Below are 144,179 nucleotides of genomic sequence, written 5' to 3'. Positions count from 1 at the left end.
TAATGCGGGGGTCCTTTTTTAGGATACGCAAGGCATATTCAGCCATGTGGGCCAATGTTCCAGGTGTAAATTCACTGCTTGTGCTGGGTTGAGGAGCACTTTCTTGCAAATCAACATCACTTGTCTACCGCAAAAACCCTGTACCTGACCTTGCAACGCCACCAGTTTCTATTGCCCCCTGAGAAGCATCCTCCTCCCATAAATATTCATCCCCATCATCCTCCTCCTCCTCTTCATCCGCCACCTCATCCAGTAGAGTTCCCTGAGCAGACAATGGCTGACTGTCATCAAGGCTTCCCTCCTCCTTGGCCGCAGACGCCTGCTCCTTGATGTGCGTCAAACTTTGCATCAGCAGACTCATTAGTGGGATGCTCATGCTTATAATGGCTTCGTCTGCACTTACCTGTCATCTGCATTCCTCAAAACACTGAAGGACTTGACAGAGGTGTTGTAGCTTTGACCACTGCACACCAGACAACTCCATGTCTGCCATCCAACTGCCTGCCCTTGTATGTGTATCCTTCCACAAATACATTACAGCATGCCTCTGTTCGCAGAGCCTCTGAAGCATGTGCAGTGCGGAGTTCAACCTTGTTGCAACATTGATTATTAAATGGTGCTGGGAAGCTTCAGCAACCGCTGATGGTTCAGCATACGGCTGGAGTGTACGGGCGACCGGCGGATGTGCGAGCAAAGTCTTCGCACCTTCAGGGGCAGGGCTGGTAACTTCGGATAATTTTTCAGGAAGCACTGCACCACCAGGTTCACGGTGTGAGCCAGGCAAGGTATGTGTTTCAGTTCTGAAATGGCTATGTCAGCCATAAAATTCCTTCCGTTATCACTGAATACCTTGCCTGCCTCAAGATGTACACTGCCCAGCCATGACTGAGTTTCTTGCCGCAAGTACTCGGCCAGTACTTCCGCGGTGTGTCTGTTGTTGCCCAAACACTTCTTTTCTAACACAGCCTGCTGACGCTTACCACTAGCTGTTCCATAATGTGACACCTCGTGTGCAACACTGGCAGCTGCGGATGGAGTGGTCGTGCGACTGCGCTCTGTGGACGAGCTTTCTCTTCTGGAGGAGGAGGAGGAGGAGGGGTGTCGAACGCCTACTGCCAACTGTTTCCTAGACCGTGGGCAAGGCAGAACTGTCCCACTATGGCTGTCCCCTGTGGACCCTGCATCCACCACATTAACCCAGTGCGCCGTCATGGACACGTAACGTCCCTGACCATGCCTACTGGTCCATGTATCTGTTGTGAGGTGCACCTTTCTACTGACTGATTGCGTGAGTGCATCGACAATGCGGTCTTTGACATACTGGTGGAGGGCTGGGATGGCTTTTCTCGCAAAGAAGTGTCGACTGGGTAGGTCATAGCGTGGTACTGCATAGGCCATCAGGGCTTTGAAAGCTTCGCTTTCAACCAACCGGCAGGGCTTCATCTCTAACGAGATTAGTCTAGCAATGTGTGCATTCAAACCCTGTGTACACGGATGAGAGGATGAGTACTTCCTTTTCCTAACGAGAGTTTCTTTTAAGGTGAGCTGGACTGGAGAGCTGCATATGGTGGAGCTAGCAGGGATGGTGGTGGACATGGCAGATTGAGAGAGGGTTGGTGATGGTATTCTTGATGTTAGCCTACCTACAGTGTTTCCTACCAAGATCCTTGTGATTCCCTGACTGCTTTGGCCTTGCGACGATACCTCCACATTTGCTGTTGGTGGTGTCCTAACCGGTGGGCTTACAGTGAGGGAAGCAATGTAGTGTTGCTGACTACCTTCATTCTGAGCGGGTGCACCAACAGTACGGGACATTTGGTAGTTAGTCCAGGCTAGCAAGTGCATGCTGGTTAAATATCTACGCATGCACGTTGTATTTAAATTTTGGATATTCTTCCCTCTGCTAAATGTCTTTGAGCATTTCTTACAGATAACTTTGAGCTGATCATTCGGATCTTGGTGAAAAAATTCCCACACTGCACTCTTCCTACTATCGAATAACTTTTCAGGCATTGCACGCTGTTCTCCTTTCACCGAATGGCCACGCTGTCCTAAAAGTGTTTTTGGTTTTGTCAAACGTTTTTGGCCAGATACGGGCCTGCCAGAGGAAAGCTGTTGCGATGTAGATGCCTGCTGCGGATCATCCTCCTCCACTTCAGAGCTACTGCCACCTCCTCTTCAATGTCATGTGCACCTTCCTCTGTGTCACCGTGTAAGGTGCTATAGCATTCGGGATGGGGCAACATAGTCTCATCAGGGTCAGATTCTGGCTCAATACTCTGCGAGGGCAATGTAGTGATCTGAGTCAAAGGAACAGCATTATAATCAAGCTGTGGCTGTGCATCTGTGCACTCCATGTCCGATTTATCTTGTAATGGACTGTTAACTATTTCCATTTCTAACCCTGGCACGGTATGTGTAAAGAGCTCCATGGAGTAAACTGTAGTGTCGCCTGCCGCATCCTTCACTTTTGCTTTGGGTGAAGGACACAAGGAAGCGACTTGTTCCTGACCGGGAGCATCCACTGACGACTCGCTGCTTTTATATTTTGAACTTTCTGAAGAGGAGGCAAAAGAGCTAGAGGCTGAGTCGGCAAGGAAAATTAAAAATTTTTCCTGCTGCTCCAGCTTTAAAAGCAGTTTTCCTACTCCCAGATAAGAGAGCATTCGAGGCCTTGTGTAGCCAGATGATAACGCTGGCTCAACACCTCGAGCCTTAGGTGCTATTTTGCTTTTCCCACTACCACCAGATGCTCGACCACCACCACCACCATCAGTACCAGCTGGCAACGACCGCCAACGGCCTCTTCCACCAGACTTCCTCATTTTTTTGGAAAATCTAACCAAAATAACAACCGTTATATGGTACTGTTAAACAAGGTAGAAGGTGTATATAAACTTGTTGGCAATTTAAATCTCCCTTTTTTGGGGGGAGACTGCAGCAAAAAACAGGCCCTGTGTATTACACTACACAATGTAAGTGGCAGAACGTGGCTGGCAGATATACGACAAACAGAACTGACGTATAGAAACTTGTTGGCAATTTAAATCTCCCTTTTTTGGGGGGGAGACTGCAGCAATAAACAGGCCCTGTGTTTTACACTACAGAATGTAAGTGGCAGAACGTGGCTGGCAGATATACGACAAACAGAACTGACGTATAGAAACTTGTTGGCAATTTAAATCTCCCTTTTTTGGGGGGGAGACTGCAGCAAAAAACAGGCCCTGTGTTTTACACTACACAATTTAAGTGGCAGAACGTGGCTGGGAGATATATAAAAAATTACAAAGGCTGTAGTACAATTTCAATCTCCCTACAATGATCAAAGGCCTGGTATGGCAGCAATAAAAAGGACTGCTGCACACAAAAGTGTGCAGAGAGGAATGAAAAGACACGATCTAAGACAGCTGAACCCAGCAGGACAAATCAGGGTTTCACCAGAGTCAGCTACTCACGCTGTAGGCAGAAAGTATAACTGACACTGCCTGCAGAATGTAGTGCAGAGAAATAGCAGACCTTAAACTAAATTGAACAGAAAGTTAACCCCTGACATGACAAGACCGGGGAAAGGAGAAGCAAAACTCAAAACCTGGTCTGGATCATGACAGTACCCTCCTCTCAAGGGAGGGGCCACCGGTCCCCAGGTTTCCCAGGATAACAAGTACTGAAGTGAACTGCGAACCATTCGAGAATTGACAATCCATTCAACTTCATACTCAGTGTGTCCATCCACAGAGACAGGAGGTGGAAAGAATGGAGACCCAGCTGAGTACGGTACAAAAGACTTAAGAAGGAACTTATGAAACACATTGGGGATATGAAGCAACGGAGGTAAGCGTAAATGAAAGGCAACTGGATTTATATCCTCAATAATCTCATAAGGACCAATAAACTTCAGACCCAGCTGAACAGAAGGAAGTTTCAGATGTATGTTCCTGGTGGATATTCAAACTTTCTCTGCTACCAGAAATTTATGTCCTACAGATCGTCGCTTATCAGCAAAATGTTTCTGTTTGCCCTGGGCCACCCCAATGTTCTTATGGACCTCCCTCCAAACCTCCCTCAAACATTGAACCGCGGCATCAGACCCTGGACACCCTGAATCCATCCTGGAAAATAGACCAAAATGGGGGTGAAAACCGTAGATACAGAAAAGTGGAGAAGAGCCAGTGGACTGATTAACCCGATTACTAAATGAGATGTGGCAAAATCTGTTCAAGAGACTGATTGGTCCATCTGACCATTGGTCTCGGGATGGTAGGCTGAGGAGAATGTCAAGCAAATACCCAATCTCTTATAAAACGCCCTCCAAAATTTGGACACAAATTGCACCCCTCTGTCAGGCACCAAATTAAGAGGAACGCCAAGCAACCGCACAACATGCTCAATAAACAACTTAGGCCGGGTTCACACTTTCGCACGGGGGCTTTGCGGATGTCTATGTACTTCCTCCATGAAGCTACGCCCACTTCCACAGTTTTGTTGTTTAGGTCTCCCTACTTCTGCATGGGTCCTGTGTACCTATCTTTAACATTTGGTACTCAGGACATGCTGATGTATGCGGATGCGTCCGCATGCTGTGATTTGAGGTGTGCAGCGACTGCATTGAAATGCAAAATTTTGTTTTTCCGTGCGGTTGCTACACACCTCAAACCGCCACATGCGGACACATCCACATACAACGCATGTCCCTGCATACCCAATGTTAAAAATAGGTATGCAGGTAAAAGCAAGACAGTAGTGTATCAGCGGGTGGTTTCGTCAAACTCAATCTGACAGGTGCCCCGCCCCCTATCAAAGTGTATCAAAGTGTGTAACCCCTCCCCTCCTCCTGTCAGCCAGCTGTCCCCTGTGTCGGGCTGACTTCCCCTTTTGATATAGTTTGATACAGTTTGATATTATCCCAGTATTTTTTTATATTAGATTTTGATAATCTCCTATTAGATGGACCAGTTATATAATTATATCCTATTAGATGTACCATTTATATAATTATATCCTATTTGTTTGTGAGCTTGGTTCTGTAAGCTGTATTTTATTCACAGTGTCCACATAGAGTGCAGAACTGTGTTTTATAACACACCAAGCTGTTTATTTGATATCCTATTAGATTTTCATATTATATGTAAGTTGCTGGAGCTGCTATGAGCCTGTGTTTCTCTGCAGACTGTTATGTGAAAAATGTCTCTACTAACCATTAACTAAATGATGGTCATCTCATTTACACAGAGGTTATGAGAGTGCACTCAATATTATGAAAAATGACAGTCATTGTATGAGTTTTAAAAGATTTTATTAAAGCATGTATCAGACACAATACACTATATGTGAATTACAGCACGATATACAATAACATTCAGCAGGGCTGTGTGTAATAAAAATACGATCCTTAATAATTAAAAACGCTATCCCAATGCCTGTTACAGGGACTGCGCGGCTGCGCTGACACTACACATTTAGAATCTAGCACTGTCAGCATAATTTCCCAGTGTGTCCAGGGGCTGTGTTAGTTGAGATATCATGCTACGTGTCCGGTGTTGCTATCAGATAAAACTAGCCACATGTACGCAGTAGGGGCATGCTGGAAATCTATGGAAGCATTTTAAGGAAAGAGAAAGAAATGTTACAATCTATTCATGTATATTTTTAATGTCTTCGAGGGGGAGACAGTTTATAGTAACTTGTAAGATATGTCAAAACTGAAAAAAAAAATATTCTTACATTTTTATATGATATTTACAGAGATCTGTATAACTATCGCTTATGTTGTCAAAATGTGATTCCAAACTGTATTATACATTAAACTGGTTTATTTTCTTTGACACATGTTGCGATGATTAAAATTCTGAATATTATTGCAAATTATATTAAAGGGGTTTTAGAATTTCTTTTTCTTTAGACACTTCCTCTTTTCTTCATATGTGCATCGGAATTTAATATTTTTCATTTTCATGCTTTTTTATTATGATTTTTTTTTTTTTTTGTAAAATATATACTATGCTATGGGAAAAAAAAATACCGGTCTGTTGTCATCTAGCTGTGAAGTTCTTTATGTTCCACAGGTTGTTCAATTGGAAATGTGGTTGGATGAAATATTCTTTTTCTAAATATTTTGTGGCTATTGATTTAACCGCAGTTTCACATGATACATCAAAAACAAATGTAACATTTTACATTGTTGGTCTGCTATATTGAAAAAAAAAATAGTCATTTACATTGAGAACTTGATGTTTGTATCCATTTTATTCAGTTTGTGTCAAAATATATTTTTAAAAATAAAGGACAGTCAAATTTTTTTTTAGAAAACATTCATATCACAGCTATCAAATTAAGTATTCAAGTGTTAATATATGTCAAGTCCTTTTATTTGCATATATTAGTAGACCCTATAATGACAGCTCTGGCAATGTTTATTTTCAAAGAAAGCATTTGTAATGCTCAGCTAAAAAATATCTATCTCTTCTCTTTCCCTAAAGAACATGTTTATGCATGGTAGATCCCATTTTAATGTGGCTCTGAATGATCATGAAAAATTTGTAACAAAATCCCGCTCCACAACCTAATGTGACATATGTAATACTAGTGTCTTCTTATAGAATAGATAGCCTGAATGCAACTACTGCATCTCTGTCTTGAATACAAAAAAAAGTTTAATGTTTGTAGCCAGCTCAAAGAAGCACTTACTTTTTATTACAGAATCCTTTGTAAATGTACATTACCTTGAAATATTATTCATACCCTGTGTACTTTTCCACATTTTTTTTTACACTTAAATGTATTTTATGTGATATACAGCAGGGATGTGTGTAATAAAAATATGATCCTTAATAATTACAATGCTATCACAAAGCCTGTTACAGGGGCTGCGCGGCTGCGCTGACACTACACATTTAGAATCTAGCACTGTCAGCATAATTTCTGTTATGGACCTGGTGGTTAGGAGCACCCGAAACGACCTGATGGTTAAACTAACCAAGGACAAGCTCTGGGAAGTGGGAGCTCTGCTGACCGCAACCTCTAATCCTATCACACACCTAGAAATAGCCGTGGAGCATACCTAACTCTCCCTAGACGCCTCTTCACAGCCTAAGAGCTAACTAGCCCTAGAGATAGAAAATAAAGCCTACCTTGCCTCAGAGAAATTCCCCAAAGAAAAAGGCAGCCCCCCACATATATTGACTGTGAGTTTAGATGGAAGTCACAAACACAGAAATGAAACAGGTTTCAGCAAAGGGAGGCCAGACTTACTAAACAGACTGAGGATAAGAAAGGTAACTTTGCGGTCAGCACAAAAAACTACAAAAAGACCACACTGAGTGTGCAAAAAGACCTCCGCACCGACTCACGGTGCGGAGGTGCCACTCTGCATCCCAGAGCTTCCAGGTAGCAAGACAAAATCATGATAGCAAGCTGGACAAGAAAACAATGAACAAATAATTAACTAGCAGGGACTTAGCTTCTGCTGGAGTAGACAGGTCACCAGAAAGATCCAAGAGCGAACTGAACCAGTGCAAGAACATTGACAGCTGGCATAGAGTAACGATCTGAGTGGAGTTAAATAGAGCAGCCAGCCAATGATTAAACTAAGTCACCTGTGGAAGGAACCTCAGAAGCAGCAGCTCCACTCACAGCCACCAGAGGGAGTCCATGGACAGAACTCGCCGAAGTACCATTCATGACAACAGGAGGGAGTTCGATAACAGAATTCACAACAGTACCCCTTTCTTGAGGAGGGGTCACCAAACCCTCACCAGAGCCCCCAGGCCGATCAGGACGAGCCAAATGAAAGGCACGAACTAGATCGGCAGCATGAACATCAGATGCAAAAACCCAGGAATTATCTTCCTGACCAGAACCCATCCACTTGACCAGGTACTGGAGTTTCCGTCTCGAAATATGAGAATCCAAAATCTTCTCCACCACATACTCCAACTCCCCCTCGACCAACACCGGGGCAGGAGGATCAACGGAGGGAACCATAGGCACCACGTATCTCCGCAACAACGACCTATGGAACACATTATGAATGGAAAAAGAAGCTGGAAGGGCCAAATGAAATGACACAGGATTGAGAACTTCAGAAATCTTATACGGACCAATGAAACGAGGCTTAAACTTAGGAGAGGAAACCTTCATAGGAACATAACGAGACGACAACCAAACCAAATCCCCAACACGAAGTCGGGGACCAACACAGCACCGGTGGTTAGCGAAACGTTGAGCCTTCTCCTGGGACAATGTCAAATTGTCCACCACATGAGTCCAAATCTGCTGCAACCTGTCCACCACAGTATCCACACCAGGACAATCCGAAGGCTCAACCTGCCCTGAAGAGAAACGAGGATGGAAACCGGAATTACAGAAAAAAGGCGAAACCAAAGTAGCCGAGCTGGCCCGATTATTAAGGGCGAACTCAGCCAAAGGCAAGAAGGACACCCAATCATCCTGATCAGCAGAAACAAAGCATCTCAGATATGTTTCCAACGTCTGATTAGTTCGTTCGGTTTGGCCATTAGTCTGAGGATGGAAAGCCGAAGCAAAAGACAAATCAATGCCCATCTTAGCACAAAAGGACCGCAAAAACCTCGAAACAAACAGGGAACCTCTGTCCAAGACGATGTTCTCCGGAATGCCATGTAAACGAACCACGTGTTGTGAATTCTGTGGTCAAGCTCCCTCCTGTGGTCATGAGTGGTACTTCGGCTGGTTCTGTCCATGAGCTTCCTCTGGTGGATGTGAGTGGGGCTGCGGCTTCTGAGTTTCCTTCCTCAGGTGACGAGGTTAAGTCGTTAGGTGCTGCTCTATTTAACTCCACCTAGTTCTTTGTTCCTTGCCTCCAGTCAATGTTCCAGTATTGGTCTTGCTCTCTCCTGGATCGTTCTTGTGGCCTGTCTTCCCTGCATAAGCTAAGTTCTGCTTGTGTTTCTTGGTTTGCTATTTTTTCTGTCCAGCTTGCTATTTTGGTTTGTCTTGCTTGCTGGAAGCTCTGGGACGCAGAGGGAGCACCTCCGTACCGTTAGTCGGTGCGGAGGGTCTTTTTGCGCCCTCTGCGTGGTTGTTTGTAGGTTTTTGTGCTGACCGCAAAGCTATCTTTCCTATCCTCGGTCTATTCAGTAAGTCGGGCCTCGCTTTGCTAAAATCTATTTCATCTCTGTGTTTGTATTTTCATCTTTACTCACAGTCATTATATGTGGGGGGCTGCCTTTTCCTTTGGGGAATTTCTCTGAGGCAAGGTGGGCTTATTTTTCTGTCTTCAGGGCTAGCTAGTTTCTTAGGCTGTGCCGAGGCGCCTAGGTCTGGTGAGGAGCGCTCCACGGCTACTTCTAGTGTGGTGTGATAGGATTAGGGATTGCGGTCAGCAGAGTTCCCACGTCTCAGAGCTCGTCCTATGTTATTAGTAACTATCAGGTCACTTTGTGTGCTCGTAACCACCAGGTCCATTGTGTTTCTAAAGCACCAGTTCATAACACACATGCTGGAAAAACAATGGCACCAAATCAGAGGAGGAAGGCAATTTGGTCAAGGGTACCAAATGGACCATCTTAGAGAAGCGATCACAAACCACTCAAATGACCGACATCCTTTAAGAGAAAGGGAGATCTAAAATAAAATCCATGGAAATATGCGTCCAGGGCCTCTTAGGGACCGGCAAGGGCTGAGTCCAATCATAAATGGCCTGAACTTTAACAGGGTCCATCTCGATAGTAGAAGGGGAAAAAATGAAACCCAAAAATGAAACCTCTTAGAAAAGCGATCACAAACCAGCCAAATGACCGACATCTTTTGAGAGACGGGGAGATCCGAAATAATATCCATAGAAATATGCGTCCAGGGCCTCTTCGGGACCGGCAAGGGCAAAAGCAACCCACTGGCACAAGAACAGCAGGGCTTAGCCCGAGCACAAGTCCCACAGGACTGCACAAAAGAACGCACATTCCGTGACAAAGACGGCCACCAGAAGGATCTAGCCACCAAATCTCTGGTACCAAAGATTCCACGATGCCCAGCCAACACTGAACAATGAATCTCAGAGATAACTCTACTAGTCCATCTATCAGGAACAAACAGTTTCTCCGCTGGGCAACGGTCAGGTCTATCAGCCTGAAATTTTTGCAGCACCCGCCACAAATCAGGGGAGATGGCAGACAAAATTACCCCCTCTTTGAGAATACCCGCCGGCTCAGGAACAACCGGAGAGTCAGGCACAAAACTCCTTGACAGGGCATCAGCCTTCAAATTCTTAGAGCCCGGAAGGTACGAAACCACAAAATCAAAACGGGAGAAAAACAGCGACCATCGAGCCTGTCTAGGATTCAACCGTTTGGCAGACTCGAGATAAGTCAAATTCTTGTGATCCGTCAAGACCACAACGCGATGCTTGGCTCCTTCAAGCCAATGTCACCACTCCTCGAATGCCCACTTCATGGCCAACAACTCTCGATTGCCAACATCATAATTGCGCTCAGCAGGCAAGAACTTTCTAGAAAAGAAGGCACATGGTTTCATCACCGAGCCATCAGAACTTCTTTGCGACAAAACAGCCCCTGCTCCAATCTCAGAAGCATCAACCTCGACCTGAAACGGAAGCGAAACATCTGGCTGGCACAACACAGGGGCAGAAGAAAAACGACGCTTCAACTCCTGAAAAGCCTCTACAGCCGCAGAGGACCAATTGACCACATCAGCACCTTTCTTGGTCAAATCAGTCAACGGTTTAACAACACTAGAAAAATTAGCGATGAAGCGACGATAAAAATTAGCAAAGCCCAGGAACTTCTGCAGGCTCTTTACAGATGTCGGCTGAGTCCAATCATAAATGGCCTGAACTTTAACAGGGTCCATCTCGATAGTAGAAGGGGAAAAAATGAAACCCAAAAATGAAACCTTCTGAACTCCAAAGAGACATTTTGACCCCTTCACAAACAAGGAATTCGCGCAAAGAACCTGGAACACCATTCTGACCTGCTTCACATGAGACTCACAATCATCCGAAAAGACCAAAATATCATCCAAATATACAATCATGAATCTATCCAGGTACTTTCGGAAGATGTCATGCATAAAGGACTGAAACACAGATGGAGCATTAGAAAGCCCGAATGGCATAACCAGGTACTCAATATGGCCCTCGGGCGTATTAAATGCTGTTTTCCATTCATCGCCCTGTTTAATACGCACAAAATTATACGCCCCTCGAAGATCTATCTTGGTGAACCAACTAGCCCCCTTAATCCGAGCAAACAAATCAGACAGCAGCGGCAAAGGGTACTGAAATTTGACTGTGATCTTATTAAGAAGGCGGTAATCAATACAAGGTCTCAAAGAACCATCCTTCTTGGCCACAAAAAAGAACCCTGCTCCCAACGGTGATGACGACGGGCGAATATGACCTTTCTCCAAGGATTCCTTTATATAACTCCGCATAGCGGCGTGCTCTGGCACAGATAAATTGAACAGTCGGCCCTTAGGAAACTTACTACCAGGAATCAAATTAATAGCACAATCGCAATCCCTATGAGGAGGTAGGGCACTGGATTTGGGCTCATTAAATACATCCCGGTAATCCGACAAAAACTCAGGGACTTCAGAAGGAGTGGAAGGCAAAATTGACAGCAATGGAACATCACCATGTACCCCTTGACAACCCCAGCTGGACACAGACATAGATTTCCAATCCAATACTGGATTATGGACCTGTAGCCATGGCAACCTCAAAACGACCACATCATGCAGATTATGCAACACCAAAAAGCGAATATCCTCCTGATGTGCAGGAGCCATGCACATGGTCAATTGAGTCCAGTACTGAGGCTTATTCTTGGCCAAAGGCCGTAGCATCAATTCCTCTCAATGGAATAGGATACTGCAAGGGCTCCAAGAAAAAACCACAGTGCCTAGCATACTCCAAGTCCATCAAATTCAGGGCAGCGCCTGAATCCACAAATGCCATAACAGAATAGGACGACAAAGAGCAAATCAGAGTAACGGACAAAAGAAATTTAGACTGCACCGTACCAATAGTGGCAGACCTAGCGAACCGCTTAGTGCGCTTAGGACAATCGGAGATGGCATGAGTGTGATCACCACAGTAAAAACACAGCCCATTCCAACGTCTGTGTTCTTGCCGTTCAGCTCTGGCCAAAGTCCTATCACATTGCACAGGCTCAGGCCTATGCTCAGAGAATACCGCCAAATGGGGCACAGCTTTGCGCTCACGCAAGCGCCGATCGATCTGAATGGCCAAGGACATAGACTCATTCAGAGCAGCAGGCGTGGGAAATCCCACCATGACATCCTTAAGGGCTTCAGAAAGACCCTTTCTGAAAATTGCCGCCAGGACACACTCATTCCACTGAGTAAGCACAGACCACTTTCTAAACTTCTGACAATATACCTCCGCTTCATCCTGACCCTGACACAAAGCCAGCAAGATTTTCTCTGCCTGATCCACTGAATTTGGTTCATCATAAAGCAATCAAAGCGCCAGAAAAAACGCATCTACATCACGCAATGCAGGATCTCCTGGCGCAAGGGAAAATGCCCAGTCTTGAGGGTCTCCACGCAACAAAGAAATAATGATTTTAACTTGTTGAACGGGGTCATCAGAGGAGCGGGGTTTCAAAGCAAGAAACAGTTTACAATTATTTTTGAAATTCAGGAACTTAGATCTATCCCCCGAAAACAAATCAGGAATCGGAATTCTAGGCTCTAACATCGGATTCTGAACTACAAAATCTTGAATGTTTTGTACCCTTGCAGTGAGATGATCCACACAAGAGGACAGACCTTGAATGTCCATAGCTACACCTGTGTCCTGAACCACCCAGAGGTTTAGGGGAAAAGAAAGACAAAACACACTGCAGAGAAAAAAAAAATGGTCTCAGAACTTCTCTTATCCCTCTATTGAGATGCATTAACACATTGGGCCAGCTGTACTGTTATGGACCTGGTGGTTAGGAGCACCCGAAATGACCTGATGGTTAAACTAACCAAGGACAAGCTCTGGGAAGTGGGAGCTCTGCTGACCGCAACCCCTAATCGTATCACACACACTAGAAATAGCCGTGGAGCGTACCTAACTCTCCCTAGACGCCTCTTCACAGCCTAAGAGCTAACTAGCCCTAGAGATAGAAAATAAAGCCTACCTTGCCTCAGAGAAATTCCCCAAAGAAAAAGGCAGCCCCCCACATATATTGACTGTGAGTTTAGATGGAAGTCACAAACACAGAAATGAAACAGGTTTCAGCAAAGGGAGGCCAGACTTACTAAACAGACTGAGGATAGGAAAGGTAACTTTGCGGTCAGCACAAAAAACTACAAAAAGACCACGCTGAGTGTGCAAAAAGACCTCCGCACCGACTCACGGTGCGGAGGTGCCACTCGGCATCTCAGAGCTTCCAGCTAGCAAGACAAAATCATGATAGCAAGCTGGACAAGAAAACAATGAACAAATAATTAACTAGTAGGGACTTAGCTTCTGCTGGAGTAGACAGGTCACCAGAAAGATCCAAGAGCGAACTGAACCAGTACAAGAACATTGACAGCTGGCATGGAGTAACGATCTGTGTGGAGTTAAATAGAGCAGCCAGCCAATGAATAATTTAAGTCAACTGTGGAAGGAACCTCAGAAGCAGCAGCTCCACTCACAGCCACCAGAGGGAGTCCATGGACAGAACTCGCCGAAGTACCATTCATGACCACAGGAGGGAGTTCGATAACAGAATTCACAACAAATTTCCCAGTGTGTCCAGGGGCTGTGTTAGTTGAGATATCATGCTACGTGTCCGGTGTTGCTATCGGATAAAACTAGCCACAACTACAGAGACGCATCGGCCTGTACAGATAATGACCAGTGTTAGTTATGCAGCAATGTTCCCTAAACCTCAATATTGTACAGAAATCTAAAAACAATCGAGTGTTTTTTTATAATCACTAGTATTCATATTAATAGTTAATGTATCACAGTAGTTTCATATGTAGTACTAGTTACATCTTAGGTACTGTTCAGACTAATGTAATATCTGGAGCTTAAAATAGAGGCAAATAGCTACTTTCAAATCCGGACATACACCATTGATTTTAATGGGGGCTAAGGGGGTTCTATCAAGGCAGACCACATAATAGTTATGGAATTTATGGATCTCTACAATAAACACCATATGTAGAAATTTGGTTCTAGAACTTGTTGGATTAGTGAATATAATAACGTTTGTCATATTTTATAACATACAGCTAATGATTCTTGCTTTTAACTTGTATGTAACTGGTTAATGTTAAAATCACACACAATAATATTGTTTTGGACTTTATCAAATGACAATGCAAATTCTGAAAATAGCCATTTTATATTGAATTACTGCAGCTCGCTGAGCGTTACCACTGGACTCGTTTCTCACTGCTGCTTCTGAATGTATACTATTCTCACCCATGGACAGTTTTCCTTTAAAAATATGAATATTATTGAATATAATGTTTTACCTATGTTACAGTATTTTATTTTCCTGGTGTTACTTTTGTTCATGTATTACAGGCGACTTCTTCAGTTGTGATTCTTACCTTTTCTATATAAATATGGGTAAATGAATTCTCCATTATAGAACCATTTTGAATTCATGTTTTGTGGGCCTTAAACATTTTGTATAATAGATATGTTTCTCCTGATTTTTCGTGGATAAGGGATCACTGATGTTTTAATAAACTTTGAATAAATAACTGGTCATACATAAGAAGCCTTGCAATATATCTTTCTAGAAATAATACTTCTGCACTCATGGCCACTCCGCATCCACCTTTTGCCTCATGAACTCATCATTCATTGTGAAATAATGCAAAAATCCATCTTTGTGCGGATGGCGGCATCAACATTTTGCCATGATAAGTTTATGGTTCTGTAAGTGTTACGCGCATTCTGGTCCAGACTCAGCTAGTGTAGGGAGAGCTGCTGCTGAGATAGGGTCAGATTCTTACATTTATTAGTTAGTGTTGGTCTACTAGTGTTCAATCCACAAATCCTGATAAACCAAAAGTCATTTTTAGGGCTAATACAGGGGTACATAGATTGCAGCACTAGGTAGGCAGGGAGGTCTATGTGCACATATCCACATCAGTGCAAGGCATGCAGGCATTGTATGTGAGTATATAGATCTCACTGCATACCTCCAAAGGCTGCATTCATGTCTGCTGCTGCATATTTTATATATACGTAGCTGCAGGAATCTGGGGCAATTTTGGTTTTTTTGCACCTTATACCTGCTAATTTTATTAGAAAGAAATCCATAGCCCCCTTTTTCTACATTTATTTGCTTGGTCACACTGCAGACTACAGCCAGGTCATTGCAATACAAGAGCATGAAAATCTAACAATTAAATTTTTTTTGTCCCAGGCATCATAAATACAGATAACATGTGATGTTGAACTAAAATAAAACAATTGCAACCTTATTGCAATATGTTTTCTGATTGTTCTGTCATATATATTACAAAAAAATCTCACTCATCTTTTTATATCTATGGGTCCCTTCTTGCAATTTTGCATTGAGATAACAGTTTCTAAAATTGCATAAAATATCATGTTTGCAGCTACAGTAAAAGGCTGTACTAAGCAGAGCCTAAGGCGCACCACACATCCTAAAGTAAAACTTCAAGATGCTCATGTACTGAAGCTCTCACGTGCCACTTATCGTAATGTCTACAAGCATGTAATGAGCAGAACTAAATGCATTAGATCAAAACTTATTTTGATGCATATGGATTAAACTTCAAATTCACTGTATTAGTAAAAGTCCTGATTAAGTGCATAAGGTCATTAGTATAGGTTAACAAATATATTCAAGTAGAATTGAATATTACAAAAATGCAGATTTTTTTGTAATTTACTTCTGCATGGAGTCAGCAAAATGGCCGTTGCTAGCCACCTTTTTTCTTATCCATAAAGGGCCATCAAAGGTTCAAAAATATTAAAAATACTCATACTCACTTGACTGTTTACCTCTTCAGCCCCCGCGCTCCTCATAGTCTACTGCTCCAGTCTCATTATAATGTGGGAATGGGGCCTGGTTACCCATCCTGTGGTGAGGGTCATGTAATAAAGCACCAGGGCCCTGCAATAATTGATCACAAGTCAAACGCCTGAAGCCTTTGAACCGGTCAGATTATTTTCCTCATCTGTTTATCTGTCTGTGTTGTTTAAATAAGCTAGAGTTGTTTCTAGTGGTAACATATTGGAGAGGGCAAGTAAACTGGCAGAAATACACAACGTAACATCGAGCAATCACTCTGGTTCCAGCCTCTGGCACGGCTGATGGTCCCAGGTATGTTTATGTGCTGAGCTGCCCATCCGATGATCATAGTCAATCATCCAGCTTACTCAAACAATGCAAAGTTACCAGTGTGGGGATTGTTAAATTCCTCCCTGCTTGCATTAAGTTGTTAAAACCAGAATTGGAGGAAAAATCATCCTGGCCAACCAAAGGTCAGAATCACAGTTGCTTTGGTGATAAATGTATTAGCTAAATTTTATTACTGCTACCCAGCCAGGGTCAAAATCTCTGCTGCAGTAATAATAATAGTGTAACTGGTTTGTGCTAAAGTATTAACCATTTCACAATCGGCACATTGGTCAGATGACATGCCTTCATTACATTCAAGCATTAGAACTTAGTATTTCACAGGAAGGTTGGCGTGTTACCAGAGTAGTAGAGACACCCTTCACTAGAATTAACACCGACTATACAGCTTTTTCCATTGCATTTCTGGAACTGAAAGCATTTAGAATAAACATACATGCAAGAATAACTGTTCACAATTTGGAAAGGCAAATTATTGCAAGACATAGGGGACAGTAGGCTATATAACCTCACACGTAGTACCCTTCAGGTGCAGCAGAAATTTCAACAATCCAGAAGCTTGCACAGTGTTAGCAAAGCAGGAAGTGCTTTATCTGGGATTCAAACTTTAACATAGGTACCAATCAGTCTAAACTTAGCCAGTTCACTTCACAGGAGCTAGTGGCAGAGAGGGAAAACAGTGCATTAAAAATGCTAGAGTCCTCCTGAAACTCATGGGGTCTACAACCATGTGGGGAAATTGATGAGGAGGAATGGAAATGCATGTTGACAAGTAAGGAAGGCCTCCTGCGGGACCACAAAGTCCTGAAGGATGCTGAGGCATGGTATAGAATGGCAAGGGAAGATAAGAAACAAATGTGGATTGGAATATGAGATTCTGTAACTGGTGAATATATGTATCAGCCACCGTCTGACAAGATGGCCCTGACTCCCACACTGTACAGGCCACCCCATACACCCCAGAGGGCTGGACATATGCAGTCTGTCAAAACCAGAACTAAGACTGACGTGACACATGCTATGTCTGTGGGGCACCACGCCCACTCAAGCCTACCTCCTTGTATCCAGTCATCAATGCAGATGGCACTCTATATCTCGGTTGCCATCTTAAGTCAGGCCACACCCACAACGGCAGCCATCTTAGGTAAGGGCACACCCCAACAAGCAGCCATTTTACCTCTGGTAATATCTGGCATATACTCACACGGTGATGATAAGGATGAAGCTAAGAAACAGGGGAAGGACAAGCATGTATTGAATCTAATATAAAAAAAAACTGGGATAATATCAAACTGTATCAAACTATATCAAAAGGGGAAGTCAGCCAGACACAAGGGGCAGCTTGCTGACAGGAGGAGGGGAGGGGTTACACACTTTGATACACTTTGATAGGGGGCGGGGCACCTGTCAGATTGAGTTTGACGAAACCACCCGCTGATACACTACTCAAGATGCAACAAGAAGTAGACGGAGTGTAGGCAGAGCTTCACGGAGGAAGAAGGGAGGAAGTACACAGCCATTCTCAGCCCCCCACTGCTCTCCTTAACGCAAATGTGTACGTAGCTTTAGATATTGTTTCAGCGTTAGGTAGTCCTACCAAAGATACAAAATGCACCTGTTTGCTAAATCTATAAACCATTACCCTGACCACAGTTTAGCCATTGGAAGGAGGGAGATCAGTGATAAAATTCATGGTCAAATGAGTCCAAGGTCTCTCCGGAATTGGCAATGGCACCAATTCCCCAGCTAGCTGGTTACGGGAGACTTTAGCACGGGCACATTAATCACAAGCAGACACAAATACTTCAATGTTAGAAGCCATGGAGTGCCACCAAAACATTCTAGCAATAGCTCTTCGGGTAGCCACTGAGAGCAGATTCGTGGAACTCCAAGAGAACCCTCAAACGATACTGAAGTGGGACGAAGAGCTTGTTATAAGTCAATAATGGAGAACAAGAAACTGAGCCTTATGAATTTCAAGTTCCAATTCAGAAAACACCCCAGCCACGACCACCCCATGCTGAAGAATGGAGAAAGGAGGTTTGGGAGGAGATATTGGATCCAAACTGCGAGATAAGGCATCGGCTTTGACATTCTTGAAACCAGGCCGAAAGATGAAAGAAAATTGAAAACATGAAAAAAAAAGCGACCACCTAACCTGACTGGGAGTCAAACGTTTTGGCAGACTCAATGTAATTGGCACGATAGAGTGCAACCTTCTTTGTATATTGTGTATGGAGGTAGCTGCTCCTGGTATGCACCTATTCACACTAGTTTGGATGTGCCAGTCTTTTTTCTGTCATTTCTATGTTAGCTTACTGACTGAGCACTCCTCCCGTCACCATGTGGTTTTTAATTACATCTAATCACACATGGTTCCGGCCAACCCATATGTAGGTTTTGCTGACAGAGGTGTCCACATTCACCCAAGCATACAGACATTGGCCTTTGGTAAGTGTTCACATTTGGACAGGGAGGTCAGGGACCCATCAGATTAATGAGACCACCTTGACGATGGTTGATGGGCTAACACTATTTGATCAAATTCTGTGCAAAGCATCTCTCAAATATTTTCCTAATGTTCAAAAGCCATTTTGCTATTCATATTTCATATATTTCATATTAGACATGCTTTGGCACGATAGAGTGCAACCTTCTTTTTATATTGTGTATGGAGGTAGCTGCTCCTGGTATGCACCTATTCACACTATGGAAACAGGAACACATGGGCTACTTGCACAGTGAACAAGTCTGTAGGAACATGCTCACACACCACCAAGAAACTTGAAGACACAAAAGGGCATAGTAGAACCAAAAACACTCAGGTTCAAAAAATCACAGTAATCTGCAAGTGCTAGTAAAAAGATGTAAAAACAGGGTATTTGGTTGATAAGTTTTTTGTAAAAAATGTATACTAAGCTGCTCCACCAAACGTCAAGGTATACCCATATCAGAGCAGTCCTAACTGATGTATGCAATCCCTATCTGATGTATTTAAAAACCTGATCATCTGTATATTACCTGTGTGAACAGGGTTCAGAGAGGAAAAGTCCATGTGGACATGCTGAGTGGAACAGCTTTTGTGCAGATAGCCCAAGAGGAGTGGTGGGTAACTCCCTAGTCTTGTAGACACAAGAGAACAATTATGGAAACAGGAACACATGGGCTACTTGCACAGTGAACAAGTCTGTAGGAACATGCTCACACACCACCAAGAAACTTGAAGACACAAAAGGGCATAGTAGAACCAAAAACACTAAGGTTCAAAAAATCACAGTAATCTGCAAGTGCTAGTAAAAAGATGTCCTTTTGTGTCTTCAAGTTTCTTGGTGGTGTGTGAGCATGTTCCTACAGACTTGTTCACTGTGCAAGTAGCCCATGTGTTCCTGTTTCCATAATTGTTCTCTTGTGTCTACAAGACTAGGGAGTTACCCACCACTCCTCTTGGGCTATTTGCACAAAAGCTGTTCCACTCAGCATGTCCACATGGACTTTTCCTCTCTGAACCCTGTTCACACAGGTAATATACAGATGATCAGGGTTTTAAATACATCAGATAGAGATTGCATTCATCAGTTTGGACTGCTCTGATATGGGTATACCTTGACGTTTGGTGGAGCAGCTTAGTATATATTTTTTGCAAAAAACGTATCAACCAAATACCCTGTTTTTTTACATCTTTTTACTAGCACTTGCAGATTACTGTGTTTTTTTGAACCTGAGTGTTTTTGGTTCTACTATGCCCTTTTGTGTCTTCACCTATTCACACTAGTTTGGATGTGCCAGTCTTTTTTCTGTCATTTCAATGTAAGACAGGTTCTTGAGGTCCATATTCACCGTGATCTGATGAACAGCCCCCTCCAAAAAACGCTTCCATTCCTCAAAAGCCACTTTTATAGCTAACAACTCCCGATTCCCTACATTCTAATTTCTCTCAGGAGGAGAAAATTTCTTGGAGAAAAAGGCAAAAGGTCTTAAGCTAGTCAAAGTAATTGGTCCCTGAGACAGCACCGCCCCCAATCCCACTTCAGTTGCGTCCACCTCTACAATGAATGGTTGAGACAGATCAGGCTGGATCAACATAAGAGCAGACATAAAACATTTTTTCAATGTAGAAAAGGCTTCAACTGCCAAGGACAACCAGTTTTTAATAACAGCCCCTTACAAGTGAGATCGGTGAGTGGCTTGACCACCGGAGAAAACCCCTTAATATGTATATGTGATAGTAATTGGAAAAACCCCAAAAATGCTGAAAACCCTTGAGGTCTCTGGGTTGCACCCAATCAACAATAGCCTGTACCTTCCGAGGGTCCATACAAAACCCCGTGGCAGAATGGATGAATCCTAGAAAGGACAGCTCTTGGACGCAAAATTAACACTTCTCAGGTTTAGCAACCAGAAAGTTCTCCCGCAACCTCTGGAGCATTGCAAGTAAATGACTCATGTGAGACTCTTTGTCAGATGAAAATACCTGAATGTCATCTAGATACACCACCATAAAATGCCCAGTGAACAGAGGGACAGATGTGACCTTTACATAAACTTTCTGAAGTTTACTCTCTCATAGCGGTATGTTACGGGCCAAAGAGATTGTACAGACGGGCCTTGGGCAATTAAGCACCCAGAATGAGATTTACAGTACAATCATAGGGGCAATCTGGTGGCAAAACCTCAGCCTCTTTTTTGGAAAACAAATCCTTAAAATTATTCAGGTCCTCCAGAATACCCTCTAGATTAACGGACAACACCATAACAGCAGAAAGACAACCTTTTGAACAATTAGGACCCCATTTCACAATATCCCAAGATTCTCAATCAATAATAGGATTATGCAACTGTAACAAGGGGAATCCCAACACCAGTTCTGCCGGAAGATTGTCCAGAACATAACATGAAATGTGTTCCTGATGCAGAGAACCCACTTTGAGGAGAAATTCCTCCGAGACAAGCTTAACAATGTTCTTAACCAGCGGTGTCTTATCAATGGCAATGGCATGAATTGGGTTTCAAGCCTAACTGTCCCTATCTTACTCATATTTCAAAAACCTGACCGTCACATCCAAACATAGACTAAGTGTGAACAGTGTTGTGAATTCTGCTTTTGGGTTTCCTCCAGTGGTTGTAGGTGGTAATGCAGTTGTCCCTGAGTTGCAGTCCTGGCCAGGTGTATCTGCTGATTGCAGTTCTGACTGGGGGCTGCCTATCCTTTGGGGTTCTGCTCTGAGGCAAGGTAGAATTCCTATTTCCATCTATAGGGGTATTTAGTCCTCCGGCTGTGTTGAGGTGTCTAGGATTTGTTAGGCACACCCCACGGCTACTTCTAGTTGCGGTGTTAGTTCAGGATTTGCGGTCAGTACAGTTTCCACCAACTCAGAGAAAGTTCCATGCGGCTCCAAGGTCACCGGATCATAACAGAACAGGTGCTGAACCTAAAGTTGCCAACTCGTATAAAGTTAAGTAAATAAGGCAGCACACTGCAGCGCTAAAACATGCAAACATGAAACACGAAAATTGAACTGCATTACTGCACTAGAAATATGAAAAATGAGAGCGTTTAGCGCATAAAAATGGCCAATTTTATGTGTACCTGGTAGCTACATTAGAGCATCTCTCTTATACCAGGTCCTAAACTTGCCTGTCCTCGCTGAGAATAAACGTCTCCATCTGAATGGGTACATGTGAAACCTCTTCTTAGACTAAAATTCTCTCTCTCTGTGGAGGGGTATGGGACCTGCTGTAGTTAAAACACATGTGGCTAGGAGGCGGAGTGCTCAATCAGAAGGCTAAAAAATACATTTCAAAAACCTGACCGTCACATCCAAATATAGACTAAGTGTGAACAGGTGCTGAACCTAAATTTGCCAACTTGTATATAGTTAAGTAAATAAGGCAGCACACTGCAGCACTAAAACATGCAAACATGAAACACGAAAATTGAACTGCATTACTGCACTAGAAATATGAAAAATGAGAGCGTTTAGCGCATAAAAATGGCCAATTTTATGTGTACTATCTTACTCATAGACACCAAGCTTGAGTCAATGAAGTTCATGGACGACCCACAGTCCATGAAACCTGAAGTGGGTGTGTAACTATTCCACCAACAAAGTTCCACCTCCAACAAAATCTTTTGAAATGAGGAAAAAGGTAGCTGAGAATCTGGGTGATCTCCTCGGCAATCACCCAGACTTAGGTGTTTCCCAGCATCTTGTTAGTCGGTGGGCAAGAGAGGCAGTCCTTTTTCCAAGGTCCAGGACTTCCACAATAAAAACATAATTTCCTTTCATATCGTTGTCTCCTCTCTATCTCCTTGAGGTTGGTGGACCCAACCTCTATAGGTTCTGTTTATGCTACTATATCAGAATTAGTAGAATGTAAAGGAACCTCTCACTGTATTACACCTCTCTTCCACAACCTCCGATCTATTCGAATGGCATGAGTCATGGCGTCCTCCAAGGAGCTGGGTGTCGGGTGGAGAGCCAGAGCATCCTTAAGATGATCCAACAGTCCCCTCCTGTACTGATATCTTAGCGCAGAGTCATTCCAGGACACCTCCGTAGACCACAGTTTAAACTCAGAACAATACCATTCAGCAGAGAGTATACCCTGGGAGAGACCCATGATCATGTCCTCTGCCACCCTGTCCCATTCTGGTTTGTCAAAAGTCAGTCCTAAAGCCTCAAAGTACCTATCCGCAGACACGCATTCAGTGGCAGTAACAGGTAAAGAAAAAGCCCACGTTTGAGGACCCTGCCGGAGTAAAGAAATAATTATCCCCACCCGTTGACTCTCATCACCTGAAGATAGGGGTCTAAGGGAGAAAAGTAACTTACAACTCTCCCTGAATGTACAGAATTTCTCCTATTCTCCAGAGAAAGTATCAGGTAGCCTGACCGCAGGTTCACGAGAGTGTAACAAAACATCTTCGGGGTCCGAATGTTTACAGGCTGATTGTCTGTATGATCATACAGACTTGTTCACTGTGCAAGTAGCCCATGTGTTCCTGTTTCCATAATTGTTCTCTTGTGTCTACAAGAATGGGGAGTTCCACCACTCCTCTTGGGCTATCTGCACAAAAGCTGTTCTACCCTGTATGCACACATGGATTTTTCCTCTCTGAACCCTGTTCACACAGGTTATATACAGATGATCAGGTTTTTAAATACATCAGATAGGGTTTGCATACATTAGTTAGGACTGCTCTGATAAGGGTATACCGTGAAGATTGGTAGAGCAGCTTAGTATACATTTTTTGCAAAAAACGTATCAACCAAATACCCTGTTTTTTACATCTTTTACTAGCACTTGCGGATTACTGCAACATTTTTTCAAACTGAGTGTTTTTGGTTTTACTATTCTCTTTTGTGTCTTCTGATTGTGTAGTAGAACCCTGAAAAGACTTAACTGTCTCAGTAAGTTCCCTCTGGAGTTGATTATGGGAAGTGGCCAGGGTCCTATGTTCCACAGACAAATCGTGCATCATTTGAGTTCTATTAGACATCTGATCTGCCAAGATACGGAGCTGATCCATAAAGAGAGGTACATAGGGAAAAAATCTGTTTAAGATCAGTTATAATGTCATGCTGTAGCTCTGCAAGTAAATGCAGATTCCACTAGGTGGCAGCAGAGGGGAGAGAGGACTGAAAACCAGTTTAAAGCAGACAAGCAGAAGTGCAGAGAAGCTACCACCAGGTGGCAGCAGAATAGTCAAACAAGACAGGTCAAAACCAGACAGCAGCGTAGTACAAAGGGAAAGATCAAACAGAGTCAAATGAGCACCAAGAGGTCTGTACCAGTCCGAAGCAGATGCAACAGGAGCCTTAGCAGAATCGAGTACCAAGAAATCCAGACAAGAAGGAAAACACAGAGTGGGGACGGGCAGAGAGGAATGAACAGACATGTGCTAAGTCAGCTAAATGCAGCAGGACAAATCAGGATTTCACCAGAGTCAGCTACTCACACTGTAGGCAGGAAGTATAACTGACAATGCCTGCAGGATGAAGCCTAGAGAAATAGCAAACCTGAAACCAAAATGAGGCAGAAAGTTAACCCCTGACATGACCAGATGGGGGAAAGAAGAGACACCTTGTCATCTTCATTTGGAAAGGTTTTTTTTTTTATAGAAGTCTAAAGGCCATGAGTCTCTTTCCACCTTTTGGTTTTTCATGAGGACAAGATCTCCTACTTGTAAGCTTGGTTTAACTTGTCATTTTCTTCATCTTTGGAGGAGAGTAAGGTACTCCCTCTTCCACCTACTCCAGAAACAGTCAGCTGTTGTACATGTTTCCACCATCTCAGATATTTGTTACTGGACACAGAGTCTTCAGATAAACCAGGAACAGTTCCAAGTTTCTGAGTGAGGAGAGATGCTGGAGTAAGTATTGCAGGAGATTCTGGATCAATAGATATGGGAACAAGAGGCCTTGAGTTTACAATAGCAGACACTTCTGTTAAGAAAGTGGTTAAAGTTTCGTGAATGAGTCTTGAAAGAATTGAGTTCATCAACATATACTCCTGTATCCTACGGGTGATGCCTATCATTCTTTCCCATGATCCACCCATATGGGAAGCGTGACAAGGGTTGAAGACTCATGAACAACCATTATTTACTAAGAAGTCCTGGACTGATGTTGAATTTAATTGTAGTTCTCGACAGGTACCTGCGAAGTTTGTTCCACAAAAAGATCTCAATTGCTGGTCCTCTGATGGCAAGGAATATTCTTAAGGCATTGGTTAGACTGGTGGAATCCATGGATTCTATTACTTCTATGTGTATCGCTCGTACACTCATGCATGTAAACAACACTGCCCATCATTCACTCACTGCATGTCTGCCTCTAGTTCTGCCTGCAATGACTGCCCACGGGACAAAAAACATCCAAACCAACATACTTAAATGGTGGCTCTGCTCTTATATTATGGCATACATTCTGGAGGCCTTGTCGGGTTGTCCTTCTGGATAGACATCGACCAGACATACCTTGGCACAGCATTTAGGACCAGTTCTTTCTCCACAAACTTCAATACATGAGGAGGAAACTGCAGTTGCAGTTGTATCAGGAACTTGTGGATCCCCGCTATGCTTTTGATCAGGATTGGATGATGCTGAAGGTTGGGGATTGTGTGGTGCTTGTGTGGAATGCATATATGTAACGTGTTTGTCACTACTGCATTCAGTGCACTTATTGACAACCTTACAGTCCCTAGCAAGGTGGTCTGAGGAGGCGCAACATCTTTGCCCTGATTCCATGACATTCCTTAAATGGGTGAGGTCTTTTTTGGATCAGGCCCATATGGTTACTGTCCATAACTTTAGGAGGAACTGTAGAAGAGAGGACCGGGCTGCACGTGCTTCTGAAGCGCCGACTCCGAAACTGCTGGGGCCAAGCCTCCTGTTGCTGGGGGGGAAGTAGATTGCAGATGGAGCCAGCCGGTAACCTGGGTGAAAAGGGCGTAGCCAGGGGAAGTAGGTTAAAAGGGGTTGCATGGGAACAGAAAGGGGCTTCCCAACAGAGTACTGAATGGGTGCGGACCGCGGCTGTAGTGAGGAGAGTGATAGGCCGCAGGGTGTAGAGACAGGGCGGCCATGTGAGAGACTTACCTATATCGGTGTGTACGGGTGCGCCAGGCAGAGTATCGCAGCACGGATATTCAGGTATCGTCCGGAACATGGAGGAACGCATGCAGAGCAGAGCATTGCAGAGTAGAGCATTGCAGAGCAGCCATTGAGGTGACGGCCGCTGCTCAGAGAGACACGTGCTGAGTGGAGTCTTGCAGAGAACTGTACTCTTCTGCTCCAAATTTGAATGGACTAGGGGCTTAGCAGACAAAACCGGTGACCGCCCGCTGCCGCCAGAAGCAGTACCGTGTGTTAGATGGGGATGCCTGAAGATGCTGCACTGGCCTCCGCCGGCCTCCCATCATCTGGCAGACCTGCAGAGTGTTGGACAGTGGAGCCACGATAAGTAAATTTGATAACACGAGACTGTCTTAATTAAATAACCATTACACAGTTAATATTGCATCTCGTGTCCACTGTTATCTCCTTGCTAGGAGTTCATTGCTGTTAAATAATTAAATAATAGTTAACCTCTGCTCTGTGCATCCGTGTCATTGCATCCAAGCACCTGTGTGCTACATTTGGCGTAGTAGGCAAGATGCAGTCCGTTGACACAGACGCTGCAGACAAGTCCACTATGAGTACCCCCTGGTCCAGTTTACCATTGGGGGCAATCCTTAGTAGTCTCCCAAAGTTTACGGGAAGCAACATGATATTGTGGGATTGGACTGTAAGGTTCAAAAGCATGCTGCGAAAGCACCCCATTGCCCCTGTGCCGCAGGTAGAGATATCGTAATGACCCTAGATGGTGAGGCCCAATATTCCGTGATGTTCCATCCTTCACATGAGCAGGATAAGTTGGAGAAGGTGGTACAGATTTTGAAAGCGATCAATAGGGATCCCACTGACGTTGGAGAGTTTCACATGTGATTATTTGGTCACATTCTGCGAGAAGGGGAGACGCTGATGTAATACATCAATGCATTTCAGAAGGTGCATGCGCACATTACCAAAAGGGAAGTTGTGGGAACCATGGGAGTGGGGCCTCCTGATAGAATTTTGAGGGATCAATTTGTGTAGGGCCTTAGGGACGCGCAACTTAGTAACATAGTAATATAGTTTTTAAGGTTGAAGGAAGACTTTATGTCCATCTAGTAGTGTTGAGCGATACCTTCCGATATCGGAAAGTATCGGTATCGGTTTGGATCGGCCGATATTCAAAAAATATCGGATATCGCCGATACCGATACCCGATCCCAATGCAAGTCAATGGGACCAAAATATCGGAATTAAAATAAACCCTTTCTTTCCTTGTAGGTTCATTCTACATGAAGGAAAACAACTAAGAATAATGTAGGATGTATGGGGGAGGTGGCGGAGACATTAAAGGCAATGAGGATTAGTCCAATCAAATAGAATAGCATGATTTTTTTTTTTTTTAAAGACGTTCGGATTGAAAAAGATATTGACTATGTAAATTTTTTTTTATTTTGTCAGATATTGATGTTTCACTATTCCACGACCTTCCCCTTCTTTTTTTTCCTTTTCCCACACTTTCATCTTCATCATCATCAGCATCTTTGACATCAACTTCTTCACCTTATTCATCTTCTTCTTCATCTTCTTCCTATTTTTTTTTTTTATTACATTCTTCATATTCATTTTCTTCAACTATTATTATTCTTCCTATTCTACATATTCTTTTTATTCCACTGTTATTATTCTTCCTATTCTACTTCTTCATCATATTCTCATTTGTGACAGGCATTCCCGTAGTTGTTATCTATAAAAGTTGGAAGATTACACCTTCCGTTCTGCCAGTCACAAAAGTTACATTTGTCCGCATTCAGTTTGGCCTGCAGCATCAGGCTTTATCCAGGGGCACCACGAGGAGGAACGGACTCACCCCCATACACTGCTTAGTCTTCTTCTGCATATAATTTAGATAATATCTTTTGCTCTGATATTAAGTGTTATGCTTAATGTTCTTCTGCTCTTTGTTCTGCAGCCTCTTGTTCTTCTGCTTCTCGGTCTTCCATGTCGTCGTCTCCAGGGTCGTCGTCTTCAGTGTCGTCATCTCCGCCGTCGTCGTCTCCGCCGTCGTCGTCTCCGTCGTCGTCTCCGCCGTCGTCGTCGTCGTCATCGGGGTGGTCTTCCGGGTCGTCGTCGTCGTCGTCATCATCGGGGTGGTCTTCCGGGTCGTCGACTTTAGGGTCTTAAACTTGGAAATGTAGCAGAAGGTACAAGAAGGCTGAGAAAATGCCAAGAACCAGCTGATGGAACTGGAACTCGGATGGCTACCCGAAGGTTCAAGAGCCTATGGAACTACCGAGGACCAGCTGATGTTACTGGAACCCGGTTACTAAGCAGGAGGTACCCGTGCTAAAAAGCACTACCAAGGACCGCCTGACGTTGGCGGAACTCGGATACCCAGAAGGAGGCACCTAAGCCAAAGGCTCTGCCCGGAACCAGCTGACGTTACTGGAACCAGGATGGGGAGCAGAAGGTACAAGAGCAAAAGACACTGCCGAGAACCAGCTGACGGTACTGGAACCCGGATGGGTAGCCGAAGGTCCAAGAGCCAATGGAACTACCGAGGACCAGCTGACGTTACTGGAACCCGGTTACTAAGCAGGAGGTACCCGTGCCTGAAAGCACTACCAAGGACCACCTGACGTTGGTGGAACTTGGATACCCAGAAGGAGGCACCTAAGCCAAAGGCTCTGCCCGGAACCAGCTGACGTTACTGGAACCAGGATGGGGAGCAGAAGGTACAAGAGCAAAAGACACTGCCTAGAACCAGCTGACGGTGCTGGAACCAGGTGGTGGACCCGAAGGCCCACAGGAGAGGAGAGAACAGCTAGGCCGCGAGGCAGCCGCAGTTACCGAACCCCAACAGTCCTACAGGGGGAGCTGGGCCTACTGGCACTACAGAACCAGCCTTGACTACCAGTTCACGCAGCCCACATAGGAAGCTCCTAAACTGGAGGCACCCTGGAGTTGGCTAACTCGACCGCACCACGACGGGGCAAGCATAGGCGTCTCAGTGAAGTTGACACAACCCGGAAACAGCTGACGGTGCTGAAACCAGGCTTGGCACGAGGGAGTACCTGTGACAAGAACACTGCCGAGAACCAGCTGGCGGTGCTGGAACCCAGATGCGTTGCCCCAGTGTGCAAGAGCCAATGGCACGACTGAGGACCAGCTGACGGTGCTGGAACCCGGTTACTAAGCTGTAGGTACCCGCGCTTAAAAGCACTACCAAGGACCGCCTGGCGTTGGCGGAACTCGGATACCCAGGAGGAGGCACCTAAGCCAAAGGCTCGGCCCGGAACCAGCTGACGGTGCTGGAACCAGGTGGTGGACCCGAAGGTCCACAGGAGAGGAGAGAACAGCTAGGCCGCGAGGCAGCCGCAGTTACCGAACCCCAACAGTCCTACAGGGGAAGCTGGGCCTACTGGCACTACAGAACCAGCCTTGACTACCAGTTCACGCAGCCCACATAGGAAGCTCCTAAACTGGAGGCACCCTGGACTTGGCTAACTCGACCGCACCACGACGGGGCAAGCATAGGCGTCTCAGTGAAGTTGACACAACCCGGAAACAGCTGACGGTGCTGAAACCAGGCTTGGCACGAGGGAGTACCTGTGACAAGAACACTGCCAAGAACCAGCTGGCGGTGCTGGAACCCAGATGCGTTGCCCCAGTGTGCAAGAGCCAATGGCACGACTGAGGACCAGCTGACGGTGCTGGAACCCGGTTACTAAGCTGTAGGTGCCCGTGCTTAAAAGCACTACCAAGGACCGCCTGGCGTTGGCGGAACTCGGATACCCAGGAGGAGGCACCTAAGCCAAAGGCTCGGCCCGGAACCAGCTGACGGTGCTGGAACCAGGTGGTGGACCCGAAGGTCCACAGGAGAGGAGAGAACAGCTAGGCCGCGAGGCAGCCGCAGTTACCGAACCCCAACAGTCCTACAGGGGGAGCTGGGCCTACTGGCACTACAGAACCAGCCTTGACTACCAGTTCACGCAGCCCACATAGGAAGCTCCTAAACTGGGGGCACCCTGGAGTTGGCTAACTCGACCGCACCACGACGGGGCAAGCATAGGCGTCTCAGTGAAGTTGACACAACCCGGAAACAGCTGACGGTGCTGAAACCAGGCTTGGCACAAGGGAGTACCTGTGACAAGAACACTGCCGAGAACCAGCTGGCGGTGCTGGAACCCAGATGCGTTGCCTTGCCTATTAAAGATTGTCTTCCTAGAGCCCCAACTAGCGGTGTTGGAGCAAAGGGTAAGCAGGGGGAGATGAGTGTAGGCCGAAGCCTGCACTGGAGGCAGCTTTGTGTCTGCGTTGCGTTTGCAGGACACTTTGCCGGCTACACACTGGGGGAACAGCTGGCGTTGCTGAACCCCACTAACACAATGGCGTGTGTTTTTCTCTGTGCAGCTAGCACTTGCGGGCAAAAACTAGCGATGTTAGAGCCCGTGTTGAAGCAGGAGGAGGAGGAGAGGAGCAGAGTGTAGGCCGAAGCCTAGTTGAACCAATTTCAAAGGAAACCTTTAACCCCCCCCCTCAGGTGTTACAAAGTACAAGAGACACACCTTGTGCAGTATTAATGCTGCACAAGTGAAAGGTTGCTCTATTAATTTGTCTACTTGCACACGCTGAATGAAAGACATACACAATTTACCCCATTCTACAGTCAAACTGTAGTGGATGCGTGACTTGGTTTTTTGATGAGACGCAGCACAGGTGTCCAAAATAACGCCTTGGTGCTTGGCGCAGCTTCCTGAGCGTTGTTATTTGCTGTACAGGAGTCTGCGCTCTTGTGTTATCCCTTGGCAATGCCCTGTTAGCGCTGCCCATCTTATGACATCATTTCATGTTGGCCGGTGCGGTTAACGATGGCCATAAATCCCAGACCCACAGTGTCTTTTCATAAAGCCACACTGCGGTGCTGGGATTCGTGGCCTTGAGCAGTAAATATATTGGCCGCTCACACACGTCCTTACACCTGCTTCAGACTGGGCGGCCTCTGCTGATCCCTTCTCGCATGCCGCGGCCATGAGGCTGCACAGTCTGAAGAAGGCGGAAGGAGATGAGTTAAGACAGGCGAAGATATGCACTGCTCGTGCCCATCAATCACACCCTCGCAGTCAAAATAATTAAGACAACGAGGAGCATTTTATTCAGGCAGGGCGGACGAACAGGCGCAAGTAGCCAACCAATGATGTCAGAAGACGGGAAGCGCTACCAAGGGGGGTGCTGCGTATCATTAGAAAGGAAAGTCACACCTCAGGGACAGTGGAATGGTCTCAAAGAGACACATTTTGTACGTGTTGAGTTCCACGTGGGCAAGGAGAAAACATCAGCCACCTTGTACAAATGCAGCAGTACTGCTGTACAAGGTGGCTGTTATACATAGAAACACCTGGGGGTGGGGGCCAGGCTCCCTTCAATTTCAGTTCATGTGCCTGCGTGGCGTTTGCAGGTCACGTTGCAAGCTACACAGCAGGGGAACAGCTGGCGTTGCTGAACCCCACTAACACATTGGCTGGTGTTTTTCTCTGTGCAGATCGCATGTCCGGGCAAAAACTGGCGGTGTTTGAGCCCAGGGTCAGCAGGAGGAGGAGAGGAGCAAAGTGTAGGCCGAAGCCTGCACTGGTGGCAGCTTTTGGTCGGTTGTGCCAGCGTGGCTTGTGCTGGACACGATGCCGGCTACACAGCGGGGGAACAGCTGGCGGTGCTGAACCCCACTAACACATTGGCTGGTGTTTTTCTCTGTGCAGCTAGCATTTCCGGGCAAAAACTAGCGGTGTTTGAGCCCAGGGTCAGCAGGAGGAGGAGAGGAGCAAAGTGTAGGCCGAAGCCTGCACTGGTGGCAGCTTTTGGTCGGTTGTGCCAGCGTGGCTTTTGCTGGACACGATGCCGGCTACACAGCGGGGGAACAGCTGGCGGTGCTGAACCCCACTAACACATTGGCTGGTGTTTTTCTCTGTGCAGCTAGCATTTCCGGGCAAAAACTAGCGTTGTTAGAGCCCAGGGTCAGCAGGAGGAGGAGAGGAGCAGAGTGTAGGCCGAAGCCTAGTTGAACCAATTTCAAAGGTTACCTTTAACCCCCCCTCAGGTGTTACAAAGTACAAGAGCCACTCCTTCTGCAGCATTAATGCTGCACAAGTAAAAGGTTGCTCTATTAATTTGTCTACTTGCACACGCTGAATGCAACACGTACACTATTTAGCCCATTATACTGTTAAACAGTAGTGGAGGCGTGACTTGTCTTTTTAAAGAAAAGCAGCACAGGTGTCGAAAACAACACCTTTTTGCATGGGCGCAGCTTCCTGAGCGTTGTTAGTTGCTGTACAGGAGTCTGCGCTCTTGTGATCCTTTGGCCATGCGCTGTGAGCGCTTCCTGTCTTATGACCTCATTTCATGTTGGCCGTTGCGGTTAGCGGTGGACATGAATCCCAGACCCACAGTGTGTTTTTAAAAAATCACACTGCGGTGCTGGGATTCGTGCCCTGGTGCACTAAATATGTTTGCCGCTCACACATGTCCTTACACCTGCTTCAGACTGGGCGGCCTCATCTGATCCCTTATCGCATGCCGCGGCCATGAGGACACCCAGTCTGAAGAAGGCAGAAGGAGGTGACTTAAAACAGGCGAACATATGCACTGCACATGCCCATCAATAACACCCTCGCATCCAAAATATGAGACAACGAGGGGCGTTGTGTCAGGCAGGGCGGACGCACAGGCACAGGCAGCCAACCAATGATGTCAGAAGACGGGCAGCGCTAACAATGGGGGTGCTGCGTGTCATTAAAAAGGAAAGTCACACCTCAGGGACATTAGCATTGGTCTCTAATGAGACACATTTTGTACGTGTTGAGTTCCACGTGGGCAAGGAGAAAAAGTCAGCCACCTTGTACAAATGCAGCAGTACTGCTGTACAAGGTGGCTGTTATACATAGAAACACCTGGGGGTGGGGGGCAGGCTCCCTTCAATTTCAGTTCATGTGCCTGCGTGGCGTTTGCAGGTCACGTTGCAAGCTACACAGCAGGGGAACAGCTGGCGTTGCTGAACCCCACTGACACATTGACTGGTGTTTTTCTCTGTGCAGATTGCATGTCCGGGCAAAAACTAGCGGTGTTAGAGCCCAGGGTCAGCAGGAGGGGGAGGAGAGGAGCAAAGTGTAGGCCGAAGCCTGCACTGGTGGCAGCTTTTGGTCGGTTGTGCCAGCGTGGCTTGTGCTGGACACGATGCAAGCTACACAGCAGGGAAACAGCTGGCGTTGCTGAACCCCACTAACACATTGGCTGGTGTTTTTCTCTGTGCAGCTAGCAGTTCCGGGCAAAAACTAACGGTGTTAGAGCCCAGGGTCAGCAGGAGGAGGAGGAGAGGAGCAAAGTGTATGCCGAAGCCTGCACTGGTGGCAGCTTTTGGTCGGTTGTGCCAGCGTGGCTTGTGCTGGACACGATGCAAGCTACACAGCAGGGAAACAGCTGGCGTTGCTGAACCCCACTAACACATTGGCTGGCGTTTTTCTCTGTGCAGCTAGCATTTCCGGGCAAAAACTAGCGTTGTTAGAACCCAGGGTCAGCAGGAGGAGGAGAGGAGCAGAGTGTAGGCCGAAGCCTAGTTGAACCAATTTCAAAGGTTACCTTTAACCCCCCTCAGGTGTTACAAAGTACAAGAGCCACTCCTTCTGCAGCATTAATGCTGCACAAGTAAAAGGTTGCTCTATTAATTTGTCTACTTGCACACGCTGAATGCAACACGTACACTACTTAGCCCATTATATTGTTAAACAGTAGTGGAGGCGTGACTTGTCTTTTTAAAGAAAAGCAGCACAGGTGTCGAAAACAACACCTTTTTGCATGGGCGCAGCTTCCTGAGCGTTGTTAGTTGCTGTACAGGAGTCTGCGCTCTTGTGATCCTTTGGCCATGCGCTGTGAGCGCTTCCTGTCTTATGACCTCATTTCATGTTGGCCGTTGCGGTTAGCGGTGGACATGAATCCCAGACCCACAGTGTGTTTTTAAAAAATCACACTGCGGTGCTGGGATTTGTGCCCTGGTGCACTAAATATGTTTGCCGCTCACACATGTCCTTACACCTGCTTCAGACTGGGCGGCCTCATCTGATCCCTTCTCGCATGCCGCGGCCATGAGGCTGCACAGTCTGAAGAAGGCGGAAGGAGATGAGTGAAGACAGGGGAACATATGCACTGCTCGTGCCCATCAATCACACCCTCGCAGTCAAAATATATGAGACAACGAGGGGCATTGTGTCGGGCAGGGCGGACGCACAGGCACAGCCAGCCAACCAATGATGTCAGAAGACGGGCAGCGCTAACAATGGGGGTGCTGCGTGTCATTAGAAAGGAAAGTCACACCTCAGGGACAGTGGAATGGTCTCAAAGAGACACATTTTGTACGTGTTGAGTTCCACGTGGGCAAGGATAAAAAGTCAGCCACCTTGTACAAATGCAGCAGTACTACTGTACAAGGTGGCTGTTATACATAGAAACACCTGGGGGAGAGGGGGCCAGGCTCCCTTCAATTTCAGTTCATGTGCCTGCGTGGCGTTTGCAGGACACGTTGCCAGCTACACAGCAGGGGAACAGCTGGCGTTGCTGAACCCCACTAACACATTGGCTGGTGTTTTTCTCTGTGCAGCTAGCAGTTCCGGGCAAAAACTAGCGGTGTTTGAGCCCAGGGTCAGCAGGAGGAGGAGAGGAGCAAAGTGTAGGCCGAAGCCTGCACTGGTGGAAGCTTTTGGTCGGTTGTGCCAGCGTGGCTTGTGCTGGACACGATGCCGACTACACAGCAGGGGAACAGCTGGCGGTGCTGAACCCCACTGACACATCACCTAGTGTTTTTTCTGTGTAGACAACACTTCCAGGTGTCAACTGACAGTGTTGAAACCCAGGGAATCAAAGAGGAGCAGATTGTAGGCCGAAGCCTGCAGTGGAGCCAGTTGAAAGGGAACCTTTAACCCCCCCCCCCCCCAGGCATTTGTTGCTGAAAGAGCCATCTTGTACAGCAGTAATACTGCACATGGAAAATGGTGGCTCCGAAAATTATGCTCCTTGCAAACGCTGAAGTACACACTCATATAATGTGTCCCCTCACACCGTCAAACCATCCCGGAAGTGGGACTTTCCTTTGTAATGTGACACAGCACAGCCGTCATTCCAACCCCCTTGGTGCCGTGCGCCACCTCCTCAACGTTGTTTGGTTCTGTCACGGAGCCCGCGCTGTAATGTTATCCCTTGGCCATGCACAGTTAGCGGTGCCCGTCTTCTGACATCATTTAGGTGTCAGGCTGGCAGTGCTTGTGCGTCAAAGCTGCCCGAGATCCAACCTTGCAGTGTCATCAAATGTAATCCCACTGCGGGCCAGGGATCCATGGGCATGCGCAGTGCATATCATCGCCTCTCACTCACCTCCTTCATGCTTCTTCAGACTGTGCGGCGTCACGGCCGTGGCATGCTATTAGGGATCAGCTGACGCCGCCTAGTCTGAAGAAGCATGAAGAAGGGGAATGAGAGGGTAGTATATTCACTGCGCATGGCCATGGATACCTGGCCCACTGTGGGATCACATTAGACGACACTGCGAGGTGGGATTTCGGGCAGCGTGGACGCACAGGCGCAGCCAGGACGACAACAAATGATGTCAGAGGACGGGCAGCGCAAACTGTGCATGGCCATGGGATAACATAACAGTGCAGGGTCCATGACGGAATCAAACAACGCTAAGGAGGCAGCGCACGGTGCCAAGGGGGTAGCAATGACGGCTGTGCTGCGTCACATTACAAAGGAAAGTCCCACCTCTGGGACGGTTGGACGGTGTGAGGGGACACATTACATGAGTGTGTAGTTCAGCGTTTCCAAGGAGCATAATTTCAAGAGCGACCTTTCCCTTGTGCAGTATTAGTGCTGCACATGGTGGCTCTTTCAGTAACAAACGCCTAGGGGGGGGGGGGGGGACAGGTCCCCTTACATTTTAGTTGTGCCAGCGTGGCGGTCGCATGACACGTTGCCGGATACACAGCTGGGGATCAGCTGACGTTACTGAACCCCAATAACAGAGGAGCGACTGTTGACTGTGCACACAGCACTTCCAGGCACCAACTGGCGGTGTTAGAGCCCAGGGACAGCAGGAGGAGCAGATTGGAGGTATTACCGCACACACAGCTGGGGATCAGCTGACGTTACTGAACCCCAATAACAGAGGAGCGACTGTTGACTGTGCACACAGCACTTCCAGGCACCAACTGGCGGTGTTAGAGCCCAGGGACAGCAGGAGGAGCAGATTGGAGGTATTACCGCACACACAGCTGGGGATCAGCTGACGTTACTGAACCCCAATAACAGAGGAGCAACTGTTGACTGTGCACACAGCACTTCCAGGCACCAACTGGCGGTGTTAGAGCCCAGGGACAGCAGGAGGAGCAGAGGAACAGAGTGTAGGCCGAAGCCTGATTGGAGCAAGTTGAAAGGGAACCTTTAACCCCCCCCCCCCAAGACGTTTGTAGCTGAAAGAGCCATCTTGTGCAGCGCTAAGGATGCAAAAGGAAAAGGTTGCTCTTTTAATTATGCTCCTTGCAAACACAGAAGTAAACACTAAAAATGTGTCCCCTTATACCGTTAAACCGTCACGGAGGTGCAAATTTCCTTCGTAATGGGACACAGCACAGCTGTCATTCCTATCCCCTTGGTGCCATGTGCTGCCTCCTCAGCGTTGTTTTAAACTGTCACGGAGCCTGCGCTGTTCTGTTATCCCTTGGCCATGCCCAATTAGCGCTGCCTGTCTTCTGACATAATTTGGTGTCAGGCTGTCAGTGCCTGTGCGTCCACGCTGCTCCAGATCCCACCTCGCAGTCTCGTCTAACGTAATCCCACTGCGGGCCTTGGATCCATGGGCATGCACAGTGCATATCCTCGACTCTCACTCCCCTCCTTCCCTCTTCTTCAGACTGTGCGTTGTCACGGCCGTGGCATGCTATTAGGGATCAGCTGACGGCGCACAGTCTAAAGAAGGCGGAGGGAAATGAGCGAGAGCCCGAGGGGAAGATATGCACTGCGCATGCCCATGGATCCCAGGCCCGCAGTGTGACTCAATCAGAAGACACTGCGAGGCGGGATCTATGGCAGCGCGGCCGCACAGGCGCAGCCAGCCTGACACCAAATTATGTCAGAAGACAGGCAGCGCAAATAGGGCATGGCCAAGGGATAACAGAACAGCGCAGGCTCCGTGACAGCTTAAAACAACGCTGAGGAGGCAGCGCATGGCACCAAGGGGGTAGGAATGACGGCTGTGCTGCGTCACATTACGAAGGAAAGTCCCAGCTCTGGGACGGTATAACGGTATCAGTGAACACATTTTAAAAGTGTTAAGTTCTGCGTGTGCAAGGAGCCCAAAAAAAATAGCTACCTTTTCCTTGTGCAGCATTACTGCTGCACAAGATGGCTCTTTCAGTAACAAACGACGGGGGGGGGGCAGGTTCCCTTACATTCAGGTTGTTGTGCCAGCGTAGCGGTCGCAGGACACATTGCCGGCTACACAGCTGGGGATCAGCTGACGTTACTGAAACCCAATAACACTGGGTCGTATGTTTTGACTGTGCAGCCTGCACTTCTGAGCCGCAACTGGCGGTGTTGGAGCCCAGGAATAGCATTTCAGGTGGTAGAAAGATGAACACAGCAGAAGACCTGGATGACACCCAATTAATTAATCAGGCAGAGGAGTGGCAAATTCCTGCGAGATCCATGCCTGGTTCATTTTCAGGAAAGTAAGCCGGTCAACGTTATCGGAGGATAGTCGCATGCGACGGTCTGTTAGTACACCACCTGCGGCACTAAAGACACGTTCCGATAAGACACTAGCCGCAGGGCAAGCCAGCACCTCCAATGCATACTGACTTAGCTCTGGCCATGTATCCAGCTTAGAGACCCAAAACTTGAACGGGGAAGAGCCGTCGGGGAGTACAGTAAGAGGGCAAGCCATGTAGTCTGTCACCATCTGACGGAACCGTTGCCTCCTGCTGACTGGAGCCGCCGGTGATGGTGTAGACATTTGGGGCGGGCACACAAAAGTGTGCCAGAGTTGTGCCATACTCGGCTTGCCTTGGGCAGAGGCACTGCTTCTGCTCCCTCTTTGGGCAGAGCCTCCCCCACTGCCTCGACGCACTGAGCTGCTTTGTAAAGCACTAGCAGCACTCCTCTCAGTTGGACAGGAGAAGATGATGGAATTCACCAGTGTGTCGTGGTACTCCCGCAATTTACGCTCCCGGGTCAACGCAGGGATGAGGTTTTGGACGTTGTCCCGGTAGCGAGGATCGAGGAGGGTGAACACCCAATAATCAGGCATGTTGAGAATGTGGTCGATGCGGCGGTCATTTCTCAGGCACTGCAGCATAAAATCCACCATGTGCTGCAGAGTGCCAACCGGCCCAGAAACGCTGTCCCCTGCTTGAGACATGATCTCTGCCCGCTCGTCATCACCCCACCCTCGCTGTACACACTGACCACTGGACAATTGTGTCGCTCCCTCCTCTGGACGGAGCTCTTCCTCGTCCATTGACTCCTCCTCATCCTCCTCACAAATTGGCCCCTGCGTACCCCTTTGTGAGGAACCACGTGGCGCTGACTCTCCAGAAGCTGATGGAAAAGGTGACTCCTCATCCTCCACCTCTTCCACCACATCATCCCTTAACCCTTGCAAAGTTTGCTGAAGCAGGCAGATAAGGGGGACAGTCATGCTGACTAGTGCATCATCTGCACTTGCCATCCGCGTGGAATAATCAAAAGGACGCAAAACCTGGCAGACGTCCTTCAGAGTGGCCCACTCTGTGGTTGTGAAGTCTGATCGGCGCTGACTGCGACTTCTTTGCGCCTGATGCAGCTGGTACTCCATAACTGCTTGCTGCTGCTCACACAACCGCTCCAACATATGTAACGTGGAATTCCACCGGGTAGGTAGGTCACATATGATGCGGTATTCCGGAAGGCGGAATCTGCGCTGCAGAGCAGCAATGCGGGATCTGGCCAAGCTGGAACGCCGCAAGTGAGCACACTCTAGGCGGACCTTGTGCAGCAGGGCATCAAGATCCGGATAGTCCCTCAGAAAACTCTGCACAACTAAATTGAGCACATGTGCCAGACATGGGATGTGAGTGAGGTTGCCAAGGGCCAAAGCTGCCACCAGATTTCGGCCATTGTCACACACTACCATGCCTGGCTGGAGATTCGCTGGCAGTAACCACACATCGCTCTCCTGCTTGATGGCATTCCAGAGCTCCTGCGCTGTGTGGCTTCGATGCCCCAATGAAACTAGTTTCAAGACGGCCTGCTGACGTTTGGCCACGGCTGTGCTCATGTCGGTCATAGGTAAACGTTCACGGGTCCATGTGGGGGTGGACTGTGACGGATCCTGCAGAGAGGAATCAGAGGAACTGGTGTAAGAGGAGGAGTCGATGCGTACAGACTGGATTCCTGCAATCCTTGGAGTGGGCAGGACACGTCCTGCGCCACTCGCACGATCTGTACCTGGCTCAACAACATTAACCCAATGGGCAGTGAGGGAAACATATCGCCCCTGTCCATGCTGACTGGTCCACGCATCGGTGGTGAGGTGGACCTTGCTACTGACGGCGTTCAGTAGCGCATGTTTTATGTTTGCCTCAACATGCCTGTGCAGGGCAGGGACAGCCTGCCTGCTGAAGTAAAAGCGGCTGGGCACCTTGTACTGTGGGACTGCCAATGCCATCAAGTCACGGAAGCTGTCAGTCTCCACCAGCCTGAACGAGAGCATTTCCAGGGACAACAGTTTGGCAATGCCTGCATTCAGAGCCTGTGCTCGGGGGTGGTTGGCCGAGAATGCCCGCCTTTTCTCCCATGCCTGTACTACCGATGGCTGTAGAGTAGACTGGGAGTGTGAGGATGACTGGGAAGGTGGTGCTGTGGGTGGAATTACACAAGGTCTCTGGGAGGAAGCCAAACCAGCTGTGCGTGAGCTGGAGGAAGAGGCAACACGAGCTGAAGAGGTGGTAGCTGCCGCTGTTGGTTGGCCTACATCTTCAGTGTGTTTCTGTAACTCCACCGCGTGCCTGGTCCGCACATGTTTCCACATATTTGTGGTATTGAGGTTGCTGACATTTTTCCCTCTTTTTACTTTATGATGACACAGCTTGCATTTGACAAAACAAATGTCATCTGCAACTGTGTCAAAAAAGGACCAGGCACTGCAAGTCTTGGGAGCGCCCTTTTTGGCTTTGGAAAGAGACAGGCTCCTAACGGGTGCCAAAGTGGAGGCTACAGGCTCCGCAGTCTTCCCCCTCCCTCTCCCTCTTTGGCCCGTAAGAGGAAGCTCTTCCTCTGAGCTGCTCCCACCACTTTCCTGTTCCTCACGCCACGATGGATCAAGGACCTCATCATCTCCACTACCCTCTGCCACCAACTGCTCCTCCTGGGTAGTCTCAGCAGCACAGTACGCACGAGAAAGCGGCACCTGAGTTTCATCATCAGATGCGTACTGCGCTGTGGTCACCGGAGGCACTGGCCCACCTGCCTCTTCAGTGTCAGAGAGAAAAAGGCGTTGGGCATCACTGCACACTGCCTCTTCTTCCATTTCTCCAATGCTGCTTGGCTGGCCCCCTGTTTCCAAGCCAAGAGATTCAGAGAACAGAAGTAGAGACGGCTCCTGTCCTGGGCTCTCTGACTGCCTGGCCAATTTGGCAGGTGGTGAAGAGACAGATGGCTGCTGTCCAGTGCTCTGTGCCTGAGAGGATGTGGCACTAACTGAAGTCGATGCCGAGGCGTTAGCTGCCATCCACCCGACAACGGCTTCAATTTGGTCTTCACGCAGCAGCGGTGCACGGCGCTCTCCGACAAAGCTGCGCATGAAGGACTGTTCCCTGCTGAAACTGAGTGACGACGAGTCACCGGCGCCCGCAGCAGGCACAGAATCACCACGTCCTCTCCCTGCTCCTCTCCCTGCTCCGCGCCCACGCCCACGTGCCTTACTCCCTGCCCTCTTCATCTTGGTTGACAGATAAAGATAAGCAGAAAAGTACTAAGGCCTTAGTGTGCTTATTCCTGTAATGCTCCTCCTAACAGGTGTAAGAAACACTAATGTTGTAAATTGTGGACTAAACTTTATTATTTTTCAAATGTGGCCTACACAAGTGTTAAGTTGTGTTTGGTGAACTTAACTTTTTTTTTGGTGCAGATCGGGCTACAGAGCTAGTTTAAATCACACGGAGACCGTGCAGACAGCCGTAAACGGCGCTGCAAGGCCAAAAAACCCTCCTCTAGGTTATCCTATATAGTGTTTTTCCACTATTTAGCTGGATACAAGTGGAAAGACACTAATAGGAATTTTTTTTTTCAAATTTTAAACTGGCTGCACTATTTGAAAAAAAGGAAATTGTTTTTCAAGGTATGAGGCAGTAACGCACCCTGAGCTGAATCCAACCGGCTATGGCTGCACACAGACTACAGGGCGAGCTGCGCTCACACAGAGACCGTGCAGACAGCCGTAAATGGCGCTGCAAGGCCCAAAAAAAACCCTCTAGGTTATCCTATGTAGTGTTTTTCCACAATTGAGCTGGAGACTGGTGGAAAGACACTAATAGGAATTTTTTTTTTTCAAATTTTAAACAGGCTGCACTATTTGAAAAAAAGGAAAATTTTTCTCAAGGTATGAGCCAGTAACGAACCCTGAGCTGAATCCAACCGGCTATGGCTGCACACAGACTACAGGGCGAGCTGGGCTAACACGGAGACCGTGCAGACAGCCGTAAACGGCGCTGCAAGGCCAAAAAACCCTCCTCTAGGTTATCCTATATAGTGTTTTTCCACAATTTAGCTGGATACGAGTGGAAAGACACTTATAGGATTTTTTTTTTTTTAAATTTTAAACAGGCTGCACTATTTGAAAAAAAAGGAAAATTTTTCTCAAGGTATGAGCCAGTAACGAACCCTGAGCTGAATCCAACCGGCTATGGCTGCACACAGACTGCAGGGCGAGCTGGGCTCACACGGAGACCGTGCAGACAGCCGTAAACGGCGCTGCAAGGCCCTAAAAACCCCCTCTAGGTTATCCTATGTAGTGTTTTTCCACAATAGAGCTGGAGACTGGTGGAAAAACACTAATAGGAAATTTGAGAAAAAATGTGCAGCAGGCTGCACTAAGAGCAAAAAAGAACAACTGTGTGAGGCAGTGTGAACCCCCCCTGAGCTGAATACAACCGGGTATATGGCTGCACACAGACTACAGAGTGAGCTGCACACACACACACACACACAGAGACCTTGCAGAACGCTGTTAAAACAGCGCTGCAAGGCAAGAGCAAGGTGAACAGTGAAGAACACACAGCGTTTTGCTAAATTAGCCTTTGGAAAGGAAAATAAAGCAATTAGCAAGCTCAACTGGCCCTCAGTTAGAACACAGCGTCCTGTCCCTAACTGAAATCACAGCAGAGTGAGCGCAAAATGGCGGCAGCGCTTTTTTATAGTGCAGAGTGACATCATTTCAGCAGCCAATCCCAGCCTTGCCAGTACTTACATGCCCACCATGCTAAACAGGATGTGCCCACACTTTCATTCATTCCTCATTGGCTGCTGCGTTCAATTTGAATTCTGGGAACTTCCGATTCCAGTATCCGATACGCGGGAAGTATCGGAATTCGGTATCGGAATTCCGATACCGCAAATATCGGCCGATACCCGATACTTGCGGTATCGGAATGCTCAACACTACCATCTAGTTCAACCCATATCCTAACCTAACATTCCCTAACATGTTGATTCAGAGGAAGGAAAAAAAAGCCCATATGACAAACAGTAAGCTCCACATTGGGGAAAAAAATTCCTTCCCAACTCCACATATGGCAATCAGACTAGTTCCCTGGATCAACACTATCAAGGAATCTAGTATATATAACCTGTAACATTATACTTTTCAAGAAACCCATCCAGTCCTTTCTTATATTTTAGTAATGAATCACACATTACAACATCATACGGCAGAGAGATCCATAGTCTCACTGCTCTTACAGTAATGAATCCGCTTCTGTTATTATGATTAAACCTTCTTTCCTCCAGACATAGAGGATGCCCCCTTTGTCCCTGTCACAGGTCTAAGGCTGTGTGCACACGTTCCGGATTTTTATTGATTTTTTTGCTATAAAAACACGATAAAACCGTGAAAAAAATGCATCCATTAAGCATCCTATTAATAGAATGCAATCAGCAATTTTTGTGCACATGTTGCATTTTTTTCCGTGAAAAAAACGCAACGCTGTAAAAATCTCAGCATGTTCATTAATTTTGAAGAATTATTGAGAATTTCCCGCTATATAATGCATTGGGAAGTTCCAGAAAAAAACGTGGAAAATGCACAAACAACGCGCATAAAAACGCAAGAAAAACGTGAAAAAAACGCATGCGGATTTTCTACAGAAAAAGTCCGGTTTTGTTCAGGAAATTTCTGCAAAGAATCCTGATGTGTGCACGTAGCCTTAGAGTAAAAAGGTCATTAGAAACATCTTTGTACTGTCCCCTCATATATTTATACATTGCAATAAGATCACCCCTTACTAGTGTTGAGCGATACCTTCCGATATCGGAAAGTATCGGTATCGGATTGGATCGGCCGATATTCAAAAAATATCGGATATCGCCGATACCGATACCCGATCCCAATGCAAGTCAATGGGACCAAAATATCGGAATTAAAATCAACCCTTTCTTGCCTTGTAGGTTCATTCTACATGAAGGAAAACAACTAAGAATAATGCCGGATGTATTTGGGGAGGTGGCGGAGACATTAAAGTCATAGAGGTATATCCCAATCAAATAGAATAGCATGTTTTTGTTTTTTTTTAAGACGTTCGGAGTGACAAAGATATTGACTATGTAAATTTTTTTTTTTATTTTGTCAGATATTGATGTTTCACTATTCCACGCCCTTCCCCTTCTTTTTTTTCTTTTCCCACACTTTCATCTTCATCATCATCAGCATCTTTGACATCAACTTCTTCTTCACCTTATTCATCTTCTTCTTCATCCTTTACCTTTTTTTTTTTTTTTTGATTACATTCATCATATTCATTTTATTCAACTATTATTATTATTCCTATTCTACATATTCTTTTTATTCCACTGTTATTATTCTTCCTATTCTACTTCTTCATCATATTCTCATTTGTGACAGGCATTCCAGTAGTTGTAATCTATAAAAGTTGGAAGATTACACCTTCCGTTCTGCCAGTCACAAAAGTTACATTTGTCCGCGTTCAGTTTGGCCTGCAGCATCAGGCTTTATCCAGGGGCACCACGAGGAGGAACGGACTCACCCCCATACACTGCTTAGTCTTCTTCTGCATATAATTTAGATAATATCTTTTGCTCTGATATTAAGTCTTATGCTTAATGTTCTTCTGCTCTTTGTTCTGCTGCCTCTTGTTCTTCTGCTTCTCGGTCTTCCATGTCGTCGTCTCCAGGGTCGTCATCTCCGCCGTTGTCGTCTCAGCCGTCGTCGTCTCCGCCGTCGTCGTCTCCGCCGTCGTCGTCGTCGTCATCGGGGTGGTCTTCCGGGTCGTCGTCATCGGGGTGGTCTTCTGGGTCGTCGACTTTAGGGTCTTCAACTTGGAAATGTAGCAGAAGGTACAAGAAGGCTGAGAAAACGCCAAGAACCAGCTGATGGAACTGGAACTCGGATGGCTACCCGAAGGTTCAAGAGCCTATGGAACTACCGAGGACCAGCTGACGTTACTGGAACCCGGTTACTAAGCAGGAGCTACCCGTACTAAAAAGCACTACCAAGGACCGCCTGACGTTGGTGGAACTCGGATACCCAGAAGGAGGCACCTAAGCCAAAGGCTCTGCCTGGAACCAGCTGACGGTACTGGAACCAGGATGGGGAGCAGAAGGTACAAGAGCAAAAGACACTGCCGAGAACCAGCTGACGGTACTGGAACCCGGATGGGTAGCCGAAGGTCCAAGAGCCTATGGAACTACCGAGGACCAGCTGACGTTACTGGAACCCGGTTACTAAGCAGGAGGTACCCGTGCCTGAAAGCACTACCAAGGACCACCTGACGTTGGTGGAACTTGGATACCCGGAAGGAGGCACCTAAGCCAAAGGCTCTGCCCGGAACCAGCTGACGGTACTGGAACCAGGATGGGGAGCAGAAGGTACAAGAGCAAAAGACACTGCCGAGAACCAGCTGACGGTGCTGGAACCCGGTTACTAAGCAGGAGGTACCCGTGCCTGAAAGCACTACCAAGGACCGCCTGACGTTGGCGGAACTCGGATACCCAGGAGGAGGCACCTAAGCCAAAGGCTCGGCCCGGAACCAGCTGACGGTGGTGGAACCAGGAGGTGGACCCGAAGGCCCACAGGAGAGGAGAGAACAGCTAGGCCGCGAGGCAGCCGCAGTTACCGAACCCCAACAGTCCTACAGGGGGAGCTGGGCCTACTGGCACTACAGAACCAGCCTTGACTACCAGTTCACGCAGCCCACATAGGAAGCTCCTAAACTGGAGGCACCCTGGAGTTGGCTAACCCGACCGCACCACGACGGGGCAAGCATAGGCGTCTCAGTGAACTTGACACAACCCGGAAACAGCTGACGGTGCTGAAACCAGGCTTGGCACGAGGGAGTACCTGTGACAAGAACACTGCCGAGAATCAGCTGGCGGTGCTGGAACCCGGATGCGTTGCCCCAGTGTGCAAGAGCCAATGGTACCGAGGACCAGCTGACGGTGCTGGAACCCGGTTACTAAGCTGTAGGTGCCCGCGCTTAAAAGCACTACCAAGGACCGCCTGGCGTTGGCGGAACTCGGATACCCAGGAGGAGGCACCTAAGCCAAAGGCTCGGCCCGGAACCAGCTGACGGTGCTGGAACCAGGAGGTGGACCCGAAGGCCCACAGGAGAGGAGAGAACAGCTAGGCCGCGAGGCAGCCGCAGTTACCGAACCCCAACAGTCCTACAGGGGGAGCTGGGCCTACTGGCACTACAGAACCAGCCTTGACTACCAGTTCACGCAGCCCACATAGGAAGCTCCTAAACTGGAGGCACCCTGGAGTTGGCTAACCCGACAGCACCACGACGGGGCAAGCATAGGCGTCTCAGTGAGCTTGACACAACCCGGAAACAGCTGACGGTGCTGAAACCAGGCTTGGCACGAGGGAGTACCTGTGTCAAGAACACTGCCGAGAACCAGCTGGCGGTGCTGGAACCCAGATGCGTTGCCCCAGTGTGCAAGAGCCAATGGCACGACCGAGGACCAGCTGGCGGTACTGGAACCCGGTTACTAAGCTGTAGGTGCCTGCGCTTAAAAGCACTACCAAGGACCGCCTGGCGTTGGCGGAACTCGGATACCCAGGAGGAGGCACCTAAGCCAAAGGCTCGGCCTGGAACCAGCTGACGGTGCTGGAACCAGGTGGTGGACCCGAAGGCCCACAGGAGAGGAGAGAACAACTAGGCCGCGAGGCAGCCGCAGTTACCGAACCCCAACAGTCCTACAGGGGGAGCTGGGCCTACTGGCACTACAGAACCAGCCTTGACTACCAGTTCACGCAGCCCACATAGGAAGCTCCTAAACTGGAGGCACCCTGGAGTTGGCTAACCCGACCGCAACACGACGGGGCAAGCATAGGCGTCTCAGCGAGTTTGACACAACCCGGAAACAGCTGACGGTGCTGAAACCAGGTTTGGCACGAGGGAGTACCTGTGACAAAAACACTGACGAGAACCAGCTGGCGGTGCTGGAACCCAGATGCGTTGCCTATTAAAGATTGTCTTCCTAGAGCCCCAACTAGCGGTGCTGGAGCAAAGGGTAAGCAGGGGGAGCAGAGTGTAGGCCGAAGCCTGCACTGGTGGCAGCTTTTGGTCGGTTGTGCCAGCATGGCTTGTGCTGGACACGATGCCGGCTACACAGCAGGGGAACAGCTGGCGGTGCTGAACCCCACTAACACATTGACTGGTGTTTTTCTCTGTGCAGCTCGCAGTTCCGGGCAAAAACTAGCGGTGTTTGAGCCCAGGGTCAGCAGGAGGAGGAGAGGAGCAGAGTGTAGGCCGAAGCCTGCACTGGTGGCAGCTTTTGGTCGGTTGTGCCAGCGTGGCTTGTGCTGGACACGATGCCGGCTACACAGCAGGGGAACAGCTGGCGGTGCTGAACCCCACTAACACATTGGCTGGTGTTTTTCTCTGTGCAGCTAGCACTTCCAGGCTACAACTGGCGGTGTTATAGCCCAGGGTCAGCAGGAGGAGGAGAGGAGCAGAGTGTAGGCCGAAGCCTAGTTGAACCAATTTCAAAGGTAACCTTTAACCCCCCCTCGGGTGTTGCAAGGTACAAGAGCCACACCTTGAACTGCATTAATGATGCACAAGTCAAAGGTTGCTCTCTTAATTTTGCTCCTTGCACACGATGAATAAAACACGTACACTATTTAGCCCATTATACTGTCAAACAGTAGTGGAGGCGTGACTTGTCTTTTTAAGGAGACGCAGCACAGGTGTACAAATTTACACCTAGGTGCTGGGCGCAGATTCCTTACCGTTGTTATTTGCAGTACAGGAAACTGCGCTCTTGTGTTATCCCTTGGCAATACTTTGTTAGTGCAGGCCGTCTCATGACCTCATTTCATGTTGGCCGGTGCGGTTAACGATGGCCATGAATCCCAGACCCACAGTGCCTTTTCCTAAAGTCACACTGCGGTGCTGGGATTCGTGGCCTTGTGCAGTAAATATGTTCGCCGCTCACACATGTCCTTACACCTGCTTCAGACTGGGCGGCCTCAGCTGATCCCTTATCGCATGCCGCGGCCATGAGGCCGCACAGTCAGAAGAAGGCGGAAGGAGGGGAGTGAAGACAGGGGAACATATGCACTGCTCGTGCCCATCAATCACACCCTCGCAGTCAAAATATATGAGACAACGAGGGGCGTTGTGTCGGGCAGGGCGGACGCACAGGCACAGCCAGCCAACCAATGATGTCAGAAGACGGGCAGCGCTAACAATGGGGGTGCTGCGTGTCATTAGAAAGGAAAGTCACACCTCAGGGACAGTGGAATGGTCTCTAATGAGACACATTTTGTACGTGTTGAGTTCCACGTGGGCAAGGAGAAAAAAGTCAGCCACCTTGTACAAATGCAGCAGTACTGCTGTACAAGGTGGCTGTTATACATAGAAACACCTGGGGGTGGGGGGCAGGCTCCCTTCAATTTCAGTTCATGTGCCTGCGTGGCGTTTGCAGGACACGTTGCCGGCTACACAGCAGGGGAACAGCTGGCGGTGCTGAACCCCACTAACACATTGGCTGGTGTTTTTCTCTGTGCAGATAGCAGTTCCGGGCAAAAACTAGCGTTGTTTGAGCCCAGGGTCAGCAGGGGGAGGAGAGGAGCAGAGTGTAGGCCGAAGCCTGCACTGGTGGCAGCTTTTGGTCGGTTGTGCCAGCGTGGCTTGTGCTGGACACGATGCCGGCTACACAGCAGGGGAACAGCTGGCGGTGCTGAACCCCACTAACACATTGGCTGGTGTTTTTCTCTGTGCAGTTAGCACTTCCAGGCTACAACTGGCGGTGTTATAGCCCAGGGTCAGCAGGAGGAGGAGAGGAGCAGAGTGTAGGCCGAAGCCTAGTTGAACCAATTTCAAAGGTAACCTTTAACCCCCCTCGGGTGTTGCAAGGTACAAGAGCCACACCTTGAACTGCATTAATGATGCACAAGTCAAAGGTTGCTCTCTTAATTTTGCTCCTTGCACACGCTGAATAAAACACGTACACTATTTAGCCCATTATACTGTCAAACAGTAGTGGAGGCGTGACTTGTCTTTTTAAGGAGACGCAGCACAGGTGTACAAATTTACACCTAGGTGCTGGGCGCAGATTCCTTACCGTTGTTATTTGCAGTACAGGAAACTGCGCTCTTGTGTTATCCCTTGGCAATACTCTGTTAGTGCAGGCCATCTCATGACCTCATTTCATGTTGGCCGGTGCGGTTAACGATGGCCATGAATCCCAGACCCACAGTGCCTTTTCCTAAAGTCACACTGCGGTGCTGGGATTCGTGGCCTTGTGCAGTAAATATGTTCGCCGCTCACACATGTCCTTACACCTGCTTCAGACTGGGCGGCCTCAGCTGATCCCTTATCGCATGCCGCGGCCATGAGGCCGCACAGTTTGAAGAAGGCGGAAGGAGGGGAGTGAAGACAGGGGAACATATGCACTGCTCGTGCCCATCAATCACACCCTCGCAGTCAAAATATATGAGACAACGAGGGGCATTGTGTCGGGCAGGGCGGACGCACAGGCACAGCCAGCCAACCAATGATGTCAGAAGACGGGCAGCGCTAACAATGGGGGTGCTGCGTGTCATTAGAAAGGAAAGTCACACCTCAGGGACAGTGGAATGGTCTCTAATGAGACACATTTTGTACTTGTTGAGTTCCACGTGGGCAAGGAGAAAAAAGTCAGCCACCTTGTACAAATGCAGCAGTACTGCTGTACAAGGTGGCTGTTATACATAGAAACACCTGGGGGTGGGGGGCAGGCTCCCTTCGATTTCAGTTCATGTGCCTGCGTGGCGTTTGCAGGTCATGTTGCAAGCTACACAGCAGGGGAACAGCTGGCGTTGCTGAACCCCACTGACACATTGACTGGTGTTTTTCTCTGTGCAGCTCGCATGTCCGGGCAAAAACTGGCGGTGTTAGAGCCCAGGGTCAGCAGGAGGAGGAGAGGAGCAGAGTGTAGGCCGAAGCCTGCACTGGTGGCAGCTTTTGGTCAGTTGTGCCAGCGTGGCTTGTGCTGGACACGATGCCGACTACACAGCAGGGGAACAGCTGGCGGTGCTGAACCCCACTAACACATTGACTGGTGTTTTACTCTGTGCAGCTAGCAGTTCCAGGCAAAAACTAGCGGTGTTTGAGCCCAGGGTCAGCAGGAGAGGAGCAGAGTGTAGGCCGAAGCCTGCACTGGTGGCAGCTTTTGGTCAGTTGTGCCAGCGTGGCTTGTGCTGGACACGATGCCGACTACACAGCAGGGGAACAGCTGGCGGTGCTGAACCCCACTAACACATTGACTGGTGTTTTTCTCTGTGCAGCTAGCAGTTCCGGGCAAAAACTAGCGGTGTTTGAGCCCAGGGTCAGCAGGAGAGGAGCAGAGTGTAGGCCGAAGCCTAGTTGAACCAATTTCAAAGGTTACCTTTAACCCCCCCTCAGGTGTTGCAAGGTACAAGAGCCACACCTTGTGCAGCATTAATGCTGCACAAGTAAAAGGTTGCTCTATTTAATTTGCTCCTTGCACACGCTGAATAAAACACGTACACTATTTAGCCCACTATACTGTCAAACAGTAGTGGATGCGTGACTTGTCTTTTTAAGGAGATGCAGCACAGGTGTCAAAATTTACACCTAGGTGCTGGGCGCAGATTCCTTACCGTTGTTATTTGCAGTACAGGAAACTGCGCTCTTGTGTTATCCCTTGGCAATACTTTGTTAGTGCAGGCCGTCTCATGACCTCATTTCATGTTGGCCGGTGCGGTTAACGATGGCCATGAATCCCAGACCCACAGTGCCTTTTCCTAAAGTCACACTGCGGTGCTGGGATTCGTGGCCTTGTGCAGTAAATATGTTCGCCGCTCACACATGTCCTTACACCTGCTTCAGACTGGGCGGCCTCAGCTGATCCCTTATCGCATGCCGCGGCCATGAGGCCGCACAGTCAGAAGAAGGCGGAAGGAGGGGAGTGAAGACAGGGGAACATATGCACTGCTCGTGCCCATCAATCACACCCTCGCAGTCAAAATATATGAGACAACGAGGGGCGTTGTGTCGGGCAGGGCGGACGCACAGGCACAGCCAGCCAACCAATGATGTCAGAAGACGGGCAGCGCTAACAATGGGGGTGCTGCGTGTCATTAGAAAGGAAAGTCACACCTCAGGGACAGTGGAATGGTCTCTAATGAGACACATTTTGTACGTGTTGAGTTCCACGTGGGCAAGGAGAAAAAAGTCAGCCACCTTGTACAAATGCAGCAGTACTGCTGTACAAGGTGGCTGTTATACATAGAAACACCTGGGGGTGGGGGGCAGGCTCCCTTCAATTTCAGTTCATGTGCCTGCGTGGCGTTTGCAGGACACGTTGCCGGCTACACAGCAGGGGAACAGCTGGCGGTGCTGAACCCCACTAACACATTGGCTGGTGTTTTTCTCTGTGCAGATAGCAGTTCCGGGCAAAAACTAGCGTTGTTTGAGCCCAGGGTCAGCAGGGGGAGGAGAGGAGCAGAGTGTAGGCCGAAGCCTGCACTGGTGGCAGCTTTTGGTCGGTTGTGCCAGCGTGGCTTGTGCTGGACACGATGCCGGCTACACAGCAGGGGAACAGCTGGCGGTGCTGAACCCCACTAACACATTGGCTGGTGTTTTTCTCTGTGCAGTTAGCACTTCCAGGCTACAACTGGCGGTGTTATAGCCCAGGGTCAGCAGGAGGAGGAGAGGAGCAGAGTGTAGGCCGAAGCCTAGTTGAACCAATTTCAAAGGTAACCTTTAACCCCCCTCGGGTGTTGCAAGGTACAAGAGCCACACCTTGAACTGCATTAATGATGCACAAGTCAAAGGTTGCTCTCTTAATTTTGCTCCTTGCACACGCTGAATAAAACACGTACACTATTTAGCCCATTATACTGTCAAACAGTAGTGGAGGCGTGACTTGTCTTTTTAAGGAGACGCAGCACAGGTGTACAAATTTACACCTAGGTGCTGGGCGCAGATTCCTTACCGTTGTTATTTGCAGTACAGGAAACTGCGCTCTTGTGTTATCCCTTGGCAATACTCTGTTAGTGCAGGCCATCTCATGACCTCATTTCATGTTGGCCGGTGCGGTTAACGATGGCCATGAATCCCAGACCCACAGTGCCTTTTCCTAAAGTCACACTGCGGTGCTGGGATTCGTGGCCTTGTGCAGTAAATATGTTCGCCGCTCACACATGTCCTTACACCTGCTTCAGACTGGGCGGCCTCAGCTGATCCCTTATCGCATGCCGCGGCCATGAGGCCGCACAGTTTGAAGAAGGCGGAAGGAGGGGAGTGAAGACAGGGGAACATATGCACTGCTCGTGCCCATCAATCACACCCTCGCAGTCAAAATATATGAGACAACGAGGGGCATTGTGTCGGGCAGGGCGGACGCACAGGCACAGCCAGCCAACCAATGATGTCAGAAGACGGGCAGCGCTAACAATGGGGGTGCTGCGTGTCATTAGAAAGGAAAGTCACACCTCAGGGACAGTGGAATGGTCTCTAATGAGACACATTTTGTACGTGTTGAGTTCCACGTGGGCAAGGAGAAAAAAGTCAGCCACCTTGTACAAATGCAGCAGTACTGCTGTACAAGGTGGCTGTTATACATAGAAACACCTGGGGGTGGGGGGCAGGCTCCCTTCGATTTCAGTTCATGTGCCTGCGTGGCGTTTGCAGGTCATGTTGCAAGCTACACAGCAGGGGAACAGCTGGCGTTGCTGAACCCCACTGACACATTGACTGGTGTTTTTCTCTGTGCAGCTCGCATGTCCGGGCAAAAACTGGCGGTGTTAGAGCCCAGGGTCAGCAGGAGGAGGAGAGGAGCAGAGTGTAGGCCGAAGCCTGCACTGGTGGCAGCTTTTGGTCAGTTGTGCCAGCGTGGCTTGTGCTGGACACGATGCCGACTACACAGCAGGGGAACAGCTGGCGGTGCTGAACCCCACTAACACATTGACTGGTGTTTTACTCTGTGCAGCTAGCAGTTCCAGGCAAAAACTAGCGGTGTTTGAGCCCAGGGTCAGCAGGAGAGGAGCAGAGTGTAGGCCGAAGCCTGCACTGGTGGCAGCTTTTGGTCAGTTGTGCCAGCGTGGCTTGTGCTGGACACGATGCCGACTACACAGCAGGGGAACAGCTGGCGGTGCTGAACCCCACTAACACATTGACTGGTGTTTTTCTCTGTGCAGCTAGCAGTTCCGGGCAAAAACTAGCGGTGTTTGAGCCCAGGGTCAGCAGGAGAGGAGCAGAGTGTAGGCCGAAGCCTAGTTGAACCAATTTCAAAGGTTACCTTTAACCCCCCCTCAGGTGTTGCAAGGTACAAGAGCCACACCTTGTGCAGCATTAATGCTGCACAAGTAAAAGGTTGCTCTATTTAATTTGCTCCTTGCACACGCTGAATAAAACACGTACACTATTTAGCCCACTATACTGTCAAACAGTAGTGGATGCGTGACTTGTCTTTTTAAGGAGATGCAGCACAGGTGTCAAAATTTACACCTAGCTGCTGGGTGCAGATTCCTGAGCGTTGTTATTTGCTGTACAGGAGTCTGCGCTATTGTGATCCCTTGGCCATGCGCTGTGAGCGCTTCCTGTCTTCTGACCTCATTTCATGTCGGCCGTTGCGGTTAGCGATGGACATGAATCCCAGACCCACAGTGTGTTTTCAAAAAATCACACTGCGTGGCTGGGATTCGTGGCCTTGTGCAGTAAATAGGTTTGCCGCTCACACATGTCCTTACACCTGCTTCAGACTGGGCGGCCTCAGCTGATCCTTATCGCCTACCACGGCCAGGAGGCCGCACAGTCTGAAGAAGGCAGAAGGAGATCAGTTAAGACAGGCGAACATATGCACTGCTCGTGCCCATAAACCACACCCTCGCTGACAAAATAAATATGACAACGAGGGGCGTTGTTTCTAGCAGGGCGGATGCACAGGCGCAGCCAGCTAACCATGATGACAAAAGACGGGAAACGCTACCAAGGGGGGTGCTGCGTATCATTAGAAAGGAAAGTCACACCTCAGGGACAGTGGAATGGTCTCAATGAGACACATTTTGTACGTGTTGAGTTCAACGTGAGCAAGGAGAAAAAGTCAGCCACCTTGTACAAATGCAGCAGTACTGCTGTACTAGGTGGCTGTTATACATAGAAACACCTGGGGGGGTGGGGCCAGGTTCCCTTTAATTTCAGTTCATGTGCCTGCGTGGCATTTGCAGGTCACTTTGCCGGCTACACAGCAGGGGAACAGCTGGTGGTGCTGAACCCCACTAACACATTGGCTGGTGTTTTTCTCTGTGCAGCTAGCACTTCCGGGCAAAAACTAGCGGTGTTTGAGCCCAGGGTCAGCAGGAGGAGGAGAGGAGCAGAGTGTAGGCCGAAGCCTGCACTGGTGGCAGCTTTTGTTCTGTTGTGCCAGCGTGGCTTGTGCTGGACACGTTGCCGACTACACAGCAGGGGAACAGCTGGCGGTGCTGAACCCCACTGACACATCACCTAGTGTTTTTTCTGTGTAGACAACACTTCCAGGTGGCAACTGACAGTGTTGAAACCCAGGGAATCATTGAGGAGCAGAGTGTAGGCCGAAGCCTGCAGTGGAGCAAGTTGAAAGGGAACCTTTAACCCCCCCCCCCCAGGCATTTGTTGCTGAAAGAGCCATCTTGTACAGCAGTAATACTGCACATGGAAAATGGTGGCTCCGAAAATTATGCTCCTTGCAAACGCTGAAGTACACACTCATATAATGTGTCCCCTCACACCGTCAAACCATCCCGGAAGTGGGACGTTCCTTTGTAATGTGACACAGCACAGCCGTCATTCCAACCCCCTTGGTGCCGGGCGCCACCTCCTCAACGTTGTTTGGTTCTGTCACGGAGCCCGCGCTGTAATGTTATCCCTTGGCCATGCACAGTTAGCGGTGGCCGTCTTCTGACATAATGTAGGTGTCAGGCTGGCAGTGCCTGTGCGTCCAAGCTGCCCGAGATCCAACCTTGCAGTGTCATCTAATGTAGTCCCACTGCGGGCCAGGGATCCATGGGCATGCGCAGTGCATATCATCGCCTCTCACTCACCTCCTTCCTGCTTCTTCAGACTGTGCAGCGTCACGGCCGTGGCATGCTATTAGGGATCAGCTGACGCCGCCTAGTCTGAAGAAGCGTGAAGAAGGGGAGTGAGAGGCTAGTAGATGCACTGCGCATGGCCATGGATACCAGGCCCACTGTGGGATCACATTAGACGACACTGCGAGGTGTGATTTCGGGCAGCGTGGACGCACAGGCGCAGCCAGGACGACAACAAATGATGTCAGAGGACGGGCAGCGCAAACTGTGCATGGCCAAGGGATAACATAACAGCGCAGGGTCCATGACGGAATCAAACAACGCTAAGGAGGCAGCGCACGGTGCCAAGGGGGTAGCAATGACGGCTGTGCTGCGTCACATTACAAAGGAAAGTCCCACCTCCGGGACGGTTGGACGGTGTGAGGGGACACATTACATGAGTGTGTAGTTCAGCGTTTGCAAGGAGCATAATTTCAAGAGCGACCTTTCCCTTGTGCAGTATTAGTGCTGCACATGGTGGCTCTTTCAGTAACAAACGCCTAGGGGGGGGGGGGGACAGGTCCCCTTACATTTTAGTTGTGCCAGCGTGGCGATCGCATGACACGTTGCCGGATACACAGCTGGGGATCAGCTGATGTTACTGAACCCCAATAACAGAGGAGCGACTGTTGACTGTGCAGACAGCACTTCCAGGCACCAACTGGCGGTGTTAGAGCCCAGGGACAGCAGGAGGAGCAGATTGGAGGTATTGCCGCACACACAGCTGGGGATCAGCTGACGTTACTGAACCCCAATAACAGAGGAGCGACTGTTGACTGTGCAGACAGCACTTCCAGGCACCAACTGGCGGTGATAGAGCCCAGGGACAGCAGGAGGAGCAGATTGGAGGTATTGCCGCACACACAGCTGGGGATCACCTGACGTTACTGAACCCCAATAACAGAGGAGCAACTTTTGACTGTGCACACAGCTCTTCCAGGCACCAACTGGCGGTGTTAGAGCCCAGGGACAGCAGGAGGAGCAGAGGAACAGAGTGTAGGCCGAAGCCTGATTGTAGCAAGTTGAAAGGGAACCTTTAACCCCCCCCCCAAGACGTTTGTAGCTGAAAGAGCCATCTTGTGCAGCACTAACGATGCAAAAGGAAAAGGTGGTTCTTTTAATTATGCTCCTTGCAAACACCGAAGTAAACACTAAAAATGTGTCCCCTTATACCGTTAAACCGTCCTGGAGGTGCGAATTTCCTTCGTAATGGGACACAGCACAGCTGACATTCCTATCCCCTTGGTGCCGTGCGCTGCCTCCTCAGCGTTGTTTTAAGCTGTCACGGAGCCTGCGCTGTTCTGTTAGCCCTTGGCCATGCCCAATTAGCGCTGCCTGTCTTCTGACATAATTTGGTGTCAGGCTGTCACTGCCTGTGCGTCCACGCTGCTCCAGATCCCACCTCGCAGTCTCGTCCAACGTAATCCCACTGCGGGCCTTGGAACCATGGACATGCACAGTGCATATCCTCGACTCTCACTCCCCTCCTTCCCTCTTCTTCAGACTGTGCGGTGTCACGGCCGTGGCATGCTATTAGGGATCAGCTGACGGCGCACAGTCTAAAGAAGGCGGAGGGAAATGAGCGAGAGCCCGAGGGGAAGATATGCACTGCGCATGCCCATGGATCCCAGGCCCGCAGTGTGACTCAATCAGAAGACACAGCGAGGCGGGATCTTGGGCAGCGTGGCCGCACAGGCGCAGCCAGCCTGACACCAAATTTTGTCAGAAGACAGGCAGCGCAAATAGGGCATGCCCAAGGGATAACAGAACAGCGCAGGCTCCGTGACAGCTTAAAACAACGCTGAGGAGGCAGCGCATGGCACCAAGGGGGTAGGAATGACGGCTGTGCTGCGTCACATTGCGAAGGAAAGTCCCAGCTCCGGGACAGTATAACGGTATCAGTGAACACATTTTATAAGTGTTAAGTTCTGCGTGTGCAAGGAGCTAAAAAAAAAGAGCTACCTTTTCCTTGTGCAGCACAAGATGGCTCTTTCAGTAACAAACGACGGGGGGGGGGGGGGGGACAGATTCCCTTACATTTAGGTTGTTGTGCCAGCGTGGCGGTCGCAGGACACATTGCCGGCTACACAGCTGGGGATCAGCTGACGTTACTGAAACCCAATAACACTGGGTCGTATGTTTTTACTGTGCAGCCTGCACTTCTGAGCCGCAACTGGCGGTGTTGGAGCCCAGGAATAGCAGTTCAGGTGGTAGAAAGATGAACACAGCAGAAGACCTGGATGACACCCAATTACTTAATCAGGCAGAGGAGTGGCAAATTCCTGCGAGATCCAGGCCTGGTTCATTTTCAGGAAAGTAAGCCGGTCAACGTTATCGGAGGATAGTCGCATGCGACGGTCTGTTAGTACACCACCTGCGGCACTAAAGACACGTTCCGATAAGACACTAGCCGCAGGGCAAGCCAGCACCTCCAATGCATACTGGCTTAGCTCTGGCCATGTATCCAGCTTAGAGACCCAAAACTTGAACGGGGAAGAGCCGTCTGGGAGTACAGTAAGAGGGCAAGCCATGTAGTCTGTCACCATCTGACGGAACCGTTGCCTCCTGCTGACTGGAGCCGCCGGTGATGGTGTAGACATTTGGGGCGGGCACACAAAAGTGTGCCAGAGTTGTGCCATACTGGGCTTGCCTTGGGCAGAGGCACTGCTTCTGCTCCCTCTTTGGGCAGAGCCTCCCCCACTGCCTCGACGCACTGAGCTGCTTTGTAAAGCACTAGCAGCACTCCTCTCAGTTGGACAGGAGAAGATGATGGAATTCACCAGTGTGTCGTGGTACTCCCGCAATTTGTGCTCCCGGGTCAACGCAGGGATGAGGTTTTGGACGTTGTCCCGGTAGCGAGGATCGAGGAGGGTGAACACCCAATAATCAGGCATGTTGAGAATGTGGTCGATGCGGCGGTCGTTTCTCAGGCACTGCAGCATGAAATCCACCATGTGCTGCAGAGTGCCAACTGGCCCAGAAACGCTGTCCCCTGCTTGAGACATGATCTCTGCCCGCTCGTCATCACCCCACCCTCGCTGTACACACTGACCACTGGACAATTGTGTCGCTCCCTCCTCTGGACGGAGCTCTTCCTCCTCCATTGACTCCTCCTCATCCTCCTCACAAATTGGCCCCTGCGTACCCCTTTGTGAGGAACCACGTGGCGCTGACTCTCCAGAAGCTGATGGAAAAGGTGACTCCTCATCCTCCACCTCTTCCACAACATCATCCCTTAACCCTTGCAAAGTTTGCTGAAGCAGGCAGATAAGTGGGACAGTCATGCTGACTAGTGCATCATCTGCACTTGCCATCCGCGTGGAATAATCAAAAGGACGCAAAACCTGGCAGACGTCCTTCATAGTGGCCCACTCTGTGGTTGTGAAGTCTGATCGGCGCTGACTGCGACTTCTTTGCGCCTGATGCAGCTGGTACTCCATAACTGCTTGCTGCTGCTCACACAACCGCTCCAACATATGTAACGTGGAATTCCACCGGGTAGGTAGGTCACATATGATGCGGTGTTCCGGAAGGCGGAATCGGCGCTGGAGAGCAGCAATGCGGGATCTGGCCAAGCTGGAACGCCGCAAGTGAGCACACTCTAGGCGGACCTTGTGCAGCAGGGCATCAAGATCCGGATAGTCCCTCAGAAAACTCTGCACAACCAAATTGAGCACATGTGCCAGACATGGGATGTGAGTGAGGTTGCCAAGGGCCAAAGCTGCCACCAGATTTCGGCCATTGTCACACACTACCATGCCTGGCTGGAGATTCGCTGGCAGTAACCACACATCGCTCTCCTGCTTGATGGCATTCCAGAGCTCCTGCGCTGTGTGGCTTCGATGCCCCACTGAAACTAGTTTCAAGACGGCCTGCTGACATTTGGCCACGGCTGTGCTCATGTCGGTCATAGGTAAACGTTCACGGGTCCATGTGGAGGTGGACTGTGACGGATCCTGCAGAGAGGAATCTGAGGAACTGGTGTAAGAGGAGGAGTCGATGCGTACAGACTGGATTCCTGCAATCCTTGGAGTGGGTAGGACACGTCCTGCGCCACTCGCACGATCTGTACCTGGCTCAACAACATTAACCCAATGGGCAGTGAGGGAAACATATCGCCCCTGTCCATGCTGACTGGTCCACGCATCGGTGGTGAGGTGGACCTTGCTACTGACGGCGTTCAGTAGCGCATGTTTTATGTTTGCCTCAACATGCCTGTGCAGGGCAGGGACAGCCTACCTGCTGAAGTAAAAGCGGCTGGGCACCTTGTACTGTGGGACTGCCAATGCCATCAAGTCACGGAAGCTGTCAGTCTCCACCAGCCTGAACGAGAGCATTTCCAGGGACAACAGTTTGGCAATGCCTGCATTCAGAGCCTGTGCTCGGGGGTGGTTGGCCGAGAATGCCCGCCTTTTCTCCCATGCCTGTACTACCGATGGCTGTAGAGTAGACTGGGAGTGTGAGGATGACTGGGAAGGTGGTGCTGTGGGTGGAATTACACTAGGTCTCTGGACAACAGTGGAGGAAGAGGCAACACGAGATGAAGAGGTGGTAGCTGCCGCTGTTGGTTGGCCTACGTCTTCACTGTGTTTCTGTAACTCCACCGCGTGCCTGGTCCGCACATGTTTCCACATATTTGTGGTATTGAGGTTGCTGACACTTTTACCTCTTTTTACTTTCTGATGACACAGCTTGCATTTGACAAAACAAATGTCATCTGCAACTGTGTCAAAAAAGGACCAGGCACTGCAAGTCTTGGGAGCGCCCTTTTTGGCTTTGGAAAGAGACAGGCTCCTAACGGGTGCCAAAGTGGAGGCTACAGGCTCCGCAGTCTTCCCCCTCCCTCTCCCTCTTTGGCCCGTAAGGGGAAGCTCTTCCTCAGAGCTGCTCCCACCACCTTTCTGTTCCTCACGCCACGATGGGTCAAGGACCTCATCATCTCCACTACCCTCTGCCACCAACTGCTCCTACTGGGTAGTCTCGGCAGCACAGTACGCATCAGAAAGCGGCACCTGAGTTTCATCATCAGATGCGTACTGCGCTGTGGTCACCGGAGGCACTGGCCCACCTGCCTCTTCAGAGTCAGAGAGAAAAAGCTGTTGGGCATCACTGCACACTGCCTCTTCTTCCATTTCTCCAATGCTGCTTGGCTGGCCCCCTGTTTCCAAGCCAAGAGATTCAGAGAACAGAAGTAGAGACGGCTCCTGTCCTGGGCTCTCTGACTGCCTGGCCAATTTGGCAGGTGATGAAGAGACAGATGGCTGCTCTCCAGTGCTCTGTGCCTGAGAGGATGTGGCACTAACTGAAGTCGATGCCGAGGCGTTAGCTGCCATCCACCCGACAACGGCTTCAATTTGGTCTTCACGCAGCAGCGGTGCACGGCGCTCTCCGACAAAGCTGCGCATGAAGGACTGTTCCCTGCTGAAACTGAGTGACGACGAGTCACCGGCGCCCGCAGCAGGCACAGAATCACCACGTCCTCTCCCTGCTCCTCTCCCTGCTCCGCGCCCACGCCCACGTGCCTTACTCCCTGCCCTCTTCATCTTGGTTGACAGATAAAGATAAGCAGAAAAGTACTAAGGCCTTAGCGTGCTTATTCCTGAAAAGCTCCTCCTAACAGGTGTAAGAAACACTAATGTTGTAAAGTGTGGACTAAACTTTATTATTTTTCAAATGTGGCCTACACAAGTGTTAAGTTGTGTTTGGTGAACTTTACTTTTTTTTTTGTGCAGATCGGGCTACAGAGCTAGTTTAAATCACACGGAGACCGTGCAGACAGCCGTAAACGGCGCTGCAAGGCCAAAAAACCCTCCTCTAGGTTATCCTATGTAGTGTTTTTCCACTATTTAGCTGGAGACGGGTGGAAAGACACTAATAGGAAGTTTTTTTTTTAAATTTTAAACAGGCTGCAGTATTTGAAAAAAAGGAAATTGTTTTTCAAGGTATGAGGCAGTAACGCACCCTGAGCTGAATCCAACCGGCTAGAGCTGCACACAGACTACAGGGCGAGCTGCGCTCACACAGAGACCGTGCAGACAGCTGTAAACGGCGCTGCAAGGCCCAATAAACCCCCTCTAGGTTATCCTATGTAGTGTTTTTCCACTATTTAGCTGGAGACGGGTGGAAAAACACTAATAGGGAATTTTTTTTAAAATTTTTAAACAGGCTGCACTATTTGAAAAAAAGGAAAATTTTTCTCAAGGTATGAGCCAGTAACGAACCCTGAGCTGAATCCAACCGGCTATGGCTGCACACAGACTACAGGGCGAGCTGGGCTCACACGGAGACCGTGCAGACAGCCGTAAACGGCGCTGCAAGGCCCAAAAAACCCCCTCTAGGTTATCCTATGTAGTGTTTTTCCACAATTTAGCTGGAGACGGGTGGAAAAACACTAATAGGGAATTTTTTTTAAAATTTTTAAACAGGCTGCACTATTTGAAAGAAAGGAAAATTTTTCTCAAGGTATGAGCCAGTAACGAACCCTGAGCTGAATCCAACCGGCTATGGCTGCACACAGACTACAGGGCGAGCTGGGCTCACACGGAGACCGTGCAGACAGCCGTAAACGGCGCTGCAAGGCCCAAAAAACCCCCTCTAGGTTATCCTATGTAGTGTTTTTCCACAATTTAGCTGGAGACGGGTGGAAAAACACTAATAGGGAATTTTTTTTAAAATTTTTAAACAGGCTGCACTATTTGAAAGAAAGGAAAATTTTTCTCAAGGTATGAGCCAGTAATGAACCCTGAGCTGAATCCAACCGGCTATGGCTGCACACAGACTACAGGGCGAGCTGGGCTCACACGGAGACCGTGCAGACAGCCGTAAACGGCGCTGCAAGGCCCAAAAACCCCCCTCTAGGTTATCCTATGTAGTGTTTTTCCACAATTTAGCTGGAGACGGGTGGAAAAACACTAATAGGAAATTTGAGAAAAAATGTGCAGCAGGCTGCACTATGAGCAAAAAAGGACAACTGTGTGAGGCAGTGTGAACCCCCCCTGAGCTGAATACAACCGGGTATATGGCTGCACACAGACTACAGAGTGAGCTGCACACACACACACACACAGAGACCTTGCAGAACGCTGTTAAAACAGCGCTGCAAGGCAAGAGCAAGGTGAACAGTGAAGAACACACAGCGTTTTGCTAAATTAGCCTTTGGAAAGGAAAATAAAGCAATTAGCTAGCTCAACTGGCCCTCAGTTAGAACACAGCGTCCTGTCCCTAACTGAAATCACAGCAGAGTGAGCGCAAAATGGCGGCAGCGTTTTTTATAGTGCAGAGTGACATCATTTCAGCAGCCAATCACAGCCTTGCCAGTACTTACATGCCCACCATGCTAAACAGGATGTGCCCACACTTCCAATCATTCCTCATTGGCTGCTGCGTGCAGTTTGAATTCTGGGAACTTCCGATTCCGGTATCCGATACGCGGGAAGTATCGGAATTCGGTATCGGAATTCCGATACCGCAAATATCGGCCGATACCCGATACTTGCGGTATCGGAATGCTCAACACTACTCACAACACATCTAGATAAGTTCATTGAGGGGTCTAGTTTCCAATATGGGGTCACTTGTGGGGGGTTTCTACTGTTTAGGTACATTAGGGGCTCTGCAAACGCAATGTGACGCCTGCAGACCAATCCATCTAAGTCTGCATTCCAAATGATGCTCCTTCCCTTCCGAGCCCTCCCATGCACCCAAACGGTGGTTCCCCCCCCACATATCGGGTATCAGCGTACTCAGGACAAATTGGACAACAACATTTAGGGTCCAATTTCTCCTGCCAGCCTTAAAAAAATACAAAACTGGGGGCTAAAATATAATTTTTGTGGAAAAAAAAATATTTTTTATTTGCACGGCTCTGCGTTATAAACTGTAGTGAAATACTTGGGGGTTCAAAGCTCTCACAACACATCAAGATGAGTTCCTTAGGGGGTCTACTTTCCAAAATGGTGTCACTTGTGGGGGGTTTCTACTGTTTAGGTACATTAGGGGCTCTGCAAACGCAATGTGACGCCTGCAGACCATTCCATCTAAGTCTGCATTCCAAATGGCGCTCCTTCCCTTCCGAGCCCTCCCATGCGCCCAAACGGTGGTTCCCCCCCACATATGGGGTATCAGCGTACTCAGGACAAATTGGACAACAACTTTTGTGGTCCAATTTCTCCTGTTACCCTAGGGAAAATACAAAACTGGGGGCTAAAAAATAATTTTTGTGGGAAAAAAATTTTGTTTTATTTTTATGGCTCTGCATTATAAACTTCTGTGAAGCCCTTGGTGGGTCAAAGTGCTCACCACACATCCAGATAAGTTCCTTAGGGGGTCTACTTTCCAAAATGGTGTCACTTGTGGGGGGTTTCAATGTTTAGGCACATCAGTGGCTCTCGAAACGCAACATGGCGTCCCATCTCAATTCCTGTCAATTTTGCATTGAAAAGTCAAACGGCGCTCCTTCCCTTCCGAGCTCTCCCATGCGCCCAAACAGTGGTTTACTGCCACATATGGGGTATCAGCGTACTCAGGACAAATTGAACAACAACTTTTGATGTCCAATTTCTTCTCTTACCCTTGGAAAAATAAAAAATTGGGGGCAAAAATATAATTTTTGTGAAAAAATATGATTTTTTATTTTTACGGTTCTGCATTATAAACTTCTGTGAAGCACTTGGTGGGTCAAAGTGCTCACCACACCTCTAGATAAGTTCCTTAGGGGGTCTACTTTCCAAAATGGTGTCACTTGTGGGGGGTTTCAATGTTTAGGCACATCAGTGGCTCTCCAAACGCAACATGGCGTCCCATCTCAATTTCTGTCAATTTTGCATTGAAAAGTCAAACGGTGCTCCTTCCCTTCCGAGCTCTCCCATGCGCCCAAACATTGGTTTACTGCCACATGTGGGGTATTGGCGTACTCAGGACAAATTGGACAACAACGTTTGGGGTCCATTTTCTCCTGTTACCCTTGGTAAAATAAAACAAATTGGAGCTGAAGTAAATTTTTTGTGTAAAAAAGTTAAATGTTCATTTTTATTTAAACATTCCAAAAATTCCTATTAAACACCTGAAGGGTTAATAAACTTCTTGAATGTGGTTTTGAGCACCTTGAGGGGTGTAGTTTTTAGAATGGTGTCACACTTGGGCATTTTCTATCATATAGACCCCTCAAAATGACTTCAAATGAGACGTGGTCCCTAAAAAAAAATGGTGTTGTAAAAATGAGAAATTGCTGGTCAACTTTTAACCCTTATAACTCCCTAACAAAAAAAAAATTGGTTCCAAAATTATGCTGATGTAAAGGAGACATGTGGGAAATGTTACTTATTAAGTATTTTGTGTGACATATCTCTGTGATTTAATTGCATAAAAATTCAAAGTTTGAAAATTGCGAAATTTTCAAAATTTTCGCCAAATTTCCTTTTTTTTCACAAATAAACGCAGGTACTATCAAATAAATTTTACCACTATCATGAAGTACAATATGTCACGAGAAAACAATGTCAGAATCACCAGGATCCGTTGAAGCGTTTCGGAGTTATAACCTCATAAAGGGACAGTGGTCAGAATTGTAAAAATTGGCCTGGTCATTGACGTGCAAACCACCCTTGGGGGTAAAGGGGTTAAAGACCTTGCCGTTTTTTGCAATTCTGACCAGTGTCCCTTTATGAGGTAATAACTCAGGAATGCTTCAACGGATCCTAGCGGTTCTGAGATTGTTTTTTCGTGACATATTGGGCTTCATGTTAGTGGTAAATTTAGGTCAATAAATTATGCGTTTATTTGTGATGAAAACGGAAATTTGGCGAAAATTTTGAAAATTTCGCAATTTTCACATTTTGAATTTTTATTCTGTTAAACTAGAGAGTTATGTGACACAAAATAGTTAATAAATAACATTTCCCTCATGTATACTTTACATCAGCACAATTTTGGAAACAAAATTTTTTTTTGCTAGGAAGGTATAAGGGTTAAAATTTGACCAGCGATTTCTCATTTTTACAACGAAATTTACAAAACCATTTTTTTAGGGACCACCTCACATTTGAAGTCAGTTTGAGGGGTCTATATGGCTGAAAATACCCAAAAGTGACACCATTCTAAAAACTGCACCCCTCAAGGTACTCAAAACCACATTCAAGAAGTTTATTAACCCTTCAGGTGCTTCACAGCAGCAGAAGCAACATGGAAGGAAAAAATGAACATTTAACTTTTTAGTCACAAAAATTATCTTTTAGCAACAATTTTTTTATTTTCCCAATGGTAAAAGGAGAAACTGAACCACGAAAGTTGTTGTCCAATTTGTCCTGAGTACGCTGATACCTCATATGTGGGGGTAAACCACTGTTTGGGCGCACGGCAGGGCTTGGAAGGGAAGGAGCGCCATTTGATTTTTTGAATAAAAAATTGGCTCCACTCTTTAGCGGACACCATGTCACGTTTGGAGAGCCCCCGTGTGCCTAAAAATTGGAGGTCCCCCACAATTGACCCCATTTTGGAAACTAGATGCCCCAAGGAACTTATCTAGATGCATAGTGAGCACTTTGAACCCCCAGGTGCTTCACAAATTGATCCGTAAAAATGAAAAAGTACTTTTTTTTCACAAAAAAATTCTTTTAGCCTCAATTTTTTCATTTTCACATGGGTAACAGGATAAAATGGATCATAAAATTTGTTGGGCAATTTCTCCTGAGTACGCTGATACCTCATATGTAGGGGTAAACCACTGTTTGGGCACATGGTAAGGCTCGGAAGGGAAGGAGCGCCATTTGACTTTTTTAATGAAAAATTATCTCCATCGTTAGCAAACACCATGTCGCGTTTGGAGAGACCCTGTGTGCCTAAACATTGGCGCTCCCCCACAAGTGACCCCATTTTGGAAACTAGACCCCCCAAGGAACTTATCTAGATGCCTAGTGAGCACTTTAAACCCTCAGGTGCTTCACAAATTGATCTGTAAAAATGAAAAAGTACTTTTTTTTTCACACAAAAAATTCTTTTCGCCTCAATTTTTTCATTTTCACATGGGCAATAGGATAAAATGGATCATAAAATTTGTTGGGCAATTTCTTCCGAGTACGCCGATACCTCATATGTGGGGGTAAACCACTGTTTGGGCACACGGCAGGGCTCGGAAGGGAAGGCGTGCCATTTGACTTTTTGAATGGAAAATTAGCTCCAATTGTTAGCGGACACCATGTCGCGTTTGGAGAGCTCCTGTGTGCCTAAACATTGGAGATCCCCCACAAGTGACTCCATTTTGGAACCTAGACCCCCCAAGGAACTTATCTAGATGCATATTAACATAGTAACATAGTAACATAGTTAGTAAGGCCGAAAAAAGACATTTGTCCATCCAGTTCAGCCTATATTCCATCATAATAAATCCCCAGATCTACGTCCTTCTACAGAACCTAATAATTGTATGATACAATATTGTTTTGCTCCAGGAAGACATCCAGGCCTCTCTTGAACCCCTCGACTGAGTTCGCCATCACCACCTCCTCAGGCAAGCAATTCCAGGTTCTCACTGCCCTAACAGTAAAGAATCCTCTTCTATGTTGGTGGAAAAACCTTCTCTCCTCCAGACGCAAAGAATGCCCCCTTGTGCCCGTCACCTTCCTTGGTATAAACAGATCCTCAGCGAGATATTTGTATTGTCCCCTTATATACTAATACATGGTTATTAGATCGCCCCTCAGTCGTCTTTTTTCTAGACTAAATAATCCTAATTTTGCTAATCTATCTGGGTATTGTAGTTCTCCCATCCCCTTTATTAATTTTGTTGCCCTCCTTTGTACTCTCTCTAGTTCCATTATATCCTTCCTGAGCACCGGTGCCCAAAACTGGACACAGTACTCCATGTGCGGTCTAACTAGGGATTTGTACAGAGGCAGTATAATGCTCTCATCATGTGTATCCAGACCTCTTTTAATGCACCCCATGATCCTGTTTGCCTTGGCAGCTGCTGCATGAAACTGGCTGCTCCAGGTAAGTTTATCATCAACTAGGATCCCCAAGTCCTTCTCCCTGTCAGATTTACCCAGTGGTTTCCCGTTCAGTGTGTAATGGTGATATTGATTCCTTCTTCCCATGTGTATAACCTTACATTTATCATTGTTAAACCTCATCTGCCACCTTTCAGCCCAAGTTTCCAATTTATCCAGATCCATCTGTAGCAGAATACTATCTTCTCTTGTATTAACTGCTTTACATAGTTTTGTATCATCTGCAAATATCGATATTTTACTGTGTAAACCTTCTACCAGATCATTAATGAATATGTTGAAGAGAACAGGTCCCAATACTGACCCCTGCGGTACCCCTCTGGTCACAGCGACCCAGTTAGAGACTATACCATTTATAACCACCCTCTGCTTTCTATCACTAAGCCAGTTATTGAGCACTTTAAACCACCAGGTGCTTCACAGAAGTTTATAACGCAGAGCCATGAAAATAAAAAATCATTTTTCTTTCCTCAAAAATGATTTTTTAGCCTGGAATTTCCTATTTTGCCAAGGGTAATAGGAGAAATTGGACCCCAAATGTTGTTGTCCAGTTTGTCCTGAGTACGCTGATACCCCATATGTGGGGGTAAACCACTGTTTAGGCGCACGGCAGGGCTCGGAAGGGAAGGCACGCCATTTGGCTTTTTAAATGGAAAATTAGCTCCAATCATTAGCGGACACCATGTCACGTTTGGAGAGCCCCTGTGTGCCTAAACATTGAAGATACCCCAGAAATGACCCCATTTTGGAAACTAGACCCCGAAAGGAACTTATCTAGATGTGTGGTGAGGACTTTGAACCCCCAAGTGCTTCACAGAAGTTTATAACGCAGAGCCATGAAAATAAAAAAAAAAATTATTTTCTCAAAAATGATCTTTTAGCCTGCAATTTTTTATTTTCCCAAGGGTAACAGGAGAAATTTGACCCCAAATGTTGTTGTCCAGTTTCTCCTGAGTACGCTGATACCCCATATGTGGGGGTAAACCACTGTTTGGGCACATGCCGGGGCTCGGAAGTGAAGTAGTGACGTTTTGAAATGCAGACTTTGATGGAATTCTCTATGGGCGTCACGTTGCGTTTGCAGAGCCCCTGATGTGGCTTAACAGTAGAAACCCCCCACAAATGACCCCATTTTGGAAACTAGACCCCGAAAGGAACTTATCTAGATGTGTGGAGAGCACTTTGAACCCCCAAGTGCTTCACAGAAGTTTATAATGCAGAGCCGTGAAAATAATAAATACGTTTTCTTTCCTCAAAAATAATTATTTAGCCCAGAGTTTTTTAATTTTCCCAAGGGTAACAGGAGAAATTTGACCACAATATTTGTTGTCCAGTTTCTCCTGAGTACGGTGATACCCCATATGTGGGGGTAAACTACTGTTTGGGCACATGCCGGGGCTCGGAATTGAAGTAGTGACGTTTTGAAATGCAGACTTTGATGGAATGCTCTGTGGGCGTCACGTTGCGTTTGCAGAGCCCCTGATGTGGCTAAACAGTAGAAACCCCCCACAAGTGACCCCATTTTGGAAACTAGACCCCGAAAGGAACTTATCTAGATGTGTGATGAGCACTTTGAACCCCCAAGTGCTTCACAGAAGTTTATAATGCAGAGCCGTGAAAATAATAAATACGTTTTCTTTCCTCAAAAATAATTATTTAGCCCAGAGTTTTTTAATTTTCCCAAGGTAACAGGAGAAATTTGACCCCAATATTTGTTTTACAGTTTCTCCTGAGTACGGTGATACCCCATATGTGGGGGTAAACTACTGTTTGGGCACATGCCGGGGCTCGGAATTGAAGTAGTGACGTTTTGAAATGCAGACTTTGATGGAATGCTCTGCGGGCGTCACGTTGCGTTTGCAGAGCCCCTGATGTGGCTAAACAGTAGAAACCCCCCACAAGTGACCCCATTTTAGAAACTAGACCCCGAAAGGAACTTATCTAGATGTGTGGTGAGCACTTTGAACCCCCAAGTGCTTCATAGAAGTTTATAATGCAGAACCGTGAAAATAATAAATACGTTTTCTTTCCTCAAAAATAATTATTTAGCCCAGAATTTTTTATTTTCCCAAGGGTTACAGGAGAAATTGGACCCCAAAAGTTGTTGTGCAGTTTCTCCTGAGTACGCTGATACCCCATGTGTGGGGGTAAACCACTGTTTGGGCACACGTCGGGGCTCAGAAGGGAAGTAGTGACTTTTGAAATGCAGAATTTGATGGAATGGTCTGCGGGCGTCACGTTGCGTTTGCAGAGCCCCTGGTGTTCCTAAACAGTAGAAACCCCCCACAAGTGACCCCATTTTAGAAACTAGACCCCCCAAGGAACTTATCTAGATATGTGGTGAGCACTTTGAACCCCCAAGTGCTTCACAGACGTTTACAACGCAGAGCCGTGAAAATAAAAAATCATTTTTCTTTCCTCAAAAATGATGTTTTAGCGAGCATTTTTTTATTTTCACAAGGGTAACAGGATAAATTGGACCCCAGTAATTGTTGCGCAGTTTATCCTGAGTATGCTGGTACCCCATATGTGGGGGTAAACCACTGTTTGGGCACACGTCGGGGCTCGGAATTGAGGGAGCACCATTTGACTTTTTGAATACGAGATTGGCTGGAATCAATGGTGGCGCCATGTTGCGTTTGGAGACCCCTGATGTGCCTAAACAGTGGAAACCCCTCAATTCTAACTCCAACACTAACCCCAACACACCCCTAACCCTAATCCCAACTGTAGCCATAACCCTAATCACAACCCTAATTCCAACCCTAACCCTAAGGCTATGTGCCCACGTTGCGGATTCGTGTGAGATTTTTCAGCATCATTTTTGAAAAATCCGCGGGTAAAAGGCACTGCGTTTTACCGGCGGATTTTCCGCGGATTTCCAGTGTTTTTTGTGCGGATTTCACCTGCGGATTCCTATTGAGGAACAGGTTAAAACGCTGCGGAATCCGCACAAAGAATTGACATGCTGCGGAAAATACAACGCAGCGTTTCAGTGCGGTATTTTCCGCACCATGGGCACAGCGGATTTGGTTTTCCATAGGTTTACTTGGTACTGTAAACCTGATGGAACACTGCTGCGAATCTGCAGCGGCCAATCCGCAGTGTGGGCACATAGCCTAATTCTAAAGGTATGTGCACACGCTGCGGAAAACACTGCGGATCCGCAGCAGTTTCCCATGAGTTTACAGTTCAATGCAAACCCATGGGAAACAAAAGTCGCTGTACACATGCTGCGGAAAAACTGCACGGAAACGCAGCGGTTTACATTCCGCAGCATGTCACTTCTTTGTGCGGATTCCGCAGTGGTTTTACAACTGCTCCAATAGAAAATCGCAGTTGTAAAACTGCAGTGAAATGCGCAGAAAAAACGCGGTAAATCCGCCATAAATCCGCAGCGGTTTAGCACTGCGGATTTATCAAATCCGCAGCGGAAAAATCCGCAGAGGACCAGAATATGTGTGCACATACCGAAACCCTAACCCTAGCCCTAACCCTAACCCTACCCCTAACCCTAGCCCTAACCCTAGCCCTACCCCTAACCCTAGCCCTACCCCTACCCCTAGCCCTACCCCTAACCCTACCCCTAACCCTAACCCTAGCCCTACCCCTAACCCTACCCCTAACCCTAGCCCTAACCCTAGCCCTAACCCTAGCCCTAACCCTACCCCTAACCCTAACCCTATCCCTAACCCTATCCCTAACCCTAGCCCTAACCCTACCCCTAACCCTACCCCTAACCCTACCCCTAACCCTAACCCTACCCCTAACCCTATTCTAACATTAGTGGAAAAAAAAATTCTTTATTTTTTTATTGTCCCTACCTATGGGGGTGACAAAGGGGGGGGGTCATTTATTATTTTTTTATTTTGATCACTGAGATAGATTATATCTCAGTGATCAAAATGCACTTTGGAACGAATCTGCCTGCCGGCAGATTCGGCGGGCGCACTGCGCATGCGCCCGCCATTTTGGAAGATGGCGGCGCCCGGGGAGAAGACGGACGGACCCCGGCAGGATCGGTAAGTATGATGAGGTGGGGGGGAGCACGGGGGGGGGGATCGGTGCATGGGGGGGTGAATCGGAGAGCGGGAGGGGTGGAACGGAGCACGGGGAGGGTGGAACGGAGCACGGGGGGGTGGAACGGAGCACGGGGGGTGGAACGGAGCACGGGGGGTGGATCGGAGTGCAGGGGGGGTGATTGGAGCACGGGGGGGTGATTGGAGCACGGGGGTGAGCGGACAAGAGCACGGGGGGGAGCGGAGCACAGGGCGGAGGGGAGCGGGGCAGTGTACCAGGCAGATCGGGGGGCTGGGGGTGCGATCGGTGGGGTGGGGTGGGGGCACATTGGTATTTCCAGCCATGGCCGATGATATTTCAGCATCGGCCATGGCTGGATTGTAATATTTCACCCGTTATAATAGATGAAATATTACAAATCGCTCTGATTGGCAGTTTCACTTTCAACAGCCAATCAGAGCGATCGTAGCCACGGGGGGGGTGAAGCCACCCCCCCTGGGCTAAACTACCACTCCCCCTGTCCCTGCAGATCGGGTGAAATGGGAGTTAACCCTTTCACCCGATCTGCAGGGACGCGATCTTTCCATGACGCCACATAGGCGTCATGGGTCGGATTGGCACCGACTTTCATGAAGCCTACGTGGCGTCATGGGTCGGGAAGGGGTTAATATTGCCCTTTCTGCTTGTGTGCCAGTCTTGACTCCTGGGTGTGCTATCTCTCTCTCTCTCTCCAATTGTGGGCCATAGAAAGCCTACTATTTTTTTTGCTTGATTTAGGTTCCAAAATCTACCTGAAAAAATCACTAAATCAATCAGTGGGAGATAAATATTGGCCTCTGGGCTTGTGTGCCACTCCTGACTCCTGTGTGCGTCATCTCTCACTCAGTGGGCCATAGAAAGCCTATTTTTTGTTTTGTTTGTTTTCTAAACTCTCCCTGAAAAAATCGTTTTATTTTATTTGGTTTCTAAATTCTTCCTGAAAAAAATCATTTTTTTTTAGTATTTTTTTTTTCTAAAGTCTCCCTGAAAAAAAAAAAAAAATCAAATCAGTGGGAGATTAATATTGCCCTTTCTGCTTGTGTGCCAGTCTTGACTCCTGGGTGTGCCATCTCTCTCTCTCTCTCTCCAATTGTGGGCCATAGAAAGCCTATTATTTTTTTAGCTTGATTTGGGTTCCAAAATCTACCTGAAAAAATCACTACATCAATCATTGGGAGAACAATATTGGCCTCTGGGCTTGTGTGCCACTCCTGACTCCTGTGTGCGTCATCTCTCACTCAGTGGGCCATAGAAAGCCTATTTTTTGTTTTATTTGTTTTCTAAATTCTCCCTGAAAAAATCATTTTATTTTATTTGGTTTCTAAATTCTTCCTGAAAAAAAATCATTTTTTTTAATTATTTTTTTTTTCTAAAGTCTCCCTGAAAAAAAAACAAAACAAATCAGTGGGAGATTAATATTGCCCTTTCTGCTTGTGTGCCAGTCTTGACTCCTGGGTGTGCCATCTCTCTCTCTCTCTCCAATTGTGGGCCATAGAAAGCCTATTATTTTTTTTGCTTGATTTGGGTTCCAAAATCTACCTGAAAAAATCACTACATCAATCATTGGGAGAACAATATTGGCCTCTGGACTTGTGTGCCACTCCTGACTCCTGTGTGCGTCATCTCTCACTCAGTGGGCCATAGAAAGCCTACTGCTTTATTTGTTTTCTAAATTCTCCCTGAAAAAATCATTTTATTTTATTTGGTTTCTAAATTCTTCCAGAAAAAAATCATTTTTTTTTATTATTTTTTTTTTCTAAAGTCTCCCTGAAAAAAAAAAAAAAATCAAATCAGTGGGAGATTAATATTGCCCTTTCTGCTTGTGTGCCAGTCTTGACTCCTGGGTGTGCCATCTCTCTCTCTCTCTCTCCAATTGTGGGCCATAGAAAGCCTATTATTTTTTTAGCTTGATTTGGGTTCCAAAATCTACCTGAAAAAATCACTACATCAATCATTGGGAGAACAATATTGGCCTCTGGGCTTGTGTGCCACTCCTGACTCCTGTGTGCGTCATCTCTCACTCAGTGGGCCATAGAAAGCCTATTTTTTGTTTTATTTGTTTTCTAAATTCTCCCTGAAAAAATCATTTTATTTTATTTGGTTTCTAAATTCTTCCTGAAAAAAAATCATTTTTTTTAATTATTTTTTTTTTCTAAAGTCTCCCTGAAAAAAACAAAAACAAATCAGTGGGAGATTAATATTGCCCTTTCTGCTTGTGTGCCAGTCTTGACTCCTGGGTGTGCCATCTCTCTCTCTCTCTCCAATTGTGGGCCATAGAAAGCCTATTATTTTTTTTGCTTGATTTGGGTTCCAAAATCTACCTGAAAAAATCACTACATCAATCATTGGGAGAACAATATTGGCCTCTGGACTTGTGTGCCACTCCTGACTCCTGTGTGCGTCATCTCTCACTCAGTGGGCCATAGAAAGCCTACTGCTTTATTTGTTTTCTAAATTCTCCCTGAAAAAATCATTTTATTTTATTTGGTTTCTAAATTCTTCCAGAAAAAATCATTTTTTTTTATTATTTTTTTTTTCTAAAGTCTCCCTGAAAAAAAAAAAAAAAATCAAATCAGTGGGAGATTAATATTGCCCTTTCTGCTTGTGTGCCAGTCTTGACTCCTGGGTGTGCCATCTCTCTCTCTCTCTCCAATTGTGGGCCATAGAAAGCCTATTATTTTTTTTGCTTGATTTGGGTTCCAAAATCTACCTGAAAAAATCACTACATCAATCATTGGGAGAACAATATTGGCCTGTGGGCTTGTGTGCCACTCCTGACTCCTGTGTGCGTCATCTCACTCAGTGGGCAATAGAAAGCCTATTTTTTGCTTTATTTGTTTTCTAAATTCTCCCTGAAAAAATCATTTTATTTTATTTGGTTTCTACATTCTTCCTGAAAAAAAATCATTTTTTTAAATATTTTTTTTTCTAAAGTCTCCCTGAAAAAAACAAAAACAAATCAGTGGGAGATTAATATTGCCCTTTCTGCTTGTGTGCCAGTCTTGACTCCTGGGTGTGCCATCTCTCTCTCTCTCTCCAATTGTGGGCCATAGAAAGCCTATTATTTTTTTTGCTTGATTTGGGTTCCAAAATCTACCTGAAAAAATCACTACATCAATCATTGGGAGAACAATATTGGCCTCTGGACTTGTGTGCCACTCCTGACTCCTGTGTGCGTCATCTCTCACTCAGTGGGCCATAGAAAGCCTACTGCTTTATTTGTTTTCTAAATTCTCCCTGAAAAAATCATTTTATTTTATTTGGTTTCTAAATTCTTCCAGAAAAAATCATTTTTTTTTATTATTTTTTTTTTCTAAAGTCTCCCTGAAAAAAAAAAAAAAAAATCAAATCAGTGGGAGATTAATATTGCCCTTTCTGCTTGTGTGCCAGTCTTGACTCCTGGGTGTGCCATCTCTCTCTCTCTCTCTCTCTCCAATTGTGGGCCATAGAAAGCCTATTATTTTTTTTGCTTGATTTGGGTTCCAAAATCTACCTGAAAAAATCACTACATCAATCATTGGGAGAACAATATTGGCCTGTGGGCTTGTGTGCCACTCCTGACTCCTGTGTGCGTCATCTCACTCAGTGGGCAATAGAAAGCCTATTTTTTGCTTTATTTGTTTTCTAAATTCTCCCTGAAAAAATCATTTTATTTTATTTGGTTTCTACATTCTTCCGGAAAAAATCATTTTTTTTAATATTTTTTTTTCTAAAGTCTCCCTGAAAAAAAAAAAAAAATCAAATCAGTGGGAGATTAATATTGCCCTTTCTGCTTGTGTGCCAGTTTTGACTCCTGGGTGTGCCATCTCTCTCTCTCTCTCCAATTGTGGGCCATAGAAAGCCTATTATTTTTTTTGCTTGATTTGGGTTCCAAAATCTACCTGAAAAAATCACTACATCAATCATTGGGAGAACAATATTGTCCTCTGGGCTTGTGTGCCACTCCTGACTCCTGTGTGCGTCATCTCACTCAGTGGGCCATAGAAAGCCTATTTTTTGTTTTATTTGTTTTCTAAATTCTCCCTGAAGAAATCATTTTATTTTATTTGGTTTCTAAATTCTTCCTTAAAAAATCATTTTATTCTATTATTTTTTTTTCTAAAGTCTCCCTGAAAAAAGAAACAAACAAACAAATCAGTGGGAGATTAATATTTACATTTGTGCTTCAGTGACAGTCCTGCGTGTGTGGCATCTCTCTCATTTGTTGCCACCAAAAACAGAGTGTGTAACATTGTGCCTGATTTTCCTTGCGGTCTCACCCACCTGTAAAGGGGTAGCTAAATCATACTGAAGTTATAGCTCACCGTGTAAGTTGTGTGACAGCAACAAACACCGTTAGTTTGGTTACGTTTTTAAAACAATGAGGAAGTCTGGTGGAAGAGGTCGTGGCCGGGGGCGTTCATTGTCAGCTGGTAATGAGGGTAGTGGTAATGGTGGAGCATCAGGTGGTCGTGGGAAAAAAAATATTGCACCTAAGTCTGGAGCTGTGGAGCCAGGTTAGTCGTCTGGCTACACAAGGCCTCGAACGCTCCCTTTTCTGGGAGTAGGAAAGCCGCTTTTAAAGCCGGAGCAGCAAGAGCAAGTTTTGGCTTATCTTGCTGACTCAGCCTCTAGCTCTTTTGCCTCCTCTCGTGAAACTGGTAAATGTAAAAGTCGTTAGTGGATGTTCACGGTCAGGGACAAGTCGCTTCCTTGTCCTCTTCAGCAAAAACAACAACAGAGAAGAATGCAGCAGGCGACACAACGGGTTACTCCATGGAGCTCTTTACACATACCGTCCCTGGCTTAGAAAGTGAAGCAGTTAACAGTCCATGCCCATTACAAGTTGAATCTGACATGGAGTGCACTGATGCACAGCCACAGCCAGACTACTATGCTGGTCCTTTGACTCAGACCACAACATTGCCCTCGCAGGGTAATGATCAAGAATCAGACCCTGATGAGACTATGTTGCCCCATCACGAACGCTATACCACTGACCGACACGGTGACACAGACGAAGTTGCACACGAGCTACAAGAAGAGGTAATAGATGACCCAGTTCTTGACCCCGATTGGCAGCCATTGGGGGAACAGGGTGCAGGCGGCAGCAGTTCTGAAGCGGAGGAGGAGGGGCCGCAGCAGGCATCAACATCGCAACAGGTTCCATCTGCCGGGCCGGTATCTTGCCCAAAACGCGTGGCAAAGTCAAAACCTGTTGGAGGACAGTGTGGCCATCCAGTTAAAGCTCAGTCTGCAATGCCTGAAAAGGTATCCGATGCTAGAAAGAGTGCAGTCTGGCATTTTTTTAAACAACATCCAATTGATCAGCGCAAAGTCATCTGTCAAAAATGTTCAACTACCTTAAGCAGAGGGCAGAATCTGAAAAGTCTCAATACAAGTTGCATGCATAGACATTTAACCACCATGCATTTGCAAGCTTGGACTAACTACCAAACGTCCCTTAAGGTTGTAGCACCCTCGGCCAATGAAGCTAGTCATCAACGCAACATCCCTTCCGGCAGTGTAGGGCCACCATTTTCCGCACCACCTGCAGTATCTGTGCAGGTTTCTTTGCCAGGCCAAAGCAGTCAGGGTCAGGGAATCACCAGTTTCGTAGAAGGAAACACTGCATCTAGGGCACCGGCGGCAACAATACCATCTCCCACCATCTCTCAGTCTGCCATGTCCACCGGCACCCCCGCTAGTTCCACGATCTCCAGCTCTCCAGTCCAGCTCACCCTACATGAGACTATGGTTAGAAAAAGGAAGTACTTAGCCTCGCATCCGCGTACACAGGGTTTGAACGCCCACATGGCTAGACTAATCTCGTTAGAGATGATGCCCTACCGGTTAGTTGAAAGCGAAGCTTTCAAAGCCCTGATGGACTACGCTGTACCACGCTACGAGCTACCCAGTCGACACTTTTATTCCAGAAAAGCCATCCCAGCCCTCCACCAGCATGTTAAAGAGCGCATCGTCCATGCACTCAGGCAATCTGTGAGCACAAAGGTGCACCTGACAACAGATGCATGGACCAGTAGGCATGGCCAGGGACGTTACGTGTCCATCACGGCACACTGGGTGAATGTTGTGGATGCAGGGTCCACAGGGGACAGCAATTTTGGGACAGTTCTGCCTAGCCCACAGTCTAGGAAACAGTTGGCTGTAGCAGTTCGCACCCCCTTCTCCTCCTCCTCGTCCTCCTGCAGAAGCGAGAGCTCATCCACAGACCGTAGTCGCACAACCACTCCATCCGCAGCTGCCACTGTTGCACACCAGGTCTCCCATTATGGGGCAGCTACTGGCAAATGTCAGCAGGCTGTATTGGCTATGAAGTGTTTGGGCGACAACAGAGACACCGCGGAAGTTCTGTCCGAGTTCTTGCAGAAAGAAACGCAGTCGTGGCTGGGCACTGTAGATCTTGAGGCAGGCAAGGTAGTGAGTGATAACGGAAGGAATTTCATGGCTGCCATCTCCCTTTCCCAACTGAAACACATTCCTTGCCTGGCTCACACCTTAAACCTGGTGGTGCAGTGCTTCCTGAAAAGTTATCCGGGGTTATCCGACCTGCTCCTCAAAGTGCGTGGACTTTGCTCACATATCCGCCGTTCGCCCGTACACTCCAGCCGTATGCAGACCTATCAGCGTTCTTTGAACCTTCCCCAGCATCGCCTAATCATAGACGTTGCAACAAGGTGGAACTCAACACTGCACATGCTTCAGAGACTGTGCGAACAGAGGCGGGATGTTATGTTTTTGTGGGAGGATACACATACACGGGCAGGCAGTAGGATGGCAGACATGGAGTTGTCAGGTGTGCAGTGGTCGAAGATTCAAGACATGTGTCAAGTCCTTCAGTGTTTTGAGGAATGCACATGGCTGGTTAGTGCAGACAACGCCATAATAAGCATGAGCATCCCCCTAATGCGTCTGCTGATGCAAAGTTTGACGCACATAAAGGATCAGGCGTCTGCAGCTGAGGAAGAGGAAAGCCTTGATGACAGTCAGCCATTGTCTGGCAAGGGCAATGTACAGGACGAGGTAGCGGGCGAAGAGGAGGAGGAGGACGAGGAGGATAATGGGGATGATTATATTTTTAATGAGGAAGCTTTTCCGGGGCCACTGGAAATTGTTGGCGCAGCAAGGCCGGGTTCTGGTTTTTGGAGGGACACAAGTGACGTGGATTTGCCTGAAACTGCCCCTCAACCAAGCACAACCGCAGATTTGAGAACTGGAACTTTGGCCCACATGGCGGATTATGCCTTACGTATCCTCAAAAGGGACACACGCATTACTAAAATGATGAACGATGACGATTACTGGTTGGCCTGCCTCCTTGATCCTCGCTATAAAGGCAAATTGAAAAATATAATGCCACATGAGACCTTGGAACTAATATTAGCAACCAAACAATCAACTCTTGTTGACCGTTTGCTTCTGGCATTCCCTGCACACAGCGCCCGTGATCGTTCTCACACGAGCTGCAGGGGCCAGCAGACCAGAGGTGTTAGAGGGGCAGAAATCAGAAGTGGCGTTGGCCAGAGGGGTTTTCTGACCAGGTTGTGGAGTGATTTTGCTATGACCGCAGACAGGACAGGTACTGCAGCATCAATTCAAAGTGACAGGAGACAACATTTGTCCAGTATGGTTACAAACTATTTTTCATCCCTTATCGACGTTCTCCCTTAACCGTCATTCCCATTTGATTACTGGGCATCCAAATTAGACACCTGGCCAGAATTGGCAGAATATGCATTGCAGGAGCTTGCTTGCCCGGCAGCTAGTGTCCTATCAGAAAGAGTATTCAGTGCTGCAGGTTCAATACTAACAGAAAAAAGGACTCGTCTGGCTACCCAAAATGTAGATGATCTAACCTTCATTAAAATGAACCACAACTGGATTTCGAAATCTTTTGCCCCACCTTGCCCGGCTGACACCTAGCTTTCCTATGAAAAGGTCTTGCCTGTGGACTATTATGAATGACTTTTCCAATATCGTAATTTGCTGCACCTGATTGTCCAGCATACGACATGTTTACACCTCCCTAAATGGCCAAACTCCCCACACGGGGCCGTGGTATCGCCACTTGGCGCCAGCACCCGTGAGAGTGCTGTTTTTTTTCTGAAGAGGTGGTTGTGCCCGCTTTTGGTCGACGGCACTGCCACTGGGTCCCTCATAGTACAATAAAGTGTCTCTGGCGGTGGTGGTGCGCACCCAACGTCAGACACACCGTTGTAATATGAGGGGTCCTGGGCCAGTACCGCCGGCCACAAGACAGTTCCCCCCCCCAGCTCAAACAGTGCTCTACCACTTACAAAATTATCTCTCACAGCTCCACCAATGTTTAGTCTATGCGCTGACATCCTTCAATGCCTGGCGCTGACAATACCATTGTATTGACATTTTTGTTATGTTAGGCCTTCGAAGCCTGTCTGCGGTCCCTCCTTCCACTAGGCCTCCACTGACCATTGTACTGCTGTACCCCTGGAACCAATTTTAAATTGCCAACAGCCCAATTTTGTTATGTTAGGCCTTCGAAGCCTGTCTGCAGTCCCTTCTTTCTACTACTACTTCACTGACCAGGCCACTGCTGCCCGTGTTCCCCTGGAACCAATTTAAAATTGCCAACAGCAATGTGTTATTATGTTAGGCCTTCGATGCCTGTTTGCGGTCACTCCTTCCACTAGGCCTCCACTGACCACACCACTGCTGCCCGTGTACCCACGGAACCAATTTTAAATTGCCTACAGCCATGTGTTATTATGTTAGGCCTTCGATGCCTGTCTGCGGTCACTCCTTCCACTAGGCCTCCACTGACCACACCACTGCTGCCCGTGTACCCACGGAACCAATTTAAAATTGCCTACAGCCAGCCCAATTTTTTTATTTTAGGCCTTCGATGCCTGTCTGCGGTCCGTTCTTTCTACTACTACTACACTGACCAGGCCACTGCTGCCCGTGTTCCCCTGGAACCAATTTAAAATTGCCAACAGCAATGTGTTATTATGTTAGGCCTTCGATGCCTGTCTGCGGTCACTCCTTCCACTAGGCCTCCACTGACCACACCACTGCTGCCCGTGTACCCCTGGAACCAATTTAAAATTGCCTACAGCCATCTGTTATTATGTTAGGCATTTGAAGCGTGTCTGCGGTCCTTCCTTCCAATAGTTCTCCACTGACCAGACCAATGCTGGCCGTGTACCCCTGGAACCCAGCTGAAAGTGCATGTAGCCTCCTTTTTTTCTTTGTTTTATATTTAGAAAGTCCAGATGAACTACGCTGTGTAACGGTTCAAGCTACCCAGTCGACATTTCTTTTGCGAGAAAAGCCATCCCAGCCCTCCACCGGCATGAAAAAGTCTGCATTGTCATAGCACTCAGGCAATCAAACAGTAGAAAGGTGCACCTGACAAGAGACGCATGGACCAGTAGGCATGTCCACAAAAAGTTACGTGTCCATTACGGCGCACTGGGTTAATGTGTTGGATGCATGGTCCACAGGGGACAGCCTACAAAGTCTGTCTGCAGTCCCTAATTCCAATTTTCCTCCGCTGACCACACCACTGCTGCCCGTGTACCCCTGGAAGCAATTTTACAGTGTCTACAGCCTAATTTTGTTATGTTAGGCCTACTACGCCTGTCTGCGGTCCCTCCTTCCAATACTCGTCCACTGACCACACCACTGCTGCCCGTGGACCCCTGGAACCTATTTTTAATTGCATAGAGCATCCTTTTTTTAATAGTAGGCGTACAAAGTCTGTCTGCGGTCCACTATTGAAATTGTCCTCCACTGCCCAGAGCACTGCTGCTTGTGTACCCCTGTAACTTTTTTAAGCTGCAGTGAGCCACATTTTTGGGTTAAGTCCTACTACCTGTGTCTGTCTGCGCCACTCAATTCAGCTGTGTTCCTTTGAAAAAAGCTGAGCGTCAATAGTCTTGTTTTCAGCCTCTAGGAATTTTAAAACTGCATTGGGGGTACAACTTTGGTAGGGCCTACTAACGGTGTCTGCCTCCCCAAGGTGTGCCCCAGGTTTCCTCGCCATTGCTTCGATCTTAATGCTCTCGTTTAGTAGTTGTTGGAAACTACACTGCATTAGGCCTACAAATTGGGTATGGGGTGTAGAGAGATGGTGTGTTCCACTCCAAGGTGTTCTCCAGGTTGCCTTTCCTGAGCTTCGATCTTCCGGCTCTCGTTTAGTAGTTGTTGGAAACTACGCTGCATTAGGCCTACAAATTGGGTATGGGGTGTAGAGAGATGGTGTGTTCCACTCCAAGGTGTTCCCCAGGATTCGTCCACATTGCTTCGGTCTTCTGACTCTCGTTTAGTAGTTGTAGAAAACTACACTGCATTAGGCCTACAAATTGGGTATGGGGTGTAGAGAGATGGTGTGTTCCACTCCAAGGTGTTCTCCAGGTTGCCTTTCCTGAGCTTCGATCTTCCGGCTCTCGTTTAGTAGTTGTTGGAAACTACGCTGCATTAGGCCTACAAATTGGGTATGGGGTGTAGAGAGATGGTGTGTTCCACTCCAAGGTGTTCCCCAGGTTGCCTTTCCTGAGCTTCGATCTTCCGGCTCTCATTTAGTAGTTGTTGGAAACTACGCTGCATTAGACCTACAAATTGTGTATGGGGTGTAGAGAGATGGTGTGTTCCACTCCAAGGTGTTCTCCAGGTTGCCTTTCCTGAGCTTCGATCTTCCGGCTCTCGTTTAGTAGTTCTTGGAAACTACACTGCATTAGGCCTACAAATTGGGTATTGGGTGCAGAGAGATGGTGTGTTCCACTCCAAGGTGTTCTCCAGGTTGCCTTTCCTGAGCTTCGATCTTCAGGCTCTCGTTTAGTAGTTGTTGGAAACTACGCTGCATTAGGCCTACAAATTGGGTATGGGGTGTAGAGAGATGGTGTGTTCCACTCCAAGGTGTTCCCCAGGTTTTGTCCACATTGGTTCGGTCTTCCGACTCTCGTTTAGTAGTTGTAGAAAACTACACTGCATTAGGCCTACAAATTGGGTATGGGGTGTAGAGAGATGGTGTGTTCCACTCCAAGGTGTTCTCCAGGTTGCCTTTCCTGAGCTTCGATCTTCCGGCTCTCGTTTAGTAGTTGTTGGAAACTACGCTGCATTAGGCCTACAAATTGGGTATGGGGTGTAGAGAGATGGTGTGTTCCACTCCAAGGTGTTCCCCAGGTTTCCTCGCCAATGCTACGATCTTCATGCTCTCGTTTAGTAGTTGTTGAAAACTACACTGCATTAGGCCTACATATTGGGTATGGGGTGTAGAGAGATGGTGTGTTCCACTCCAAGGTGTTCTCCAGGTTGCCTTTCCTGAGCTTCGATCTTCCGGCTCTCGTTTAGTAGTTGTTGGAAACTACGCTGCATTAGGCCTACAAATTGGGTATGGGGTGTAGAGAGATGGTGTGTTCCACTCCAAGGTGTTCCCCAGGTTTCCTCTCCATTGCTTCGATTTTCATGCTCTCGTTTAGTAGTTGTTGGAAACTACGCTGCATTAGACCTACAAATTGGGTATGGGGTGTAGAGAGATGGTGTGTTCCACTCCAAGGTGTTCTCCAGGTTGCCTTTCCTGAGCTTCGATCTTCCGGCTGTCGTTTAGTAGTTCTTGGAAACTACACTGCATTAGGCCTACAAATTGGGTATTGGGTGTAGAGAGATGGTGTGTTCCACTCCAAGGTGTTCTCCAGGTTGCCTTTCCTGAGCTTCGATCTTCCGGCTCTCGTTTAGTAGTTGTTGGAAACTACGCTGCATTAGGCCTACAAATTGGGTATGGGGTGTAGAGAGATGGTGTGTTCCACTCCAAGGTGTTCCCCAGGTTTCGTCCACATTGCTTCGGTCTTCCGACTCTCGTTTAGTAGTTGTAGAAAACTACACTGCATTAGGCCTACAAATTGGGTATGGGGTGCAGAGAGATGGTGTGTTCCACTCCAAGGTGTTCTCCAGGTTTCCTTTCCTGAGCTTCGATCTTCCGGCTCTCGTTTAGTAGTTGTTGGAAACTACGCTGCATTAGGCCTACAAATTGGGTATGGGGTGTAGAGAGATGATGTGTTCCACTCCAAGGTGTTCCCCAGGTTTCCTCGCCAATGCTACGATCTTCATGCTCTCGTTTAGTAGTTGTTGAAAACTACACTGCATTAGGCCTACAAATTGGGTATGGGGTGTAGAGAGATGGTGTGTTCCACTCCAAGGTGTTCTCCAGGTTGCCTTTCCTGAGCTTCGATCTTCCGGCTCTCGTTTAGTAGTTGTTGGAAACTACGCTGCATTAGGCCTACAAATTGGGTATGGGGTGTAGAGAGATGGTGTGTTCCACTCCAAGGTGTTCCCCAGGTTTCCTCTCCATTGCTTCGATTTTCATGCTCTTGTTTAGTAGTTGTTGGAAACTACGCTGCATTAGACCTACAAATTGGGTATGGGGTGTAGAGAGATGGTGTGTTCCACTCCAAGGTGTTCTCCAGGTTGCCTTTCCTGAGCTTCGATCTTCCGGCTCTCGTTTAATAGTTGTTGGAAACTACGCTGCATTAGGCCTACAAATTGGGTATGGGGTGTAGAGAGATGGTGTGTTCCACTCCAAGGTGTTCCCCAGGTTTCGTCCACATTGCTTCGGTCTTCTGACTCTCGTTTAGTAGTTGTAGAAAACTACACTGCATTAGGCCTACAAATTGGGTATGGGGTGTAGAGAGATGGTGTGTTCCACTCCAAAGTGTTCTCCAGGTTGCCTTTCCTGAGCTTCGATCTTCCGGCTCTCGGTTAGTAGTTGTTGGAAACTACGCTGCATTAGGCCTACAAATTGGGTATGGGGTGTAGAGAGATGGTGTGTTCCACTCCAAGGTGTTCCCCAGGTTTCCTCTCCATTGCTTCAATTTTCATGCTCTCGTTTAGTAGTTGTTGGAAACTACGCTGCATTAGACCTACAAATTGGGTATGGGGTGTAGAGAGATGGTGTGTTCCACTCCAAGGTGTTCTCCAGGTTGCCTTTCCTGAGCTTCGATCTTCCGGCTCTCGTTTAGTAGTTGTTGGAAACTACGCTGCATTAGGCCTACAAATTGGGTATGGGGTGTAGAGAGATGGTGTGTTCCACTCCAAGGTGTTCCCCAGGTTGCCTTTCCTGAGCTTCGATCTTCCGGCTCTCGTTTAGTAGTTGTTGGAAACTACACTGCATTAGGCCTACAAATTGGGTATGGGGTGTAGAGAGATGGTGTGTTCCACTCCAAGATGTTCCCCAGGTTTCCTCTCCATTGCTTCGATCTTCATGCTCTCGTTTAGTAGTTGTTGGAAACTACGCTGCATTAGACCTACAAATTGGGTATGGGGTGTAGAGAGATGGTGTGTTACACTCCAAGGTGTTCTCCAGGTTGCCTTTCCTGAACTTCTATCTTCAGGCTCTCATTAAATTGTGGTTAAATGGAATAACTGCATTTGGCGTACTAGTTGGTTTGGGGCCTACTATCGGTGTCTGCCACTCCTTGCTGTTCTCCTGGTTTCCTGTCCTGAAATTCCATTTTCAGGCTCTCGTTAAGTAGTTGTTAATGTTAGACTGCATTTGGCCTACTAGTTGGGTTGGGGCCTACTATCGGTGTCTGCCACTCCTTCCTGTTCTCCTCCACTGAACAAAGCTGTGCCGCCTGTTTACTACGGTTGCCAATTTTGAACTGCATTTCGACTACTTACTGATTTGGGCCTACTCTCTGTGTCAGCCTCTCATTCCAGTTGTCCTCCACTGCAATGCCCCCTGGTTAGTCCTGGGTTACCAATTTTGAACTGCATTTAGCCAACTTTATTCTTTGGGCCTATATCTGTGTTTCCTCCTCATCCTGCCCATTGCCCAGCCAGTGATAGATGAGTCTGCTGGTACATTGACCCATAACGCAAAATTCCCCATGCACGCTACACAGCAAGATTGTGACCCTGCTGAAAGTCAGGTTCCTCTTCCCGCATACCATACCACCTTACACGGGGACAAAGAGGAAGGTGCAGATGAAAGTGCAGGTTCCTTCATCAGGTGGGGGGAGGAATACTAGTTGGCGACGTCACTGGCACAGGGCCTCTCATAGTACGCAAAAGTGTTGCTGCCGGTGGGAGGCGCCCCCGCCGTGCAAACACACCGCTGTACTTTGAGGGGCCCTGTGCCAGTGCCAATGCCAACGAGTGGGCCCCCCCTGCTTGCTCAGGATCACAGCACTTGCAAAATTGAAATACTTACCTCTCCCTGCTCCACTGCCGTGATGTGGTCCAGATTTACTGGGCCCACTAATTACTTGAACCAGCCCTACCCCCCACAACTTTAGCCAAATGACCCCCAATTTCAAATGCCTTCCAATTATTATAAGCTAAATTACGATTGACAAGCTTCTGTAACAAGAATGGATGTTTTTGCCATTAAAATGGGCAGTGTAGGTGTTTTCCTGGCCTCCACTCACTGCCGACTATGCTCCCCTATTGACTTGCATTGGGTTTCGTGTTTCGGGCGATACCCGACTTTTCGCCATAATCGGCCGATTCCACTCGACTCGACTTCTAAGATAGTCGGGTTTCGCGAAACACGACTCGACTCTAAAAAGGTCAAGGTCGCTCAACCCTAGTGGTGGCATTTGTTCCCTGTATGTGGTATTATTGACCACCACCATGTTGTGGCAATATGTGATTTGGACATGGTGTGGTGATATTTGTTCCTTGTATGTGATATTATTATTCAGTCACTATGCTGTGGTAATATGGTGTCTGGTCATGGTGTAGTGGAATGTGTCCCTTGTATGTAATATTATTCACATTTTAAAAATTGAAAAATAAATAAAAATGTACGTAAATTGTATTGCATGTTTTAACAAATTTTTAATAGGTTACAGTAGCGTAGGGCCCGGCCAAAAGAGTCTGCCGTGTCGTGGTGGCAGATTAGAAAAATCTTTTGGCCAAAACAAAAGCTGCTGTTATATGTGTGATCTGGTGATGGGAACTGTTAATGCGTGATTGGTGAGAAGTGGAGTTTTTCCAAGAGAGAGCGGTGGGACTGTGGACAGTTCGAGGGGTGGAGGCGGAGCTGGGGTGGAGCCTGGGCGGAGTCTCAAGGGGGCCCCGAAAATTTTGCCAGTATGGGGCCCCGAAATTCCTAGTGGCAGCCTTGCATGCCAGCACCAGCAGAATACATCATCGTGCTGGCACATCACAGCAGAGGCTTCCCCTGAAGCTGTGCTGCCATTCTGTGTCGTTGGCAGCAGAGCTCTAGGAAAGTTATCTGCTGGGGTATGTGTACCACCAATGGCTGATGGAGGCACACAAAGAATTATAATGGTGGCAATCTGGCTATGGCCCCTCAAAGCATTGGGCCCAGTGGGGATGCCCAGATTGGCCTTATTATAACCCACCTATGGTGAAATGATAAATATCAGATTAGTGGAATGCCACCAATCACTAGAATAGGGGTCATTGAGATACCGCCTATTCACCCAGGCTAGATCAACATGGATAGGAGGAGTTTCAATTTAACAGTAGAACGTGTACTCTTCGATAGTTTGTGGAACTCTAGAAAATGTTGACCTGAAATTCCATTGAAAGCTATTCTGGACCATGCCATATTTTTTGAATGGCATGGCAAGGCACATAGTTGACACATGTGCAATTAAAAAGTTTTTTAGCTCCAGTATTGCAGCTAAAGGGAACAAAGAACCTACATATACAGCATATATCACCTATTTAGTGGATCAGTAAAAATTATTCACCCATGTAAAATTCCTAAAATGGCAGTCATACAGGCCTCCAGTTGCCTCATAATAATGCAAGCCTTACTGTGCCCCTTCTTAGTTCCAACTACAATGATTCAGCAGTAGTGCAAAATGCAACAACCAACAGAAGACGCTTAAATGTGTATTCCAGCACCTGCTTTGATATTTGTGATTTGCACAGGGAAGAGAGAACACACTTTATCTGCCCTTTAAAGAAGCACTCCCATCAACGCTGTTATTTTCTTAATATATTATAGTCTTAACATTATATAGAAATGTGTACTTACAATTTTTCCCTTCTACTCAGTTAATTCTTCTGTTTTCCATTAGATCTACAACATCACATGATTAAAACTGACTAGCTGAATCCTTCTAAGCTTTATTTAGAAGCAGGAAGCTAATTTTCCATGCATCTGTAAGGAGGTGGCGGGAACCCTCATTTACATCCACTCTCCTATGCACTGAGTTCGTGCAACACCCTAATGGTTCCCATGTGTTTACAATGTTACGCCATGCTTAAGTGTGCAATGTGTACTGTGCGATGCGCCCTTTATTCTATGTATTTGTATTGTATTGTATAAACTGTACTGTATTGAACATGTTAAGGACCAGATTATATACATTAGATAGGACTGCTCTATTATGGGTATACCTTGGCGATTGGTGTAGTAGCTTAATATACATTTTTTTTGCAAAAAAACGTATTAACTACCGTATTTTCCGGCGTATAAGACGACTGGGCGTATAAGACGACCCCCAACTTTTCCAGTTAAAATATAAAATCTTCTCAAAAGTCGGGGGTTGTCTAATATGCCGAGTGTCGTCTTATAGGGTGGGTGCGGAGCAATCTGCAGTCGAAGTTTATAGTGGGGGGGAGTGGTCCCGATGACGAGGTGAGGGACCGCCTCACCAGGAAGGTGTAAGTGAAGCACACTGTCAGCGTCTGGGATGCCAGGGGTATGGAGAAAAGAGAGAGCGGTGCTGTGCTTAGAAAAACACTCCTCTTTCACTCATCTGGCTCACCCTTGTATCCTATTATTTCCTTCTCTGCCTCTGCTTCACTTACACCTTCCCGGTGAGGTGCCCCCTCACCTTGTCATTCGGATTGCTCCCCCCACAATATGCGGCGACCGCAGATTACTCTGCACCTGCCCTATAAGACGACACCTGGCGTATAAGACAATACCCGACTTTTGAGAAGATTTTCAAGGGTTAAAAAGTAGTCATATACGCCAGAAAATACAGTAAATACCCTTTGTTTTTTCATTTTTTGACTAGCACTTGCTCATTTACTGTGACTTTTTTACAACAGAGTATTTTTTACCTCGCTGTGCTCTTTTTGGGTCTTCAAGTTTCTTGGTGGTGTGAACAGGTTTCTATAGACTTGTTCACTGTGCAAGTAGCCCATGTGTTTTTTGGTTCTATAATTGTTCTCTTGTTTCTACAAGACTAGGGAGTCCACCACTCCTCTGTGGGCCATTTGCATAGAAGCTGTTCCACCCTGGATGTCCACATGGATATTTTCTCTCTGAACCCTGCTTATACAGGTACTATACAGATGATCAGGTTTTTAATACATCAGATAGGGATAATATACATAGGATAGGACTGCTCTCTTATGGGTATACCTTGGCGATTGGTGGAGCAGCTTAATATACATTTTATTGCAAAAAAATTTATTAACTAAATAACCTGTATTTTATTCATTTTTTGACTAGCACTTGCTCATTTACTGTGACTTCTTTACAACAGAGTATTTTTGACCTCGCTGTGCTCTTTTTGTGTCTTCATGTTAAGGACCGGGACTTGATCTGTCTTTCTATGTGCAAGGGGCCGAGGTGCTTATGGACTGTTGCTTTAATAGACTTGGTCATGACTACCCCACATGCTACCTTGTTACATTTGGTGTACACTGTGCAGAATTATTAGGCAAGTTGTATTTTAGAAGATTATTTTTATTATTGATCAACAACTATGTTCTCAATCAACCCAAAACACTCATAAATATCAAAGCTTAATATTTTTGGAAGTTGGAGTGGGGTTTTTTTAGATTTGGCTATCTTAGGAGGATATCGGTTTGTGCAGGTAACTATTACTGTGCAGAATTATTAGGCAACTTAATAAAAAACAAGTACCGTATATACTCGAGTATAAGCCAAGATTTTCAGCCCATTTTTTGGGGCTGAAAGTCCCCCTCTCGGCTTATACTCGAGTCATACCCAGGGGTCGTCAGGGGAGGGGGAGCAGGGGCTGTCTAATTATACATACCTGCTCCTGGTGCCATCCCTGCAGGTCCCTGACTCCCCGGCTTCTTCCTGTACTGAGCGGTCACATGGTACTGCTCATTACAGTAATGAATATGCTGTTCCACCTCTCATTGGGGTGGAGCCGCATATTCATTACTGTAATGAGCGGTAACAGTGACCACTCAGTACAGGAAGAAGCTGCGGCACCGGGCAAACAGGGACTGCACCATGCCAGGAGCAGGTGAGTATAACGAGGAGGGGAGCGCTGCGCGATATTCACCTGCTCCCCGTTCCAGGCGCCGCTCCATATTCAGCATCTTCTGCAATGACGCTCAGGTCAGAGGGCGCGATGCTGTGGTTAGTGCGCGCCCTCTGTTAGGAGTCGAGTTTCCTCTGCTGCACAGGGGGAATCTCGATCCGTCTCCACTGCGGTCTCCCATTCTCCTCCAGTCGCAGTGGAGTCTGCTCAGCAGGGACGTCGATCCCAGCGTCTCGCTCAGTCTGACTCTGTGCGAAGAGTTGCTGCTGCTTTTCCTGCTTCTGCCATTAAGGCCAGTGCTGGGCAGCGGCGAGTGGACGTTTCTGGATCTAAGTCCTTGTTTGCACGCACTGAGCATGCCCAGGGCAAGTTCTCCTGTTGGAGATCGAGGGTCACATGCTCAGGTGCTGCAGCACATCCCATTGGTCCTTTTGGCAGGTCTTGGAAGGGCAAAAGTTCTGTAGCCACTTCCTGTGCTGCAACTATATAAACTGCGCATGACCGCACGGCCATGCGCTAGTATTGTCTTGTAAATATGTGTGTGTGTTGTGAGTGAAAGTCGCTCTTTAAATAACCCTCCCTATTGAATGTCTGTTCGCGGAAGGTGTATGTTTGCTAATCTAGCGCCCGACTTATCCAACAGCACGAAACACACATTGCAGCGTCCTCTTGCTGTGTCCGCCTCTACGGCACCGTGCGCTTGCCTTGCGCTTTCCATACCCAAGCCAGTGTGGTTGGTGGCGTCCATCAGTGCGGCATTGCTCGCACTCCTGTGCATTCATATATTTATATTTAGTTACCTTACACACCCAGTTGCGGTGTAGTGCCAGCGAGGGTCTAATCGGACTTCAATCCCAGTTGGGGTTAAGTACGCTGACTACTCGCTCGCGCTTTAGGTGCGGTACCGCGATCCTGTGACGCAACAGGATTGCTCCCTTCACGCTGGGTGAGGTTGAACCCACGTGTATATACTTTAGTGTACCGCCATATAGCCTGTATTTACTAGCAGCAGGTTTTCACCTGCATGGTGGACCCCGGACTGCGAACGCATCTGTATCATCTTTCTTGGTGCGTTCCGCCAGTCTTAACATAATACTAGCGCCAGGGTCTGGCTAGTAAATGATGGACGATCAGCGTTCACAGCGGTACATCCAGCAGCTGGAGGGAAGGTTGGCGGCTCTTGAGCGTTCAACCTCAGCTGTGGATGTCACTGCTGTCGCTGTACAGGCTGCTAGTGTTGCTGCAGCCACCTTGTCCACTGCCGCTCCTGTCCCGACTCTAACTCGCCTCCCGCTTCCAGAGAAATTCTCTGGTGACAGTAAGTCTTGTAGGGGTTTCGTGAGTCAGTGCTCTATCCATCTCGAGCTTCTGGCCTCTCGTTTCCCTACAGAGCGGGCTAAGGTGGGATTTATAGTGTCTCTTCTGTCGGACAGAGCGTTGCAGTGGGCTACGCCGCTATGGGAGCGTAGCGATCATGTGGTGCAGAGTGCTCCGTTGTTTCTGAGCACTCTGAAACAGGTCTTTTTGGGACCTCGTGTTACCCATGATACGGCGCTCCAATTGTTGGCATTGACTCAGGGCTCGTCCTTGGTCAGTCATTTTGCCGTCCACTTCTGCACCTTAGCATCTGAGCTGGAGTGGTCGGATAAAGCCCTCATTCCAATATTTTGGAGGGGGGTGGCTGACCACGTTAAGGACGCCCTGGCAACTAGGGAGATTCCCGCCACACTGGAGGAATTAATAACTCTATCCACTCGAATTGATCTCCGTTTTCACGAGCGGAGGTTGGAGCGAGCCCAGTGTAGGCAGAGGTTTCGGCTGGCTCCCACCTTCGCCAAACCTTTAAAATCTCCAGACCAGGCTCCTGAGCCCCATGAGCCTGTGGTAGAGTCTCGAGCAGGATCTAAGTCCCGGACCGCTCGTGCACTCCAGATATGTCATCTTTGCCAACAGTCTGGACATCTTGCCTCCAGATGTCTCCAGCGGTCGAGGAAACGTCAGCGTCTAGTGGTAGTTGGTGGAGGTGCACTAGACACGGCGACGTTTGCCTCCAAATTGTCCTTTAAGGGGACAATAACATTGGGCTCATCCTCTCACTCGGTGGAACTCTGCGTGGATTCTGGGGCGGAGGGCAATTTTATGTCTTCAGCCTTCGCCCAACGTCACGCAATTCCTCTGGTCATGCTATCTCAACCAGTAACGGTACGAGTGGTGAATGGGTCGACACTGCCCACACAGATTACACATCAAACTATCCCTTTCACTCTGTCCATGTCACCATCTCATCAGGAGATTATATCTCTACTCGTCATTCCTGAGGGAATTGATGAGGTTCTCTTGGGGATACCTTGGTTACGGTACCACTCTCCTCACATCGAGTGGTCCTCAGGCAGAATTCTGGGATGGGGTGAATCTTGTGGGAACAGGTGTCATCGAGAGTGCGTTCAGGTTACTACTACAGAGGTACCCGCAGATCTCTCCTCTCTCCCCAAGCAACATTGGTCTTATGCAGACGTGTTCTCCAAAAAGGCAGCGGAGACTCTTCCGCCCCATCGCCCCTATGACTGTCCTATTGATCTCTTGCCTGGTGCTGAGCCTCCCCGGGGTCGAGTCTATCCATTATCTCTCCCGGAAACGGAGGCAATGTCTCAGTACATACAAGAGAATCTGGCAAGAGGGTTCATCAGGAAGTCAGTGTCACCTGCTGGGGCAGGGTTCTTTTTCATGCAGAAGAAGAATGGAGAACTACGTCCATGCATAGACTACAGGGGTCTTAATGCTATCACAGTTAAGAACAAGTACCCTTTGCCGTTGATATCTGAGCTTTTCGATAGGCTTCGGGGAGCTAGAGTGTTTACTAAACTAGATCTGCGGGGTGCTTATAATCTGATTCGCATCCGTGAGGGGGACGAGTGGAAAACGGCATTTAACACCAGAGATGGGCACTATGAGTATCTGGTGATGCCCTTCGGGCTCTGTAATGCACCTGCCGTTTTCCAAGACTTTGTCAACGACATCTTCCGGGATATGCTTTCCACCTCGGTGGTAGTCTATCTGGATGATATTCTCATCTTTTCTCCTGATATTGACTCCCACCGGAGAGATGTTGGCAAAGTCTTCGACCTCCTACGGGCAAACTCTCTTTATGCGAAGTTGGAGAAGTGTGTGTTTGAGCAGGAGTCCTTACCTTTCCTGGGCTATATCATCTCCGCCCAGGGATTGGCTATGGATCCTGCCAAACTACAGGCTGTGATGGACTGGCAAGAACCCCATTCTCTTAAAGCGGTGCAGCGCTTTATGGGGTTCATAAACTATTACCGCCAGTTCATTCCCCACTTCTCAACTCTGGTGGCTCCCTTGGTAGCCCTCACCAAGAAGGGAGCGAACCCCAAATTGTGGTCGGAAGAGGTCTCCAAGGCCTTCACTTCTATTAAGTCCCACTTTGCTAGCGCTCCCATCTTACATCGTTCCGATGTGGATAAGCCTTTCCTAATGGAGGTGGATGCCTCGTCCGTTGGTGCTGGAGCAGTCCTCTACCAAAAGGATGCTCAAGGTCGGAAGCATCCATGCTTCTTCTTCTCTAAGACCTTCACACCAGCGGAGAGGAACTACTCCATCGGGGACAGGGAGTTGCTAGCAATGAAGTTGGCCTTTTCGGAGTGGAGACACCTTCTGGAAGGTGCGCGGTTTCCCTTCCAAGTTTACACGGACCACAAAAATTTGGTCTATTTGCAGACAGCTCAGCGGCTATATTCTCGCCAGGCCAGATGGTCCCTGTTCTTCTCCCGGTTCCACTTTTCTCTTCATTATCTCGCCGGGGAGAAGAATATCTGTGCTGACGCTCTCTCTCGCTCCCTTATGTCAACTGAGGAGGAGGAAGAGGAGCCTCGGCTTATTGTCCCTTCCGAGAGCCTGAGAACCGTGGCGCCGGTTTCGCTAGAGTCTGTGCCTCCGGGCAAGACTTTTGTGCCCATTAATTTGCGACCGGAGGTTCTCTCTTGGGCTCATTCATCCAGGGTGGGTGGACACTTTGGGACAAAGAGGACATCTGAGCTACTGGCGAGGACGTACTGGTGGCCGCATATGGTCCGGGATGTCAGGGATTATGTTCTGGCGTGTGTCTCCTGCGCCAAAAATAAATCTCCGCGTCAAAGGCAAGCTGGTTTGCTCTATCCCCTGCCGGTGGCAGATAGGCCCTGGGAGATGGTCGGGATGGACTTTGTTGTGGGTTTGCCCAAGTCTCGCGGCTGTACCATCATTTGGGTCATCACCGATCATTTCTCAAAAATGGTGCATTTGGTGCCGCTACCACAGTTACCTTCTGCACGGGCCTTGGCAGCGTTGTTCATTAGACATATCTTCCGCCTGCATGGTATGCCAGACAAAATTGTCAGTGACCAGGGTCCCCAGTTTGCGTCTCGGTTCTGGAGAGAGCTCTGTCGTCTTCTCAGTATTGAGTTGAATCTCTCGTCCGCTTATCATCCCGAGACGAATGGGTTGGTAGAGAGGGCCAACCAGACCTTGGTCACATACCTGCGACATTTTGTTTCAGCCAGGCAGGATGACTGGGCATCCTTGCTATCATGGGCAGAGTTTGCACTGAACAACGCCGTAGCCGACTCCACTGGACAAAGCCCATTCCTCCTCAACTATGGTCAGCATCCACGGGTACCTGTGCCTATGCCCGTGTCTTCCGCCGACTCCAGGGTGGCAGACTGGGCTGTGGAGGCATGGGATATTTGGGACCGCACTCAGGATGCCATTCAGGCCTCTAAGGAGAGAATGAGGTCCTCCGCCGATGCTCATCGGCGCCCCGCTCCGACCTTTGCTCCTGGCGACTTGGTGTGGCTCTCCGCCCGTAACATCAGGCTGCGAGTTGAGTCCACTAAATTTGCTCCTCGCTACTTGGGCCCATTCAAGGTCCTCGAGCAGGTTAATCCTGTGGTCTATCGTTTGGCCCTTCCGCCACACATGGGTATCACCGACACCTTTCATGTGTCCCTCTTGAAACCCGTGTATATGTCCCGGTTCTCCGAGTCATCTGCTGGGACATCGGGTTCGTCTACGGACGATTATGAGGTGAACGCTATTTTGGGGTGCAAGGTGGTGCGTGGTAAAAAATTTTATTTGGTGGACTGGAAGGGTTATGGTCCCGAGGACAGGTCCTGGGAGCCTGTTGAGCACATTCGGGCTCCGCAGCTCATTGCTGCCTTCGAACGTAGCGAGGCCCAAGGAGGGGGGGGCCCTAGGAGGGGGGGTAATGTTAGGAGTCGAGTTTCCTCTGCTGCACAGGGGGAATCTCGATCCGTCTCCACTGCTGTCTCCCATTCTCCTCCAGCCGCAGTGGAGTCTGCTCAGCAGGGACGTCGATCCCAGCGTCTCGCTCAGTCTGACTCTGTGCGAAGAGTTGCTGCTGCTTTTCCTGCTTCTGCCATTAAGGCCAGTGCTGGGCAGCGGCGAGTGGACGTTTCTGGATCTAAGTCCTTGTTTGCACGCACTGAGCATGCCCAGGGCAAGTTCTCCTGTTGGAGATCGAGGGTCACATGCTCAGGTGCTGCAGCACATCCCATTGGTCCTTTTGGCAGGTCTTGGAAGGGCAAAACAAGTACCGTATATACTCGAGTATAAGCCAAGATTTTCAGCCCATTTTTTGGGGTTGAAAGTCCCCCTCTCGGCTTATACTCGAGTCATACCCAGGGGTCGTCAGGGGAGGGGGAGCAGGGGCTGTCTAATTATACATACCTGCTCCTGGTGCCATCCCTGCAGGTCCCTGACTCCCCGGCTTCTTCCTGTACTGAGCGGTCACATGGTACTGCTCATTACAGTAATGAATATGCTGTTCCACCTCTCATTGGGGTGGAGCCGCATATTCATTACTGTAATGAGCGGTAACAGTGACCACTCAGTACAGGAAGAAGCTGCGGCACCGGGCAAACAGGGACTGCACCATGCCAGGAGCAGGTGAGTATAACGAGGAGGGGAGCGCTGCGCGATATTCACCTGCTCCCCGTTCCAGGCGCCGCTCCATATTCAGCATCTTCTGCAATGACGCTCAGGTCAGAGGGCGCGATGCTGTGGTTAGTGCGCGCCCTCTGTTAGGAGTCGAGTTTCCTCTGCTGCACAGGGGGAATCTCGATCCGTCTCCACTGCGGTCTCCCATTCTCCTCCAGTCGCAGTGGAGTCTGCTCAGCAGGGACGTCGATCCCAGCGTCTCGCTCAGTCTGACTCTGTGCGAAGAGTTGCTGCTGCTTTTCCTGCTTCTGCCATTAAGGCCAGTGCTGGGCAGCGGCGAGTGGACGTTTCTGGATCTAAGTCCTTGTTTGCACGCACTGAGCATGCCCAGGGCAAGTTCTCCTGTTGGAGATCGAGGGTCACATGCTCAGGTGCTGCAGCACATCCCATTGGTCCTTTTGGCAGGTCTTGGAAGGGCAAAAGTTCTGTAGCCACTTCCTGTGCTGCAACTATATAAACTGCGCATGACCGCACGGCCATGCGCTAGTATTGTCTTGTAAATATGTGTGTGTGTTGTGAGTGAAAGTCGCTCTTTAAATAACCCTCCCTATTGAATGTCTGTTCGCGGAAGGTGTATCTAGCGCCCGACTTATCCAACAGCACGAAACACACATTGCAGCGTCCTCTTGCTGTGTCCGCATGTACGGCGCCGTGCGCTTGCCTTGCGCTTTCCATACCCAAGCCAGTGTGGTTGGTGGCGTCCGTCAGTGCGGCATTGCTCGCACTCCTGTGCATTCATATATTTATATTTAGTTACCTTACACACCCAGTTGCGGTGTAGTGCCAGCGAGGGTCTAATCGGACTTCAATCCCAGTTGGGGTTAAGTACGCTGACTACTCGCTCGCGCTTTAGGTGCGGTACCGCGATCCTGTGACGCAACAGGATTGCTCCCTTCACGCTGGGTGAGGTTGAACCCACGTGTATATACTTTAGTGTACCGCCATATGGCCTGTATTTACTAGCAGCAGGTTTTCACCTGCACGGTGGACCCCGGACTGCGAACGCATCTGTATCATCTTTCTTGGTGCGTTCCGCCAGTCCTAACACCCTCTGCCTGAACTTCAGTGCAGAAGGCGCTGAAGATGGAGCGGTGCCGGAACGAAGTCGGGTGAACATAGAAAGTGACGGGGGCCTGAGCGATGAGAGGTGAGTATGTGATTTTTTTTTTATCGCAGCTGCAGCAAATGGGGCAAGTGTCTGTATAGAGTATCGTATGGGGCCATCTTATGGGGCCATAACATTTGTGCAGCACTATATGGGGCAACTGTCTGTATGGGGCCATAATCAACGTTTGTGCAGCACTATATGGGGCAAGTGTCTGTATGGAGCATCTTATGGGGCCATAATCAACGTTTGTGCAGTACTACATGGGGAAAGTGTGTATGGGGCCATAATCAACGTTTGTGCAGTACTATATGGGGCAAGTGTCTGTATGGAGCATCTTATGGGGCCATAATCAACGTTTGTGCAGCACTATCTGGGGCAAATATCTTTATGGAGCATCTTACGGGGGCCATAATTAATGTTTGTGCAGCATTGTAGGAGGCAAATGTCTGTATGGAGTATCTTATGGGGCCATAACGTTTGTGCAGCACTATATGGGGCACATATCTTTATGGAGCATCTTATGGTTCCATAATCAACATTTGTGCAGCATTTTATTGGGCAAATGTGTCTATGGAACATCTTATGGGGCCATTATTAACCTTTATGCAAGATTATATGGGGTATATTTTAATATGGAGCATCTTATGGGGCCATAATAAACTTTATGGACTATTATATGGGGCTCCTGATTCAATATGGATATTCAAAAACACTTAGCCTACTGATGTCTCAATTAATTTAACTTTTATTGGTATCTATTTTTACTTTTGACATTTACCGGTAGCTGCTGCATTTTCCACCCTAGGCTTATACTCAAGTCATTAAGTTTTCCCAGTTTTTTGTGGCAAAATTAGGGGGGGGGTTGGCTTATACTCGGGTCGGCTTATACTGGAGTATATACAGTATATTCCCATCTCACTTGTTTATTTTCATATATTTGCACAAAATTTAGAAATAAACATATCTGACATGCAAAACAAAACCCCAAGAAGTTACTGACCAATATAGCCACCTTTCTTTATGATGACATGCAACAGCTTTCCATCCATAGATTCTGTCAGTTTCTTAATCTGTGTATGATCAACATTCGTGCAGCAGCCACCACAGCCTCCGAGATACTGTTCCGAGAGGTGTACTGTATTCTCTCCCTGTAGATCTCACATTTTATGAGGAACCAGAGGTTCTCTATGGGGTTCAGATCAGGTGAACAAGGGGGCCATGTCATTTTTTCTTCTTTGAGACCTTTACTGGCCAGCCACACTGTGGAGTAGTTGGAAGCATGTGATGGAGCATTGTTCTGAATGAAAATCATGTTTTTCTTGAACGATACCGACTTCTTCCTGTACCACTGCTTGAAGAAGTTGTCTTCCAGAAACTGGCAGTAGGTCTGGGAGTTGAGCTTCACTTCATCCTCAACCCGAAAAGATCCCACAAGTTCATATTTGATGATACCAGATCATACCAGTACCACACCTTCACCTTGCTGGCATCGGAGTCGGAGTGGAGCTCTCTGCCCTTTACTGATCCAGCCTCTGGCCCATCCATCTGGCCCATCAAGAGTCACTCTCATTTCATCAGTCCATAAAACCTTTGAAAAGTCAGTCTTAAGATATTTCTTGGCCAAGTCTTGATGTTTTATCTTATGTTTCTACAGCACCCCAGAGTCCTGGTTCATTGCAGTAATATTATTCTTCCACCAGGGGGAGTGATGTAACGTCTGAAGGCAATGAAGGAGATCTTCTGTCCAGGTATCACAACCATTATATACACTTCACACTCCAGACCACCAGGGGGAGCAAAGTTTCTATCTACTAGGCCACTCCTCACACTTGGGTAAAACTGGCGGGTTGGGGAGGAAGAGAGTCAGAGTTCCTGGCTGGGGACCGACAAGCAAGGGTCTCCAGATCGAGCTGGCAGCATCCTAGGAAAGGACACGAAAGGAAGTGTGTTGCAGTGAGTGAGCAACGAAGTCATAGCAACAGGAGTGAAACATCAGAGGGAGACCAGCTAGAAGCAGGCTGCCTCTTTCTGAAGTGCAGGACCGGTAGCCAGAACACCGAGGGAGTAAAGAGCTCTATGCCATTACTTCAGAGACTGGCAGGACAGTAAATTCCACGTTAGCTGCCCGACCATTTAACCAGGAGGCACGGTGGCAACTTGTGGGGGCCGGGGCGTCTCTAGGGTCCCTATTAAAAGCCTCAGGCCACCGGTCATACGTGTTTTGTTCCATCCGACCACGGGGAACAGTGAGAGGAATAACAACAGTGAGGACCTTATTGGAGCTGTGACAAAACACTCTGGGATCGCCTTTGCTGGGGTCAAAGGACACGTGGTTTGTGCATTGAATCTGAGGCGTACAGCAGGTTTCTGAGCAGGCTGACCTCAGGTCAGATTTATTAACGTGAAAGCAACACAAAAAACAAAACATAAAAATAAATCCTAGCCTGTCCGGCACTAACTAAACAAATACGTTGCTATCTCAACAACTGGGGGGCTTCTCCCACCCAGCTAACATCACACAGATCTTTGAGCAGAGCTCTTCACTCACGTTTGTCTCACACAGGCAGGCAATCTGTGTGCCCCAGGCAGACACTGGAAACACCCAGCTGGTCATCTTTTATTCCTGCAATCATTAACCTATTAGCACCCTGAAGATACTGAGTGGCCTAATTCACATAGGACAAACACCTGGGCGAGATATACCTGCCTCCATCTACCACACCAGCATGAGTCTTACATATCCCCCCCCCCTTGCTCAGACCACTCCGGTCGAGCAAGGACACTTTTGAAACAGTGCACTCGGGATAGGGCATCGGCGTTCCCCATCTGCACCCCAGGTCGGTGCTCCACCGTAAAAGAGTAAGCCTGCAGGGCAAGGAACCACCGGGTTACCCGACTATTACGGTCCTTGTGGAGGTGCATCCACTTGAGAGGGGCATGGTCGGTGACCAGCCTAAACTTCCTACCAGCCAGGTAATACTTGAGGGAGTCGAGAGCCCATTTAATGGCTAGGCACTCTTTTTCAACCACCGCATATCTCTGCTCATGTACATTCAGTTTCCGACTGAGATAGAGGACCGGGTGTTCGACTCCGTCCCTCACCTGGGAAAGTACAGCTCCGACACCAGTATCAGAGGCATCAGTTTGTACCACAAACTCGCTGCTGAAATCAGGAGTCACTAGTACGGGCTGAGAGCACAAAGCCCGTTTCAGGCTGTGGAAGGCCTCTTCAGCAGCTGAGGTCCATTTTACCATGACGGAACCCTTCCCCTTGGTAAGATCCGTCAAGGGAGTAGCCATGGCTGCAAAATTGGGTATGAACCGGCGATAATAGCCGGCAATCCCCAGGAAAGCCTGCACTTGTTTCTTGTTCACTGGTTGTGGCCAGCCCTGAATTGCCTGTATTTTGTCGATCTGGGGTTTAACCACTCCTCGGCCAATCACGTAGCCCAAGTATCGGGCTTCTTCAAGCCCGATGTGGCATTTCTTGGGGTTTGCCGTTAAACCTGCATCTCGCAGGTCATCAATCACCGCTTGTACCTTCTGGAGATGAGTTTCCCAGTCCATGCTGTAAATTACGATGTCATCCAGGTAGGCAGAAGCGTACTGTCTGTGAGGCCTCAAGACTCGATCCATCAATCTCTGGAACGTTGCGGGAGCTCCGTGAAGTCCAAACGGCATATAGACATACTGGAACAGACCTTCCGGTGTAGCAAATGCCGTCTTCTCTCTGGCCGCCTCGGCCAAAGGAATCTGCCAGTACCCCTTTGTTAAATCCAGGGTCGTAATGTATCGGGCTTTACCAAGCCGGTCGATCAACTCATCGACCCGGGGCATAGGGTACGCATCAAATTTAGAAACTGCATTCAGTTTCCTAAAGTCATTACAAAACCGGATGGAGCCATCCGGTTTAGGTATCAACACAATTGGACTGGACCAGGCGCTGTGTGACTCCTCAATGACTCCTAAGTCCAACATTGCCATCACTTCCCGGGAGACGGCTTCACGGCGGGCTTCCGGAATCCGGTAGGGCTTCACATGAACAGTGACGCCAGGCTCTGTGACAATCTCATGTTTCACCAACTTAGTCCGGCCAGGTTTTTCGGAGAAAAACTGTCGGTTCTGTAACAAAAATTGCTTAACCTCAGATTTTTGTCGTTCTGAGAGAGTCTCAGCAACCTGCACCTCTGGTACAGTAGGTGAACAAACCGGACGGGGCAGATCCTCCGTTAGGGCAGAGCGGTCTTTCCAGGATTTTATCAGATTCACATGATAAATCTGTTCCGGTTTTCTCTTACCTGGCTGGTACACTTTATAGTTCACTTCACCAACTCTTTCTCGGACCTCAAATAGGCCCTGCCATTTCGCCAGGAATTTACTATCCACCGTAGGGATTAGGACCAACACCCTATCGCCGGGTGCAAATGTACGGACCTTAGCGCCTCTATCATAACTTTGCCTCTGGGCTCCCTGGGCCTGTAACATATGGTCCCTAACAATGGGCATGACAGCGGCAATACGGTCCTGCATTTGTGTTACATGGTCGATCACCGTTTTAAAGGGAGTGACTTGACCTTCCCAGGTTTCTTTTGCGACGTCCAGCAGTCCCCGGGGACGACGGGCGTACAACAGTTCGAAAGGCGAAAACCCTGTGGAAGACTGGGGAACTTCCCTAATGGCAAACAGCAAATAGGGTAACAAGTAATCCCAGTTCTTCCCATCTTTGTCTATCGCCTTCCGGAGCATCTGTTTTAAGGTTTTGTTGAAGCGCTCAACCAGGCCATCTGTTTGAGGGTGATAGACAGACGTACGCAACGGGTCTATTTGTAAGAGCCTGCAGAGCTCCTTCATTACCCTCGACATAAAGGGAGTCCCCTGGTCGGTGAGTATCTGTTTTGGAATTCCCACCCGACTAAACACTTGTACCAATTCCTTGGCGATCGTCTTGGTAGCTGTGTTACACAAAGGGACGGCTTCCGGGTAACGAGTGGCATAGTCCACGATGACGAGGATATGTTGGTGCCCACGTGCGGATCGGGGAAGGGGCCCAACCAAATCCATCCCAATTCTCTCAAAAGGGACCCCGATGATAGGAAGGGGTACCAAAGGGCTACGGAACTGAGATTTAGGGGCCGCGATTTGGCACTCTGGACAGGACTCACAATAGTTACGCACATCACAATGTATTCCAGGCCACACAAAACAATGCAATATCCTTTCTGTGGTTTTCTGTACCCCCAGATGTCCCCCCATTATATGTCCGTGGGCCAAATCCAGTACCTTCCGCCGATAAGGTTTGGGTACCACTAACCGTTGCACTGTGTCTTCCCCTTTTTTTTCTACCTGGTAGAGCAAATCATTTTCAAGAACCATATATGGGTACGCTAGCCTAGTGTCAGGTTCTACAGGTACCCCATCTATCATTTTTACATTTTTCCTAGCCGGAGTCAGGGTAGGATCTTTCATTTGCTCGCTGTGGAAGTCATCCACCTGGACTCCCAAATCTGGCAAGCAGGGTGCCGGATGGCTGTCTGCCTCCGCCTCTCGCTGAAGTTCCTCAGTTTCCTCTGTTTCCCCCGCCATGACGGAGAAGGGGTACTGAAGGTTAGATTCACTAACCTCCCCAGCAACATCTTCCTGTGGGGTCTCCTCTAGGGACTCGGGACCTCCAGATGGCATGGGAGAAGATTCACGGGTACAGCTACAGTGAAGGAGCAACTGATTCTCCCACAACTGCCAGAAATAGGGAAAATCCCTGCCCAGGATTACATCATGTAACAATGCGGGAACGAGTCCCACTTTGTGCTGCACTGACCCATAGGGAGTAGAAACCCATATGACCGCTGTTAAGTACGAGCGGGTGTCACCATGCACACACGTCACAGAAAACTTGTCAGACGGACCAGACGGAAGTGCCACTAGACTAGCTTTCACCAGAGTCACTCACCACACTTCCAGAGTCTAGTAATGCCACAACATTTTTCCCATCAACAGATAATTCACACAGGTGTTTCACTGTATCATTTTGACCCGCATTCACACTCACTAGCTGTGTAACCAAAGACATGCGTTTTCTAGAGTCTATAACGTCGCACTGCATGGGTTCAGCGGTAACAGGACAGTTCGCAGAAACATGACCCTTCTCATGGCAGCGGAAACACCTAACAGGTCCCCTACTGAGACCACCGTCCAATACTCTTGGTCTCGGAGTGCGAGCAGTCCCGGGCTCCTCCCCCACAGTTTTAAGCGATTTTCCTTCACCCGTGGTCCCTGGAACAGTCTTACCGGTTCCACGAGGAGGAGGCACAGACCGGGGTTTGGCGGTGTCGTCGGGAAGTCCTTCTGCCACGGAATAACGCTCGACCAACTCCACAAGTTGATCCGCTGTCGTGGGATTTCCTTGGCTTACCCACCTTTTCAGCGCTGGGGGTAGTACTCTCAGGTACTTGTCCAGGACAACCCGCTGGATTATTTCGGGTATTGTCAGTACCTCGGGTTGCAGCCATTTCTTTGTCAGGTAGATCAGGTCGAACATCTGAGACCGCGCTGGTTTATCTTGCTGGTATGTCCACTGATGTACCCTCTGTGCACGGACAGCCGTCGTCACACCCAGCCGGGCCAGGATCTCAGCTTTCAGTTTCTCAAAGTCCTGAGCGACCTCCGGGTCCAAATCATGGTAAGCTTTTTGGGCCTCGCCGGAGAGAAACGGGGCAATCAAATCGGCCCATCGTGCCTTCGGCCACTTCTCTCTCAATGCCGTCCGCTCAAACGTTGTCAGGTATGCCTCGACGTCATCTTCTGCAGTCAGCTTTTGCCAGTATCGACTCACATGGATCCTTCTGGACTCTGCTTCCGGGTCAGCGTCAGGCATGCTCACCAGGCGCTGCGCCACCTGTTGGAGAAGTTGGTGGTCTGCAACCGTCATGTCCAGTAACTCCTTCAGCTGTGCGGCCATCAAGCGATTAGCTTCGTGCTGTGCGGCAGTGGCCTGCTGCTGTACGGCAATGGACTGTACTAAGGCTTTCACCACGTCTTCCATGCTGTCGCCTGTGCCACGGTATGCCCGTGTTCTCCACCACAATGTGACAAAACACTCTGGGATCGCCTTTGCTGGGGTCAAAGGACACGTGGTTTGTGCATTGAATCTGAGGCGTACAGCAGGTTTCTGAGCAGGCTGACCTCAGGTCAGATTTATTAACGTGAAAGCAACACAAAAAACAAAACATAAAAATAAATCCTAGCCTGTCCGGCACTAACTAAACAAATACGTTGCTATCTCAACAACTGGGGGGCTTCTCCCACCCAGCTAACATCACACAGATCTTTGAGCAGAGCTCTTCACTCACGTTTGTCTCACACAGGCAGGCAATCTGTGTGCCCCAGGCAGACACTGGAAACACCCAGCTGGTCATCTTTTATTCCTGCAATCATTAACCTATTAGCACCCTGAAGATACTGAGTGGCCTAATTCACATAGGACAAACACCTGGGCGAGATATACCTGCCTCCATCTACCACACCAGCATGAGTCTTACAGAGCTTATGCAAGTAGGGACCTACTGTATTACTGTGCGCTAGGGGAAGGCTACTGATTTCCACCTGGATAAGGGGACTCTGGATTTGCCATCAGACCGGCCGGACTCTGCCTACCCTGTGGTCCCTACCCTGGACTGTGGATGCTGAAGCCTTCAATAAAGGAAAAGAGACTGCAACCTTGTGTCCTCGTTATTCCCTGTGCCTTACATCATCCACCATCCACCATCTACACCAGGGGTGTCAAACTGCAATCCTCAAGGGCTGCAAACAGGTCATGTTTTAGGGATTTCCTTGTACTGCACAGGTGATAATTTAATCACCTACACACATAATGATTACAGTACCTTGTGCAAAGCTAAGGAAATCTTGAAAAACGCATAGTTTGCGGCCCTCGAGGAATGCAGTTTGACACCCCTGATCTACACTCTGGGAAGCCCTGGGGACATACTTCACCTGTGGGAAGGTATACCATCTAGCTGCCATAACATCACCCCAGTGGACCCCTAAGCAGTGTCGGTCACCCTGACCGAATACCACAGGTGGCGTCACGAACATTATCCTATAAACTGCTGTCCTTTTATTGGACGCCCCTCAAAGGGCCATGGACCGGGTCTAGCCACCGTGACATCCCCATTGACTACAGAAGGGCCCGGATCCGAGTACCCCGCTGCCCTGACGTGGGGGCACTCCATTTCTTGTTCAAAGGTGGTCGTTTTTCAGCCTTCCTTACCTTGGCCATGTCCTTGAGTATCGCACACCTTGTGCTTTTTGTTACTCCAGTAACGTTGCAGCTCTGAAATATGGCAAAACTGATGGCAAATGGCATCTTGGCAGCTTCACGCTTGATTTCCCTCAATTCATGGGAAGTTATTTTGCGCCTTTTTTACCCAACACGCTTCTTGTGACCCTGTTGGCTATTTGCCATGAAACGCTTAATTGTTCGGTGATCACGCTTCAAAAGTTTGGCAATTTCAAGACTGCTGCGTCCCTCTGCAAGACATCTCACCCATCAAATCTCTCTTCTGACCCATTTTGCCAAAGGAAAGGAAGTTGCCTAATAATTAAGCACACCTTATATAGGGTTTTGATGTCATGAGACAACACCCCTCCTCATTACAGAGATGCACATCACCTAACTTACTTAATTGGTAGTTGGCTCTCAAGCCTGAACAGCTTGGAATAGGACAACATGTATAAAAAGTATCATGTGATCAAAATACAACTTGCCTAATAATTCTGCACAAAGTGTAGTCGGCAGTATCGAACCCAGCTTCCCTGCAACAAGACTGATAGAGAAGATTCCTGAGATATGTGAATTGTTGACCGCCATGAAAGAGTTAAAGATGGCAGCTGGTGATGATTTAAAGATAGCGCCGACAGCTGCCGAGAAGATGGTGGCCGTTGGCACGAAAGCCGAGGATGGTGCCACCTTTTCTTGGCATCAAAGAGGGAATATGGCGCTGTAATGGAGAACGCCGCATCCCCCTGTGAATAATGCCCACCCTAAATGGGTTGAGCAAAGAAGAAGTTGTCGCCTTTCCAGTCTGATCAGCAGAAACGGGTGGAGCAGCTGGAAGTGACTCCACCCACGAATGGGTGGAGCCCAGGAGAGCAAGACAGTTTGATGGGAGCGGAGACTCCATTGCCGGACAGCAGGCAGAGATGGAGTATGTCCTTTCAATGTAGCATCAGCCGCCAGGACTGGTAAAGTTCTAGGACCAGGGTGGAGATGGGCCTGCGATTGGAAGCCTGGTGGACAGAGGAGAGATGCCCTTGCCGACGGCCAGGGAAACAGGCTGTGGATGATGAGGAGTTCATAGGACTGGCAGAGCCAAAACCAGAGCTGAAAAGCCACACAAGGAGATCGTCACCGGGCACAGCCGCAGTGAGTAGGAGGCCAGCCCCCGACCAGATGGCCACATCACTTCCTGTCTCCTCATCCCCTCCGGTCCATCAACAACACCGAGGCCCACTGCCCCATCTGGCGCATGGCTGGAAGAGGTCTGAGAGTGCTCTCCCAAAGAAGTCCGGTGGATCCAGGGGGTGATGAGAAAGAAAAAGTGGCATGAATGCCGCATTGTGGGAGAATTGCATAACCCCAGCAGGGGAACTATGACCGACCGGTTGACCAGCAGTGCCATCCGGTATTTTAACCCCATGAGGGGTTATGGCTTTCTCCAGGAGGTCAGCACTGGGAAGAAGATCTACGTAAATGTTGGCTCAATCACCCATAAGGGCCCCTTTTGGTTGGAGGACCGCATACCTTCGTGAAGGAGCAAGGACCCCGAGGGCCATATGCGGTGGCCGTGAAAGTGACCTCCAGTCTGGATGAAGGACAACCGCAGGAGGTCCAAAGTCATGAGTGGCCGACTATAGCGATCGCAGCTCCTGCAGCAAGGCGGGAAGCAGTGGCGCCTGGACCGAGTGTGGCAGGTAACACTGGGAGCTATGGTTCCGCCGGTGGAGGGCACACAGAGCAGGAGAAATAGTTGAGACTTCTCCAGATCCTCGGCCCATACAGATATCGTTGTGCAGGGCACACATGCGGCCCACTATACCAATCAGCGGCTGTGTGTAGACTGATGTGGCCCTGTCCTGAAACAAAAAGTTGTACCAGTTGCACTAGAAAAATTATGGGACTGTTCCGCATCCCTGTATAGGCAGTGAGCCCTATATGGCACTGAGGACTAGGTGTCAGTAGTGACCCCCACGGTCACAGTGGAGAGACTTCATTTTCCTTCTCCCCATCCTCCAAGTTCTTTTGCGCTCATTTACGTACCCCCTGCTGGATCACGGGGCTGAAACCCTATGAGGGTTGGTGACTATGGACTATGTGTATGGCTGTTTTTTTTTTTTTAAAGAACTATTTTAACCTTGAACTTTGCCCCCTACTTTTAACGTTGAACTGTTCCCCTGTGCCCACCAACTTTGCAGTAAGCCCATAATTTGCTCAAAGGAGGGGGGGTTTGTGCAGGAGGACCTGATGGTTGAGCCGGGTAAGGACTGATAGCAAGTGGCCATCGAGCCAGTGTGTTTAAAGGGGTCCCCAGAGCCAGGGGACCGGGGTCAGACAGACCCACTGTAGGAGCAACAAGACTTTTATGTTTATTAATCCAGCAGAGGTCACGTTCGATCCAGCAACGGCAGCAGACAAAGACTGTGTACGTTTAATGCACTGTATTGCTTTATTGTTCCAGGAGCCATTGTGGTCAGGGACGACCATATTTTAGGACGGAGGGGTGTTAGGAGATGGCAGAGACCCTCATTTGCCTCCTCCTATGCACCGAGTTCTTGCAACACCCTAATGGTTCCCATGTGTTTACAATGTTATGCCATGTTTAAGTGTTAAATGTGTATTGTGTGATGTTCCCTTTATTCTATGTCTTTGTATAGTATTGTATAAACCAGACTTGGACAAAGTATGGCTCACAGGCCACATCTGGCTCTCTGGCTGTCTCAGTCTAGTCCGTGGACTAAGACAGCTGTGGGGCTGGAAATCAGATGTCCACGGGCTGCACTGTGCCCGCCCGATTGCTGTTTCCATCTGCGGCTCTGCGCTGCACCACTGACTCATTTGATAGAGGAGGGGCTCTCTGGTCACTCCTCCGCTAATTAGCATGTGAAACAGCTGATGCAATGATGTAATTTCATCGTGTCAGCTGTGTAGTCCAGAGAGTCCGCGCACTGGAGGCAGGGAAAAAAGCAGAGCGACAGGCTAAGGGACTGAGGTGAGTATCTGGTGTTCTTTTTTTTTTCCTCATGTGTATGGATTATTTGGGTGGGCATAGAGAGGCTAAGGGGGTGACATGGTGCTGTACATGGTGCTGCACATGAGGTTGACATGGTGCTCCACATGGGGGGGTGACATGGTTCTGCACATGGGGGTGACATGGTGCAGCACATGGGGGGGTGACATGGTGCTGCACATGGGGGTGACATGCTACTGCACATGGGGGTGACATGGTGCTGTACATGGGGGCAACATGGTGCTGCACATGGGGGTGACATGCTGCACATGGTGCTGCATATGGTGGTGACATGCTGCACATGATGGTTCATATGGGGGGACATACTGCACATGGTGCTGCATATGGATGTGACATGCTGCACAAGGGAAGGCTATGTAGAGCGTATGGAGTGTATATATAGAGGCTTTGTGGGGCTTATGCACTGTATATAGGGATGCTGTGTGGGGTGCATGCAGTGTATATAGGAAGGCTGTGTGGGGCTCATGCAGTGTATATAAGGAGGCTGTGTGGGGCTCATGTAGTGTATTTAGGGAGGCTGTGTGAGGCTCATGCCATACATGGGGCTGTGTGGGGCTCATGCGCATATGGGAGATGCTGTGTGGGGCTCACGATTCATATGGGGGAGGATGAGTGCGGCTCAATCCGCATATAAGAGGCTGTTAGGGGGCTCATACGATATACAAAAGGGGTTGTGCTAGGGTTCAAACGATATATAGGATGATATTAGCATATTTAATTCTGCTCAATATTAAGTGATACAATTAACAGTCACGGTTTCTCATGTAGCCCCTTGGAAAAATTAATTGCCCACCCCTGGTATAAACTGTATTGTATTGAACATGTTAACATCAGGGATAGCAGGAGTTAATTCAGTGGGCTGGGTTAGAGGAAGGAAGTTCCTGCTTCATGAGCAGTACCCGAGCAGGCTTGCCCGAGGCAGGACATGCCCCCTGTTGGAAGCAGTATATATCCCTGGAGGGGAATTGCCACTGTCAAGGACTGCAGGGCAGTGAAAAATGGGCACTAGGACTGTGGAAGTGCTCACCGAAGGACTGTCAGTTCCCAGGAATCGGATGGGAGCTGATGCTGTGACAGAACTTGTTAGGGAAAGTGCAGGAAATGATAACTCTTACATTTCACCCTTTATTAAAGTTTTCTACTGTTGGAGCTAAAGCATGCAATGTGGTGCATCTGGAGGATGTCGTTCCTGTGTGGAGAACAATCATGTGCTGGAGGTAATTGACTGTGCTACAGGAACGGGACTTTAACTGTCTTTCTATGTGCAATGGGCCGGGGTGTTTATGGACTGTTTCTTTAATGGACTCGGTCATGACTACCACCCCGTGCCACCTTGTTACACATCACTTATGAGTCACTTAGAAAGTTCCTGGCAGAAGAAGGAGCAGAGCAGTTGTGTTGGCAGTGGATTAATCTCTGTACTGTCTAGCTGTTCAACAGTGTTTAAATATTTATTTAGAAACAAAGATAGCACAGCTTACAACTGGTATTCCTTATAACTTAGGATCGTAGCATCTTGTCTGTCAGCTTTCAAAGTGAAAGTAAAATGTACTACAGACACATACACAAACACACACAGGAACTTCCTTTTTTATTTAAACAGTGCTTTACTGGCACTATAGCACTATTACTGGATAAAGAACCACATCCACTATTAAACCCTTAACAACTAGCGATATGCATTAAAAAAGCGGTTGTTAAGGGGCCTTGTTCCCTTATTAACGTTTGATCGGGAAAAGGAAAAAGTAACCTAATAGCGCCAATCATCCCCGATTAACCTCTCAAGTACTCCTGCCCTTCGCGACAGCATATCTGATAGTTTACAAGGGGGTTACATGATCCCCTTTGTAAGTATTGGATGACAGTCTTGGGTTCTGATGGTTACCAGGGTACCCTGAGGTCATGTGATGACCCCAGAGTAAGGTGGGTGGTCTGTGAGATCCAGCTATAGGCCGGGGTCACACTTAATGCATGAAAAATCAGTCCAAGTCTCTCGGCCGAGAGTCGCACAAGTGTTTTCCGTATGGTTATCTGTGTGTAATCCGTTTGCAATGCGATGATGTGATTTAGTCGCATCTATGTATCAGTATGACATTAGTGTGGCATCTACAGTATATGTCATGCGTATGGTATGACTTGAACTGTCTCGCTGACTTGCAAAATTGACATAAAATGGATAAATGACCTGAAATGAATAAAAACCTAATCAAGGACCCTATTTATTGGTTCCTCAACAAGTTCCACCCTCCCATCCTTAGAGTCAGTGCTGGTGTTTTGTTTTTGCTGTTTTGTGTCAAACATGTCTGACAGGCATACTTTCAACACAACTGAGCAGATTCTTTTCCACTTGGTTTTGTCCCAACGTTTTGGGGAGCTGTACCCAAAATCCGAGGAGGATCTGAGGTGGGTCCGAAGAGGCGGAGACGAATGTGGGTGCATCCGCTTCTGAGGTAATGGTTGACTAAAGGGCATTTCCACGGTCTGTATGCTTCACTGCGCAGAAATCTTGACAAGTTCTACCAGTATTGTCGGATGAGCGTGCCCACATTTGACATTCTTCTGAAGACTGTGTGCACAGGGTTCACCTTCAAGGACACCAAGATGTGCAAGAGTATTTCCGCAGAGGAGCACCTTTTACTTACATTTGTTAAATATTAATTATTCTTATTTTTTCTGTACTGAGCACATTGCTTGTTGCTGACACTGTCAAAAGCTATTTCTGTGTATGTAGCTCAGAGTATAAGTTATCACCATATACAGAGGACACGTGATCTGTGTTGGACATATATAAACGTCTCTTAGGAGGGTGTGGGGGTTTTTGTCACGTGGGACGGTCACCTCCCTTCCTACATTTCATTCTCCATGGACGTCCAACAAGGAAGGAACAACAGCTGATAGCGGAAGCCATGATGACCTTCGAACTTCACACAGACAGATGACTTTTACCATTCAGGACCTTGGGAAAGATGAGTATCAAGACAAGCGCTGATATTTACACATGGATACTCTGTTCGTAACTGTTTCATCTACTTTTATGTTTTTGCTGCAATGGTGGATAATTCAATAAACCACTATACTTTCGTCAGAATATCATGACATTTTTCTTTTAAGAATAACGCACCTGGTTAAGTCTTGATTAAATATTTTTGCGCAATAACGATTTTTAACAACATTACGGTATGTATTCATCTTCTTTGTTCTTAATTTTTTTTATTTTATTTTAAAAATATACTGTTCCCTTCCTGCTGTTTGAATTGTTTGTTCCTTTTTTCAAGTTAAATGGGTTAATGACATTTTGCCTTTGACAGTCCCTGCTGTTTGTAATTTAGATATGTTCCGTAGGTATTGAATTGTGTTGTCACTTGTTGAGCCAGGGCTTAGTTTGCAATGTCCATAACTTATATGATGTCCTAAACTGTTAAGATGATGCATGGATTTGTCCTTTTCTAATTTTTTTCCACTGGGCTCTCCTATGCGGCACTTTGTCTTGAGTTTTTAATTAGGAAATCCATCATCTCAGGCATTGTCCATTCTCTGTGCTTAGAAATATGGTCCTGACTGCATCAATCGCTAATTCCTGAGCCAAAAAAAGAAGACTAGCTGCGGATAGCCCGTGGCTTTGAGGAAGCTTGCCAGTTTCCAAACTGCATTGGATCCTTGGATGGGAATCACATCCGTGTTCATAAGCTGCCAAACTCAGGGTACCAATATTACAATTATAAACAATTTTTTTCTGTAGTGCTGTTGGCCCTGGTCGACAATGCATACAGGTTTATAACTGTAGAAATTGGGGCCTATGGAAGAATTGGAGACTCCAGAGTCTTCAATTTTTCCATAATGGGTAGGTGGCTGCGCAGTAATGACTTGGACCTCCCACCCCCACGTCAGCTACCAGGGTCTACTATAGAAGCAGTGCCTTATGTGATGAGTGCTGATGAGGCTTTTCAATTGAACCATAACATCATGAGGCCCTTTCCACATTGAGCCCTGGACCACCGGCGAAAAATATTTAATTTTCACCTATCCGGCACACGGCGATTCGTGGAGTGTGCCTTTGGCATTCTCTGTGCCAAATGGCAGGTCCTGCAGTAAGCCATTCAACTTAGTGAAGGAAATGTGAATGATGTTATTAACCCCTTCCCGACCTTTGACGCCACGTAGGCGTCATGAAAGTCGGTGCCAATCCGACCCATGACGCCTATGCGGCGTCATGGAAAGATCGCGTCCCTGCAGACCGGGTGAAAGGGTTAACTCCCATTTCACCCGATCTGCAGGGACAGGGGGAGTGGTAGTTTAGCCCAGGGGGGGTGGCTTCACCCCCTCGTGGCTACGATCGCTCTGATTGGCTGTTGAAAGTGAAACTGCCAATCAGAGCGATTTGTAATATTTCACCCATTATAACGGGTGAAATATTACAATCCAGCCATGGCCGATGCTGAAATATCATCGGCCATGGCTGGAAATACTAGTGTGCCCCCACCCCACCCCTCCGATCGCCCCCCCACCCCCCCGATCTGGCCGGTACACTGCTCCGGCTCCCCTCCGTCCTGTGCTCCGCTCCCCCCCGTGCTCGTGTCCGCTCCCCCCGTGCTCCAATCACCCCCCCGTGCTCCAATCACCCCCCCTGCACTCCGATCCACCCCCCCCCCGTGCTCCGTTCCACCCCCCCGTGCTCCATTCCAGCCCCCCCGTGCTCCGTTCCACGCCCCCCGCGCTCCGTTCCACCCCTCCCGCGCTCCGATTCCCCCCCCCGTGCTCCGATCCCCCCCCCCCGTGGTCCCCCCCCACCCTATCATACTTACCGATCCAGCCGTGGTCCCGTCCGTCTTCTCCCGGGCGCCGCCATCTTCCAAAATGGCGGGCGCATGCGCAGTGCGCCCGCCGAATCTGCCGGCCGGCAGATTCGTTCCAAAGTGCATTTTGATCACTGAGATATAATCTATCTCAGTGATCAAAATAAAAAAAATAATAAATGACCCCCCCCCCCCTTTGTCACCCCCATAGGTAGGGACAATAAAAAAATAAAGAAATTTTTTTTTTTCCACTAATGTTAGAATAGGGTTAGGGTTAGGGGTAGGGGTAGGGGTAGGGCTAGGGTTAGGGTTAGGGGTAGGGTTAGGGGTAGGGCTAGGGTTAGGGTTAGGGTTAGGGTTAGGGGTAGGGCTAGGGTTAGGGTTAGGGGTAGGGTTAGGGGTAGGGTTAGGGGTAGGGTTAGGGTTAGGGCTAGGGTTAGGGTTAGGAATGTGCACACGTATTCTGGTCCTCTGCGGATTTTTCCGCTGCGGATTTGATAAATCCGCAGTGCTAAACCGCTGCGGATTTATGGCGGATTTACCGTGTTTTTTTCTGCGCATTTCACTGCGGTTTTACAATTGCGATTTTCTATTGGAGCAGTTGTAAAACCGCTGCGGAATCCGCACAAAGAAGTGACATGCTGCGGAATGTAAACCGCTGCGTTTCCGTGCAGTTTTTCCGCAGCATGTGTACAGCGATTTTTGTTTCCCATAGGTTTACATTGAACTGTACACTCATGGGAAACTGCTGCGGATCCGCAGCGTGTGCACATACCTTTAGAATTAGGCTATGTGCACACGGTGCGGATTTGGCTGCGGATTCGCAGCAGTGTTCCATCAGGTTTACAGTACCATGTAAACATATGAAAAACCAAATCCGCTGTGCCCATGGTGCGGAAAATACCGCGCGGGAACGCTGCGTTGTATTTTCCGCAGCATGTCAATTCTTTGTGCGGATTCCGCAGCGTTTTACACCTGTTCCTCAATAGGAATCCGCAGGTGAAATCCGCACAAAAAACACTGGAAATCCGCGGAAAATCCGCAGGTAAAACACAGTGCCTTTTACCCGCGGATTTTTCAAAAATGGTGCGGAAATATCTCACACGAATCCGCAACGTGGGCACATAGCCTTAGGGTTAGGGTTGGAATTAGGGTTGTGGTTAGGGTTAGGGGTGTGTTGGGGTTAGTGTTGTGGTTAGGGGTGTGTTGGGGTTAGGGTTGTGATTAGGATTATGGCTACAGTTGGGATTAGAGTTAGGGGTGTGTTGGGGTTAGTGTTGGAGGTAGAATTGAGGGGTTACCACTGTTTAGGCACATCAGGGGTCTCCAAACGCAACATGGCGCCACCATTGATTCCAGCCAATCTCGTATTCAAAAAGTCAAATGGTGCTCCCTCACTTCCGAGCCCTGACGTGTGCCCAAACAGTGGTTTACCCCCACATATGGGGTACCAGCATACTCAGGACAAACTGCGCAACAATTACTGGGGTCCAATTTCTCCTGTTACCCTTGTGAATCTAAAAAAATGCTTGCTAAAACATAATTTTTGAGGAAAGAAAAATGATTTTTTATTTTCACGGCTCTGCGTTGTAAACGTCTGTGAAGCACTTGGGGGTTCAAAGTGCTCACCACATATCTAGATAAGTTCCTTGGGGGGTCTAGTTTCTAAAATGGGGTCACTTGTGGGGGGTTTCTACTGTTTAGGCACACCAGGGGCTCTGCAAACGCAACGTGACACCCGCAGACCATTCCATCAAAGTCTGCATTTCAAAAGTCACTACTTCCCTTCTGAGCCCCGACGTGTGCCCAAACAGTGGTTTACCCCCACATATGGGGTATCAGCGTACTCAGGAGAAACTGGACAACAACTTTTGGGGTCCAATTTCTCCTGTAACCCTTGGGAAAATAAAAAATTCTGGGCTAAATAATTATTTTTGAGGAAAGAAAACGTATTTATTATTTTCACGGCTCTGCATTATAAACTTCTATGAAGCACTTGGGGGTTCAAAGTGCTCACCACACATCTAGATAAGTTCCTTTCAGGGTCTAGTTTCCAAAATGGGGTCACTTGTGGGGGGTTTCTACTGTTTAGGCACATCAGGGGCTCTGCAAACGCAACGTGACGCCCGCAGAGCATTCCATCAAAGTCTGCATTTCAAAACGTCACTACTTCAATTCCAAGCCCCGGCATGTGCCCAAACAGTAGTTTACCCCCACATATGGGGTATCACCGTACTCAGGAGAAACTGGACAACAAATATTGGGGTCAAATTTCTCCTGTTACTTTTGGGAAAATTAAAAAATTCTGGGCTAAATAATTATTTTTGAGGAAAGAAAACGTATTTATTATTTTCATGGCTCTGCATTATAAACTTCTATGAAGCACTTGGGGGTTCAAAGTGCTCACCACACATCTAGATAAGTTCCTTTGGGGGTCTAGTTTCCAAAATGGGGTCACTTGTGGGGGGTTTCTACTGTTAAGCCACATCAGGGGCTCTGCAAACGCAACGTGACGCCCACAGAGCATTCCATCAAAGTCTGCATTTCAAAACGTCACTACTTCACTTCCGAGCCCCAGCATGTGCCCAAACAGTGATTTACCCCCACATATGGGGTATCAGCGTACTCAGGAGAAACTGGACAACAACTATTGGGGTCAAATTTCTCCTGTTACCCTTGGGAAAATAAAAAATTGCAGGCTAAAAGATCATTTTTGAGAAAATAATTTTTTTTTTTATTTTCATGGCTCTGCGTTATAAACTTCTGTGAAGCACTTGGGGGTTCAAAGTCCTCACCACACATCTAGATTAGTTCCTTTGGGGTCTAGTTTCTAAAATGGTGTCATTTCTGGGGGATCTCCAATGTTTAGGCACACAGGGGCTCTCCAAACGTGACATGGTGTCCGCTAATGATTGGAGCTAATTTTCCATTTAAAAAGCCAAATGGCGTGCCATCCCTTCCGAGCCCTGCCGTGCGCCCAAACAGTGGTTTACCCCCACATATGGGGTGTCAGCGTACTCAGGACAAACTGGACAACAATATTTGGGGTCCAATTTCTCCTATTATCCTTGGCAAAATAGGAAATTCCAGGCTAAAAAATCATTTTTGAGGAAAGAAAAATTATTTTTTATTTTCATGGCTCTGCGTTATAAACTTCTGTGAAGCACCTGGGGGTTTAAAGTGCTCAATATGCATCTAGATAAGTTCCTTGGGGGGTCTAGTTTCCAAAATGGGGTCACTTGTGCGGGAGCTCCAATGTTTAGGCACACAGGGGCTCTCCAAACGCGACATGGTGTCCGCTAACAATTGGAGCTAATTTTCCATTCAAAAAGTCAAATGGCGCGCCTTCTCTTCCGAGCCCTGCCGAGTGCCCAAACAGTGGTTTACCCCCACATATGAGGTATCGGTGTACTCGGGAGAAATTGCCCAACAAATTTTATGATCCATTTTATCCTACTGCCCATGTGAAAATGAAAAAATTGAGGCGAAAAGAATTTTTTTGTGAAAAAAAATTTCTTTTTCATTTTTACAGATCAATTTGTGAAGCACCTGAGGGTTTAAAGTGCTCACTAGGCATCTAAATTAGTTCCTTGGGGGGTCTAGTTTCCAAAATGGGGTCACTTGTGGGGGAGCGCCAATGTTTAGGCACACAGGAGCTATCCAAACGCGACATGGTGTCCGCTAACGATGGAAATAATTTTTCATTCAAAAAGTCAAATGGCGCTCCTTCCCTTCCGAGCCTTACCATGTGCCCAAACAGTGGTTTACCTCCACATGTGAGGTATTGGTGTACTCAGGAGAAATTGCCCAACACATTTTAGGATCCATTTTATCCTGTTGCCCATGTGAAAATGAAAAAATTGAGGCTAAAAGAATTTTTTTGTGAAAAAAAAGTACTTTTTCATTTTTACGGATCAATTTGTGAAGCACCTGGGGGTTCAAAGTGCTCACTATGCATCTAGATAAGTTCCTTGGGGCGTCTAGTTTCCAAAATGGGGTCACTTGTGGGGGAGCTCCAATTTTTAGGCACACGGGGGCTCTCCAAACGTGACATGGTGTCCGCTAAAGAGTGGAGCCAATTTTTGATTCAAAAAGTCAAATGGCGCTCCTTCCCTTCCAAGCCCTGCCGTGCGCCAAAACAGTGGTTTACCCCCACATGTGAGGTATCAGCGTACTCAGGACAAATTGGACAACAACTTTCGTGGTTCAGTTTCTCCTTTTACCATTGGGAAAATAAAAAAATTGTTGCTAAAAGATAATTTTTGTGACTAAAAAGTTAAATGTTCATTTTTTCCTTCCATGTTGCTTCTGCTGCTGTGAAGCACCTGAAGGGTTAATAAACTTCTTGAATGTGGTTTTTAGTACCTTGAGGGGTGCAGTTTTTAGAATGGTGTCACTTTTGGGTATTTTCAGCCATATAGACCCCTCAAACTGACTTCAAATGTGAGGTGGTCCCTAAAAAAAATGGTTTTGTAAATTTCGTTGTAAAAATGACAAATCGCTGGTCGAATTTTAACCCTTATAACTTCCTAACAAAAAAAAATTTTGTTTCCAAAATTGTGCTGATGTAAAGTAAACATGTGGGAAATGTTATTTATTAACTATTTTGTGTCACATATCTCTCTGGTTTAACAGAATAAAAATTCAAAATGTGAAAATTGCGAAATTTTCAAAATTTTCGCCAAATTTCCGTGTTTATCACAAATAAATGCATAATTTATTGACCTAAATTTACCACTAACATGAAGCCCAATATGTCACGAAAAAACAATCTCAGAACCGCTAGGATCCGTTGAAGCATTCCTGAGTTATTACCTCATAAAGGGACACTGGTCAGAATTGCAAAAAACGGCAAGGTCTTTAAGGTCAAAATAGGCTGGGTCTTGAAGGGGTTAAAGCCTGTGTGATACTTCACAACTTTACCAGAATCCATGACTGTACATCAAATGATGGTGATGATGGTGCAGATTGAAATAATAGCATGGCTACTACACATGTACATCATCCATGTCGTCAGCCCTCTGGGATTAAAGTGCAGGATGTGTTTATAAATTATTTTTGCGTAACCAGAGGAATATACTCCATGGCAAGACAATGCAGTGTCTATGTTAAGTTTATTTACAAAAAAAAATGATATATAGTAACATAGTTAGTAAGGCCGAAAAAAGACATTTGTCCATCCAGTTCAGCCTATATACCATCATAATAAATCCCTAGATCTGCGTCCTTCTACAGAACCTAATAATTGTATGATACAATATTGTTCTGCTCCAGGAAGACATCCAGGCCTCTCTTAAACCCCTCGACTGAGTTCGCCATCACCACCTCCTCAGGCAAGCAATTCCAGATTCTCACTGCCCTAACAGTAAATAATCCTCTTCTATGTTGGTGGAAAAACCTTCTCTCCTCCAGACGCAAAGAATGCCCCCTTGTGCCCGTCACCTTCCTTGGTATAAACAGATCCTCAGCGAGATATTTGTATTGTCCCCTTATATACTTATACATGGTTATTAGATCGCCCCTCAGTCGTCTTTTTTCTAGACTATATAATCCTAATTTCGCTAATCTATCTGGGTATTGTAGTTCTCCCATCCCCTTTATTAATTTTGTTGCCCTCCTTTGTACTCTCTCTAGTTCCATTATATCCTTCCTGAGCACCGGTGCCCAAAACTGGACACAGTACTCCATGTGCGGTCTAACTAGGGATTTGTACAGAGGCAGTATAATGCTCTCATCATGTGTATCCAGACCTCTTTTAATGCACCCCATGATCCTGTTTGCCTTGGCAGCTGCTGCCTGGCACTGGCTGCTCCAGGTAAGTTTATCATTAACTAGGATCCCCAAGTCCTTCTCCCTGTCAGATTTACCCAGTGGTTTCCCGTTCAGTGTGTAATGGTGATATTGATTCCTTCTTCCCATGTGTATAACCTTACATTTATCATTGTTAAACCTCATCTGCCACCTTTCAGCCCAAGTTTCATATGTTAATGTTTGAAGTGTGTGATGTTTTGGCCTAATAATGTTCTAATTGTGAAATTAAACACATCATCTATATATTTGCTAAAGCAGAAACCACACACATTGAATTAACTTTTTTTGCTCAAATCAGGTTTGTTTCACACAAAAAATATTGAAAACATATGGCATATTTGGCCACTATTACAGGGTCAACAACAACTTAAAAAAAAAAAAACAGTTTAGTCATGATGAAAATTTGTTTTACAAATTATGGTATGTAGGTAGAGGTGATGGCGGGAAGACAGCATGAGCTTTTGGCTAGTTTTCAGCCCAACCAGATTGTGACCCTCAGAGGTAGATGAGGCTGGATTACGGACCAAGGAAGGGCCTTGTTGTTGGACATGGTACTGGGCACTTGGGTAAGAATTTACATAATCATGTGGATTGGCGTGGGCCATTTGTGTATACCCCCAGAATGGCCATGTCGAGCATACCTGTTGTGAATTCTGTGGTCGAGCTCCCTCCTGTGATCATGAGTGGTACTTCGGCTGGTTCTGTCCATGAGCTTCCTTTGGTGTATGTGAGTGGGGCTGCGGCTTCTGAGTTTCCTTCCTCAGGTGACGAGGTTAAGTCGTTAGGTGCTGCTCTATTTAACTCCACCTAGTTCTTTGTTCCTGGCCTCCAGTCAATGTTCCAGTATTGGTCTTGCTCTCTCCTGGATCGTTCTTGTGGCCTGTCTGCCCTGCATAAGCTAAGTTCTGCTTGTGTTACTTTTGTTTGCTATTTTTTCTGTCCAGCTTGCTATATTGGTTTGTCTTGCTTGCTGGAAGCTCTGGGCCGCAGAGGAAGCACCTCCGTACCGTTAGTCGGTGCGGAGGGTCTTTTTGCGCCCTCTGCGTGGTTGTTTGTAGGTTTTTGTGCTGACCGCAAAGCTATCTTTCCTATCCTCGGTCTATTCAGTAAGTCGGGCCTCACTTTGCTAAAATCTATTTCATCCCTGTGTTTGTATTTTCATCTTTACTCACAGTCATTATATGTGGGGGGCTGCCTTTTCCTTTGGGGAATTTCTCTGAGGCAAGGTAGGCTTATTTTTCTATCTTCAGGGCTAGCTAGTTTCTCAGGCTGTGCCCGAAGCGCCTAGGTCTGGTCAGGAGCGCTCCACGGCTACCTCTAGTGTGGTGTGATAGGATTAGGGATTGCTGTAAGTAGAGTTCCCACGTCTCAGAGCTCGTCCTATGTGATTAGCAACTATCAGTTCATTTTCTGTGTTCGTATTCACCAGGTCCATTGTGGTTCTGAATCACCAGTTCATAACACATACCCATGTTGTGAACACTTTCCTACAGTGGGTATGTTCAAGTGGCCATATTGGGCAGGTGTGCCACCATCTAGTGACATCAGACACTGCAAAGTAACACAAAAAATGTTTTAAATTTTGATTACAGTGTTTGCATTGCGAAATGTAGGTTACAGTGTAATGTGGCATGCTGCTTGCTTACAAACAACATCACATAAAAGGATGTTATGTTAGTTTGTTGCTTCATTATTCCTTTTTTACTGTACTTACTAATTTCTTGCTGCATCTCACGTGGACTTTCTCCATAATTGGAAAACATCTAGCAGCTTATTCGCCTCCAAGCTGCATCCTTTCGAGGGCTGTCCGCATAAAGTACGTCACATTGGTCCCATATTTCTGGCCTCTCCTGCACCAGAACTATCAACATCTCCACATTTGCGTGTCTTGCCATGTTGCTTGTCTCCGTGGAGGCGTGTTCCGGCCTCTTTGAAGAGGTTGTTATGGAAATTTGCATGCTAAAGCTTCCTCATAATGGATGAGGCAATTTCCTGTCACCTGGAAAATGTTTGTGTATTTCTCGCAAGATACACTGATGGCCGGACGCATGCTCTCTCTGGTCAGATGTTTGTTGGCGCTGCCGACTGGGCTTGATTGTGACTCTCTTGGGAAATTACATCATTCGGGAATTTCCCCTACCCGCAGCATCACTGTGAATGCCGGAAGCAGTGTCACTTTGGAGGTTACCTTCATTGCGCATGCACTGATTCCCTCGCCTGCTCCGGAGCGATACATCTGGAGGTAATTTGGTTAATGAATCTGCTCCTATATGTTATTGATTGAGCACACATGGAGTCACGCCCCTCCCCCCCGAAGAAGCCAATGCGATACGCACGTCAGGACTGTCGTTCATTGCAATACGTGACCACACACAGGCTTCTATGGGTGAGATGTACATCAGTACATGTGTATTGATTTAACCTCACTAAGCAAATATTTGTGGGATTATTCCTATATATTGCTTTACCTTATGATGTAATTAGTCTTGAGTGATACCGTCCGATATTTGAAAGTATCGGTATCGGATGGTATCGGCCGATATCTGAAAAATATCGGATATCGCCGATACCGATATCCGATACCAATGCAAGTCAATGGGACACAAATATCGGAAGGTATCCTGTAATGGTTCCCAGGGTCTGAAGGAGAAGAAACTCTCCTTCAGACCCTGGGATCCATATTCATGTGTAAAATAAAGAATAAAAATAAAAAATAGTGCTATACTCACCCTCGGACGCGCCCTGGTTGTAACCGGGAGCCTTCCTTCCTAAGAATCAGCGCTTGAAGGACCTTTCGATGACGTCGCGGCTTGTGATTGGTTGCGGTAGCGTCATGTGACCACTCACGCGACCAATCACAAGCCGTGACATCATCGAAGGTCCTTAACGCGCTCATTCTTAGGAATGAGCGCGTTAATGACTTTCGATGACGTCGCGGCTTGTGATTGGTCGCGTGAGTGGTCACATGACGCTACCGCAACCAATCACAAGCCGTGACGTCATCGAAAGGTCCTTCAAGCGCTCATTCTACCAAGGAAAGCATGGTGGTTGCAGCGGTGACAACCAGGGCGCGTCAGAGGGTAAGTATTTCAATATTTTTTATTTTTATTCTTTATTTTACATTTAAATCTTACTCCCGATGCCGATTCCCGATATCACAAAAATATCGGAACTCGGTATCGGAATTCCGATACCGCAAATATCGGCCGATACCCGATACTTGCAGTATCGGAATGCTCAACACTAGATGTAATTATTTGATTATGTGAATACTCCCTTGTTATATGCACAGTCTATTTGTCTAAATACAAGATTTACCAAGACATTATCCTGAGGTAAGTGTTCACACTAGGCAGTCAGGTCAGGGACCCATCCGATCCATGAGATTACCTTGACGTTGGTGGATGGGCTCACATTTTTTGGCCAAATTTTGTGTTAAGCATCTCATGTGTTTTTTTTTCATATATTTCACAAGCCGTTATGCTGTTCTTGTAGGTTGAATTTTAGTAGAGTGTCCGTCTTTTTGGTCCAATAATATATACCATGACACCAATTGGTGTCTTAAATTTTTTTTGGTTTGATTGATATTAATTGCACTGATGGTCCGTGTGTTGTCCGATTTTTTTCTCGCACCCATAGACTTGCATTGGCAAGACTCGGCCGATAAAAGCGTACAGTCGCAGCATGCTGTGATTTCTCTCGCTTGCTGAATATGCTCGAGGAAAAAAAAAAACAGTGATGAGAACTGCCCCATAGATTAACAATGGTTTTCTTGCATAGCACTTGTCCGTGTTCAACGCTAGGGTGACCCCGGCCTTAAGATGAGTCTCATAGGTTTCCTCAGTGAAACATTGTCATCCACTGCGGTACATGAGTACTACACTGTATGAAACCAGAAATAAAAATAAAAATTATACATGTTCCACAGCGGGACTAAATAAAAAAAGAGTGCACTAAAATATGTAAAAAAAGAAAGAAAAAAAAAAACACAAAAAAGCCATTTTGCCATTCAGTGTTTGTAATGAAACAAAAATAAACAAAGAAATGTACACATAATTGGTATCACCGAGTCCAAAACGACATGCTATAAAACTGGCATGTTATTTATTCTATATGGTGTAACACCGTAAACAAAAAATAATAAAATCGCACCAAAAATGTCTCTTTTTCATCATAATGACTCTCAAAGACCGACTCGAAGAATAAATCTGCGAGGGCGTGTCCTGGACGGCCATGTAATCGGACGCTGAGGAAAGAGCTCCTGCGGCCACAAGCATAATTATCCTGAACAGCAAGCATAATTATCCTGAACAGACATCGCTGTCTGTCTAGCCGTACCTGGAAGCAGAATCACCCGAGCATGAAGGAGAACTGTGGGGACACCCAGAGAGACTCGCAATGACGCAGAGGAGGCAGAGAGATGCGGGTGCAGGAGAGGCTGGAGGGACCCAAGATGGCGCCGAGGCCAGAGCGGATGCTGAGAATGAGAACGCTGCCTGTCAGAAGTGCATTGAAGCTGCAGCAAAACTTCAAAGGTTTGCCCGGGTGGTCAGTGGGGAAGAGGCACAAGAGACTATGGAGGAGAGAGCTGAAGGAGAAGAAGAGGAGGAGGAGAAAACTGATGAAGGAGTGAGGGGGGAAGAGAGGAAGAAAGTAGCATGGCAGCAGCAGGAGAGGTTGAGAGGGAAGTGGAATTGAGAGGGGAGCCAACCCTAAAGGACATCTTCATCCTCTTATCCTCTTGTAACCAGTCCCTGAATGATTTAACCCTTCAGATGAAGGAGGTGAAAAGGGAGATTATACAAATAAAGGCTACCATACAGAAAATGGATAAACGTTTGGGGGAGGTGGAGGAGAGGATGAGTACTGTGGAGGATCATGTGGTTCAACTACAAAAGGCAGAGAGAAAGTTTGCCCAACAGATATCGGAATTGGCGGCAAAAAATGAGGACCTAGAAAACAGATCCTGAAGAAATAATATCAGGATAGTGGGTCTTCCGGAAAAAACAAAGGGGAGAAATCCTACTGAGTTTATTAAAAACTGGTTGAAGGAGAATGTTGGAGCCAAGGTTCTGACAAGGGTCTTTTCTGTGGACAGTGCGCACAGAGTTCTGCCGCAGCCCCCTCCCCCTGGAGCCAATCCTCGTACCATGTTGGCTAAGATATTAAACTACAGAGACAGAAACATTGTTTGTAGGAATGCCAGAGAAATGGAGGATCTCACTATTGCCATCTACTCGGATTACTCTGCTGTAGTCCAGAAACAGAGAATGCAATTTACTGGCGTCAACAGGCGACTAAGAACTGGGGGTACAATACTCCATGTTTTTTCCTGCAAGGTTTAGAATGGTTGCCTTTAATAAAGCTCATTTCTTCACGACACTAGAGGACGCTACCCAATGGATCGACATCAATGACAAGAGACTACAAGCGGCGGGAGACTGACTTTCAGCTGAGGCGTGAGCTGTTATTGTTGCCAACATGTTTGGGATAAGAGAACTGGTTGCTATTTGTACCTCTTGTGTCTCTTTCACTTTTGGAGGAGTGGAATATGGCTGGGTTTAACTATTACATCAGTTAGAGTTGTGCTGGAAATTGAGGGGAGGGGTGGAGATTGTTAACCCCTTCATGACCATGGGATTTTTCGTTTTTCCGTGTTCGTTTTTCACTCCCCTCCTTCCCAGAGCCATAACATTTTTATTTTTCCATCAATTTGGCCATGTGAGGGCTTATTTTTTGCGGGACGAGTTGTAATTTTGAACGACATCATTGGTTTTAGCATGTCGTGTACTAGAAAACGGGAAAAAAATTCCAAGTGCGGTGAAATTGCAAAAAAAGTGCAGTCCCACACTTGTTTTTTGTTTGGCTTTTTTGCTAGGTTCACTATATGCTAAAACTGACTTGAAATTATGATTCTACAGGTCAGTATGAGTTCGTAGACGCCTAACATGACTAGGTTATTTTTTATCTAAATGGTGAAAAAAAATTCCAAACTTTGCTAGAAAAAAAAAAATAAAAAAATTGCGCCATTTTCTGATACTCGTAGCGTCTCCATTTTTCGTGATCTGGGGTCGATTGAGGGCTTATTTTTTGCGTGCCGAGATGCCGTTTTTAATTATAGCATTTTAGTGCAGGTACGTTCTTTTGATCGCCCGTTATTGCATTTTAATGCAATGTCGCGGCGACCAAAAAAACTTAATTCTGGTGTTTCGAATTTTTTTCCCGCTTTGCTGTTTAGTGATCAGGTAAATGCTTTTTTTTATTTGATAGATCGGGCGATTCTGAGCGCGGCGATACCAAATATGTGTAGATTTGATTTTTTTTTTATTGATTTATTTTGATTGGGGCGAAAGGGGGGTGATTTAAACTTTTATATTTTTTTTATTTTTTTAACATTTTTCTCAACTTTTTTTTTTTACTTTTGCCATGCTTCAATAGCCTCCATGGGAGGCTAGAAGCAGGCACAGCACGATCGCCTCTGCTATATAGCAGCGATCTGCTGATCGCTGCTATGTAGCAGAAATGCAGGTGTGCTGTGAGCGCCGACCACAGGGTGACGCTCACAGCCACCGGCGATCAGTAACCATAGAGGTCTCAAGGACCTCTATGGTTACAATGGAGACGCATCGCCGACCCCCGATCATGTGACGGGGGTCGGCGATGCCGTCATATCCGGCCGCCCGGCCGGAAGCGGTAGTTAAATGCCGCTGTCTGCGTTTGACAGCGGCATTTATCTAGTTAATAGGTGCGGGCAGATCGTGATTCTGCCCGCGCCTATTACGGGCACATGTCAGCTGTTCAAAACAGCTGACATGTCCCGGCTTTGTAGTGGGCTCACTGCGGAGCCCTGCATCAAAGCAGGGGATCTGACCTTGGACGTACTATCCCGTCCAAGGTCAGATAGGGGTTAATAGGGTGCACTGCAAACAATGTTTTTGATTTTTTTTTTTTACTCTCTTTACTTCACTGTTTTTTCTATACTGTTAATAATTAATGTAAAGAGATGTAGTTCTGAGGGTCGCGGGAGCCAGTTAGAGGAGGTTACCTAGGTGAGAGTGCTTCAAACGGGCCAAGGAGTCCCACTCTCGTTGAGAGGAAAATGCTTTATCTTGGGGGGGTGGGAGTTTAAAGGGTGGGAGAGAGGGGTTAGACAGCTCAGGTTAAGCAGTAGGATTTTTCTTGATGACTGCTCTGCAGCATGATGGGAGAACATATTAAAATACTAAGTTGGAACGTTAGAGGCCTGGCGGACAAAACTAGACGAGCAGCGGCGCTACAAAACGCATGAGACCAGAGGGTCTCACTGATATGTCTGCTGGAGACACACTTGGTTCGTGAGAGGGTGGAAGTCTTACATAGGCGGTGGTTGCAAAAAATGTATCATTCCACCTTCTCTACATACTCAAGGGGGGTATCGGTATCGGTCCCAGCAGTGGTGCGCTATGAGGAGGTGAATGTGTATGTTGATGTGGATGGACAATCGAGTAAAAAACTTAGAGAAGTGTTGGAATTGATTGGACGGGGAGATCCGATGCCGCTTTTAATTATTGGAGACCTCAACAATATATGTGATGATTTCTGGGATAAAAACAAAAATACACAAAACAGGTCGGAAAGCCATATTACGCCATTCAGAACATATATTCGAGAGATCGGTATGACTGATTTGTGGAGAGTGCGACAACTGGGGGAGAGGGGATATTCTTGCTATTCACCGGCTCATGATACTTTATCCAGAATAGATATGGCGCTCGGAAACAATATGTTTGATTCTATGGTGGGAGAAGTGAGATACTTGCCATGGGCGATCTCTGATCATAATCCAATAGAAATGGAGTTATGGCCAATAGGGACACAGGCATGGCATAGGGGAGAGTGCAAATTTCACCCTAACTGGCTGAATAGTGTGAGTTTGGAGGGTATACAGCGGGAGGTGGAGGAGTTTTTTTAGATTAACGAGGGCAGCTCGGACCTTCCCACTATTAGTGTTGAGGCACCCCCCCTAGTGTTCGAGTTCAGTTCGGTTCGTCGAACTGGGGCATGTTCGACAAATGTTCGTCGAACGTTCAACGAACACCGTCGAACCCCTTTGTAACCAATGGCAGGCAAACACATACAAACACATAGAAAACACCTTAAAAGGTGTCCAAAAGCTGACAAACTGCTCAGAAGACACAAAAAACACATGGAAACGTCACAACTACATATTGTCATGTGAAAAGAAAAGAGGTGGAGGAGTAAAAGGAGGAGGAGACACAGATATAGGCATATAAACATAAGGATGAATGACCTCGGGGAGATAAAAACATCCAACACCACAGAGACACCATCACGTGTTTCTCAACGCAGTGATCCAGAGCACTGCCCCCATCCCTTATGGGAAATATGCAAATGCATGTAGAAAAGCCACGGAGACACCATCACGTGTTTCTCAACGCAAGCAATAAATAGCCAGGTCTTTCACCGGGAAGGAACAACCAGGGGAAGGGCAGCATCCAAAAAGGAAAACCACCTATGCAAAAACATGGTATCCATCCACAGACAGCTGTTTCGGGGTATTTGCCCCTCATCAGTGTGGAGTAGGAAACTGGCTATTAGGAGCAGTGCCTAGTAAAAGGACTATAAACATAAGGATGAATGACCTCGGGGAGATCAAAACATCCAACACCGCGGAGACACCATCACGAGTTTCTCAACACAGTGATCCAGAACACTGCCCCCATCCCTTATGGGAAATATGTAAATGCATGTAGAAAAGCCGCGGAGACACCATCACATGTTTCTCAACGCAAGCAATAAATAGCCAGGTCTTTCACCGGGAAGGAACAACCACGGGAAAGGCAGCATCCAAAAAGGAAAACCACCTATGCAAAAACATGGTATCCATCCACAGACAGCTGTTTCGGGGTATTTGCCCCTCATCAGTGTGGAGTAGGAAACTGGCTATTAGGAGCAGTGCCTAGTAAAAGGACTATAAACATAAGGATGAATGACCTCGGGGAGATCAAAACATCCAACACCGCGGAGACACCATCACGTGTTTCTCAACGCAGTGATCCAGAACACTGCCCCCATCCCTTATGGGAAATATGTAAATGCATGTAGAAAAGCCGCGGAGACACCATCACGTGTTTCTCAACGCAAGCAATAAATTGCCAGGTCTTTCACCAGGACTGGGCACTGCTCCTAATAGCCAGTTTCCTATTAACTGGCCTGCCACTGTTTGAAGTAATGCGTAGAGTCTGTTACTTCCTCGGTGCTCCGGCCACCAGCTACGCGCCTCAGGAGGATGTTGCCACGGTCTTAGGGGCACGACTCCTTCTGGTTCTATCTCCTTCGTACTCTGATCCCGCTTCTCACGTCTCCACAATATACTTCGATTCGTGTCCTTTCTTAAGATGCCGCCGCAAGGTAGTGCAATCGGGGCTCCGTAACCATCTGTCCTTTCTGCTAGGTACCTGCCAGGAACCCACTTATGACAGGTCCTCCCTGGAGCTCTCCCAGGTGCTTTTCTGCCTAATTTCCTGTCCAACCCCCAGTTTTACCAGAGTGTGAAGAGTGGCCTAATACATAGAGACTTTTGCTCCACCTGGTGGCCTGAGTGTGTAGTGTGTGACTGTGATACCTGGTCAGGTGAACTCCTTTAGTGCAATCAGACATAACATCACTCCCCTTAGTGGCAGAGCGACATTACTGCAACGACCAGAACTCTGGGGCGCTGCAGATTGATACCATGTTTTGGCATAGGTGGTTTTCCTTTTTGGATGCTGCCCTTCCCGTGGTTGTTCCTTCCGCGTGAAAGACCTGGCTATTTATTGCTTGCGTTGAGAAACATGATGGTGTCTCCACGGCTTTTCTACAGATATAGGCATGTCATGCCCTTCTAAAATCAAGAAAGGCTGGAGTGAAAATCTAAAATCACCCTACCAACACCCAGACGTCGTGACAAAAAAAAATTTAAAAAGAAATATCTTTAGGTAGAATGGCGGCGAGTAGGGTTGAGCGAAACGGATCGGACAAATTCAAAAATAGCCAACTTTCGGAAAAGTCGGGTTTCGTGAAACCTGACCCGATCCTAGTGTGGGATCGGCCATGAGGTCAGCGATCAGTGCGCCAAAGTCGCGTTTCGTATGACGTTTTCAGTGCCATTTCTCATCCAATGAAGGAGGACGCAGAGTGTGGGCAGCGTGATGATATAGGTCTCGGTCCACACCATCTTAGAGAAGGGCATTACAGTAATTGGCTTGCTTTCTGCGGTGTCACATGGGCTATAAAGGGGCATGCACGCCGACCGCCATCTTACTTCTGCCAATCTTAGCATAGGGAGAGGTTGCTGCAGCTGCATCAGAAGAAGGGATATAGTTAGGGAGGGAAGATTTACCCCGAAACTGCTTGTGCTGTAGCGATTTCCACTGTCCAACACCACTTTTTCTTTGCAGGGACAGTGGAGTTTATATTTTTGTGCATCAGCGCTGTAGCTTATTAGGCTGCCTTATAAGGCTCCCTGATAGCTGCATTGCTGTTTGTACGTCGCTGTGCAAACCAAGTGCTTTTTTCAAAGAAAAAATCCTGTTGCTTCTTTCTGCACAGTTCTCTTGTTTATTTGTCCACACTTTTCTGTGCAAGCAGTCCTTTTTATTGCTGCCATACTTGTCCTGAGATCATTGTAGGGAGATTGAAATTGTACTACAGCCCTTGTATTTTTTGATATATCTTCCAGCCACGTTCTGCCACTTACATTGTGAAATGTAATACACTGGGCCTGAGTTTTGTTGCAGTCTCCCCCCCAAAAAAGGGAGATTTAAATTAGCACTAAGTGGATCTACGTCACAGTTCTGTTAGTTTGTCGTACATCTTCCAGCCACGTTCTGCCACTTACATTGTGTAGTACACCAAAAAAGGACACATTCAAGAAAAAACACCAAAAAACAGGCAAAGCTGCTTACCTGTCTAAATAGGCCTCAATACAAATGCACAAGCAGGGTGCAGCGGACCCAAACAAAATAGCAAATGCACAGGTGCAATACCTAATGAAACAGCCAGCCTTCAATAAGGTTTTGGCCGTGTGGTACACCAATGCACTAAGATAAAATACTCTGTATGTGGCGTGTTCACACAAGGAATACAAAGCATCTGGCTACAGCCTATTAATGACGCCATATGGCGGGCGGCCCAGTGCTAAAAATGCATCCCGTGTGAACAGAGGCCACAGTGTACAGAACAATTTGGGCCCAGCTGCACCCTGCAAAAAATATACGTGCAAAAAAACATATAAATATATGTAAAGGTATTGGTTGATATTAGGGCCATAATATGGAAGCTGGCAACCCACGCCAAGGGTCTTTGCGAGAAACGCCATCCCAGCCCTCCACCAGCATGTCAAAGACCGCATTGTCCATGCACTAAGGTAATCAGTCAGTAGAAAGGTGCACCTCACAACAGACGCATGGACCAGTAGGCATGGCCAGGGACGTTACGTGTCCATCACGGCGCACTGGGTTAATGTGGTGGATGCAGGGTCCACAGGGGACAGTCATAGTGGGACAGTTCTGCCTAGCCCATGGTCTAGGAAACAGTTTGCTGTAGGCGTTCACCACCCCTCCTCCTCCACCTCCTCCAGAAGTGAAAGCTCATCCACAGAGCGCAGTCGCACGACCACTCCATCCGCAGCTGCCAGTGTTGCACACGAGGTGTCCCATTATGGAACAGCTAGTGGTAAGTGTCAGCACGCTGTGCTACAAATGAAGTGTTTGGGCGACAACAAACACACTGCGGAAGTACTGGCCGAGTACTTGCAGCAAGAAACTCAGTCATGGCTGGGCAGTGTACATCTTGAGGCAGGCAAGGTAGTCAGTGATAACGGAAGGAATTTTATGGCTGACATAGCCCTTTCAGAACTGAAACACATTCTTTGCCTGGCACACACCTTGAACCTGGTGGTGCAGTGCTTCCTGAAAATTTATCCGGAGTTACCAGCCCTGCTCCTGAAAGTGCGCAGACTTTGCTCGCACCTCTGCCGATCGCTCGTACACTCCAGCTGTATGCAGAACCCTCAGCGATCGCTTAATCTTCCCCAGCACCGCCTAATAATCTACATTGCAACAAGGTGGAACTCCACACTGCACATGCTTCAGAGGCTGTGCGAACAGAGGCATGCTGTCATTTATTTGTGGGAGGATACACATACACGGGCAGGCAGTTGGATGGCAGACATGGAGTTGACTGGTGTGCAGTGGTCGAAGCTCCAAGACCTCTGTCAAGTCCTTCAGTGTTTTGAGGAATGAACACGGCTGGTAAGTGCAGACAATTCCAACCAATGCGTCTCCTGATGCAGTTTGACGCACATCAAGGAGCAGGCGTCTGCAGCCGAGGAGGAGGGAAGCCTTGATGACAGCCAGCCATTGTCTGGTCAGGGAACTCTCCTGGACGAGGTGGTGGACAAAGAGGAGGAGGAGGATGATGGGGATGAATATTTATGGGAGGAGGATGCTTCTCAGGGGCAATAGAAACTGGTGGCGTTGCAAGGTCAGGTACAGGGTTTTTGCAGGCCACAAGTTATGTTGATTTGCAAGAAATCTTGCCTTGCGCAGGCGTGTACTATGGAGGACAGAGAATGAACTTCAATCCAATATTGCAGCCAGCATGCAGCCAGTGGGTAAGGAAAGGGTGAATCAAAAACCCCAAAACCCCGCCTCCATGGCTGAAGATTGTTCCCTCCAAATTCAGGTGACAGTGTCCCTTTAAGTGGCATCAATTTCGCCAGAGTTTTTTTAATACGGTTGGTGAGGTGATTTTCAAAAATCATCAAGCTTTTAGTCTGCCCAGGATGACACAGGGGTAGAAAAGTCCTTGTGGATCCAGGATTTGTTCATCTTGATGAACGTTAGTCTGTCTACATTGTCACTGGACAGCCGCGTGCACTTATCTGTTAGCACACCACCAGCAGTGCTGAACACACTAGCTGCGGGGCGCGACAAGATCTCCAAGGCGTGAGTGGCGAGCTCAGGCGATTTTTCAAGATTGGAAGCCCAAAATGAGCAAGAGTCCAGTTTTACAGTCATGGCATCGATGTTAACTTGGAGATACTCTTGTACCATCCTCTCTAGGCGTTGGCTGTGCGTCAGACTTCTTGTCTCCTGTGGCCTTGCAAAGTATGGTCTAAAGAAAATCTTGAAATGATAGGAAAAAATTGCTGTTACCACCAGATATGATGTTACTGTTACGGTTTGAGTGATGACTCGATAGTCCCACGGTTGGCAAATTAGAACTCAGAGATTTACTACGTGCACCATTGGTGTTTTGTGGAAAAGCAGATGTAAGATTCTGTAACAGTCTCTGCTGATACTCCTGCATGCGTGAATCCCTTTCTATGGCAGGAATTATTTTGCCAAATTTACTTTTGTACCGGGGATCTAAGAGAGTGGCAACCCAGTAGTCGGCATTACTTTGGATTTTGACAATCCGAGGGTCATGTTGCAGGTAGTGCAGCAAGAAGGCACTCATGTGTCTTGCACACCAAGGAGGGCCAAGTCCTTGTTGTCTTGGTGGCAGTGAGGTGAGAATCATGCTTCCTTCCTCTGCCCTCTCCCCCCAACCTCGCACAACAGAAATTTCATCAAGGTCTCCCTCATCTGATGAGTCTTCCATGACCAGTGCCAGTTCATCCTCCACTTCTTCCCTGCCTCCTTCACCTTCCTCAACAGTTTGGATGCTACCATGCGCCCTCGGTAATACCACTCCCCCAGCCTCCAATGCCAGCCTCCTTGGTGCTGCCGACCATCTGGACCTTGGAGATATGATCCCTTCCGCATACGACTCCTCCTGTTCCTAGTCCTTCTCTTCTTATTCCACCACCTGATTCCGAATACTGTTTAAGGTTTGCTCCAGCATGTAAATCACCGGAATAGTCATGCTGATAATGGCATCGTCAGCACTAAATATCTTTGTCGCCATTTCAAAACTGTGCAGAGGGGTACATAGGTCCCTGATCTGAGACCACTCATGCAGCGTGATTTGCCCCACCTCTGAATCTTGTTGGCCCAGGCTATATGTCATAACGTATTCCACCAGGGCTTGTCGGTGCTGCCACAGTCACTGCAACATGTGCAGAGTTGAATTCCACCGTGTGGGTACATCGCATTTCAGCCAGTGAATAGGGTTGAGCGAAACGGATCGTTCATTATCATAAGTCGTCGACTTTTGGCAAAGTCGGGTTTCATGAAACCCGACCCGATCCCTCTGTGGGGTCGACCATGCGATACGCGACTTTCGCACCAAAGTCGCGTTTCAATGACGCGAAAAGCGCCATTTCTCAGCCAATTAAGGTGGACGCAGAGTGTGGGCAGCATGATGACATAGGTCTCGGTCCCCACATCTTAGAGAAGGGCATTACAGTGATTGGCTTGCTTTCTGCGGCGTCACAGGGGCTATAAAGGGGCGTTCCCGGCAACCGACATCTTACTGCTGCTGATCTGAGCATAGGGAGAGGTTGCTGCGGCTTCGTCAGAAGCAGGGATAGCGTTAGGCAGGGTACATTAACCCTCAAACCACTTGTGCTGTAGCGATTTCCACTGTCCAACACCACCTTTTGTTTGCAGGGACAGTGGAGGCTAATTTTTTTTTTCCTCAGCGCTGTAGCTCCTTGGGCTTCCCTAGAAGGCTCCCTGATAGCTGCATTGCTGTTTGTACGCAGCTGTGCAAACCAACTGCTTTTTTCAAAGCACAAATCCTGTTGCTCCTTCCTTTCTGCACAGCTATCTTGTTTGTTTGTCCACATTTTTGACTTTTTTGTGCAGCAGTCCACTCCTTGTTATTGCTGCCTGCCATACTTTGCTGAGATTACTGCAGGGGGATAGTAATTGTAGGACAGTTCTTTTTTTTTGTTATATCTCTTCAAGCCACTTCCTGCCACAGAAAATATACTCTAATACAGTGGCCCAGATTTATTCTGTTCTGTCTCCGCCATCTAATATTGTTACCCTGATTATTTGCTTGCATAATTGCAGTTACCTCAGTATACAGTATTGATATATTCATGCCTTTATTCATCTGTGATGCTTTGGCTCCCTCTAGCGGCCAGAGTTATGTTGACAGTTCAATCTTGTTTTTGTATTATCCATGTCTGATTCTCCTCCTCCTTTGCAATGCATTATGGTAGCTCAGCCTCCATTACTCTCCATTTTTCCTTTCACTTTCTTCGGTTTGCCTTCAAGGAAAGACGCTTCACTTCGTCCCCCTTGCGATTGCATTGCCGGTATGTCTTTATGCTTCCTATAGATATTTCTGCTCTATATTAGCTTAGTTTAACCAGTTGTACTCCTAGTTTAGTCACTAGCCTTCTAAATGTTATGCATAATGTATATCATGTGTATTATGTATCTGTTCTATGCCATGCACTGATTCTATGTATATCATTGTTCACAGTTTCACCGCATCAATATACCACTACGTTTAATAAAGCACAGACTCAACCACAGTCTCCTTATTGGACCCCGGTATAGCGGTTTAGCTGACTGTATAGCTACGTATGAGCCTGCCTCAGCTAGTGAGGACAGAACAGTGAAACGGCAGCCATCCAACTAGTGGGATTCAAGTCACCGGCTACTCAGAGACTAAATATAGCTACAGCAATCTCTGCACAGCCAAGCACTTTCCCAAGACACCATGTCTCACAAATCGCATAGGACAAAATCTGTTACTTCCGTCTCCTCAAAGACAACATCCATCAGCAGCGCTGTCGCCATTGCCCGCGCAAATGCTGAAGCTGCCAAAATACGAGCGAGCTTTGCTGACCAAGAGATGCAACTTAAATTAGAAAAAGCACGCATAGATGATGAGAGAGCCGATCAAGAGAGAAGGTCGCAGTTAGAAAAAGCACGCATAGATGATGAGAGAGCCGATCAAGAGAGAAGGTTGCAGTTAGAAAAAGCACGCATAGATGATGAGAGAGCCGATCAAGAGAGAAGGTCGCAGTTAGAGAAGGCACGTGTGGATGCCGCCTTAGAAAGCCTAGCAGCAAAAAGGGAAGCTGCCGCAGCCCTCGCCGAATCAGAATCGCTAGAAGCCGCGCAAAATCCCAAGCTGCATAGCCAAAGCAGTACGTCGAGTCTGGAGTTTCCACTGCAAGACTCACCACAACGCACATCTCAGTATGTTAATGACCTTCCTGATCCAAACTATAACCCTCAACCAGTACCAAAACCAGAATACGACACCTCCAGCGAAGTGAGCGAGAGTCGTCATGAGGCTCAGGACAGAAACAAACTCGAAAATGTGAGGCAAAACAACTCTGCTAATGACTACCTTGCCCCTCATCAGGTAACCAACGTGGATCACCCTGCTGACGCACCTTACGTCAGACCGAAGCAATACGACACCGGCTGGCGCCACCTTGAGGACACTAACAGGTACGAACGCACCTCACATCACTATCAGGGCGACCCATCACCAGTATACTCTGCTGACAACCGGTTCACGACAGAATTTGCCAAGTTCTTCACACGATGTGAACTGGTTGCCAAGGGACTCATGAAATTCACTGACTGAGCTGAAGGTTACAGAGCTTGGAAAGCTTCCTTCCAAAATGTCATTAGAGACTTGGGGCTACAACACAGGGAAGAGATAGACCTGTTAGTCAAATACCTGGGAGAAGAGTCAGTCAAACACGCAGTAAGGATCAGAGACATTAATATAAACCGCCCTGAGACTGGCCTCAAAGAGATCTGGAAAAGGCTGGATGAGTGTTACGGCTCAGCAGAAGTAATAGAAAGAGCCTTGTTCAAAAGAATCAATGACTTTCCTAAAATATCTAACAAAGGTCTCCAGAAACTTAGAGAGCTAAGCGACTTGCTAAAGGAAGTCCAAGTTGCCAAATACGAGGACGACCTACAGGGACTTGCATTTCTCGACACAGCCAGAGGTGTTAACCCTATAGTCCAGAAGTTGCCCTACAATCTACAGGAGAGGTGGCTCACACATGGTTCCACGTACAAATACAAACACAGCGTTCCATTCCCTCCCTTCTCCGTTTTTGTAGACTTCATACACCAACAAGCGAGAATTAGAAACGATCCCAGCTTTGACTTTGCAATACCATATGCCACATCGTCACCACCTGCAAATCCACGCAGAACATCTGTGGCAGTACACAAGACTTATGTTTCTTCTTCAGGTTCTAATTACAGGTCTGCTGGCTGCTCCCAATCAGAGACAAAGGTGCAGGACCCTGACAAGCAGTGCCCACTTCATTAGAAGCCTCATCCTCTCCTGAAATGCAAAGCCTTCAGAGGAAAATCTATGCCAGATCGCAGAAGCTTCCTGAAAGAAAACGGTATCTGCTACAAGTGCTGTTCGTCCACAGCTCATCTCGCCAAGGATTGCAAGGTCAGTGTAAAATGCACAGAATGTGGCACCACAGATCATAACACCGCTCTACACCCTGGCCCAGCTCCATGGAGTACACAAAACACGCCTGCTGACAGTGAGCATGGCGGGGAGGAAAGGAACACTGATACAGCTACGCCAGAGATCACTTCACAATGCACCGAGGTCTGCAAAGGGACAATAGACAGTAGGTCCTGTTCAAAAATATGCCTCGTCAAAGTATACCCGAAGGGCCATAGAGACCAAGCTGTAAGACTGTATGCTATCTTGGATGATCAAAGTAATCGATCCTTGGCTAGATCAACGTTCTTTGACCTATTCAACATCAAAGGGCCAAGCACTCCCTACTCCTTAAAGACGTGTGCAGGTACTGTGACAACAGCAGGCAGGAAAGCTACTGACTACCAGATCATAGTAACATAGTTAGTAAGGCCGAAAAAAGACATTTGTCCATCCAGTTCAGCCTATATTCCATCATAATAAATACCCAGATCTACGTCCTTCTACAGAACCTAATAATTGTATGATACAATATTGTTCTGCTCCAGGAAGACATCCAGGCCTCTCTTGAACCCCTCGACTGAGTTCGCCATCACCACCTCCTCAGGCAAGCAATTCCAGATTCTCACTGCCCTAACAGTAAAGAATCCTCTTCTATGTTGGTGGAAAAACCTTCTCTCCTCCAGACGCAAAGAATGCCCCCTTGTGCCCGTCACCTTCCTTGGTATAAACAGATCCTCAGCGAGATATTTGTATTGTCCCCTTATATACTTATACATGGTTATTAGATCGCCCCTCAGTCGTCTTTTTTCTAGACTAAATAATCCTAATTTCGCTAATCTATCTGGGTATTGTAGTTCTCCCATCCCCTTTATTAATTTTGTTGCCCTCCTTTGTACTCTCTCTAGTTCCATTATATCCTTCCTGAGCACCGGTGCCCAAAACTGGACACAGTACTCCATGTGCGGTCTAACTAGGGATTTGTACAGAGGCAGTATAATGCTCTCATCATGTGTATCCAGACCTCTTTTAATGCACCCCATGATCCTGTTTGCCTTGGCAGCTGCTGCCTGGCACTGGCTGCTCCAGGTAAGTTTATCATTAACTAGGATCCCCAAGTCCTTCTCCCTGTCAGATTTACCCAGTGGTTTCCCATTCAGTGTGTAATGGTGATATTGATTCCCTCTTCCCATGTGTATAACCTTACATTTATCATTGTTAAACCTCATCTGCCACCTTTCAGCCCAAGTTTCCAACTTATCCAGATCCATCTGTAGCAGAATACTATCTTCTCTTGTATTAACTGCTTTACATAGTTTTGTATCATCTGCAAATATCGATATTTTACTGTGTAAACCTTCTACCAGATCATTAATGAATATGTTGAAGAGAACAGGTCCCAATACTGACCCCTGCGGTACCCCACTGGTCACAGCGACCCAGTTAGAGACTATACCATTTATAACCACCCTCTGCTTTCTATCACTAAGCCAGTTACTAACCCATTTACACACATTTTCCCCCAGACCAAGCATTCTCATTTTGTGTACCAACCTCTTGTGCGGCACGGTATCAAACGCTTTGGAAAAATCGAGATATACCACGTCCAATGACTCACCGTGGTCCAGTCTATAGCTTACCTCTTCATAAAAACTGATTAGATTGGTTTGACAGGAGCGATTTCTCATAAACCCATGCTGATATGGAGTTAAACAGTTATTCTCATTGAGATAATCCAGAATAACATCCCTCAGAAACCCTTCAAATATTTTACCAACAATAGAGGTTAGACTTACTGTCCTATAATTTCCAGGTTCACTTTTAGAGCCCTTTTTGAATATTGGCACCACATTTGCTATGCGCCAGTCCTGCGGAACAGACCCTGTCGCTATAGAGTCACTAAAAATAAGAAATAATGGTTTATCTATTACATTACTTAGTTCTCTTAGTACTCGTGGGTGTATGCCATCCGGACCCGGAGATTTATCTATTTTAATCTTATTTAGCCGGTTTCGCACCTCTTCTTGGGTTAGATTGGTGACCCTTAATATAGGGTTTTCATTGTTTCTTGGGATTTCACCTAGCATTTCATTTTCCACCGTGAATACCGTGGAGAAGAAGGTGTTTAATATGTTAGCTTTTTCCTCGTCATCTACAACCATTCTTTCCTCACTATTTTTTAAGGGGCCTACAGATCGAGTCTTTAGACGGACAATTCTGCCTACCACTACCTACGATCATCGAATGTAACCAGATCCCAGACAATAGATCTGAAATCCCTACACCAGATGTAGCAATCCATCACGCTCACTTAAAACGAATAGCACACCTTATACCAGAACTCGACCATCAGGCCCAGATAATTCTGCTGTTGGGGAGAGATATCCTGCAGGTTCATAAAGTGAGACGTCATATCAATGGACTCCACAATGCTCCCTATGCCCAAAGGCTAGACCTAGGATGGGTCATAATTGGCAACGTATGCTTGGGACGCATGCACGCCCCATCTTCTGTGACAAGCATGCTGACAAATACATTGGAGAAAGGACGTCCATCTCTGTTTCAACCTTGTAACAATGAATTCCATGTCAGGGAACTGCCACACAGCATCCAACTGCCCAAACATTTAATAGACTTTACTCACGACAGCAGTATAGTGTCGGGAAGCTATGAGGATCAGTTAGGGGGCACAGTCTTCCAGAGAACTAAGCAGGACAACCAAGTGGCAATGTCGGTAGAGGACAAGTTGTTCTTAGAGGTAATGGACAAGGGACTCGTTAAAGATGAGACCAACAGCTGGGCCGCACCTCTTCCCTTCAAAACCCACAGACCACGTCTACCGAACAACAGAAATCAGGCATTACAACGTTTCTCCTCTCTCATTCGTAATCTGCAAAAGAAACCAGAGATGAAAGATCACTTTTTCTCCTTCATGTCAAAGATTTTTGAAAACCGTCACGCAGAACTAGCTCCCACTCTCAAAGACTCTGAAGAATGCTGGTTCCTACCCATGTTCGGAGTATACCACCCTAAGAAACCAGGCCAGATCAGAGTTGTGTTTGATTCCAGTGCTAAATTTAATGATGTCTCCCTGAATGACGTTCTGCTGACAGGACCAGACCTCAATAACAAACTACTGGGTGTACTTATGCGCTTCCGTAAGGATTCCATTGCCTTCATCGCTGACATCCAGCAAATGTTCCATTGTTTCCTTGTGAGAGAGAGAGACAGGAACTTCCTAAGATTCTTCTGGTACAGAGACAATGATCCTACTAAAGAAGTCACAGAGTATCGCATGAGAGTGCACATCTTTGGCAACAGTCCTTCACCTGCAGTCGCCATTTACGGACTCAAAAGGTCGGCTCAGGAAGGAGAAGCAGAATACGGAGCAGATGTCAGACAATTCATAGAAAAGGACTTTTATGTCGACGACTGTCTAAAAGCCATGCCTTCAAATGAGACTGCCATCAGTCTTCTCAGGAGAGCCCAGGACATGCTTGCCTGCTCAAACCTTAGGCTTCATAAAATAGCCTCAAACAGCCAAGAACTCATGCAAGCGTTCCCATCTCAGGACCTATGTAATGGTCTCAGAGACCTGGACCTGGGGTCAGACCCCGCATCAATGCAACGCAGCCTCTGGCTTCTCTGGAATCTACAATCAGACACTTTCACCTTTCAGGTCAGCCAGGAAGAAAGGCATTTCACACGTAGAGGCGTCCTGTCTACCATCAACAGTCTGTACGACCCCTTGGGTTTCGCAGCTCCTGTTACTATACAAGGCAAGGCCATACTAAGAGACTTAACTAGGGAAACATCTGACTGGGATGCACCTCTGCCACCTGATAAGAGGATCCAGTGGGAAGAGTGGAAGAACTCGTTAGCGGCACTCTCCAACTTGCATATGCCAAGACCATACACCCCTGTGCCATCTACTGAGATACAGAGCCAAAGACTGTACGTATTTGCAGATGCTTCTGTCAAAGCAATTGCCGCTGTTGCCTACCTCAAAACTGTAGACTCCAAATGTCAGTGCCACATTGGTTTCGTCATGGGAAAGGCCAAACTCGCACCACAACCAGAGCACACTATACCCAGGTTAGAGCTTTGTGCCGCAGTCTTAGCCGTTGAGTTAGCGGAGTTCATCGCATCCGAAATGGATATCGACCTGACACAGGCCAAGTTCTACTCAGACAGCAAAGTAGTCCTAGGATATATCCACAACAAAACCAGGCGATTCTACGTTTATGTCAATAACAGAGTGCTACGAATCAGGAGATCAGTTCACCCACAGCAGTGGCATTACATACCCACAGACCAGAATCCCGCAGATCATGCAACTAGAGCAGTTGACGCAAGTCGACTAGGAAGCACAACGTGGCTCTCTGGACCAAAACTATTGTACATTGAGGAATGTTTTCCAGACACCTTCGAACTTGTAGGAGAGGACTCAGATGCTGAAATCCGCCCTCAGGTGTCTACACTACATACAATGACCTCTGTTATCCAGCTTGGATCTTGCAGGTTCGACAGATTCTCAAGTTGGAAGTCACTTACTCGAGCCATTACCTGCCTGACACATATAGCTCGCTCATTCATGGCTACCAGAACTTGTGGCACAGAAAAATGTAAAGGTTGGCATCTTTGTAAAAATACCTACGTTACCTCCGACTTAGAGTTCTCTAGAAATCACATCATCCTCACTGTTCAAAGAGAAACCTACTTTGCAGAAATCCAATGTCTTACTAACAAAGCTCCAATACCAGCGAGCAGCGTATTGAGAAAACTCGCCCCATTCATCGACAACAGCGGCCTGCTGAGAGTAGGAGGCCGACTCAAAGAAGCTGAGATGGAGTTTGTGGAGAAATTCCCTCTTATACTTCCCGGAAAATGTCATGTTGCCTACCTAATCGTACAACATTACCACAATCTGGTCAAGTACCAAGGAAGACTATTTACAGAAGGAGCAGCGAGGCTCACCCACGAAAGCCTAATCACCTTCATGGCTGAAGCTGCAGCTATAATTAACGCAAGACCCCTGGTTCCAGTTCCTAACGACCCTGAGGAGCCTTTGTTATTGACTCCAGCTACTTTACTTACCCAGAAAACAGGACTGTCCAGTGCCCCTCCAGGAGGATTCGACGCGAAGGACCTCTACAAGCGCCAATGGAGACAGGTACAAAGTCTTGCAAATACTTTCTGGGACAGGTGGCGCAAACAATATTTGTCTACCCTGCAGCCACGGACGAAGTGGCAATCTACTAAACCTAATCTGAACATAGGTGATCTTGTTCTTGTGAAAGACTGTCAGATTCACCGGAACCAGTGGCCACTTGGCCTAGTTACCGCAACGTTCCCGAGCAAGGACGGCAACGTCCGCAAAGTTGAGCTAAGGATGACCAAAGGGAATGAACCTAAGACATTTTCCAGACCGGTATCTGAACTGGTCCTATTGTTGCCTTCGGAAGAAAGGAGTAGTGACAACCGTTGATGCCAGACGGGGAGTGTTCTGTCTCCGCCATCTAATATTGTTACCCTGATTATTTGCTTGCATAATTGCAGTTTCCTCAGTATACAGTATTGATATATTTATGCATTTATTCATCTGTGATGCTTTGGCTCCCTCTAGCGGCCAGAGTTATGTTGACAGTTCAATCTTGTTTTTGTATTATCCATGTCTGATTCTCCTCCTCCTTTGCAATGCATTATGGTAGCTCAGCCTCCATTACCCTCCATTTTTCCTTTCACTTTCTTCGGTTTGCCTTCAAGGAAAGACGCTTCACTTCATCCCCCTTGCGATTGCATTGCCGGTATGTCTTTATGCTTCCTATAGATATTTCTGCTCTATATTAGCTTAGTTTAACCAGTTGTACTCCTAGTTTAGTCACTAGCCTTCTAAATGTTATGCATAATGTATATCATGTGTATTATGTATCTGTTCTATGCCATGCACTGATTCTATGTATATCATTGTTCACAGTTTCACCGCATCAATATACCACTACGTTTAATAAAGCACAGACTCAACCACAGTCTCCTTATTGGACCCCGGTATAGCGGTTTAGCTGACTGTATAGCTACGTATGAGCCTGCCTCAGCTAGTGAGGACAGAACATACAGTTAGGTCCATATATATTTGGACAGAGACAACATTTTTCTAATTTTGGTTATAGACATTACCACAATGAATTTTAAACAAAACAATTCAGATGCAGTTGAAGTTCAGACTTTCAGCTTTCATTTGAGGGTATCCACATTTAAATTGGATGAAGGGTTTAGGAGTTTCAGCTCCTTAACATGTGCCACCCTGTTTTTAAAGGGACCAAAAGTAATTGGACAATTGAATCCAAAGCTATTTCATGGAAAGGTGTGGGCATTCCCTTCGTTATGTCATTCTCAATTAAGCAGATAAAAGGCCTGGAGTTGATTTGAGGTGTGGTGCTTGCATTTGGAAGATTTTGCTGTCAAGTAAACATGCGGTCAAAGGAGCTCTCCATGCAGGTGAAACAAGCCATCCTTAAGCTGTGAAAACAGAAAAAACCCATCTGAGAAACTACTACAATATTAGGAGTGGCAAAATCTACAGTTTGGTACATCCTGAGAAAGAAAGAAAGCACTGGTGAACTCATCAGTGCAAAAAGACCTGGGCGCCCATGGAAGACAACATTGGTGGATGATCGCAGAATAATCTCCATGGTCAAGAGAAACCCCTTCACAACAGCCAACCAAGTGAACAACACTCTCCAGGAGGTCGGCGTATCAATGTTCTAATCTACCATAAAGAGAAGACTGCATGAAAGTAAATACAGAGGGTTCACTGCACGGTGCAAGCCACTCACAAGATTCAAGAATAAAAAGGCTAGACTGGACTATGCTAAAAACAATCTAAAAAAGCCAGCAAAGTTCTGGAAGTACTTTCTTTGGACAGATGAAACCAAGATCAACCTCTGCCAGAATGATGGAAAGAGAAAAGTATGGCAAAGGCGTGGTACAGCTCATGATCCAAAGCATACCACATCATCTGTAAAACACGGCGGAGGTAGTGTGATGGCTTGGGCATGCATGACTGCCAGTGGCACTGGGTCACTAGTGTTTATTGATGATGTGACACAGGGCAGAAGCAGCCGAATGAATTCTGAGGTATTCAGATCCATACTGTGTGCTCAGATCCAGCCAAATGCAGCCAAACTGATTGGTCGTTGTTTCATACTACAGATGGACAATGACCCAAAACATAAAGCCAAAGCAACCCAGGAGTTTATTAAAGCAAAGAAGTGGAATATTCTTGAATGGCCAAGTCAGTCACCTGATCTCAACCCAATTGAGCATGCATTTCACTTGTTAAAGAATACACTTCAGGCAGAAAGGCCCAAAAACAAACAGCAACTGAAAGCCACTGCAGTGAAGGCCTGGCAGAGCATCAAAAAGGAGGAAACACAGCGTCTGGTGATGTCCATGAGTTCCAGACTTCAGGCAGTCATTGTCAACAAAGGGTTTTCAACCAAGTACTAAAAATGAACGTTTTATTTAAAATTATTGAATCTGTCCAATTACTTTTGGTCCCTTTAAAAACAGGGTGGCACATGTTAAGGAGCTGAAACTCCTAAATCCTTCATCCAATTTTAATGTGGATATCCTTAAATGAAAGCTGAAAGTCTGAACTTCAACTGCATCTGAATTGTTTTGTTTAAAATTCATTGTGGTAATGTCTATAAATAAAATTAGAAAAATGTTGTCTCTGTCCAAATATATATGGACCTAACTGTATTCACTAGTCTCCCTGAAGAAAAATAAATAAATAAAGGGTGCAGAATAAAATTGACAAATCTGCATCAGTGGCAGTCCTGTGTGTGGCATCTGTGTCTCATTTTCTGGCACAGAAAACATACAGTCTAACAGTGGGCCTGATTTCTTGCCAATTCTCACATAAATAAAAAAAAAAATAGTGGGAGATTAAGATTGGCATTTCTGCTTCGGTGCCAGTGCTGTGTGTGGCATCTGTCTCTAATTTTGTGCCACATTAAACCTAGTGTGTAACACTGGGCCAGATTTCTTTTAAATTCTCCCTGAAAAAAAAAATAGTGGGAGATTAAGATTGGCATTACTACTTCGGTGCCATTCCTGTGTGTGCCACCTGTCTCTAATTTTGTGCCACATTAAACCTAGTGTGTAACACTGGGCCAGATTTCTTTTAAATTCTCCCTGAAAAAAAAAATAGTGGGAGATTAAGATTGGCATTTCTGCTTCGGTGCCAGTCCTGTGTGTGCCACCTGTCTCTAATTTTGTGCCACAGAAAACCTAGTGTGTAACACTGGGCCAGATTTTTTCAAAATTTTCCCTGGAAAAAAACAAATAGTGGCAGACCAGTAGATGGACCCCGACGTGCGTTTCGCGGTTAAGCTTCGTCCAGGGGGATAGTCTCCCCCCTGGGACGTAGCTTAATCGCGAAACGCGCGTCGGGGTCCATTTACTGGTCTGCTGCTATAGGTAAATACATTCCGACCTCCACCTATGCCTTTGCACTTTAGCACAGCATGCACTTTTTGGCTAATATATGAATAGATACAGCCTTATCATTCAGGGATCCTCAAGGTTCATATACTTTATGTGTTAGGCTAGCTTTGTCTGCCAACATACACTTCATTTAACCCTTGGTATCTGTGACATTTTTCAGTAGTCATTGCTCTCTTAG

The sequence above is a fragment of the Ranitomeya imitator genome, chromosome 3 (assembly GCF_032444005.1).
Source record: "Ranitomeya imitator isolate aRanImi1 chromosome 3, aRanImi1.pri, whole genome shotgun sequence".
NCBI lineage: Eukaryota > Metazoa > Chordata > Amphibia > Anura > Dendrobatidae > Ranitomeya > Ranitomeya imitator.
The sequence above is the reverse complement of the archived record's forward strand: the minus strand, read 5'-3'. Positions refer to the sequence as shown.